Below are 144,179 nucleotides of genomic sequence, written 5' to 3' on the forward strand. Positions count from 1 at the left end.
TACACGATTGCAGAAGTTTGACTCACGACCCAGACCTTGGCAAGGCGGCGGCAATGTTCATGCAGGGGGAAGAAGGCGTCCAGATGTGTGTGGATGCAGCGGTGGCCGTAGTCAGTGCAGGTTACCTCTGAAGGCTTTTCTATCAGCCTCCAATTACACCTAATTGGATTGCTAGTCACCCCTTAAATTAGCTCGGCTAATAGGGTTTCCTGCTGTCAGGCGACTGTGTGCAAAATAATGAATAAATACTGTATTTGAGGTGTGAGGCTCTGTTGTTTCACACTTGGAAAAGCTCAACAAAAATACCAATTAAGCGGAAGCCTGGGCATCAGAGTCAACAGGAGAGAAAGAGAACGAAGGAGAGAGAAAGGAAGAAAAGAGGGAAGCCGGGAAGCAACAAGACACAACAAGGCAAAGACACAACTAAAGGTAAAGGAATGTAATATTTGCCTTCCTGAGATTGAATATTTAACGAAGCGCACGGTTAAAAGGTAACACAATGTTCAGGCATTGACATTCCTATTAATTTTTAACCAGCCGAGCAGGGGATTCAGTGGTGTGTTCTCTGGAATCGGTTTTGCATATAGAATTAGGATTCAACATGAAAGCAAGGAATTTAAAAATTAATCACACGTCCAAATGGACATGTTGCACCATTCAACGATTGCTTGTGTTATGCTGCAACAGTTACAGCATTTATTAATACATGGAGTCAGTTGTTGTTTTGCGGGATAACAGATCCTAGTGTGTGTGTGTGTGTGTGTGTGTGTGTGTGTGTGTGTGTGTGTGTGTGTGTGCGTGTGTGTGTGTGTGTGTTTGACCCAGCGACCAGTGAAGCAGCAGATATTCCAGTGACCTCGAGTTTGACTCCGTCCCTCCCTAGCTGGATGTTTTGTTTTTACACACGTTTGTGTTCTGACGCGGCAAAGGGAAATGCCTCAAGCAGATGCAATGAGATACCTTAGTATGCTGTCGCAGGAAGCAGCAGCTGACAAGTAGGTAACCCAGAACTGAAGAGAAGTAGAAAGTAGAGTAGAGTAGAGTTTTTCCTATTCAAAATTAAATACACATTTAATTTCACTGGATATTTTTCAGGGACACTTCTGCAGCAATTGTGTGAAACTTCCTCTTCACTTCCTCTCAGAATTCAATGCAGCAGCAATTCAGAGAATGAGAAAATAGTCATGCGTTTAACAGCTATTGTCCGTGGACATGGAGGCTTAATGCACGAGGTGCAGAAGCCCCAGAGCCTGCGAGGTCGTAGCATGCAGCACAGCCTTTTCAATCAAATCAAATCTCCACACACCGTGGCAGGAAACTTTGGCCTTCACCACCGAGGGAGAATGTCTTATCCTGATAATTACATTGGGATATAGAGATTGCACTGCCAGGGGGATGAAACACTCCCCATCGCTAAAACTTCTCAGCGCTGCAGTGGGCTCAATAAGCCTGGAAAGGCAGCTACAGTCAGACCGTGTTTGATCCTCGTAAAATGGGGAGAAAATCAAGCACAACCATGAAGTGCTGAAATCCTATTCAAGTTTTTTATTTCTGGAGAACATGTGCCTTCTTATGCATTAGTATGTACACATGTTCATCCAGCATGAACATGTGTACATACCAATGCATAAGAAGACACTGCTTTTATTTCACTGGAGGACGTGTGTAAAACTACTGAGAATGAAGACTTTTGGTTTCTGCAAGTATGAAGAAATTTCTGATCAGCTATTTTTAACAACATTGGAAAAATAACTATTTCCATGATTTGATTTGGAGGCTATAATAGCGGAAATTATGTTTCTACTCAGGGATTCGCACTTTTCTGAACAGAGCAGTACAGAAGGTGTAATGCTGAATTGGACAGCTCCACTATAGGTGACTCGTTATATAAAATTTGTTCCCTGTGTTAATTGGGTGTTGGACAGTTCTCTATGGAGATGTTAAATGTGTAATCTGTTTCAACTGGGCAGCAGCATTAGCAAGCCAGTATGTCACATCTGCGGTGTCAAATGAAGCACTTCGTTAACACTCCTGCTAATCATTTGTTTGCACAGGCAGTCAAACAATTACAGAGTGATCAGACAGAGGTGCTTCTCTCAGAGTTAAGACCATACTGAAATCAGCTTAGCCTGATCTTGTTATTTTTATTTTTTCAAAGGGGGAGTCCACCCATTTTACACATCAAAGTTCATCTACACGTGTAAGGGAGGGCTATTTGTGAGGAAAAAAGTATGAATCCTTCTGTTGGGCTAGAGCTTAATGGTAACATCAGCATGTTAACATGCTCACACAGACAATGCTTATTTATTGACATTTGACTGGTTTACCATTTAACCATGTTAAATGGTTAAAAAATATATGGAAGACTATGGTTATATGGAAGACTTTTGTCTTCCATATGCTTATCAGCTTGCTTGGGTCTGGTGTTGCCTTTCAATGCAAATAAAGTGGCAGATCAGTGGGAGCTCTTTTTCTCTCATACTGTCCGCTTTCAAGTCCGCTAAACCTTCATGACTCCCAGTTTTTTATTTTTTTTTGTGAGAATCTGGAATCCTGTCATGGAATACATTTTAGCTAAACTCTAACCCCGCCTCTCATTAAATCTAACTCCAAATGAATTAAATCAAGTAATATTTACCTTTTTTTTGTGACCAATCACAATGGGCTCTTATTTTGTGCAACTGCATGTTTTTTTGGTTTGGTTTTCTTTTTTTGGTTTTGATTGTTTTTTCAAATTATTGTTGTTATTACATCTTTGTATGTGGGTGATTGTCTATATATGTGTACGTGTGTTTATGAACACATGTGGGTATATGTTTATTTTATTTCACAACTGTCTTTCTACTATGTTGTGAGCAACTTTGTTTTTTTTTAAATATATTTTCATTGTTTTTTGAAATTATACAAACATTATACCATTTGACATGGATGGATACTGAAAGCGAGCTCTCATGATCAGAGAGTAAATGCAGCATCTGTTTGCCACCCAGGCCAGTGTTCACCTGTGATGTGGCTGCCTAATGAGGCATGGAGTCTAGGTTGTAGGTTATGGGAACCGGGGGCTGTGGTCAGACCCCGAAACTGTGGACAAACAGGAGGACGCATACAACAGGTGAGATCTGATACTTGCCCCATTCACTCTGAAAAACCAGGGGAGAAGACACTAAAGAAGCACGGGAACCTGACAATCCTTGACCCTGATGTCACTTCCTTCTTACTTAAAAGTTCAAATTACCCTTGCTTCCTATGTAAACCCTAAATAGCTCAACTGCTGTGGAATGATCTAACCCAAACCATTACTTCCTACTGTGTATCTTTTGGTTTCCTGAGAGGGAGACTTGCTATTTCACCTTCCTGTCATGCCTCGCTTTCCCATATAAACACCCAAGAGGAGGGAAGGAAAATATTACAGCTTAAAAGCAGTTAATATCTCCATTCATTTAAGCAAAAAACTACATCTTCTGTCAGTTTATACTCTCGGCTGCGGCTCTGCCTGCTCCGGCTCCGTGCCTCAGTGTCAGATTAGGAGCGAGCTGTTCATGAATATACAGCTGGTTACCCTCATTTCGTAACATTAGTCCCTGTTTGGCTCCGAGCCAGTACAGTAGGGGTAAATAGAGTAAATACAGACAGGCCTTGCAGATGCTAATGTACTTAGCGTTAGCGGTAAACAAAATGAGATTACTGGGGAGGGAAGGCAAACTCCGAATTTGATTTACTCAGGCTTAGCGTAAACAGCTTGTCAAACTCCTGCTCTGCTGCTATGAAAAGGCTGCAGAATGTGTATTTGACTAACAAGCACAGTAAGTGTTTCTTGCTATTCATAAAATTACCGAGGCAATTGTCACTGTAATTGGGAGTGACTGTGAAAAGAGAATATGCGGGCGCATCTCTCCAAGATATTGTTTTCTTCTCCTTCAAGTTGTTGTGTTTTGAGTGATAGAGGATTATGAGTTAGGGATCAATCTGTTCAGTTATTATAATAATGGAATATGAATCTGCATAATGCTAAATGAAATGAGATAAACAAGTTTTAGCACACAGGAACGTACAGCTGGGAAGAAATCACTGAAATGCTAGTTAGTGTGTCCACGTGTCTCTGCAACATTAACATAATCCACAGCATAATCCAGAGGCGGCAGCACAGGCCTCTCTATAACGAAGCAGATAACGAGCGCAAGACACCACTCCTTATGGGAATAAAACTCAGCTAAATGAGATGGAACCAGGCTTAGTGCTCTTATTATGTGATAAATAGGATTTTCCAAGTTAGAATTTTCTGGCATGTTTTTTTTTTCACACTTTCTGACTTTTTTTTTTTTTTTTTTTTTTTTTTTTAGTTCTGATGACTACAGCAGTCATATTATTTCTCCCCTCTCGCCGCAGGGAGAAAGTTTTCAGTGTCTCCCCACAAAAAAAGGCAGGCTAATTGCATGTCAATAATTCAATGCTTAATTTTAATGACCAGGAGAGTTCATTTATTCTCCGTCTAGGCTGCCTGACGATGTGATTAATAGGGATGAAAGATAAAGCTTGCAGAGGGGAGAGGGGGAGAGGGGAGAAGGAAAAAAGGCAAGGGGATAGATAATGTTAGGATCTTCTATTCTCTTCCTTCCTCCACCCTTCCCAGATGGCAGAAAGGTCTCGCAGACTCCTGAGTCGACAGTTTGGAGGAGCGTGTGGGCTGCTGGGGCACATACCGAACAGGAGGAGGAGGAAGTGGAGGAGGGACGGCGGGGGAGACGGTGTCTCTGGCTGCACTTGACGTCTCTGAGAGCAGCGAGTCAGGATATTCTCTCAATAAAAGATGCATTTTAGCACTTCATCTGGATGTCTACAACCGCAAAGTCAGGCCTAACAAAGTGTGGTTTTGTTTAGAAATGATCAGGATATCGGTGACATGCAATAGTTCTGACGGCCCAAAATTCCAAAGCCCAATTAGTCAAAAAATGTCCGATTGAACAGAAAACTCACTTCACCTACAGCCCATTGTTCCAAAAACAAATGCACATTGCTCCAAAGTCCTGTTTCTCAGAAAATACACACTCCCTGCAGTTAGTTTCAGTTTCCCAGGAGTTTGAGAAACGATCCCAGTTGTTTTTACCAACCATTCATAGCGTCTCCCAGCAGCGTTTCAGCCACTGTTCCAAAGTGTTTTTACCAAACTTTTGTGGCATTTCTCAGCAGCATTTGAGCCACCAAACTTGGGTGTTTTTCTCCAATTCATACCTACTTTTTCAGCAATTTTTGTGCCACCAACAAGGGATGTTTAAAGCCAAAATATGATATTTTCCTAACCAAAACCGAGTGTTTTTTGTGCCTAGACCTAACCACATATTCACCAAAGAGTTGCTGCATAACAAATCTGTGGTTTACAGAAAAATAATGTGAACCATTTTTCTGGGTTGAGTTGTGTAACTGCAGGGAGTGTGTATTTTTGGAGAAACTCGACTTGGAGCAAGGGGCATTTGTTTTTGGGATATTCTTCTGTCAAAGGATGTCAGCTTTTTTCCATCTAACAGGGCTTCAGAATTTTGGGCCGTCGTAACAGTCCCCCAGGAAGTTCGCTGTCGATCTCGCATAATCCCGAGCAGGATGTAACCTTTCTTGTGCTAAAAGCTGATGGTATTCCAGGCACATTAATATGAGTTGAGCAGTAAGGGTTTAGAAGTGGAAGAACACCCCCCCTAAGGTTTCTTCCCCAACCGGATTGGAAGAAGATGAAGGCATCACAGACCACTCCTTACAATGGAAGCACTTCCTCCAGGCCTAATGGCCTCTGAGCCACAGCTTTTGTCCCCTGATTAGCCAGCCTATTCAGGGCTCAGCCCCCTAATTGCGTAGCCTGTTTAGCTACCCGGCATTACAGTAAGAATTAATGAGACACAATTACTGCACCCAGGAAATCTCCTGTCCCAGCGACCACTCCGAATCTGCAGAAGGACCTCGCCAAATAAAACCTCCTTGAGTCTAGAATTCAACCTACTGTCAAAAAAAAAGTGGAGCAAGGTTTTTCCCCCCTCGCAGGAGAAAAAATACATGTATTTATTCGAAGCTATCTCATAATTAGGCCCTAGAGTGAATGAGTGAGTGAGGGAGAGCAGGGGAGGAGATGGGAGAAAGAGAGGAGAGGGGTGGGGGTGGGAGAGAAAGCGGCATTCAATAGCAAAAAGGCCCAGAGATACAAAAGGCAGAAGAATGACAGGCACAAGAGTGAAACCTGCTCGCAGAAATGAGGAGGAGGGAGACGGAAAAGATGGATGAGGGAGAGGGGAGGGAGAGGTGGGGGAGGCAGACGCAGATTCAAACCTACAGTTTAGCTACAGATAACATTTCATCACTGTGGCTTTGTGGGAAGGCTGACATATGGAAGCCGCCCGGGGTGAGCAGCCCAGTCTATGCTAATGGTCCACGGTGACACTTTAAAGAACCTTTTGAGATGGGACAGTGGGCTCTGGAGTCCCGTCCACGTGGGAGCCGAGTGTTATTGCTCGGAGCCAACACAGGATCTGCTGGCACAAACGAGGGGGAGACCTTTCTAGAGTCCTCTCACATTTCATACACTTCTGACACACACACACACACACACAGACACACACACACACACAGGAGTAGTTTTGAAAGAGTAGCAATGTGTGCTTTCTCTATCTACACAGTTTTTAAGTTTTCTCAATACTGAAACTGATTACTGGGAGTTACAGTTTTCAGTCCATTCCTAGTCATCTACTTTTCATCAGGTTAACACCCTGGACAGGCTTCCAGTCGTTCACATGGAGAACACAAACAGATACATATTTCCAACATGTTTTCATCTCAGTTTGTTACATGGTACTGCTTTGTCATAAATGTCTACTTATGACGTTTTAAGTATCCTTCTGCAGCAGGTGTTAATGCTTCAAGCACTCCCTTGATGTCAACACATACGTATGGTGGAATGACCCTGTATGTGGTTATGCTTAGATAACATGAGCACATGGCAACCAACATGCACTGTCAACAAATGCACATGCTGGCACGGATGATAAGGTTTAGGTATAAGAGACACATGGATAAGTGTAGAAAAAAACATCACATACAGATAGGAAAGTCAGTTGTTTGTGGGAGCAAGACAGTACCCCTCCCGCCTGCCCTATAGGCGCACTCCTTATATTACGTCTTTTCCAGCAGCGTTTTAACCTCACGCCGACCTTCCACATTTCATGTGCCCGCGACTGATTCTGTCCAGCCATGTATGAAGTGACACCATTTGAGCACACATCATGCGGATGTGCCTGATGGCATCTGAGCATCCGCCGGTAACATCAACACGACCGCACACGTTCTCAGCTGATGCCGTCCAGCTGCGTTCCATGTGCACATGGAAGGTGCCTTTTGGCATCACTCACATACACCAAAAGCACAGACAAAGCAGAGGTATTTGATGAGTTCAGATGAGAATGGGCTGTATGTTTCCCATTAAATATAAAAGACAGATGTTAGTGGGTGTTTTCTGTCTACTGGGAAAGGGGCTTATGACTCTACCTGCTGTAGCTTTTCAGTCCATGAACAAGAGCAGACCAGTTAGGTAGATGAGATAAGGCTGAAAGGTTGAAATTTTCTGCTGCAATTAACATGGACGTCTCAGTCACTCATCAACATTCCGTCTGCAGCACTTTGCTGAAGAGGTACTAATCAAACACAAAGCGTATTGATTCCCCCGCAGAGAGTCGCGTGGTCCACAAATGCAGTTTGGAGTGAGTGAGTGCGAGGAGAGCTTTTCAAGTCCTCTTATGTGGTTTGTAAGTTCTGAATTTGCCCAAGATTAGCCTCCATAAAGAGGATTACTACTTTTCTATGGAATATTTTCGACACTGGCGTAGCCATTTCAGGAATGTTCAGTGGGGCTTTGAGAGCATTGTGTTTACTCACCTGTCAATCTGTTGTCCCTTTTCTTTAGCTGATTGAAACAACCCACACACACTCACCCACCCTGAGTACTCACTGAGATTCTGGTGGCGTTGACTGTGCAAACGCTAGTACATTAGCCTCAGTGTTATCTGCACTGGGAGCCTGTCTGTCTCAGGCCTGCTCAGAGCGGTTTACCTGAATGGCCTTTGTTTCCCAGTGACCCCCCTTAGAGCAGGTCGCAGCCTGAAGCCATTCCACCCCGTATCTGGCCCTCCTCAGGTTTCCCCGCTCTCACAAAAATAGAAAAAAGAAGAGAAGGAGGGAGAAGAGGAGCGACACAGAGATGTAAAAAGAGAGGTCAGAGGATCAGGTGAGCTTAGCGTGTAGCCTGTCAATCAGACATCATAAGGCATAGCTCACGGGAGGCTCTCCCTTCCACTGCACTGCCCCCTCTCCTCAACCTCTGGTGCTCCGCTCACCTTTATACGTCTTTCACGGCACATTAAAAAGTACTCAGATTCATCCAGAGTCCTATTTTCTCTCTTTTTCCTCCTACAATTTGCAGATATTTTGACAGAGGGAATCTATTACACTTTTAATGCAGCTGTTATTTTGCATCCAGCTATGTGACCTGAAACAACCCTGAACACACATCTCAAGTGTTATACCAGATTTTTCTATATAGTATTACTCCTTTGACAATATCAGTGTATGCCTTGTTGACTTTGGCAAAGGTTGTATGTAAAATATAGGACTCTACAGAATGACAGACAGATCTGACAGAGATTAACACAATTTAATAAATAGTAGGAAATGTTAACTAGCTGCTCACACAACCTAAGCTGTGAGGCAACACTATTATAAGTGGAAAGGCTCAATAAGAATGTGGTCACAACCCTCATGTTTATCCTCCCTGATTGCACAATTAGTTTAGCAGCCTGCTAAGCACACTTGCATTGTCTGGAGATGCCAATCTTAATGGTGTCATTGGCTGATAAAGACGTCCTCAGTCTACACAAGGCGAGATAACATCAGCAGCTAGAGAGTCGAGGCATTACTACGCTGTGCCTCACCTGCCTGATGCAATCAGTGAAAATAAAACAAAGTGCCCTCAAAGGAGCTCAGTCAAGCCTGCTAACCTCATTTCAGCAACATGGTGATTTCAATTGATCCAATTACCGTTTGCTGGAGCGGAGGCCCCGTCATGTTAAAGGTGGAAGAGGGTGTCAGGAGTGGGCTTTTATCTCGCCGTGTTGTTGAGCATTGCACAGTTAGATCGGGCGTGGATGGAAAGGTACAGCCGGTAAATCAGATAGAAACAACACAACATTAATTTTGTGGATGTGGTGAGAGGTAATCAGAATGCCACTGTTACAGAAGGAACACACACGGAGGACAAAAGGTTATCATACTGTGTCATTCATACAGCTAAGTTTACATTACAAATGGCTCAACATTACCCAATTTACCATTTGTGGTCTGACTCTTTCTTCAGTGGCAAAATGGCGTAAGTAAACACCGGACTTTTCCCAAGGAGTCCGCTGTTCGCTTCCTGTATGAATGTTGAACCAAACCATGATGGTGGGTTTTTTTTATATTGTTTTTTATTTCTTTTTTTTTAACCTAAACATGTACTTTGGTTTCACAAGGAAATAAGCAGAAAGTTTTTTTCAGGTGTTGCAATATTACCTTGAGAAAGACTGTATGCATTTAAATAAGCAGAAACGTCTTGTGAAAACAGAAGTTTATTTTGAAAAGACACAATGCATTTAAGAGGCGGAAACTGACACGGTGTCTCAGAACATCATCAACAGGCACAGGAGGGCACTTAGCTTGTCATATGTTTACGTGAACAGCACTGACCGGGCTGCAACATTCGACAAGTTGGGAGATTGTGTTGATGATGGCAAATGGTAAATGGACTTGCACTTGTGTAGTGCTTCACTAGAAAATTTTTACAATTCAAAGTGCTTTCATACTATGAGTCACATTCACCCATTCAAAAGTGGCCAAAAGTTTATATACATTCACATGGGCTCACACACTTAAGGGACAGCCATCAGGAGCAATTTGGGGTTCAGTATCTTGTCCAAGGATACCGGGACATGTTCACTGAGGAACCAGGTGTCAAACAGCCAGTCTTCAGGTTAGAGGACCGTGAGTGATTGTTTCAGTCAAAACATGCACTGCAGGCCGTTATCATGCACTGTTTTTTTTGTTTTCCTACTAAAGTAATGCACCAATTTCCTTCCATTCATACATATCCCACATAATGATGAGCCAGTAATTTGTGCCGATGCAGTCCAGAGCAGTCTTATTAAATGGCAGGTTGGGACAATGGATGAATCACAAAACACAGGACTTTCCTCGTGAGACGGGTGTTTAGAACCATGTTAACTTTCGGCAACCTTTGAGTCATTTTAGGGTAGGTCCTCACTTTGTGTTTCTTTCTCTTAACTTAACCACAGTAATTTTACTTGACTACACCTAACCTCCATAACATCATTCATGGGCCACTAATGCATGGGATATGATCCAAACCATTGTATGAGGATATGTAGAGCATTGATGAGTATGGTGAAGTGGAATGTATTTGTGGAGCATTATTTAGAGAAAATTAAAAGTCAAAAAACCAGTACCAAAAAACACAAAAAGAATATGAAATTTGATCATACTGTTTCGTGTTGAATTCTTTGTTTTGGTTGTTAGCAATAAGTTATTTATTTGCACTGATTTTTCATTAGTTTATATTTTTGCTTGTCATAAATACTGAATAGTTAAAATACTTAGTAAAATAAATACATTTTAAAAATCTGGGAAGGGAGCAAAGGGAAGCTTGTCTACAGCACCGAATATGCTCGGTTCAGCACTGCACATATGACATCACAGTGTAAGGCAATGCATGATCTTGTGTCTGTGACACTGTATGAGTATCATATGTTGGTAATTATGATGCTCATTATCAATTCATATTAATTATTTAGCTGGAAACATCATGGCTGTTGGTGTTTATATGAAGGCGTGGGTAAAGCCTGAAGTGATACGGAGGCATTTTAGTCTATAGAGAGATGTGGAGGGGCAGGAAGCGTGCAACAAAGTCATCAGTGTCCCACTGTCTCACACACACATTTACACAAACACCACCCGCCCGGGAGTGTCCTAATGCACTCAGCTTGTTACAGATGTTTGTTTAAGAGGTTCAGATAATACTCTGCATGCCTTGAGGTGCTCCCCAAATCAAGTCTGTCAGACAGGGGTCTATGTAAACCCAGTGTGAAGGCTGGGTTAATACTGAAAATAATGCCCATGTTTACATAAGTAAACATGTTTTAATCTGTCTGCTAATGAGCAGCATAGGATACCCGGGGTAACTCACTAGGGGCGTCGCTCAGCCTCTGATGTGCACAGTGAGAGCGATCGAGGGTTTGATCGGAGTCCGCCAAGAACGAGTCGCCAAATCCACAAGGTCGTTTGTGTTTTACACATCTGCTACCTCTCTGCGTCTGTCTCTCACCCTCTGGATATGGTTTCCCACTTCCCTACTATGTCGTTTTCTGCCTCTCGCTCTCTCCCTCCTTCTGTCTGGCGGTCATCCTTGCCCTCGCCATCTGTTTCGCAGTACGCCACACACAGAGACAGAGGGAGGTAAGGAGAGAGATGGTGCTAAAGAGAGGATAAGTGAGAATGGAAAACATGAAAGATATACAGTACACGATTCCTTAGACATTTCTAAAATCTCTGGGGTCGTGTTCTCAAGCTGCTTTTATAAAGGCGAGACATCCAAGTTTATGTGTTGTACAAAGATATAACATTTTTGAAAATCATAGACGATTAAGGACTTTTGGGGAAATGCATACATGTATTGAGCATATTACTGGATTAATGACACATAGATAATACAGTGACAAAGTTTTCTTCAAGAATTCAAGGTAACATGGGGTGAGTAATTGATATACAAATGGTCATTTTGTGGGTGCCGTAGCCTTAGATTTGGTTCTAGACCACTTTAGTTTGAGTTTTGCTTTTATTGTAACAATCCGTGTTCATGATTGCTTCATAGTGACGTTGCTAACATGTTACAGAGAATGAAATACATAGTATACAAATAGTGCGCATGGGCAAGTGAGTTTGAACTCTGCTGGTGCATATTATTGAGTTGCTGAGGCACACTGCTTGTCTGTACGTGAGACTGTATATGCAGAAGTGTTTTCAATAGTTACGTTTCGGCGAAAATGCATGTTTAGAAAGTATTAAGCATACGACTGGATATATGGAACTTGAATTATACTGCACAAGTTGTGTGAGAGTTTGTTAACCAATATTCAAATATGGTTTTGCTGTTGTTAAACACTGTCCTCTGACCTTTGTTAATCAAGAATGTTTGCTGTTTTTAGATTCTTTGTTCGTTGTTGAAACATGCAAGAAAAACATTTTCTTTACCCACAAAATAATCATCTGTACATCAATTACTCAGCTAGCGTTAATCTGAATTTGTGAAGTATTTAATTTAATTTATTTAACTACAAAGACCAGTTTTACTCGCCATACTATCCCCAGCGTTAGCTTTGCACACCAGAAATTGACACAATCACCCCTTTCATGTCAAGCGCAAAGGCTCTGACAGTTGTCTGGCAGTTGGTTGTGCACCTCTGGTTTTTTGTAACTAAGTAAGTCACTGTGTGTGCTGCGCTTTTTTAGTTCAACAGAGACGCCTTCGAAGACTGCATGAGAGGGTTTGTCTGAACAGACATTACTAACGATTTCTAATTACAACTCTTTATCTAGTATATAGGGGACAGTCAAATTCTTTGAAAGAAATTGCAACCACACATGGTAAAGAGTAGGCTTTTTTGTTGTTGGGTGTGGAAGAGCATGAGACATCATGGTAATTTTTTTTAAAAAATGGTGCCATGGAAAGAGAGGTGACTTGGAGTGAAACATAGCGATATGATAGAACTTTGACTTTGCAGTAAGAAACACTTATAATTGCAGTACTCAAACTGTGTTTACCACTATGGCCAGGCAGCCTCCTGTTTGCGTTAAGTGAGCAGTTTTGCATTAACACATTGCATTCTTGCTCATCCACAGAATATTTTGTTTGTATGCCACCTGGCATTTTGGAGTATACTGCAACAAAAAAAGCCATTGAGCATAAACACCTCTTTACACATTCGTTGCTTGCACGTCATCTACAGAAGCCTGCACTATGGTGTCTTGTGAAACAAGTACCTGGTGTCCGCATCTCATGTTTAGTTATCTTAGCTAACTGTATAGGGATCTACCTCCAGGGGAACCTGCTGGTAAACCAGACTTACAGCCTGTTCATTTGCACATGTTGGATGGTTTATGTGTTAGGCTAAGTGAAGCTGTTGATTTAGCATATGGGCGTGCTACAGAACTAATAGCAAAACTTAAAAAAGATGAACCACAATTATAAGTAGACGACCCAGGTTGAAAACTTCCCTAATTTCCCTGTAACCAGTCATTTGGGGCATTATATGTCTCTTACCAATGCACTGGTATGTTGTGTTTTTGTTTCTACATACATATGCACTAACTTGACTCAGACAAGATTTATGGAGGTTTTGGTGGACACAAAGGGATCCTACACAGTTCACTACAAACTGACCTCTTTTTCGTTTCAGCTACATTATGGATGACATGCATAACAATCCCTTTATTTCAATAATAGCCCCTTTTGACTCAAATAGTACATTTTCCCCTTAAGTTGAGCTACAGTCATAGGCCATTTAATTACACTATTGTCCTTGTCCCAGTGTGCAAACACCGGAGGAGAACTGATTTATTATTGGTATGTATTTAAGTATGTGCAATCCCCCCACGGTAGGTGTCAATATGCCCCAATTCAGCTAGTTGCTGTTGGACCTTATGTTGACCTTTTATATCACAGGCCAAACAAGTTAGCAAGTGGTAAACGTGTTGTATGTTGAACATTGAAAACACACCTAACTTTTCACTGTGTAATAATTTGGTACAAAACTGGGATTCAGATGCAGAGAAAAGCACCAAAATCCCAGAACTGTTTATCAAATCCAAATCTCTACTGAAATGATCAGGGGTCATACATGTGTAGGCACTCAGCAAAGACAGAAAATCCCATTCAGGGAAATCACACAAGTAACAAAGTCCATAAATCCAAGCAGAGTCAAAAACTTGGTAAGCAAACATGAGGAAAAGGCTGGAGAGCTTGAATACACTGTGGCCACAATGGCAAAAAAATTGGGTTTTATATACACAAGGGCTGATTATGAACTACACACAGGTGGGTGTTACAACACAGGTGAAACACATGAGGTCATTAGAAAAGGAGGGAAAACTCAGGAAGTAAAAGTAGCACTAAACACAATGAGAATACATTTCAAATTAAAACAGGAAGTGGCCAAAACATATGAACAGAAACTTGACATAATTTCACAGATGGAGATTGCCCAGTTGTCACTGAATTTTATAAAAATTGTTCATTTTCATGTTTTAGCAATTATTTGTTGTCCATGTTGGCTTAAAGTTGAGCTCATTATAGAAACATATCTGATAAAGACTGTGATATGACTGAAAGCTCTAGAATTAAATGTCACTTGTGTTGAGATTATTTTAACAGTTTTTAAGGTGGATGAACAAATGAACCATAGAGTGCTCAGATAAAGGGAAGTTTCAACATCTATGTACAATTCTTTGACATGTGGACAAACTCAATCTAGGAATTTCATGTCCAGGGCTGTAAGTATAGACTGTGCAGGCAGTGAGGTTGCACAGGGGCCCATGGGGTGGAGGGGCCTGTAGAGGGAGGGGGCCCTGCCAACAATGTGTTGGGTGGAGTATGGCCTCTTGCGGGTGATTCAGATTGCTGCTTCGGAAATACACGTTTTAAGAAGAACTGACTTACAATAAAAATGATGGCAATTGCTATTTATCACATGGTGCTGTAATTTCATAAGTACTCTACCCTTTACTTTTTACCTTTGTCTTGTTTTTTTTCTTCCATTCTTCTTTTTCTTTTGTTTTTCCTGGTTTTCTCCTACTTATTTATGCAGGTCAACTTCTGGGTCAAAGCCTGGTGCAGTGACTATGAGCATGTGCACAACACCTCAGTCAATCCAAGTCTGTTAAGGCACATACAGTACATGAAAGAGTAGCTCAGTTCCCATCCGCATTATCTTGGTATGTTAATCTGACTTTGAGAAATTTTAATTAGTACAATTTTAGTTGGACTAACATGTTTAAATGTATTTAAAGTCGGACTGACAAAATATGTTGACTTTTTTAACATCATGTAAACATACTGAGTGATAGAGACACCACTCAGTATTGCACCAATGCTTGCACCAGACTAGGACAAAATCTCTGAGCAAAACAAAATATCACACGTCTGAAAACTGCAGATAATGAGTTCAGGAATTGCTGCATGCCAGTTCTTCCATCACAGTGTTTAAAACATGGTGGTACCAGGTGATAGAAGTGGACAGACGTCCCAGGAGTCCTCGCTGACAATGCAAGATCTAAACAAGGGAATATAGCTGATAGCAGTTGACATGGAGAGACATGAGGTTAGGGGAGGAGCACAGGTAGAGGATGTATTCAAAGACTGCATGAATAGTAATGAGAGGAGTTAATTAGCAGCTCTCGCTTCCTCTTCCCTCCCTGTAGATATGAATACAGACACCTTGTGACCTCTCTGCAGTCCGGTGAGAACCAGCGCTGGAGCAACTTGGCCGACCCCTCCACAATGTCCCACCACTGTGTGCTACAATAATGACAGGCAGCAGAGCATGAAAATGAAATTACCACGTTCAGGATCCTTCGACAAGTGTTCCACCCCATGTGTTGGAACCAGATGGCGAGTCTACCTGCTTAAGTGCCGTCCATGTGTCGTTCCAGGCATGCAGGCCTCCTCTCCAGTTACACGTAGGGGTTAAAAAAATCAGCTCCCGCTATTATATGGGCTAGTGTGTGTGTATGTGTGTGTGTTTCCTGAGTCGGAGAGATCTCTGTGGGCTCGCTTACCTTTCTGGACGAAGAGAACAAGTCGCACGCTGTTTTACAAGAGGGGAGATAATCTGACGGGAGTGTCAAGTAGCAGGCGTCATCGCAGCCAAAAGCAGACCTCTGCTGGCTGGCCAGATTCTTGTGGCATCGGATGGCTGAAAACTCCAAACAATCACACGATAACACGCACACACACACTTAGTCAGCTCAGGGACGGCAGCCAACAACAGTCAGTTCTTTGGCTGCAGGAGAATGGTACAGATTCTCCTCGTGGAGGCAATGTTGTTTTTTAATTAGTTGTGTGTGAGTAAAAAAGTAGATCTGCTTTTCTTCCAGATTTTAGGTGTAACCCATCCTACAGATGTTTGGGACATTATGTAAGAGGTTCACATTGCTGCTAGGCAACTTATATTCACTCTCACTGTTTATGTGAAAATAATAATGGCCAGTTTAAATATATTGTCACAGGATTAAAGCTGTACCGCTCATGGAATTTCCATTAACAACGCAGTGTTTTTATCAGCACTAAAGGATTAATTCACCCAAATTACAAAAAAATGTATATTTTTCTATATTTCCTTGTTTGCTATTAGCTCTAAATAAGTAAGCAAATAGTTCTGATTCACTCTGGTTTGGAGGTATCCATCCTTCCATCCTGAGTTTCCTGGTGAGTGGAAGTTTGGGTAGCACTTTCTAAAAAGGCAAATTTTATAGCAGTGATAGTCAACTTGTTTTTCCCAGGGGCCACTTTTGCAAGACACAGCAACCCAGTACAAGTCAAGTATACGCAGGAGCATTTGTAGGAATTGAGGATATTCGGAGCATAGACCAGACTTCTGCGGGGGGATCCTCTCCTGGCACTTTCTTTGATAAACCAGCTTTATTTTGATGCTGTTTTATGCACCGTATTTATGTAAAATGTGCCAAAAGAAATCCCAGTACAAACCAATGTATCTTCATCGTCAAGTGGAAATGGTTGAGGGGGCAATCAGCACATGGCCACAAGTTGATTATCATTGTTTTATAGGCTTAGGATAAACAGTATGTCATAGATACTGTCACATGTTACTTGTCTGACCCATCCCCCCATGCAGACTTTCTTGCTCTTTATACAACACCAGTTGCTAAGAGTAACAAAAGATGCTGCTGCCTATTGTATCTTATACTGTTGCGAAAGGGATGCCTCTGTGCGTTGGTATCTGATGCCGAAGGCCACTAACAAGGCCATATTCGTATTCGTATTCGACAAGTTTTGAGTGAGACAGAGTTGAAAATCAACTGCAGTATTTCCTTTTGTCTCCTTTGGTACGAAGCATCTCACACATGAGTACAATGTGTGCAGGTTGATGATACCAAGTCCTGGGGGGTAAGGTTTTCTCAAGCAGTTACATCTTGCTGTCATTAAAGTTGCCCTGTGTTGCTTCAAGACAACACTTAATTATTTCAGTTAGTTCATAGCACTTACTCTGAATGCAAACACACACACACACACACACACACACACAATCACAAGTCCTCCCTGGTCTCACAGAGAGGGACAGTGGCTGTAAGGAAGGATTTACAGGGGCTGCCTGTCCTCCCAGCAGTAGGCTGATTGGAGGGCTGGCTGTGTTTGTTAAGGTAATGGGCCCTAGGTGAGCTAATTCACAGGGTACACGCTCCACGCTCTGTCACCTCAGGAGCACACTGGTAGAAAAGGAGGGTTGCCGGTGGGGGCTGGGGCTTGGAGGGGAAGGTTTCCAGCTCTCCGGCTCTTTCCAAAATCCCCTCAGCCTTGCTCCGTCTACTCCAGCTCCACCTGAAAGTGATTACCAGGCCAGCCATGAGCAAACAAGCCCCATATGGAGTGTCTATAGTGGGGCTGAGGCTGGAGCCTGGGGAGCCCTCCTCCACCTCTTTGGAGAGAAGAGGCCTGAGCAAACACAGCTAATGAAGTCTTAACAAGCAGCCCCGGGTTAGCGCGAGCCCGCTAAATGCCACCGAGGCTCTTGGAATTGTGTCCAGCAGATTGGCTAAATCTCCTCGAAGCTTTCCTTTACAAGATAAAGTTGCATTAGCATATCTCTGTCTCACCATCTCTGAGGTAAGTCCAGGATCTGGCAAGCAGTCACACTTGATGGGCTTCCTTTTCTTCAGTGGGAGCACTTGATTCTGACGGACAGAATGGGGCTTTAAATTGAGCACATTAACTTCGGATCTGGATGTGATTCTGGGTTTTATTCATTGGTCACAGAGGGTTTGTGTGAAGCTTTGGTCCAGGGAGATATATTCTCACAGCGTGCAGCTCTGCGTTGCAAACAGGAGATGAGTGGATTTCCTCAGAGTAAATCATTATCTCAGTACAGAACAGACTCGACGCCCTCTCTTGCCCTCGTCTGCCCTCGCTCCATCACTCTCCCACACTGTGACCAGCACCTTAGCCTCACTCCCTTTTTATCATGTGTCCTCTTTCACTCATCCCAAACACCGGGGTTTATTATTGAGAAAATCACACACCATCCATGGCGCGCACAAACATATACACTCACTCGACTCCATGGCAGTGGCCAACCGAACTCTTTTTTCCTAATCAAAAGCAAACAGCCATTAACACAGCTCCTTCCTTGTTATCTCACACTGGCGAGTCACTTAATCAATCTGTGTTCTCCTGATTCTCTTTCTCACTGTGGGTTATTTCATTCGTTCCGTGGGTGGAGGCTATTAAAAAAAAAAAAGACTGCCTCACATGATAAAGACCTGGCTCCACTCCAAACACAATATCACTAAAGTTAAACTCCAGCACCAGCACACCCTGGCTTCTGCACACACAGCGTTGCATTATGTTTGTATGGGAAGCTGGGAGGAAGATGCTTTTTTTATTTAACACTCTGCTCGCACTCTAAGACCTCACATTGGCCTCCAAGCACACAAGCTGTCTGTGTGTATGTGTGCGTGCAGGTGTGTGCAGAATAGAGTACATAATATCTATCCAAAAATACATGCATCTTGTTGGTGAAATGAATATAAACATGGTTGGCCTCTCATGCCTTGTTTTAGAAGAAGCTGCATGATTTTGCATCCTAGAAAAAACTTTGATAATAATAATAATAATAATAATAATAATAATAATAATAATAATAATAATAATACTAGTACTGATGTGTTTGCGTTCACTTTTGATTTTTCTTTTGTGTTTTCTGTTTTACCCGCAGACTCCCACATAAAAGTTTGTTTTGTGCTATAATGTTGCCGATGTTTGAGAAAATTAACAACATAATGATAATAATGACCCTTACAACAATAAATTATTAATCATATAGCCTTTATATAGCATTTGACTGGTTTAGGGCTGTAAAAAAAATGTTTTGATGTCACAGACAAATAACATCGTGTATGAAATACTTAAGTGTTTGTGTAACAAATTAGAGGTACATTAGATACATACTCAGTGGCAGATGAAGTATTCAGATCCTTTACTTAAAAGTAGCAATGCCACACTACAAAAATAATGTACTTGTACTTAAAGGATTACTGTGTATGATTTAGGGGGATATGTTGGCTAAAACTGAATATAATATACAGTATAAGTATGTTTTCCTCTGTGAATAATCACCTCTAAATTAAGGACTGTTTTTGCATTTTCTTAACCTCAGAATGAGCCACCGTCATGTTGCGTCGCCATGTTTCTACAGTAGCCCAGATGGATAAACACTGGCTCTACATAGGGCCATTTGAGTTTCCACATCATAAAAACAGATTTGTTACACGTCAAAGTGCATTATTCAGTGTTTTTTTACCAGTTTCATTAACCTGGTACATTTGTTTTTGGAGAGGAAGAGACCTTAGTGGACAATTTGGCTTCCAGTAAAAAAATAAATAAATAAATATATTATATACACTAAAGAAATTCTAACTGGGAAAAGTATCAGCTTGTTGTAACCTGCAGTCTTCACTTCTAGATGCCACTAAATCCTCCTAAATCGTGCACACTGCTCTGCTTTTAAATATCCAATAAATATTTATTTATTCATTTATTTGTTTTTGCTGGTAGAGGTGAACTAAAATTTTGGGTAGTTTGAGCAATGCATCATTTTGTATGTGAAATTTAATCTTTAAAGTAAGTATAGCTGTTAGATACATATAATGGAGTAAAAAGTACTTGAGTAAATGTACTTGCTTCCTTTCCATCACTGTAAGTGAATGCACAGTCATACAGCATGAGCATCTAAGGACGCCATAGGGTTAATAAAGACACACTATACAGCTCACAGTGGCTATAGGAGAGTAACAGACAATGAAAATAGGCCTACTACAATAAGATACTGTCAACTAACTCTCAAGATCCCCAGACACCCACTGTAAGCATGTTAACACTGATATGAGCTCTGTGCCACTGTCTCAGTGTGCTGTGCTGCTTGGTCTTTGCCTCGCGCAATTACGCCTCCCGCAGAGCTCTATGCAAGCGTTAAACGAAACATTAGCACCTCATTTAAAAAATAAAACAGCTTTTCACAAGGACAGACAGCTCCCTGGGTAGTCTTATCATGCGCAAATTAGCCAATTTACCAAACTGTTCCCTCTCTGTGTCTCACACACACACACACACACTCACACTCACAGAGAAACAATCATCTGGAGCTAGATGCATCTGCCTGGTGTTACCATTGTTGTGGCACTATCAAAGATTGAGTGTTAAAGGAAGTTACGAGGAGGTGAACAGAAAGTTCAGTCGCTGAGGAAGATTTTGAAAATAGTAGGTCTTTTACTCCAACTGAGCGCGCGCCTGCTGTGTGTCTTTATAATTACTTTATATTATTGTTATTATGAGTTTAAAATGATAGTTTGAAGTAGGCTTAGAGGAATTTATTACAGGGTTATTATAGTTTATTTTAGACCAGACATGGCTCTGGGTTGGACATATTTCATCAACGCGTTGCCTATAATGTGCACTTTTATGAAAACTGAGTATGTTTTAAAAGAAAGAGTACTCATTTTGTTTCAATATGTGGTTATTTGACATGTGGTCATGATGGGATGGAGGTAAAATGAGGCTCCGTCGTTACGCATCATCCACACGAGCATCCTGTATCCCGGTGCCACAGACACTGGCGAAACTAGTGTGATCATGAGCCATATAACAAAACATCGTTAGGTAAAAAACTTGATTGACTTCTATAAAGCACTGCCCCCTTCGATCAGTGATTGGAGGATACGCTCTGGAGGTGTGGTCTTCCCGGTTTTGGTATATATTGGCACCGCTTCGTCTCCAAGCCGTTGATTTGTATGGGAACCAGGTCTAAGGTGGGACGAGCCGACTGAATGTAGTCGCTGTGTTGTGAAGAAAGAAAGAAGGCCCACATTTTTCCGTTTGTAGCGATCGGACAGCAGCTTTTGTTGTTTTTTTTATACATCAGACTGTGTGCGGATACTGAAAGCGCTCTCCAGAAGAAGCTGGATTCTCCTCTCAGCCATCTTGACTGCTGCCCGCCGCCCTGAAGGCTGTTTTCTCTCCTCCTCCTCCTCAGCTGAAAGTAAACACGGCTTGCACATTGCTTGCAACTCCGTGCAAGATCCCGAGAGAAGCGAGATGGGCTCGCTGCGCAACATCTAACCGGAGCAGAGGCGAAAGCACACGGCTGAGAGGATTTATCGCTACCAGAGCTGAAGAGGGGGGACACGACGCGCCGGAGGGATGGACCTGTTTGGGATTTACCTGCTCCTCTCACTCGCTCTCCTGCCCCGATCCAGCTGCACCACAGCCAAGGAGATCACCTGCCAGGAGATCGCGGTGCCTCTGTGTAAAGGGATCGGCTACAACTACACCTACATGCCTAACCAGTTTAACCACGACACACAGGACGAGGCTGGACTGGAGGTGCACCAGTTTTGGCCTCTGGTTGAGATCCAGTGTTCACCGGACCTCAAGTTCTTTCTGTGCAGCATGTACACCCCGATCTGCTTGGAGGACTATAAAAAACCTCTCCCGCCGTGCCGGAGCGTGTGTGAGAGAGCCCGGGCCGGCTGTGCGCCTCTCATGAGGCAGTACGGCTTCCCCTGGCCGGACAGGATGAAGTGTGACCTGCTGCCGGTGCAAGGCAACCCGGACACTCTGTGCATGGACTACAACAGAACGGACTCCACCACCGTGTCCCCTGTCCTCTCCAAACCCACAAACCACCCCGGCAAGGGTTACAATCCGCCTAAAAATAAGCCGAGCCGACCCGGCGCGCCTGGGAAATACAAGCCGCCTGCCGCGCCATGTGAGCCGGGGTGCAAGTGTTTGGAGCCCATGGTGCCGGTGAACACGGATCGCCACCCGCTCTACAACCGGGTCAAAACGGGCCAGATCCAAAACTGCGCCATGCCGTGCCACAATCCGTATTTTACGCACGACGAGAGAGCGTTCACCGCGTTTTGGATAGGACTTTGGTCCGTGTTGTGCTTCGTGTCAACTTTTGCCACGGTCGCCACTTTTCTCATCGACATGGAGCGTTTCAAGTATCCAGAGAGACCCATCATCTTCCTCTCAGCTTGTTACATGTTCGTGTCAGTGGGGTACATTGTCAGACTGATCGCCGGACACGAGAAAGTGGCGTGCAACCGGGAGTTCGACCTGGAACACATCCACTATGAAACCACCGGCCCCGCGCTGTGCACCGTGGTTTTCTTGCTTATTTACTTTTTCGGCATGGCCAGCTCAATCTGGTGGGTCATCCTGTCTCTGACTTGGTTCCTCGCGGCTGGGATGAAGTGGGGCAACGAGGCGATCGCCAGTTACTCCCAGTACTTCCACCTGGCCGCTTGGCTCATCCCCAGCATGAAGTCTATCGCGGTGCTGGCGCTGAGCTCCGTGGACGGGGACTCTGTGGCTGGCATCTGCTACGTGGGAAACCAGAACTTGGACAACTTGCGTGGCTTCGTCCTCGCCCCTTTGGTGATTTATTTATTTATAGGCACTATGTTCCTCCTGGCTGGATTTGTGTCACTATTCCGGATCCGCAGCGTCATCAAACAAGGTGGCACCAAAACTGACAAACTGGAGAAACTCATGATAAGAATAGGCATCTTTACGGTGCTCTACACGGTGCCAGCCACTATCATTGTAGCGTGTTACTTTTATGAGCAGCACAACAGACAGAGCTGGGAGATCACGCACAACTGCTCCAACTGTTTATTAGAGAGGGACCGCAGGAGTCCGGACTATGCAGTTTTTATGTTAAAGTACTTTATGTGCCTTTTGGTGGGCATCACGTCCGGAGTTTGGATCTGGTCTGGGAAAACTTTGGACTCCTGGAGGACTTTTTGCACCAGGTGCTGCTGGGGGAGTAAAGGCACCAGCGGCTCCATGTACAGCGACGTGAGCACCGGACTAACGTGGAGGTCAGGCACGGCCAGCTCCGTGTCATGCCCCAAGCAGATGCCATTGTCCCAGGTTTGAATAAAGAAGGGGGGAAAGCAGCTTATGAGGACTGCTAATTGTTTGGGAGATAACCCATCACTCCCTGTCTTAAGCAATTTGCATAGTAATGAACTGCTGCTGAGGTGCACCCCCCTTAAACATCCACACACCTCTGTGGGGAAACAATGTACCTGGTATTCACAGGTTAATTCCTACCTGTTTGTATGTATTAGAGGTGCAGACTGCTTTTTACACAAACTGGGCATTACTTGTTGTAGGCAGAGAGACAGTTTTAGCTTCATACCAAGAGCATTTTGGGGCGTTTTTTATTGCCATTTTATCTACATAGTGCCAGACAACATTGTATAATTCAATCACATCAAAGATGGTTTAAATTAAGCCTTAATAGTGCCCAAGTATTTTACGGGTTTTTGTAATTTCAAATGTATTTATATAAAAGTTCTGTAAAAACGTGTACATTTGTGTATAAAAGAAAAGTTTATAAGCTATTGTAAATTTGTATAAAGTGTAGATGTCTCTTTTTGTGAGAAAAAAAAGCAAATATGACCTTTATTTTGACAATAAAACATTTGATAAATCTCATCTGTTGCAGTGTTTTCCCATGCAAAAAAAGAAAAGAAAAAAAAGAAAACAGGGAGGCTGTTCTGTTTTCAAGGCATATTTTGTGGTTCCTTGTGGTCACCGTGTTGAGGATGGCAGCAGCTTTTTGAGAGCCCCGGCTAAAAGGAAGCCCTTTTTAACCATCAGAGACCAGTAATTAGAGGTAGGGGTTGAGTTGGAGCATCTCCATAATTGTTGAAGTCCTCTTCACATGCCTGCCGAAGCCCGCTTTCTTAATTTAGTAAAAGAGGGAGTGGGTGAATGGGGGTATAAATGCAGGGAACAGACCCTTTTCATCTGCAGAAACTTTGATCTTTCTTTTTTAACGGCCTAGAATAAAGGTGGTGTGTATTAGGAGTGTCTGTCTGATGTGCCAAGGTTCCCCCTAAACGTCCCCATTTGGATGCTTTGATGGACGTCCTACAATTGAAAGAGCATTTTGGAACCCCTCGCTTTTCTGGGGGTTTGTCAGAGCTGAAACCTGCCAGAGCCCCTGCGTCTTGTGTTTGGTTTTTTCGCAGAGGCTCAATTGAAACATCTTCTCCCTCGGCTCAAGCTGTGTCAGCGAGTGCAGGGGCCTTGACATGAATGATATTGAAATAGCAATGAAAGCCCCACAGGTGGTCTGTTCACATGATCTCACATCTTAGGGCCCCCTAATCGAGGCATTTTTTGCTACAAATGTATCTGGTTTGGTCCCAATTAACCCAATGCGCTGGCATAAGATGATACACTTTAACCCCAGCGCAGAAATGCCTTTGATTTGCTGGTCAATGGTGACAGTGGGTTTTGTAGTGACTGTTTTGTTCCTGCTTTATTTCCTTTACACTCACACTGTAGATACAAACCCCAAAAGCTTCTTTTCAGCGGAGTGCAGACGTGCATCTGTTGGGAGTGTAAATCAGCCATATAAATCTTGCATCAGTGCTGTCAGCAGAGACACCAGGCAATGAAGCTGGAAGTCACAACAAAATGTACTTTTCTTAAGATCAGAAGAGCGGCTTCTGAAGCATTTTGCCCGCACAAAGCTCACCACCTGTTCCAAGTAGTTTTTGTGTTTGTGTAAAGTTACTAAATCTCAAGTTTTGGAATTTAAATCTTCATAACAATATAAAGAGTGCAACGCTCTGGCGTACAAAAGTACTGATTTTTTTTGCTGTTGTATTTCCATCAAATAGTCACGGTTACTTTCAGTCTTGCAGCTTGTTTTTCTGGTGTTTACCTCAAAAACCTCAGTCAGTGTGCAGCTCCAGCTATCACTGTCAGCCTCTCAGCAGGGACATTAATGTGCAGCCCCACCTAGTGGCAGAAGCACAACTGTACACCTCCACATAGCCCCCAAACCCAAGTTTAGAGCACAACAACATTGCATGAAACTTTACTCTTTACAATGTAAAAAGTTAATGACATGATTGATTCAGCATGAAGACAAATAAATGTTCACGTTAGTGTGAGTCTTCCCAGTTTACGCATTACATGCATCAATGTCAATTTTAAAGAGGAACTGTGTTCATTTTCCAAATTCATATTTTTTATCCAGATGGTCGAAGACAATCCAAAAATAGCAATAAACACAAACAATTCTCTCAAAAATCCCAAAACTAATATGCTAAAACTCAAATCTGTTCAGTCAGAGGGTACTAAGTCTGAAGATGCTCCATAGGCAATCTGGGAAATTGGGAAAGATGTTCTGACAGGAATGTTCCGAGAATGTGGGTACATAAATAACATAAATAAAAAGAAAACAAACATTCTGTCGGTTCACAAAATCAAGTTCCCATTCACTCTACTGATGATGTTACAAACTGAATTCTTGTGTTATAGCACTGAAGTCAGAGCTGAAAAATACTTAGATTCCACAAAAAGTTACTTTTAGCTTCTTTATCCAAAGCTTCTAGAACCTACTTTTAATGACAATTTTATGACACATAATTCAGAGTTTAGGACCACTCAAGAGACCACTCATTAGACATGTTAAAACTGACTTTTACTGCTTAACACATCGCCCTGGTCCATCATTCCCTTCATACTCAGCAACCTGGGACTACAAACCAACTGTCCAGGCACTTAAAGCAGCGTGTCCTGGCTTGGCTGTTATGCACACATCGTCATTAACTGGTAACAGCCTGTTTCCTCCACAGAGGTCACCAGCCAAACTTAGTGCAGTCTACAGGAGAAAGTATGGGACTGCCATACAGAGAACCTTCACACAGACAGGGCAGGGCACTCACAATTGTTAGGTATTAACTGCTAATAGTCCAGGTCAAGTCTCACTTTATGGTTATTTTTTTACTAGGGAGTGTTTTAAGGACAGTTTGTCAGGACTTGCTCTCGACTCTTCTGTGTGCAAGGGCATAACCGACATAAACAAATCTGATAACAAATAAATCAACTTGTGCATGAATCCAGGGGCTGCAGCTGATTGAATTGTCTTCTCTCCCCATCACTCTCTGTATACAGATGTTAAAGTCTGATTTGTGGGTTCAGGAGGAACGTTCTCACATTGTTGCCCATCAAAAATTGATGTCAGCGTTTGATGGGAGGCAGACACAGAGGAGAAGGATGATAGGCAGCTCATGCTTTTTAATACTATTGATCCTTATGATACATTCGGGAGAAGATTGTGTTTTTTTTCTTTACCTTTTAACGCATGAGAGGAGATTTTGCAGCTGTGCACAGCATCTTGTGATGAGGAGTAGCTGTTTTGTATTAAGAATTAGAGAAGACAACTATATTAGACCATATTTTTAGGTGACAGAGGTTAAATACCAAAAAAATCTAGTTATATGTCGCTTATACACTGTTTTTGGTAGGTGCTTTCAAATACATAAAATATTTAGTTTAAAGCACCTAGGTTAGGTTTCGTAAATGTGCCATTTACTGTCATTTGTCCTTATTTTGCAGCTTACAGTGGAAGATGAGCAATAGCACTAAAACCCTGGAGTTTCCATGAGTGTATTCTTCCATGCATAAAGCATAACAGTGACCTCGGCTCTCTGTGACCCGTTTAGATTAATGTTGAAGCTCGTGACCTCCAGCACAGGCACATTATTCCCAGCTGGCCATTTGAGACGGCAGATGTTGGAAAATAGAGGGCTTTGACGCTAAGGCTTCATGGTTATAGTTTCTAAGGGACTCAGACGTCATTGTAGCTCTTGCAGCATGGTTTGCACATTTAAAAAGTTTAGGAAGATAGTTGAGGTCAAACTAAGATGAAATGGAAAATTGATGTTTTGCAGTTTTTTAACCAATAAATGCTTCACTTTGGCATTACGACCCAGCCTGACAAAGTTATCAGCATAAATGGCCGGCTCCCCGCTGGCACAGCAACAATGCCTCTGTGGTTTAGTAGTCCTTACAGTGCACCCCTGCTGCCTCTTCCAATCCAAGGACCCCTCCACCACCGACCCCCACCTCCACACACACATACACACAGCGGCAGAACACAGTGTTCCCTCAGTCCTTCACTGACTGACTGACATGTACACAAAAGGAAAACTTCTTTCATCTGAAGCGTTGAGTGTTTTGCCAGATTCACTCTGGGTACGCTCACATAAGGGGGTGGAGGGCGGTGGAGCTTAATCCAACAAACATGCCCGCACTCGGGTGATGATATCACAGCTCTGATCATACATAAATAGCAGGAGGAGGAAAAAAAGGAAAAAAATCAGATGGTATGCAGTCAATAAAAGTGATTCTGCCATTTTTGGTACTGGAAACTACTAGCATACAAACTGTAACTCTGTAGCAGTATGCCACATCTTAAGCACCATAAGCAGTGTTGGGGAAGCTACTTTAAAAGCTTTGCAAGCTACTAGTTACTCACACTCAAGAAGTTAAACTACCGTAAAGCTGCCCTATAAAAATAAATGTAGTTTGGTTAACTAAAGCTACTTTTAAAAGTATTTCAAACTACTATTAAACAAAAAATATCAAATTCACATTATATGTGACACGTAGTCATAACAAAAAATACAAAACTGTCACATGCCAGCAAATAAATGTTACTCAAAGACCACGCTAAATTTATCATTCCTGCTGGTAATAAACTGTTTTTCTTATTGTCCATATATAGTATACATTAGTTTCCACCTATTTGTACCTACTCTTGGCACCCTAAAATTTCTTGTATATGTACCTTACTTTTAGGAAGTTTTCACACTATGAACCCTAGTGATGTCTAGTTTTATATTTTGTTTACATTTGCTGTATATTGTATTTTATATTTGCTATACATTTTTTCTTTTTCTGCTATGTTATTTTAGTCTTTGTATATATCACACGTTGTATCTGCACTTTTCTTTGTATTGCAACTGCTGCACAGAAATTTTCCTCAGGGTGAATAAAATGTTTATAATACTATTTTAACTGAATATGTTGCAAAAAGTGCCTGCTTGTTCACAGGTCACCCCTAAACCAAAAAACTACTATAATGTGAAGGAATATTAATTTTGATTTTATCAACATCAGTTAGATAGCTGCCTTCCAGAGACTGTACAGGTGGGGTTATTGCAAAAATAATAATTCAGTTAGGTGTAGTTCACCAATCAAACACTGTAAGCCACCATGTCAAGCAAAATGAAATTCACACATAATTTAACCAAACTTTTAAAAAGTATTTATGGAAAAGAATTTAGCTCAATCATATCAATATTCAATGTTACATTATTTACAATGATTTTTAAAAGTAAGCTGAAAGTCACATGTCGCATGCTACAGGATAAGACTGTTACATACATCATAATATTCCATATCGCATACATTCCTCTGATCAGTTTGATAAAACAAAGTGGCTCACTGTGCAAAACATATTAACTTATGTAAGACATTTAAATGCCACCCTGGTCATGTTCAGAAATTACACTTTATTGAATTGTAATACAAAATTCTGCCCACTTGAGGGGGCTATTAACTAGAAGTTGTCTCTTTCTCCAAGCTCTAATATCAAGGATTTTTTTTTGTACTAAAATTAATAAAAACATCATTATAATCTTGTCCATATGAGGTAAATTTAAGAAATGTGAAGATTTCCCTTACTGTTTTTGTTGTGTTCTTACTGGACACTTGTGTCAACTTGGATCAATCTTCACTTTGTGACTGAAGATTTACTATGTGGCCCTGAGTTGGACCTTCATGCGGTAAGGCTGAGGGGACAGTGTGACCCCGTAGACAGGGGCGTAGTCTGGCTGTCCCGCATCTTCAGGCCAGATGAACTTAAACCTCCTCAGCATAGTCACCATGAGGAGGAAGAGCTCCATGCGAGCCAAACCCTCTCCAAGACACATACGAGGACCTGAGAAATTAGACATTTTTAATCAGTGAGTCATGCACTGTATATTTCTTACAATAAAAGATAAACGTCTGTCTCATACCTGCAGAGAACGGCATAAACGCCTCTGGCTTTATAAACTTTCCCTGGTCATTCAGGAAGTTTTCAGGGTTGAATTCATGAGGGTATTTCCACTGTTCCTCCTCGTTCAGCACCGAGGTCATGTTCTGGATGATCAATGTGCCCTGAGGAGAAAAAAGGAGACGTATCTCTACTCCCAAGGTTCCATATTCACCTGCTCAATACCATCTTAATCAAATAATAATAATAAATCAAATTTCAAATGTTCAATACGCGTCCTTGGGTCAATCTGTTAAAATCAGTCACGTTCAGCTCACAGCCTACTCATGTTATAGTAACAGTTTTCTTGACTTCATATCTCCACAGTGTCTGAACTGATTTTTACCATTAAAACTTAATTTAAAACATCCATCTCTTTTTATTCTTTTCTGAAATCTAGCCCCAGACTTCAGTGGATTTGCTCTGGGGGCCCTCCTCAAATTAAAGTGTTGCCACTTGATATTAACACTAAACCAATTTCTGTGTATTGTATATATATATCAGTCTAAGCACTCATAACGTACAAATAAGCATTTAAAGACCAAAGTGGGCCATAATAGCAGCGACACTCTTTCAGTAGACTATAACAAATACTGTATTAGTTTCGTGACCCCTATATCAAGAGACATGGGTCTCTGGAAATAAAGGAATGACAAGAAAACAAGTCTACGGCTTTATATGCAAGGGACTACAGATGTAATTTAGCAGTCCATCTAACTACAGCATAATTACATTTGTAATTTTTACTAATGTTCATTAATGTGCTATGTCCCTTTAAATAAACACTAAATAAATAAATAAATCAGATTCTTTGCAAAAGGAAAAATACATTTCTGTCCATTACTAAATACCAATTGGCTTTCAGTGTTCTTAATTATTTTCCTCATTTTGCTTTCTCCTTTTTTATTAATTCCTTTATTATTACCATTTACCTGCTTTTAATCAGCTTTGTTGCAATGTTGCATATCAGCAATCAAACTGTAAAATGCAAAGACACCATCTTCATTCTTACCCTGGGTAAGAAATATCCCATGAGCTCTGTGTCATTAGTTGTATAGTGGTAGACACTGAGAGGAACAGTGTTGGCGACCCTTTGGACCTCATGGATCACAGCCTGGAGTCAAGGAAATGAGACAAAATGCTCTTATGCTTTTGTAAAACTGGAGAAAAGGTAATAATCAATAAAGGCTCTGCAGGAGCTCAACCACAAAATACAGCCCACTAACATGTCTCTACCACACTGCCAAACATGCAGAGCCATGTCTGCGCATTAAATATAAAAACAGAACTATACGGAGATATCCGCCCGATAATGTACCTGCATGTAAGGCATGTTGTGTCTGTCATTGTAAGTAGCATGATCCTTCTTTCCCAACACTTGGTCTATTTCCTGCTGACATCGCTCTGGTAGTTAAAGTGTTGTGTGTGGAGGAGAAAAAAGAATGAACACAGAGACCAACACATCACAAAAAACATGACAAAAATGAAGGAATGGATGCTAGAATGACAGAATGACAGACTGACAGTACAGCAGTCAGATGTACCTTGTATATGTGGGTAAGTCATGAGGTAGAGGAAGCCAGTGAGCAGGGTGTTGGATGTGGTGTCAGTCCCAGCAAAGAGAAGATCCAGGACAAACATTAGGAGTCGGCCCTCACAGAAAGAGGAGCCATCATTGCCTCTCTGGAGGGAAAATTAGATTTTTTGGTTTTGATCTTTCTCTATTTCTCATTTAAATAGATTCTATTTGGATGACACACACCTTATCCAGTTCATCCAGATAGCAGTCAAGGAAATCTCGTGGTTGCCCAGGGACCTTGGTCTCTTTGTGTTCAGTTATCAGACGAGTTACAAGTTTCTTACAAGTCTGAGGAAAAAGAGAGAGGACTTTGGTGAAAAAAAAGACAGGATAAACAGTGTCAGTAATACGAAAATAAATAAAGGGAATAATGAGAAGTCCTCCAAGCCCACCTCGATGTTCTTAAACGCCTTCATGAAGGGCAGTGGCAGGTTTCGAACCATGGGAACAGAGTCATACAGCTGTAGGTAAAGATATTTTTTGTCAGGACGCATTTAGTTGAACATTTAAGAGTTGAGATGTGTAAACTTTTGCTGTAGATCACTTCTGTGCACAACAAAAAGGTGATATGCTCTGCTTTTTATGATATACATTTTTCTTTTTTTAGTACATTTTTTAAAGTCAATCTAAATGCTGTGGAAACAGTATTAGGCAGACTTGTCATTCTTAGTCAAATAATAAAAGAAGGAATATGGGAAGGTCAGTCTGTAAAGTCTATCTAATGTCAGGTTAGCCAGCATTAGCTAACACTGAGCTGCCGCCTGTGACACAAAACTATTAGATAACTCTGAAGCATAAAAATGAAAATCTGGATCATGGACTAAAAGCTGAAATCTTCATCTTTTTGAAATCCCTTGATATACAAAAAGTCTAGAGATCCCGGTTTTAATGACCTAATGTAGCTAATATTTAATTGTACTAATGTAAGTAATGTGGAAATATAAAGGCTGTGATTAATGCTTTATGACTTTCAGTCATGCGGTGATGTTGGAAGTCATGTGACAACAGTGTAGTTTTATTATAGCCTAACATTAGCTTTTTACTTCTGGCCATTGCATTTAGGCTATGCTTCAAATATAAAAGTGTTCATTTGTGAAGATCTTGCTGAAAACCTGTATCATAAACGTTTGTTCATTTATATTATTGTCAGCAATATTCAAAATGCAATGGAAAAATCCCCTTGGCTTTTTGTTGCGCAAACCAGGGCAATGCGAACATCTGGGTTGGCCTACTAAAAACATCACGCTGTGACTCACCATAGCCCAAGGTCCATTGGCTATCTTGGAGTTTTCTTTAAAGCACTGAACAACCACTTTGATGAAGTTGTCATCATAGTCATAACGCGTGCCAAACAGGACCTGGCAGATGATGTTGAAGGCTACATTATGAAACATAACTTGAGGACTCATCGTTGAACCTGCGACAGATGTAACAATGACAACACAGCAGAGCCACAACAGAGCATTACACAACAGTGTGCCAACACTGTATGAGAGGTCACAGTGAGTGCACCCACAGACAGCATACCAATGCTCCTTTCCAGTGTGTCCATTGTGTACTGCATCTCTACCAGAATCCTTTGCTCCATGGACTGCTTTCCCAGTCCAAAATTCCTCAAGGTCATCAGAGCAAAGCGACGATGCTCCTTCCAACTGGAGCCGTAGTCTGCCAGAACCAGTCCTGTAATGAGTGAGGACATCCAGCATATCCAGCAGAGCATCTTAAATTTTTTTTCCCTCTTTTTATTTTGGGGAAATTCAGCCACAATGGCAATTACAAGACACTAAATGCTTAAATACAACCTGCATTGTGTAGCACAAGTAAAGAAGAGTCAAAAAGTCAGCTTAAATCACTAATATTTGATGTAGTGCCACATTTCTGCATTTAAATAGTATAGTTGTGACATCACAACTTCCCATTAGTCTTAATAGCTTGTTTAAAGGAACATTTTGTGAATAGGGACTGTGTCCATGTCTTGTTTTAATACTTTATAGTATATAGTAACTATATACCTGCTTTATAAGAAATAAAGACATGAAAATCTTATTTTTTACACTATGGCACCTTTAAGTGCTACTCAGCTACATACTTTGTCCAACTTACCATTCTGGGTGAGGTCACTGACAAAAATGTCTTGGGGTCGTCCTGCAAAATCAGCAGCTTTAGTCATCATAGCCTCCTTCATTGCCTGCATCCCATTGATTATTACGGCAAGTTTGGGTCCCATGGAGAAACTGTAGACGTTTCCATAGCGCTTCCTCAGCTGGAGCACAGTGATAAGCTCTTAAAATGCAACATATCTGCTTTTAATCACACCCACAAGGAAGAATTACTTTTAAAAATCAGCTACAAAGAATATTGACGTGTAAAGTTTCATAATATTCTAGAGCGTATGGCTGAAATTAACTTACTGTCAAACAGCAGTAAATCTGTTATGGAGACATATAACAGCATTAGAGCTGTTGAGCAAACTTTTCTTTTAGTAAGGAAAGACATGCAAACATCCTGAGATGATTAATAGCAAGCTATTATTGTCAGTTACTGTCATTGTTGCCTTGAGGCATTGGCTTGCCTCAGCAATTCATAATCTGCACAATTTAATTAGCTGACGCAGTATGTTAAAAGTCACTCTGCCAATTACACAAACACTTCTTCATCAGTGTGGTGCAGCTTCTAAATATGAATGAGTGTGGTTATGCTCCAGATGATAAATAGCATAACAATTAAAGGCAATCTTTGTCAGCGTTTTTCTTACCCTCTCAAAGTCCCTAATGGGGTTGTCCAGGCTCAGACTCAATAGGTTCCCCAGTATCGGTAATGGAGGAGGCCCTGGAGGAAAGTTCTTTGGTCTCTGGCATTTGAGACAGAAAATGAAAAAGATCCATAGCAGGATAAAATAAACAAACATAGTGGAATGGATGAAGCTGAGACAGGTCAGGCTATGTGAGTCCACTGACTGACTTTAAAAGTAAAATTTCAGCCCTGCCTTTTCTGCCTGTCTAAATGAAAGCCTGCTCTACACAGACAAGTGGAAAGCCATAACAGAGCAGGTTCTAACACGCTCTGGTTTGCTTATACAACTACTGTATGTGTGCATTGCATGACGGCCTCTATGCTCCACCAGGCCTCCTGGCTGCAGCTCTGTTGTCTGTCAGGCAGCCTAATCAGCAGCATGGGACACACCTGTGACAGCAGGCATGCATCATGACTGCATTCCAGTTTACATGCAGCAACATGCTCAATGCCTGAAAAACTTTTACTTATATTTTTCATATAATTTTTGCATTTTTTTTATTGTTTGCCAGTTTGGTCAACTGTTCTTCTTTTTAAATGTACTTTATAAAATAATGTGGAATGGATAGATTATTATAGCTAGGGCTGAGTTTGACTCCTGCAAAGAGTGCTGCAAAGTAAACGGGGCTTTAATAGAAAAAATAAATAATCCATGTTTTTGCATGACTTTGCCTGAAAAGGACCCAAATGTTATTAACAAAATATTGTAAAAATAAGTCTTAAATTAAATTATCAAACACTGTTGACATGAAATCATGTTTATATTATTTATTGCTGACCGAATGAGGATCTCCTGGAGTGCAAAAAAAAGAAAAAAAACACAAAAAAAAACACCACCGACACCCAAGACAAAGGTTTAACAACTAGAAGAGGGCAGGGCTCTATAGGTGCCCACAGATCATTTTTTCTGCCCGGGGCCCCTTGCAAATAAATCTACCCCTGTTTGCCAGTCTGACCTGTATGTCTGCATTTTGAAAAACAGCTTTTAGCATCCCAAAATGTCTGATATCATGCAAGCTGTAGGTCACTGTACTTCATCTGAATGTCTTGACTCTCATACTCCTTATTTACTGTTAGGCCAAACATGGCCTGAAATGAACAAAAGGAAACAAACTGTTGTTTAGTAGCACAAATAAAGTGACATTTCTTCTTGTCAGTAGGGGGCAAAAAAAGGCTGTCTCTACCAGATTTACTTTTCTCCACCTAATTTATTGAAACAAAGTTTAACAACCCAAATGCTTCACTGAGATACAAATATTCACATATTAAATCTGTCACCACAGTGCCAGACCGCATCTGACTTCAAGTGTTAAATATTTGCCAGCATTTCACATGTTGCACCACAGGGGGGCAGCAAGATCTCAAACTACAGAGGTGGTGAAGCCACTGCAGAACAGTGGACTGGATCAAACAAGAAAAGTTACAGTAAAGTGCTTTGAAAAGTTCTTCAGCGCCATCATCAAGAATATCAATCAATAAGAAATAAAAACATTAGAAATCAAACAAAATATCAAATAACTTTCATGTCATAAAGTAAGAAACGTCACATAAAATAGTGTATGAAACTGTACATGAAATCATTTTATATTGTATTTTTACAACAAAATAACACTTAAATATCTAATTTAGAAATTCACTTTCTTATAGCTCCATTTTACTTAAGCAATTATCAAAAAGTTTAACATCTACCCAGTCTTTACAACTCAGAGCACTGGTAAAGACAAGTGTAACTGAGGCCACTTTTGGGCCCTGACACTAAACACTAGATGTAGGGGAGGCGTGGCCCCATTAGACCTGCTCTGGTCTCATGAAAACCCCCTGTGGTCACCCCTTACGACGATCAGGGTGCAGCCTTCAGTAGACAGGTGAGATATGAGGCAGGGGAGCTTTTGTTGTCACCTTCAAAGAGACCACAAGAGGAGGGAGATCAAGAGCTATCCATTTACACAGAAACCAGCCCCTCAGCCATAGGGCAGCAGGTGCAACTGTGATGGTGTCCTGTGGGAGTCTCCTCACAATCACCTGTATAAGGTAGTCCAGAGATTGTAAGAAAATAGGCCAACATGTCTCACAAAGGTTGTAATCATTTTGGCAAAGGGACAAGTTAATTTAAAACTACAGCTACAGCTGCCACTATATACACTGCATATGACTGACATGCATCACTGTGGGAGCGGGTGTCTGATCCACATTAATCTGAGCTTTGATCAAGGTGAAACTAAAGCCTCAGCGAGCAGAGAGCCATTTATCCTGAAGGGCAACAGGCAACGCTCCTTTGCAGAGCTCTGCTGTGCTCTATTTCGAGTGACAGTATATGTTATAGCTTGTATTCCTCCTAAGCTCCGCGAGGCCCTGAAATAGAGTGACAAGCCGTCTCCATAAATACAGAGCCCCTATGGGGGGACATAATTGCTTTGTGAGCCTATGTCGGCTTTAGGGGCCTTCATAGTGTCCTTCACTTTTGACAGAGGAATCCTATTGCATTCTATGAGCTCAATAACACCACCTCAGCCAGATTATTGCCTGTCATTTTGGCCTGAGCCTCTTATTCCAAAAGGTCATCCAAACACCCAAGCACAAGGCCTAAAGGGTTACCCGTGTCCTTTGACCTTAATGACCCAAACACAAAAGAGATGGCGGTGTCACGTAGAGTAACTGTGGTAGGAGGTGGGGTTGTGTATGTGGGACAGGTCAAGACTTGTCTTTGTTTACAGACAGTGTATCCGGGGAGGTGGGGGTGAAAGTCAACAAGGAAAGAAACAGGTGGGCTGCACTCGTTTTAGATTTTCTCAAGGTTGAGGTTTGTTCAAGGACGCTTAAGGCTAGAGTGTCCCCTCATTCTTGACTTGTTTAGTTTAGAGAGTTCCCATTCAGGACTTGAATTCTTGTCCTTTTGCATCACTCTGCTTATGCTCCTCAAAGGCAATGTGATCTAACATCACAGCAGATATGATTATGCCTCTTGAGTCTAAGGTGTCTGGTGAATGTGTTGCCCCTTTGGATTCTCCTCAAGTAGCAGTGTAGTTTTAAAATGAGGTAGCAATCATGGCAGGATGTCAGCTCCAACAGTTGTTTCCACTGTGTGAGCCTTGGGTTATCTCCATGTCTGTGTCTCATATTGCTTTGACACCTCCGTGTGTTCCAGAATAACCTGGAAATAAAGCAATGCAACTGTCACACCCACTCTGATCTCTTCTCTTGCCCGTCATCATTAGTCTGCAGCTCTGCTCCGCTACCCAGCTCAACCAACGTATACTGACCCACCTTTCTGGTACAAATTGCAGTTGCTGTGGAAACGCCTCCAAAGGGCCCCTCTGGATCCTTGGAGGATGAACCAAGGTCCCGTCTGGGAGGAGGTGGTGGTTTGAGTCGACTGCGTTTGCTAACACGGATGGATCTGGGTGTCCCCATTGGCTCAGGAGGGCAAAGAGCCACCTCACTGCCGTTCCTTTCTGGAGCCTCCTCTTGGGAAACAGAGTAGCCGTTATTCCCGTTTGTGTTGCAGCCTGAAGGTCCTGGAGAGCGTGGAAGAGAAGAGCGCTCCAGGGAGGGTGGTTCCTGACCTAAAGCAAGCGCTCCCCCTCCGCAAGAGCCCTTGCTTCCTTGCCTCTTTCGGAAACTCCCTTTGTGGGCAGCTTCTCCCTCTGAATCCTGCCGAGCCAGGTTCGGGTCTATTCTTCTGGAGCCTCCTCTTGCTGTAATGAAACACTGCTCTTCTTCATATACCTTCTCCACCATCATCTTCCTCTTGCTTTTCTGCCTCACTGAATGCTTGATGGCACAGATGAAATCCAACACGTTTAGGAAAAGGGACAGAGCAACTACGCCAAGCATGAAGTTGAGCATCACAGTCTTCTCTGTTGGCCTGGAGATGTAGCAGTCCACCTGGGTAGTGCATGGGGGATGCTGGCACAGGAACCTTCTTGGGATGTAGAAACCAAACAGGTAGTAGTGAGCTGCTCCAAACCCTGCTTCGAGCAAGGTTCTGAACATCAGATGAAGTATGTAGGCTCCTGTGAAGCACTGGGCCCACCCTCGCTCAGCTACCAGAGACACCTTGTTCACAGTTGTCTTGTTTAACAGCTCCTGGTGGATCGGTAAGGCTTTGGTGTGACCTGAAGAGTTCAGGTCCACAATGAGGCCATTGGAGACCTTATGGATCACATAGATGATAAAGATGATGGAAGGGAGACACAAAGAGACGAGCTGCACCAGCCAGAAGCGGAAGAGAGAGATGGGAGAAAATAGATCATAGCACACATTGGCACATCCGGGCTGAATGGTGTTACACACAAATCGCTCCTGCTCATCCTGGTAGAGAGGATAACCAGCTAAGAGAAGGATCAAGAGACGGAGGAAGATCATCACAATAAGCCACACCTTCCCTGAAAAAAAAAAAACCATCAGGAATAAATATGTGATTTAAAAGTGAATTGTGGATTAAGGTTTTTGGTGGAGCAAATTTTGCTAAGAACTTAAGGTTATAGAAATTAGCAAAAAGTGCTTTCTTGAGATTTCATCTTGAGGTGTAAATATCTGTAGAAAATCCAAATATTTCACTGGCACAAACATGATACACAAACCGGTTAGTGTCAGTGACGTCAACTCACCCATGAAAGTGATGTTGTGATTGACAGAGATAAAGATGACTTCAGAGGCACTTGGTCCCGCCATGCTTGCCATGCTCAAGGCCCTCCAATCTTCTCGTCTTCCAGTTCCAGGGCACAAAGTAAACCCTCGAGCTCACACCTCACGCTCTAGCCAACCACTGTTCTCCACCCTTTCTGCCAAGTGGTACAGTGGCCTCAGTAGCACAAAAACCTCCAGGTTGACGGACAAAGTGTTCCTTCAGCACTCTGATTCTCTCACTTTCTCCTTAAGGGAATATGAGCCAAGTTCTGGTAGATAAAATCCAATTTGAGCCATCTGAGTTGCCTAAGTCTCTGAGAGACCCATGTAAATACTTGTACCTCTTCCTCTGTCCCCTGCAGACAACTGTCTGTCCTCAGACAACAGAAGACGGGAGTGAGCCCCATTGTAGGTCTATTCTTAACGCACTTCCAAAGGCACGTCGCCGTCCTGGAATTGCAGGGATATTTTGGTGCTGCTAGTCGTCCTTACAGGAGAGTAACAAGCCTTCAGGCTTACTCACTCGAAATTGCTGTATTAAGTTCTCAAGCACAAAAATGTTAGAACTGGCTGCTCCATAAAAATACATGGTTTTACTGCTGCATCTTCCAAGTGATGAATCAAGGTGGTACATAGATATGCAGACTGTGGATTAGGTCTCATGAAAGGTTAGTAGGTTGTAAACTATTTTCCCACAGCTGATACCAATTTATGGCTGCTATGGTCTCTTTTAACATGGACATGACTTATATCTAATTATTCTTGAAAACAACAAAAGTTCATATTGTGATCTTTTTAAAAAAAAAAAACAAAAACAAAATCGAGATAACTACATTTACAGTAAGTTTCCCCTTTGTACTTTAATGAATGCTCATCATAGTGCAGTTCTCCCTCATAAAATGATTTTACACAGGATATCAGCTCCCATCCCACATGCTGTATCCTCCCTCGCTCATGAACACGGTCTCTGTTGGGACACATGGCTAAAGACAGTTGGCTTGGCTCATAATCACTACAGATCAATGGTCATTAGCACCTCCATATTGGCTCACAGTTTGAATCCCACGCGGCTTGTTTTGAATGAATTGCAAAACCAAGATTGGGAGTATGTAATGGATTCTGGTGAAAGTGAACTTTTGGCTTGACAACACAAGACAGAAAATGACTTAACACCTGCAATTCATTTACATAGGCAGTGTAATGCTGACATTGCATATGAAGGGAGATTGATGCTTTGCGGCACCGGGAAAGTTTGAGGGGTGATGAGCAAGTGAGGGCAAAGTTATACTCAGTTTTTAATTTATGAATAAATGTTTATTTGAATTCTACATTGTCATATTGTCTGAAATTAGAAAAAAAGAACCATTCACAGTTTGGAAAACAAACACAACACTAACACATTCATCTCCAGCTCCTATTTTTCTTTCAGATCTAAGGCAGGCCTCATCCCTGGCTCATGTAATTGTAAATGTTTGCATAGTTGTGACACAACTTTGTATCACTCTTATCCCCGTTGTTGTTACTTTAAAACATTGTATGGGGGCAGGTGGGTGCCTAAGGGTGTCCCATTCCCTATTTGACATTAATTAATTCTTCAATTGTAAAAATCTGTCAAAATCTTTGAATCTTTTAACACAAACTATGCTTAATTAACTATTGCTTAATTGATTTGAAAAATTCGCCTTCAAACAATTGCTCCATTGTATTTCTCCACCTTCTCCTTTGACCCAGTGTCTAATATACTTAGGGAGAAAAAAAATCCACATTCTTTGCAATCTTCATTGCTCTTGATATTGTTATGGTGCTTCCACCACCAAGATTTTTAGGGTGCAACTCATCCATTTATTTTTAAGTTTCAATGTTCTTCAGCCTCACCAGCATCTCAAAGGGTACTAGTGGACATGCTTTTTTTCTAATCCCAGCCTATTTGCCTCTTCATCTTGTGCTAACCATTCAGTTGTGCTGCCCACTAGTATAATTTCACATTGGGAAAATTAAGGCCTCCTTGTTTGAGGAGTAAGAAAATAGCTTCAGTTTAATCCTAGGTTAATTTTTCTGCCATATCAATGCAAAAATCACATTGGCAATTCGTCTTCCATATTTTGTGTTGTAAAACAGTGATGTTTCTGCTGTGATCATATTGGTTGGATGCCTGAATCCTTGGGCTGACCAAATAAATAAAATATTCAGTGGCAAAGTTTTATTAACCCAAGAAATGATGTCAAACCAAAAAAATCAAACCAAAGAAAGTTCTGCAAAGCAAAGAAAAGCTTCAACATGCAACCCACAGTACCCAGACACCCTCAATCCCTGCTACTGCCAAATGACTGTCACTGCTGCCTCCTCAGCCTTTTTTAAACTGGAACATACCATCTGCTCAACTAAGCACAGGGTGAGCAAAACAGGTGTAACCATTCCAAGAATACTCCAACAAATACATGGCTAATTTAAGAAACTTGTCACTGCAATATTAACATGTTGAGCACACACAAGCTCACATATAAGCACACCAACATGATTACAGTGTCATTTCTTGAAGCTTCACCCATTCCCTCAACTACTTGGAAGAGTCCAGTGACCACTTGCAGGATTATCAGCCACACCTGTTTTCAATTTCACTGATAGAGCAGATGACCTGCAGCAACACACACACACACACACACACACACACAAAGAAAAAAAACATTTTATATTACCTCAGTATGTATGACTCCTATGTAAAACTATTTCCAAACACATCACCTGTTTTTTCTAAATTTAGTTTTTATTTCAATTTCAGCAACTTATATGGTTACATTCACAATTTTGCCTACAGTTTAATTCTGCTGTATCTACATGGGTTATAACAAAAATATTAAATGATTATAAATAATAAACAACAAATAAAAATAAAAGTATGCATAATGACACAGGATGGGTCTGGAAGAAATCACTTTACTGTATTAATATGGCCATTGCAGAACACCACATCTTAATAGATACATCTTCTTTTTATATAGCAATTGCTTTGATACAATAAATTTAAACGTATTTAAAAGTTTAAAAGTATTTTATATGCTTGATATATTTTTTTATTGCTTACATTATTTTTTCTCCTTCAAGATGATGCAGTGAGATATATTAGATGTATACAGTATTATGATGGGAGTAAAAAATAACCACAGTGACTGCTTTGCACACCTAATTTTTACACACAGCAAGAAGGTAAGAACTCCTTATTTTCTCTCTCTTCTACTTTGACTCATTTTTATCGAAGATATAACTTTCGTCAAAGTCAAAAGAAATGTAATAATATTTCCCTTAAAGCATCTGAGCCTGAGTTTATTTTCAGTTTCAGAGTAATATCTGCCTTTCAGCTCATGGATTACTGTGTCTAATGAAGTACAAATGCCCTTCTTGACTGTGTTTGAGGACCATATTGACAATATTAAAACTTCAACAATAACAATCACTTCCATGCATACTAAGTATTCTTTCATTTCAGACCTTGCCCTCCCCCACCAGCCCAGCAGCTGCTGCCTGGGAGATTTCCCGCCTCAGTCATTACCTGATCAGCCACCTGATCCCACAGCTGGTCCCCATTTCCCTGATTAGCAGTGGAGGGAATTTGCATGATATTAAGGTATATTTCTGTTGTGCCTAAAAAGTCTATTCCCTATCAATGCACAGGCTTTTATAAGCCAACAAACTACACCGCCAGGCATGGATGCAGTGATTTGATCAAACATTATAATGAGAAATTTATATATTTTACTATTTTCTCTCTATCAGGATCTTTATGCGTTTTGCCAAAATGTTTATGATCTAATACATCACTTAAGGACCACAGAAAACTCAGTAAGATTTAAAATAAAATCACAAGAAATAAAATGTCGGTGAATGATTTTTTTTGTGCTACAGCATCCATGGAACACTGTCATGCTGCAATCTTAAGGGATCAAGATTTGTCATCTTAAAACTGCGCTAAAAAAGATTTTTTAAACAGTGGGTCAAATGACAACGTGTAATATGATGGGAGTCGTTCATATGATGAACCCATTGAGAATTATCATTCAACACTGAGTGTTTTAGCGTCTTTAAGCAAACCCAGAGGAAAGGAATATTTATAATAAGATCTCATCTTTGTTCAGCCAGTTTCTTCTAGACATAACTCAATAGAACATCAATATGAGATTTGACTGTTTTCTCATACTTCATAAATTAAGTTCCTGAGAAACAGCCTTCCTCTTTTCACAGCCCAATACAAATTTTAAATCTTAAAATGCTCTTTTTTCTCTCTCACTACAGTAATATAAGATTCAAGAAAGACCAAAAAGAAAACTTGATGGGCCTTAACTTTCACGATTTCAAAAGTTTGTCTCAACAGTCAAAAATCAAGTTTAAACTCTGTGTTTTACCATTTCTCTGAGCTGAGAAACCTTTGAGAAGCCTATGAGCACAGCAAAATAATTTATTCTTTTACGCCATGCTTCTTATCAGAAGAAGAATCAGATTATAACTGAATCTTTTGTCCAAATAAAAAGCTGATTTATATCTAATGAGACAATGAAAAGACTTTTGTGAGCAGCAATATTTCCCCAGGGAAATGTTTCTGATTTCTGGCCACCAGCTTTACAGTTTTGCTCACCACTCTCATTAACCTTGTTTCCAGAGTGCTCTCATAGATCTGCTATTCACTGCCTGACCAGCACCAAACAAAAGACGCGAAGGAAGCATTAAGTATGTTTTGGTGGAGACTTTTGGACTTACATTCCCAAATTGGATAGAGACAGAACTCCAAATGAACACTTAAGTTCATAAATGACTTAAGTTCTTCTGTGTTTGTTGGATGAGTAAATAAGAAAAATTCAGAGAAATAAATCAGAGATTGTTAAAATCAGTGTGTAGAGTAATCCTAGTGTGCTGCAAATCGAGCATCTCTAAAGATATTAATTTGGCAAAACCATGACACTTGACTTTAAACATTCAGTAGGTAACAGAAGTCTTCACATATTCCTTTTTTCATCACACAGCTCTTTGGTGAAGGTACGCTAATGATGTAATCTTTGTTTGATATGGTTAAATAGAAGAATTACTTGCTTTCACACCTTTTTTTAAATGCAAGCAGTTCATGATCTCAAATTTATGGTTAATTATGACACATCACAAATTTATTTCTGGACATTTTGATGATCAAAGAACAAGACAAAATGGCAAAAGATCTTTAGAGAAAACCAACAGACAAGAATATAATAATACATGGCAAAAGTTTCTATGCCACCTCTCTCTCTCAAAGAGAAAAGCAAATCTTCCAATTAGTCGGTTTAATAAAGAATGCAATTTGAATTTGATTGTCCCTCCAAAAAGTTTCTTTCTGTTGATACAACCACCCCTTTCACTGTTTGTGTTTTCCTCTCTGTCATAGGTTCCAACACAAATTTCGGCTTATTGTCAGACTAAGCCTGTATTTCAAAGGTCTTTTGAGAGAGTATTTTATTACTGTGTTCTTTTTTTCTACATTTCTCCTTTTCCCATGTATTTTGCTATGTAGTAGATTTAATGAACTCTACCTTGATAACTTCTGACGTATTATATTCAGTGTATGCTGGTATGGTATTGATTTAGTTGTTTCTGGTCCATATTCATGCAGCATGCTGTGTCCCTGATGACCCGTGACTCTCAATCAAGCAGATCATAATCACCTGTGAGGTGAATGTGTTTGTGGCTAAAACCCCAAAAATTACTCAATGTTTGTTTACAATAACTTCTGGAAAGAACCCCCACCGTTAATTTTATATCATAAACTTTAGTTATGGCTAAATATGAGTACAAAAATAAACAAATCTGCCACTTCTCAATTCTCTCGCAATTCAAATTCTCATTTCCAGGGTTAAATACAAACACTTTGGGTTGGTGTTTTCGTGTGACTACCAGCCCAAAGTGTCTGTATTTGACAAATGAATCAACGATCTTTGAGTCATTGCACACTGTAACTTTAATTAATTTCTATGTTGAGATGTATTGGTTTATAGATGCCTACCAAGGCTCTTTAGATGTGATTGGCAGACCATGGTGCAAAGCGAATAAATTCTCCATGAACTGACAGCCAAACAAACACAGTTGTAAGCTGTATGTATTCATTAAAACAAGAGATGTAGTTTCAAAGGTCAGTTTGTTTGACTGTACAGTAAATGTACAATAAATGTTTGACGTGGTTCATAAGAGATGTTTTGCAATTGCTCTCAATAAAGCTCAAAGCACCTCTTCATCGCATTGAATTGAAAAGCAATTACCAGAGCAGCGATTGAAATGCAAATTGAGGCCAACACGAGGATTAAATGTGTCCCTCTGTGACAATATGGCAGAGTGTAATCTCTGCATTACCACTTGCTCTAAGCCATTTAAATGCTTCTTTCTGACAGAGGAAACCCTGCTGAGTCACATTGGTTGTACAATACAGTACATACTGGAATATTGTGATAGCAGCGGGGAAATAGCTTGGGCTGCCACCGTGAATGATGCTTTAAGGGGTTAATTCTTGTTTTAGATTAAACGAGAAACATACACTGGGCTTATTGCAAGGTTTTAAAGTTTAATTCTTGCACTGGTTTTTCTAAACATTGCTTCAGAAGAGAAGAATTGGGAGCAGATCTTTAAATGATAGAAAACAGAGAGAGAAAAAGAACAGATGTGAGTTTGGCAAACTGAGAACAGGAACAGAATGGCTGACTCACTGAAAAAAAATTATAATACACCGACATTATCAACAATAACAACAGAATACAGCACATGTTGAAAATATCAATCAGTGAAAAAAATGAAAAGGTCACAGCTACAGCAGTTGTTAGCACGGGGAATCATCATGATCGAAGCTGAATGCGTGAAATCCCAAAAATTGTTGAAGAGAGGAAGAAAAATCAAGAGAAAAGTAAAACTCTATGCAGAGGTAGAGTTCAGTGCACAAGGCTATGACACACACCTAGTAACCAGCCGACAGGACGCCACAGGCCCATGGTACCCCCTCAGGACTCACCACATGGCATCAACGCTTCCTTCTGGGTTTAGAAAACACCAGACTGGGCTGTATGCACACACATATAATAAATAGGATATACAATCTTTGATTACCTCTAACAGTTTGAACTCACAACAGCAACTCCAGTCACATTACTTCCCTACAGACACATTTTGCACTTTATTTTTCACTCATTCGAAGCACCACGCACAACAACAGCTCTCTTTCCAAGTCCCAACACCTTTACTTCATGTGCAAGTGGGCTGGCTCAGAGCAACACGTCCAGCAGGATCGTCCTTCATTTTTTCCACGACTTTGGTTCGGTTCTGTCCTTTCTCACACCTGCTGCTCAGAGCTGGAAATCTCACTGAACTGACTGATTGATTCTCAACAAAAACAGAACTTACGTCATAGAAATTGCTAATGAAATGCACAAAATAATCTAGAGGTTTGAAGGGGTAAAATGCTATTTTTGTGCCTCACTTCCAGGTTACGTCATGATATTTTTAATAATTAAGTTTTAATTTCGATTAAATGATGTAGTGGAGGAAAAGTGATTCCAGTTGATCATAAGGCAAATGACTTACACATCTGATGTAATAAAAACATGACTTAACGCCTTTATCAACCCATCCATGTGTGAAGAATGAATTAATTCAGTGGAATTAATTAAATCAATTCAAGTCAGTGATTTTTAAGCTTTACCCTCTACTACATCCCTGTACATTTTTCTATTTCTGGATTTAGAAATGTTGAGAAAAGAGCAAATCAGGGAGTGATTTGCTCATGAAAACAATTTCCAGTAAATGCAATAACTGTGGAGCCCCAAAACTGACAAAACATTACAAAAGATAATCAAAAAAGCCAAATATGTAACATCAATTAATAATATTGTTAGTCAGGGAAAAAATGATTTAGATCTTTCCTCTAACCTCCACTCAGTTGATTAAAACTCAAACTTTATTTTGTTAGTTTTTTACAGACTCATTTATTTTTCAGCTTAATTCTCAAGTGTTTGGCCTTGGCACACATTTAATCATTTAGCTACTCTGTATTTTTTGCCACACAAAAATTCCCATTTATCTTGCTCTGCTTCCTCTTTCATTATGCAGAACTTGACATTGGGGGGACCATGTCTGTCCGTGGCATGTGACTGGTCCACGGTAAGATCCAGTGACTGTACATAAACCATTTTGGCTTTATGTGTCACTGAGCAACTTTCATAAGAATGAATGGGGCCCTGCCTCCTACCCTGTATCTATGTCTCTTAATACATCCATGGTACCACTTGCCTGACAATCTTTTACCACAGTTTTTCAGTTATGGGGCTCCATAAGAAATATGTATCATCAAACACATGAATCTGGCAATGCTTCCACAGAATGGGGTAAAAAAAAATCATAGAAATTACAACAAATAATAAACTAAGCCTGAATTGTCTTGTATTATCTATATACCATATACAGTATGTAACACATAAAAAAACTTGGCATTTTCTGCAGTGTGAAAACATTGTAACAAGAAAACAGACCAAAACTCTTAAGTGGTGTCTCCCATTTAAATCTTAATACTTTGTCTTTACTTGATTTGTCATAGGAACAAGGAACATATTTACCATCCCCCTCATGTACAGTAAAAACTGATCCAATATAAATATTCTAACATCATTCTGTTTTGTTTGTTGTTGGTTTTTTTTACAGTACAACCTTAGTCTACAGATGCAGCACACCAGCGCTGTATTTACACTGTACAGAGACAATTTAGCAAAATGTATACAATCGATCTTTTTGTAAGCAGAGTTTGAATCGTCACTTAATGCTTTTTCATTCATTTCGGTCCTCTCCAGAACACAAAACAACCCTGAAGAGTCATGCTTTTAGTGGCACCTAAATGTCAATGTTCCATTTGTGCTGTTTCTTTGTAAGCTGGAAGAACCATACAAAATGTTAAAGAAAAAAAAATACTTCAGTTATTTGTTCTATTCCTCCAGTAGAAAGGGGAGAGGTGTTAGCTTATTACAGGCACCACAGGTCAGGACAATGGCAGTGAATTAAGTACAACAAAAGCTCTACAGTATGTCTCACGTCTGACTGAGAGGAGCGAACCGCTGACTTCCAGTCAGTCTTCTCCCGAGTGTGCATGCTTCATCGTATTTAATCACAACAACAAAGCAATGCATGAGTATTGCTTTATCTGAATGTTGGCTGGATGGCCTCGCTGTGAGAGAAACAAGTTGAATTTCCGGGTCCTGTCAAAGCGCCCCTTAGCTAAACACTGACTTGCCTTTTCAGTGTTTGGCTCTCTGAATGAAAACTTGAATCAAATGGCTACAATATAAATGAACACCATGATATGTAGTCCAGTCAAATTGAACTGTACACTCAAGGTAGCAGTGGAATGTCTTTGCTTGGAGATGCTGGCAGAGGATTCTGCTGGATGGGAATGCAACAGAACGGATAAACACCAACAAAACACTGAAATTGAAAATTTGAGCATTTTTTAAAAATTTAAATGTGCCTATAAGCTGTCAAAAATCATCTCATGCTTCAGCTAAGAAAGTGACTGAACCAGAAGGTTAAAAATTAAAGGAATGTACACGGCTTTCCTCAATCTACCGTTCAAGCTAGCGGAGCCTCAGAGGGAATTATGGAACGCTGTCATTGCTGCCGTCGCTGCCGTCGCTGCCGTCGCTGCCGTCTGTTGTTTCTCACATTGTTCCTATTTTCCCATCTTCACACAGTCTCTCATATCACCTACTGTATTTCTGTTTGGCCTCTTCTTCTGCAGTTTGGCCTCTTCTTTTGCATTTCAACAACTCTCACGCTCACATTTCAGTTTGGTTCAGCTCAGCTCTGTTTGGTTCAGTGCAGGCAGCCAGTGGGACTTCTTTTATGTACAACCAGAGAGGGTGTAATTACACTTGTAAAAGTGCCCGCTTGTGTGAGTGTGTGTGTGTGTGTGTGTGTGTGTGATCCACAGGACTGTTGCCCACCTGGTTTGCCTGCTTACCAGGCAGAAATACAGTACAGTATGTCTGACAGGTCTCTCTCCATGCTGCAGGCAGCCAGTGTTAGGAAATGATGGCTGGACACCACCGCACCACCGTCAGGTTGTCTGCGCTCACTGACCGCTTCTTCGCTTGTTTCCTCAAGTCCTTGTATTTGTCATCACACAACCGTGAGATGGCCTGAAAGTCAAGACAGAACAGAAATGAGATGGAGAAAGTGAGAGACCCTTGGTTTATTTTGAGTGACTTGTTGGGATTTTTGTCAGTGTGTGTAAAACATGAGAGACAACAATCTCAACAGCAAATGTGTCCAAAACACAAGCAGTACTTTCACCTGGAAGTGAGATAATCACACTTTAAAAATCCCAGCGTTTTGGCTAAAGGGTCACTTGCTCAGTTATTTTGGTTTTGTTTTGTGTTATGTGATTATTGGCTTAAAGCATTCAGATTTTTTTTTTTAAAAAAAGAGATCGAGCCAGATTTGTTCTTGGCAGTCTGTTTTTTCAAGACGACAAAGAGCCGTCGACAAGCATTAATGTGCGGCACGGTCAAAGCTCCCAAAATTTCTACTCCCAGAATGAAAACTGTCAGCTTCTCCATGTTTCAAAAACATTTAGTCTGGTGTTTTGGATGTTTAAGGACCTATTTTGAGAACTGCAATTCATTTATCTTTGATCCATTTTATTAATCTATTTTTATGGACACAGCTCTCTACCTTCTTTTTTCATTAATTGATTATTTCTTCTGCTTATTTATTTGCATTTTTTCTGAGATTTTTTTGTTTTTTGAATATTACATACAATTAAAAGCCTTGTATTTTATGTCTCCATCTGCTGGTGGTCAATCATGTTTCAAAAGCTTACTCTAGTGAGGGAGAGGCAGATGTTGAGGCAGTGAAGCTAATTACACAGCAACACAGTCCTACATCCTGTCCTTCACCCAGCACACGATCTGCAGCCTGTGTGTGCGTTGAAATGAGGCTCTTCAAAATACTCATTAGCTGGACGGCCTCAGTTAATTGTACTCCACATCCTCGGGCCACCGTAAATTGGGTTCAGATTTTTAGGATTTCTTTTTTTTGTCTGTATGACACAAACTGCCAAATCAAATGCCCTTTCTTGGTTTTTTTTGTACGTGTTTTACTCACCTCTAGTTTCTGGGCCTTCTCCCTGCTGAGGGGCTCCAGAGGGAAGCTGAGGTTGTTGGCCTCGGCCAGGGAGCGCAGGTCGAAGTAATACTTGGCGTAGACGCTGGACGGCACATTGATGTTGAACTGCAGCAGCTCCAGAAACTGGCGCTCCAGCTCGTTCCTTTTGTCAGAGAGAGACAGAGAGAGAGAGGACATGTGAGTTGAGAAGTGAGCTGAGATTGAAATAAATGTAGATCTTTGAAACTGAATTGTCTGTCTACAAATAAATTCTGTATAGAGAGACTCAAGAGGGGACAAAGAGGCTAGAGACGGGGTGCTAGAGCTCATGAGACCATCCTGGCAAATCCATCACCTCACACAGACAGTGGGTATTTTTTTTTTACATGTACAGCACTGACACACATTCACTGAATAAATCCCCAGTACACCCACCAAACATAAGCTTTTCCAAATACGAAAAGTGAATGATATCCAGGCAAAAGGGCTCTGAGCATAATGTTTAAAAAAGAATATTAATCCCACATCATGAAAATGCTATTGTCATGCTGCACAGCTCTGTGATCCCCTCTGCAGCGCTCTGACAGACACTTTCATCTGTTTATCTTCAGTCATGGCCCATTCATTTTGCATTGTAACCTGCAAAAGAAGCACTACCCATCTCTTCTTCCTAGCCTTTGTTCCCCACCCACAAACACTTACAGGCATGCAGCAACAGACGGGCTAAATTTAGACTCCACTGTAGCCAAACTCTGCCTAATAATGCTGCTTCTTTTTTATCTCACCATGGCACTCATTCAGCTATTCTCATCCATATCTTTTTGTGTTTCTCCGCTGCTCACAATTCTTCCCAGACTCCCCTGCAGTTAATTCACAAGTCAAGCTTGAGTGTGCTGGGGGTGGAAAGGGGAATTTAGCAGGTTATGTGCCTGAGCATGAATTTACAAAGACTAAAATTGATCTTCCGAGGAAATCTTTGGTCAAGCACTGAGTCACAGTCCGGTGACATGCCATATGGGAGCGCAGCAGAGCCACATGCTGGGCTCCTCTCACTGGAAAGAGTCCCAAACAGGTGGATCACAGTCATTGCTCTGTAAAAATCTGAGTCCAAGGACAAGAATATACAGCCAGAGTGTGAATGCAGCAGAGGTCAGTGGTCACGGGAGTGGCAACACGTCTACAGCATCATGTTCCCCCTTGGAATAATCTTGCCAAGATTCCTGAGGATTTAAGCGGATGTGAGACATGGCGGTGGGTCCTCATGCTAAAGATGCTCCTTCCCTGTCTGACACATGGCAATTTAGTTTGCAATTAAAGTAAACGTCCAGTTTAAGTCATGCCTCTCTTACTGTCAGCTTGTTTCAAGCTTGATTACATGACAGCATGTTGATTTCTACTATTGTTTTATTGGGAAAGGTGCAAGAATTACTGATATAAACTGGCAGCACTATAGTTCTACCTTCTGGTTTTTACTGACCTACATGCATATGTTTTGCTCTAACAAAGTGTAGATAACATCTTATTATGTGATAATACTTTATCATTAGGCTGAGCTGAATTTGAGCTGACAACCTACTGGATTGCTTGTTTTTTTTTTTTGGGCCGAATCCAAGAGCCACAACGGAAGATAAACTGGGCAGAGGTCACTCTAAGCATATCCAGGCCACTATACATGTGACTCTGAGCACCTCTTGAACTCAGGCTGACCCCTCAAACACAGACTATACTTAGCACAGAAGGCCCTGAACTTTAGTCACTATATGGGGCTGAAAACAGATACAGTAGAAAAGAGGAATGGTGAATAACAATGACTAAGAATGTATACCAAATGATGGCAACAGCATGTTTTAAGGAGAAAGTTATTTTTTTTATTGTTAAGGACATATTTAAATGATTGTAGTTTTTTAGTTTTTTTTTTTAGTTTTCTATGATAGTGAACTATTCATCTTCCAGTTTTTAGGCCATTTGTTGAATACAAGTAGTTACCTGGTTGGCAAATGCTCAATAACATTTTCCACCCAGATGATTACTGTCACTCACACATAAACTGAACCGGCAAGCTATTAAGTTAATATCTACTGCAGCCAATTTGTTTTGGCTCGCTCTCAATAGATTATGCAATGAAAATGAGAAGTTGGCTATAAAGGCTATGTGTTATTAATTGTGGGTAAGATAACATTTTTGTGCAGAGATGATAAAACACATCACTTTCCACCTTCATAACACGGCAGCCTAATTATCTTTGCACATTTCATGTTTAATAATCATTGTTATGCAAGAGGAAACAGTTTAAAAATAAGATACTTCAGAAACTAAATACTGTAAATGAGCCACCTGACATTTAGTGGAATTGTCTTCAGCCTACAGACCTTTTCTTTTATGCGTGCATTGTATCTTTTTGCCTTTCGGACAGCTTCCATATCAATAAAATGCACTTTTTTGGGCGTGTATGCAGCAACTCACATGTCCTCCACAGTAATATCCTTGAGAATTTGGCAGTAGTCGACATTCCAGACCGCCTGGTCGTCCCACACCTTAGATGCCAGGAGGATGGCGCCTAGCACGATACGCTTCCAGTTGGCAGGACAAATGTCGATCTCAGCGTAGGTCAGCAGCCTCTCCAAATAAACCTTGAACACAGAGATGTGTAAAATATAAATGTCTCATTACTGATGTTTTTTCACTTCTTTGAATATACAAAAGAATTCACATAACTGATATCCTTACAGATTCTGTCTTTTCTTCCATCTTATACATCCTTATTATATTGCATTTATAACAGCAGCTTGGATTACTGTGTTTAATTGGTCTCAGCTCTCTTTGTCTGCAATCCTTGCAGAGTTAGTTTGCTGCCATATTGTTCTGCAGTCTCCTGCCTACTCCTCCTCCAGGTAAAAACCACAATAACAACATGTCAGAAGCTGATGAAATCCAGCTTCCCCGGAGCTTACTCGTTAAAATATCCATGTGGATTGAAACGATCCCTCTCCCTGCCTCCCTCCCCGTTTCCATTTCGCTCTCTTTTTTTTCGGTAGCCAGAATTCCCACACAGTGTGCAGATCACAAAGCGCACAGAGCCCGCAGGCACCTCTTCCTTACAAGTTGGAATTCTTGTACAGAAGCTGATTCTTCTGATCCACTGATCATCATTTTGTTAGAAAGTAACTGTCGAGCATGAAAGCTGCAGTGATCTGCTGCATGGAGACGAATAAATGTCGAGCTTGCTAATGGCACCTACAGAATACCTTTCAGTTTTCTCACTAAAGCTTATGTGTCTTCCGCTACACACTCCTAAATAATATTGCAATGCGTCCCCCCCCATGCCTCTCTGTGTAATACATGTGCAAACATACACCTAATCACCTCCACCTTTCACTTCATCTCTTTTTATTTAATTTTGTGTATACTTTTAGTTTTCAGTATAAATTTGGTAATTTTATTGTGTAATCTTAATAAATATTTAACTCAAGCATACTACAGCCTACTTCATTTTTGTATATTTGGTATTTGTAACACTTTGGGTATTATAGCAGTATTTATGAACATATAATTTGCTATTGTTTGTAACAGATATGATCGATGCAGGCAATAAGTCTTATTCGTATAACAGCAATTTTCCTTGGCTGACTATGAACATTTTTCATTTTCCATAAATAAAATGTGCTGCAGGCTGAGCTGAATTCAGACCAGTTACAGTACCTTAAAGCTATGAAATCTGTCATTTCAAATGACAAGTCTGGAAAAAAACACACCAAAAAAAACTGCACAGATGCTGTATTTTTTTTATATGGCGGAGTGGAATTCACTGCACTCGACTTATTATAATTCTGTCTGAATCTGCACTGTGGCAATAGTGTCAGTGTTATGTGATTTAAAAACCCAAACAGAATCCTAGAAAATTGTTGGAAAGTAGACATCTGTTATATGACGACTATAACTTCTGGACATAAAATGATATCTTCATTTTTATATTTGTCATTTGGACAAATAGAGAGACAAAGAGAAGGGAGACATTGAGTAAAAAAAAAAAAAAAAAAAGACAATTTCATTTGGTTTGACTTGCCCACGAGCACAGCTCAGGTGGCTAATTGGACAAGTCATGCTGGGTTGGGCTTTGTGCCTGTAGGCAGTGCTAACCTATCTCTGTAGTGGCCCACAGCCTGCCAGCAGTCACCACATGTACTGTACACTCATCTGGCAGCAGGCAGCAAACACTGAAGAAGGCCTGCACAAAATGAGAGCCAGGCCACATGCTGAGTGATATGAATGCAACAGCACGGGGAGAAAACTATACAAACAAGCATGACAAATAATCCAGAGGCAGTGCGGCTGGCAAACAGCGGCCATGCGCAAATACATTTAATCATAATGATTTAATGTCTTGATTCCTGGGCCGATGTCATAGATGAGATTTGACACTAAACTAACCTCAGTTACAGGACTGGACTAAATGTTTATTAAGGATTAAACAACATATTTTTATATTTTAAACAAAAGTTAAACTGCACCGATTGTCACATCACATCTATTATTCAAATCAATGAGATGCTAAGGCACTTGATTTTCTGTTTATACTCCACTTGGTAAAACAGAGATATAATTTGACTAAATTCCTGATTGGTGGTTGTTTTAACTACCACACATCACAAGTCAGCATGCCCATCTTTAAACTCCATCCCGTTAACATGCAGTGTCATATTTAAACAATCAACTAATGAAACACATTCTGCTGAGATGACTGATAACATAGTGCTGGGCTATCCAGTTTGTGTAGCAAATATAGCTGTTGTCAAATATATCAATTTATTGATACATATTGATTCTGAATATTTGAATAAGTTTCAATACTTATTTTCTGGTACCAGCTGCACTTTCTTGCTCTCTCCTATTGTTAATATTCACTACATTCATTTTGTTGTTCTCTGCTACTAAATGATAAAAGAAAAGTTATGGTTAGTTATATTATGTCTTTTCTTTTTTAAAACTGAAATTAGTTGGCTGTAATGTTGATTTTCCCTGTGATATCATATATCAATAGTTTTAAAGATATACTGTTCCAAAGTTAGAAATTCCAGTATCGTGAAAACACTATAGGTAGATTAAAATACAGCAACAGTTAAACATATCAGTCTAATATGGGGTGTCTACAGTTATGCTCAAAGAAGGTGAATATTTCTAAACTAGTATCTTTTGTGTGACAAATCGATGACCTTGGTCCCCTGGAAATGTCTTTTGGTAAAGGCAGATTTTGAGCTGTGAAGCTGCATCTTTTCAAAGTGAAATGTGTTTTCTGTGTCAAGATCTTGGAGTCTTCACAAAAGGAGACATGCAGAGTTTCTGTCTCTTTGCCTTTTCCACCCCGTAGAGAAGCATTCCCTCTCCTATGATGTGGTGACTAGGAAGTGAAGGAAGACTCCACTGTCTAAAGTTAGCTGTGTCAGCTAAACTAACCCCATCACCACAAGCCAAAAGCCCTATTCAGTTACTGATGGCATGCCAGACTTTACTCAGGGGGACTGGAGGAGGGAGTGTGTGTGCCAGACCGTGCTATGTTTGTGCTCATGTGATGTATTAAAGTTTTTTGTTAGAGTACACCTAGAATAAAGACTTAGAAACTGGGCATCTGTATATTTACTATCCCACCACCGTTTGGACACAAGGGCCCACCCATAACATGCCCTCAACATATTTGTACATCTGTCAGGAAGCAAAGCAACTCAATACAAGGCCACCAGGCCAGCCGTATTAACCCCACATTTCCCAAGCCCTGGGGACACACGTGTCGGCCACAGCAACGAAGTGTAGAAAGAGATGTTTCTGGGCAGATGAGTGGGGAGGGAGAGAGAGTTCATTTCAACTGACAATGGCTGATAAAAGCTGGAAAAACATAAATATAACAAACATATACCGATAAACAAAACATAAAAATAATACAAACATATAAATTAGAAGTACGAGAAAAACAGCACAAGTTATTGACCTTATTTTGTGTTAACAGTGCATGTCTTCTTTTACTACTTGTATAATTAGATGTACTTTGATGTTAAAGATAAAAAAGTCAGGAGAGTAGAAATGAGACACAAGTAAAGCAGTCCTTGTTTTCATGTTTTTAACAAAGGTGAGCAGCTCAGGATGTCATAAGTTGTGGAGTGAGAACCTGCTGAACAGTAAAACACCAATTATATCCTTGCTCCAGGCGCAGTTTTCACACTATAGTCATTTTGAAAGGAAACTGCACAGATCAAACTGATCTTGTCACAGTTTTTGTATTATCCTCCAATCTTCTGTTCTCTCCTGTGAGAATTAGTAAAACTTTTCAACATTCTTGGGGACACAGCCCCTGGAAGGATTTATTGAGCATTTCATAGGATTCAGGAGGAAGAAATGAGGTCCAAAAATAAATGAGAAGTAAGGCAACAGATAGATGACAGCACATGACACCGGGGAGGGCAAAAAGAGAATCGGGAAGCAACACTCCCTCCTGGTGTCAGCATTGAAATAGACCGCAATCACACACTTACCAATGTGACAATGGCACACTCGGCGGTAAGCTGTGCAGCACTGAACAGCGTCCTGACAAAGCGGTAGATCTGCTTCTGCTCTGGGTCGTGTTTGTCATAATCAGGAGGAATTTCAGACTTCTAGAACAGAAGATGAACAAAATGAAAGACTCGGTGATCATAAAATCTGGTGGGATTGTTTACCAAAATAAAAGCACAAGCTGCTACTTAAGACTACAAATTTGTAATCATTTTGAGTAGAGTGCTTTATAGTTTTCAGATAAGGAGCATCAGACAAAGTGGTGATGTAATGTTTTGGACTGAAACTGTGCAATTGTTAAGCAATAAAAAAAGAACTGAAAATACATTTGAATGATCCAGATGGCTCCCAAGATTATGAGACAGATTTTCCCCCGTTATTTGATCCATTTGGGTATGTGCTGGTCATAAGCTTGTGTGGTTTGTCTTGCTGATGAGTACTGACAGTTTTACAGCGTTCACAGAAGTGTATCTTCAGTTAAGGCCTTACCGAGAGCGGGTGCAGTTTCTCATCGAAAATGTCTAACAACATTCTTCCGTCGACGTCTCTGGAATACAAACAGGTAAAAGGAACATCAGAGTATGATAGATACAAAAAAAAACAGATGGCATGAGAGTCATTTCATTTAAAATATGACTTCATCCACTAAAGTGTCAATAAACCATTTGTGGGGATTTATCTGCACTTCAAACAGCTACACTTCATGGGGTTCCTTTCTGTTTTGGTGAATTAGACAAAGAAAAGGTTGTCTCTACACTCCTCTACAAGAGCACATGTTAGTGTGAGAGATGTTCAGTTCACTGAGGCTTCACATGAAGCCAGACAACAAACAGAATGTCACCATATCTAAAGAGTTTGACATTTCAGCATAAGCACTGGGAGCCAAAGGGTTCATACTTGTGTGCTAACCTCTGATGCTGATAGTTGATGCAGGATTGTGAAATGGACAGAAATTAATTCTCAAAAATGAATGAAAACACGTATCATACCTGTTCTTTATGTGGTAGTATATTGCGAGAGCTACGCTGTAAAAGAAAGAAAAAGGCATTACAATTTATTTAAAATAAAAACCAGGATAATATGTCAATGAGCCAAATATTTCTTCTCATTGTGGACAGATATTGCAACATTAGATTATGACTTCCTTCACATTTGGCAAATACAGCTAAGAACAAGGGTTAGGGAAAGTAACAATGCACTTGAACACTGCAATATGTTTGTGATACTGTATCAATTCTAAAAATATTTTAAATTTTTAATGCAAAGATTCATAGTAGTGATTCATTTTGTGTTGTGTTTACATCTAAACCAGGAGATCCTTTAGTGTTGTAATCGATCTTTAGCCATTTGACTCTTCCACTCCAATTTAACAACTTATCACTTGCGCAAACACAAATAACACCGTTCTACGAAACAGGCAGAGTCATAAAGGGTGCATCGCTATCATTGACGGTTTTCCTAAATTTAGATTATGATTTTAAGAAAGTGCAATATATTGTCTTGCTTACAGTACTGTAATGTATAACAATTTATCCAATCATGTAGCGGTAAGAGTCATTTGGTCAGATTCTTACAAAAACACAGCGCTACTTATGTGATTACCATTTGATGGTGTATTTGAGGTTGGGCTGACTGACAGTGCTGTCATCGAGGAATATGGTGGAACAGGAGCTGTACTTCCGTCTCACCGGACCTGGATGATGCTGAAATTCACACATACATACGTACATACAGACAGACAGACACACATCAATCTCTATTTCGGTCATACTCGGACCGGCCAAGAGGCCTGCTGACAGCCATGAAAAGTAGGGCACCTGTAAGCCCACAAACTAATTCTGCCTGTCCTCTGTCAGCGTCTGACATGACTGCATGCAGGAATGGCATTTATGGTGGAGTGCATCTTCAGAGGAGCCCAAGACTTAGTTTAGTGATGACGTTTCTTTAATTAATTTCAATTCATCTTCATGCTTAAAATAAAAAGACTATTTTCAAGATGAGAACTTCACTAATTCATCACTAAAAAACTGCATATTTCACCAATTCCTGCACTTGGGGCTGAGGGAGGGATGAACAAAGATGAACTGCACCATGACGTGATGAAACAGTTGTGACTTCATTATTTTTCTACATCTAAGTAATGACATTTATCTTCATCCTCTACACATATGACTATGACTGTAAGTGTGTGGTTTAAAGAGGGAGGGACAATGATTGGAAGGGCTGGATTATTTTAGAGATCATTTTGAGGACTTTACCTTGTTTTCCGAAATGTGTGTGAACTTGCAAAAAATACAAGACATCAAAATCACCATTTGCACTATTATAATATTCACACTGCATTACACAATCAAATAATTGACAGTTGAATAATAAAATCAACTTTAAGCCTTTGTGTAGGATCCACTACTGCCATTTTTATTGTATCATTTACAATGTCCTTTATCTTACTTACATGGTTGATGTAAAGGCTCTTTCGTTTTTCTCGAACTGCAAAGGAAGATAAGAGAAGAGTGGTCAGTGTTGTCTAGCAGCATCACACACTTCAAGCTCTGTGTGAGTGCAGTACACAACCCTCACAGACAGGGAGCAGCATTTATCCAGGGTTTATAAGTTCCCCTATCAATAGAGAATGTGAGAAAAATTGGATGAGCAGCTTTTTCCTTTCTAATTATTCTGCAGAACATTAACAAAGCATGGCAGCTTTAGCAAACAGCATTTTTAATATGAAAAAAGAACATTTCAAAGCCTGTTTTTTCTCCTGCTACATTGGAAATCGTATTTTAATGCGTGGGAATGGGTATGAGCTAATTATTTAATCCATTCATCATTTTTGGCCTACATGAGACCAAATTAAATGAAGCATACTCACTTGTTTCATTCATGAGAAGATTGTCATTTGAGCTACTCTGTTGCATATAGCTCTGCTCATTTGCAATGCTAATTCTGCTTAATGGACATGATGATTTGTTAGTTTTACAGAGCCCACTTCACTGGGGGCACAGCATAACACACACACATACACGTACACAGCTGTGTGTCATGTCTGTTTGTGCATCCATGTGTGTCGATATGTGTATGTTCGCTCTGATGTAGGAGAATACACAAGGGGGGGAAGATCGCTGGCAAAGCAAAGTGGAGCAGATGCAGAGCGCAGCATCACACATACAGTGACGTAGCAAGCTGTCTGGCGCCTCTTATCCCGGCGCTGTCTGTCTCTCACCTCCCTGACACACACACGCTCTAAAGCACATGTTGTTTTTTTTCCTCTGGGCAGTCGTGACTGTAAGCGCTGCTTTCTAGTAAAAAAGCGGCCTCTTACATCATAATTAAGGCTGCAAATGTTAGTGAAAAAATATATATATCTATATCTTCTATATATCTTTTTTCAACACATCAGCAATAATACATTTAATATTCTCCTTAACCCTCGTAATGTCCTCCCGATTGCCATACACCTCCTCTGGGGTCATTCTGACCCTGCCCTGTTTTGACTGTTATTTAAAGCATATTGTATAAATTGTCAATCAATTCTGTATTACACCTTTAGTCTTACTTCAGTCCAACCCATTACCATACATTTTTCCCTTCGTTCTGGAATTTATGGCCAATAGACCTTGTACATAAGTATAAAAAACATATTTTGATGGCAAAAGATTTCATTTGGTGTCAGACCCCAAGGACAACACGAGGGTTGTTAAGAGCGTGCTGTGATGTTTGTGTCAAATCACAGTGTAAATCTCCTGGTTTAATCCCAACTTTTACTTCACAAACACAATTTTTTGGTGCCCTATTCACACTGGTGCATCCCATAGACCGACATGCACACTGGCACAAAACACACACACATATAATAATGTCAGCAGTTCAGCAGTGAAGGCACGTCATCCGCTAACAGACAACCAAACAGATCAAGTACAAGAATACAATAAAGCTTGTGACCACATGAAAAGAGCCAGGGCACACAGTAAGCATAGAGCTACCCGCCTACTGAGACCGGACACACACATGCTTACCTCTCTTGCTGGGCACAGCAACTGAAAAAACACAAAGTCCAAATTGTCTCTGTGTCCTGCATTGGTATTTATGTACAATGTGGTGATAAAACAGGCCAGCAGATATTCACACAAGAGCTTGATAACGCTAATAAAAGAGCATCAGCGCCTGAAATCAGATCAATCTATCAGCCTTCAGGCTATAAACTCTTCAGCTAAACCAGCTTTTCTCCAGTGAGTGCAAACGGCACAATATCAGGCCTCTTATCATCAAAGTAAAGAGATTATGGCTAAACTGAAGCTCAGAAACCAACTTCATCACATTTCAGTTGATTAAAATGCATTACTGCCACTCTGAAAGGTCCACGCTGCGACAGGATCAGTCTCTTAGCCTGATAGAGATGATCAAAACACCCCGGTGGGTCTCAAAAAATCTGACGCAAAGGCAGCTGGTGTGAAACTTCCACAGGAACCTGCCTGGAGCCTTTACAGTGGATGAAAGCATGTTGATCAACAGTACTTTTGAAAAAGCTCCACATCTAAAATCCCTGCATCAGTGAAACAGCTTGCTTGCCCACAAAGCTAGCGGCATATGTCATTGTTTGACTTGCATGACTTTGAAACATAAAGATACTTTGAAATTATTTTTCGCAGGCCGCGTTATCGCTTAATGTGCAATCTGCCGCATACAGAAACGCTGCTCTTGGGATGACTCCTCTCAGCAGGGTTTTTAAGAATCAGTGGCAATTGATAAAAACAGATACAATCAGCATGAATGGTCAAAGAGGCCCTGAGGGAGTTGGGGAAGAGAGACGGTTTAAAGTGGCATAAACATTATAAAAAATATACTAAAGATTTTTGATGGAACTATGTGAGTTGTGTCTGTCTGATGTCTTTCTATGGATGGTCACTTTACTGCAGGTTTCATTTTTAAACCTGCAAGCTGTGTGGAACTGTATCCAAGCAGTATGATTACACATATTTGTAATGGACTGATGCTTTTTGCATGCAATTATATCAAGGTAATGGATGGAGCATCATTTCGCAGTGCTTTAAAATTGCACAATTAATTTTTTAAACTTCATACTTCAAATGGAATTAATATACTATTCTTACAGCCATCAGAGGGTAACGAACTGAATAATCCAAAAGCAAAGGCGATAAGAAACTCTTTCTACAAACCTGTGGATGACACTACTGCTAGTGAGAAATCACCAATTAGTCTTACACTATTTATTTTGGTTTTGTATAACTTTATAGGGGCAAAAATACCATTATAAGAACACAGAGCAATATTACAACAACCATGGCTCACACTTCATCAGTGTCATCTGATATTATTAATAATCATCTATTATTATGGCCCCAGAGAGATTTCACATGGCTTTTGCAAACACCTTGCAAGTTTTCAACACAGTCACCAACAATCCCTATCGATTTTTAGGCCTTGCTTTAGGTTGGTTAGATGCTCACCGTCAGTCTGTGACTTGCTGAGGAAGATGGTGCTGGCCCGGGGATGATCTGAGGGATTGTACTCCATAGGCAGATCTGAAAAAAAAGAGGAAAGAAAACAGTCTGAAGGGCAGCATTTAAATTATACATTTACAGAGTTTAATTCCAGACTGATAGGCATACTATTTCAAAAACCCCAACAACCAACCACAAAAACATTTTCCCTGTGAGTTTGCATCCTGTTTGTTTAAGAAGATTTCAAGTTGTAAAAATGAAACTCAACAGAGTGTACAGTGATCATCAGTATGTTAGGAATAGTAAGCACGAGGATGTGAAGAATAACAAAAACACACTCTAATAACCTTTTATTGTGAGGTTAAATGTGTGGGATTGGCTTTAGGGTTAACCACCTCTCTAGCAATGAACTGAAGTGAATGGAAAAACAATCTGTCAGCCAGCAGTTTGCTGCAGCAGCGCTGTGTAAACGGCGGTTTGTAAATCGATGTGCTAAGCAAACACACCAGAAAGGTATAGATTTGTTTTAGATCATTGTCTGTGTACACATACCTCCCAGGATCAACTGCCAGATTAGACAGTAGAAACCACAATGAGTCACAAGAAAGAGATCTTTGAGCATTCGGTGGAACTCTATCTGAGTCTGACACTAACTGGTGCAGATATACAGTAGGTATCTGATACCAGGTATTCTCTGTCACAATGTCTGCAACTTCTTTACAGACATATGAAACAGGTACAAATGTGACTAATATCCGAATAACTGAGTTAATATGAAAATGTGCATTAAAACAGGACCCCTACAATGAAATTTAAGACTAAAATTCTGTATTGGCTTGCCTTCAGTACTATTTGAGCACATTTTTTAAAATTTACACCGACTGTCTTTATTATGGAGAGGTTATAAAACAGGATGTTTGTCAAATATAAATACAACAATGCATTTTTAGAGTAAAAGTGACTAAAGTCTGTAGAATAAATTCATGATTTTTTACAAGTATGTATCTTTACATTAGTATTATCAGATTGTTAAGATGTTAAAAATCTATTTGTCCCCATGACCTCATCTATCTGGTTTCCTTACTGAAGTGTCTGTTTTTTTCTCACTCATTTTTAATTTTAACACGTCACATGTTAAACCTCTGATGGTTACAGAGAATGTGACTGCTTCTGGCTAAATGGTGCTTAACTGGTGTTTCACAGTGTGAAACAGTGTGTTTTAGTGCTGCAAAAAAATGTTGTTTTTTTAATTTTCATTAAGAATTAATCTATTTTGAGCAGCTGATTAATCTTTTATTAATTTTAATAATCTTTTTTTTTATTATTCTTTTCATATATGATATTACCAGTCAGCTTTTCATTTTTGCTTTAACATCTTCCTTTGTTAGACGTGCATGTGTCAGACCAGAACCAGCAACACACACTGCTGCCAGGCAGATCGCTGCTATGTAATACCACTTAATGTATCAATTTTGTGCCGTAGTTCTTTGCCCTAATTAAGTCCCGCTGGCAAGTTTTTATTAAATTATAAACAAGACATTTACAAAGAAGAGTTGGAATTTGGTTGATTCTTGCACTTGCATTCTTGTGTTTTCAGCCTGCAGTCATTGGGTTCATAGCTGCAGTGAAACCGAGCCTACACGTGTTTGAACAGTGGATTGGAAGTATATCTCCACAGCTGCCTGACTTTTATGGTAGCCTGGTGAAGGGATTTAATATCTTTAACAACCTTAGATTAAACATTTGTTGACATATGATTATTATCATATTCCAGTCTAGGTTAATCATTGACTAAAACTGTAATAATAAGACTTAAAATTGCAACACAGACAAGACACACTAAAATTTAACACACTAAAAAAAGGAAGAAAAAAAACAGTGTGGGGTGGTGACCCCATCTTCAGCTTCCTGGTTTCTCGGATGATGTCATTTAAAAACAAGAAGGGTCAGAAGGGGCCAACACCCAGACAGACTAATAGAGAGAAAGAGAGAGACAGAGGAAGAGTGGCAAGCTGATAATGACAGAGAAAAGGGCGAAAAGGACAATGGAGCTGAGAATGAAGTGATGAGAGTGACAGATTTGAAACATGACTGACAGGGAGAGAGGAGACAATAGGGGCAGGGCGAAGAGAAAAATCATAAAGGAGAATAGAGATGAGAGAGGATGAGTCGAAGCAGATGAAAAAGGGAAATTGGAAATCATGATGGAGATAAAAAGCAAAGGTAAGGAGAAACTGGAGAGAATGACAGGTTAGTTTGCAACCAGCTTCGTTGTAAACCTTTAAGGACTGAGCATTGTTGATGTGAAACATTTAGTTGAGATTTACCACTAAAACACAATGTTTAATGATGTCTGCAGAGCAAACTTCAGATCACACAGCCACTCTCAGTACACTGCAGGTTACACATGCTGCTATTGTGTCCTAACTCTTTTGAACTACTGTCTTTTTGTGTTCGAGGGCCACTTAAAGAGCCTCAAAGGACACACACACACACACACACACACACACACACACACACACACACACACACACACACACACACACATTGCCACGATGTAGGAGGAAGTGACACACTGAAGTGCTGAATAAAAGATGGGTGTGTGGGAAGAAGCAAAGAGCAGTAAAGGAGAGCTGAAGGTGGATTAATGATGTTGCGCACGCCACTCACCCGATAGTGACGTGTGCAGTACACACATGGCACACTCACATATACATCTGCAACACACCACTTGCAATTAACTATTAAATGTCTACTTTAGAGATGCACAGAATTTGGAGCTTTTTTTTTTTCAAAACTACCGACGATGTCACATTTTTAACGCAGGAAGCGGACTGGCCACAGACCCAGGGAGTGTCCTTCTACATGGCTGGTGTCAGTGACCTTTGGTTTGGTTCCACCCATCCCCAGTTTTCTCCAACCTGTGGTAGACGAATGCACCCAACTTCCTGCATTTCAGGAAGCCGAGAGGAAATGAAGTAAGGGGTGACGGTTACACATTGTTAGGGAGGTAGGCTGAACAAAGAGTGGAGGGAATACAGTAGGTCAGTGTGTGGATGTAAGCCAGATGTGTGTGTTAAGTTCTACCATTTACTCTCCTTCCAAAACCCTGCCGAAAACACATTTACAGAAAGACAGATATCAAAAGCCCTCACTTCCATAGCTCTCCTCTGATAAATAAAAACAGAGGAGATGTTTTCCCCATGCAATCTAGTTTTCCCCATGCATGTTTTCCCCATGCAATCTAGAGACTCTGTCTTGTTTGATTTTCCAGAACATTTAGGCTGTTACAAAATGTATCAACACTGCAAATTACAAATGGCATGTAGCATGATAAAGGCTTTATACATACAGGGGGCAATATGAATACAGAGATCTGGATACAGTATTGGAGGCAGGACTCTGTTCGTTATGGGAGTTGCTGGTGGAGGGAGCCAAACTGGTTCAACTGCAGCATATAAAACTGCATGGATGATCCGTGGATGAACAGCACTGTTTCCGCACTTAGCGACCGAGCTACTTGTGGTTTAGCACTCTGTTAACTTGACTGGGAATAAAATGATTTAAACTTGCCGCTCTTCTAGACTCTCCAAATGTTACTGGACTGAATGGATCAAAGTCAGATAGTGAAAAGTCATTTTGTGGCGATTGTGATGCTTAAAAAATGTATCCACTGATTTACAGATATCTCTTTTGCCATGAAAGTCAATGGAGTATTTTAACCATGCCATCATGTGACAATGTTGCCACTGTAAAAATATGCTTCAAAACCTGACACACTTCCTAGGGGCCTATAGAGAGGCTGTCTTTATTCATATATTTGGTTATTTTCCCAAACGTATTTATTGAGTTGGGAATCTGTATGAATTTTACACTGATTTCATTAATGCCACACTTTTTAAAAATTACATTTTAAATGTATGTATGACAGATTATTAGCCTCTGTCTCAGGACAGTATTGCTCGGATTTTTGCACTTGATTTTTACAATTTGAAACAAAAACTGTTCATTATTTTTTTAAACGTTTTACTTAACTTTACAAAACCAGTAAATCACTGCTGTCTCTTCTCCAGGAGATTATCAATATTCAAAATTCATTCAAATACAAGATCAAGTTAGTGGGATGAATTTTTCCTCCTCCATATCATTATATTTAGCAGCTACACTGGCCTGCACACAGTGCTCGCATCACAAAGATCCATCTTTTCCAGTCTGTCTGCATAGTGTTTTCAGCGAGGAGAGGACTTTATACGTTCACAACAGTCTTTTTTTTAGAACTTGTGACTCTTATAGAATCATCAAGATAAGAAATTCTTCAGGCATCGTTTACATAACTTTTTCTTCGCACCTCTCATCTGTGTAGGACCTGGCGGATGTTATTCAAAAAACATCCTTGGTTCAGTAGATCACAGCTGCCACCTGTGCCTCATTTTGAACCAGGAAAGCACTGAAACCTCAGCCAGCTGCAACAACCTGCAGGACAAGAGGAAACTGATGCTGTTTCTACTGCTGTTAGTTACATTGTGGACAGGAATGTCTGTATTATTGTGGTTAGCAGTTAGCTGGCATGCTGCCTGCCTGCCCTCTGAGCATATCATGAGGGTGGCTTCGGGTTGCAACATCAGCCCAGACAGGAAGGCCCTTTGCAGGGTTTTGGCTGCCCAGCTGAGGTGCCTGCCTGAGGGGATCCAGATGGCACGGCGCGGCACGGCACCGCCCGCCTGTCAACATCATGCTATCAAAGAATACGCCCACATGGTTAAGATAAGAAGCACACAGCACATCATGTAATGGGGTGTTTGAGAAAAAAGCACAAGATGTAGCTGCTGTTTGAAAATAGATATGAAAAGGAACGCCGAGCTCCTGCAGCATGCAGTTATTGTGACGCTGGATACTATTTTTGTTGATTGTGTTGATGCTGAATCTGGGTTGACCACTGATGTGTGATGATTTGGGATCTTAAAACAATTTTACTCAATCAGTCTTGGGCTAAACCTTTCTTAGAGTTCAGTATTTCACTGAATGATTTTAGCCATTAATCAATACCAATACTGATATATCCACTTTTTTCCCCACCTAATTTTTGGTGATCATCAAGTCTCTTCTGTAGTGGAATTACCATCATAATATGCATACTCTTGTCGTGAATAAGTAAAATACTTCAATTTAGGGTTGATATTTTGTACGTTTACTTTGTCCATTACAATAAATATATAATCTATATATATATCGGTTGGTGATGTCGGCAGAAATCATCAATAAATCATGTTGGCCAATTCCAATATGTCACTTTAAAGCCACTATCTGCCCATACTGGTGACGTACCAATATTATCGTGAATCACTGTTTTTTTTTCTCACTGTAAAGCAAAGTCATCTGTCTCTAAAGCAGCATAAAGAATAGTTATGTTATATCAATGACAGTCACAAAAAAATGTAAATTCATATATTCTACACTTATCATCCACTTTAATTGTGTTGCGGTGTATTGACATGCAGACTTTGCCTGTATTTTCATATTTATTTCTTACTTTCCTGTGTTGGGAATGTTCCTGGGGAACAGCGCACAGGTGAAGTTGGGACTTTATAAAAAGATAGCAACCGGGTGCCAGAGGTAAGCAGCACACAGTCAAGAAAAGCTACAAAAATTGTGGCCACAGTGCAGAAAAAACGCAAATATATATATATATAGCAAGGTGAAACGCCAAACGGTTAGCTTTCAGTTTCACTGGTAATACTGTTTACAAGCAATACAATTCCTGCACAGCATACCTTAAAGCTATTGCTCCATTTGACTACTGTATCACTCTCTCTGGCTCCTTCTCCTGTCTCACCTTGAATCTCATCCATCTGCTCTCTGGTATGAAACAGCCTCTGGAGTGCAGTTTGGAGAAGCAAAGCACACAGTTTTGATGTAATACTTATCACAGCGGAACCTTTATGACTGCTGCACCAAATATAACTGTGAGTTGGCCCTCTTGTGTAAGTGTGTGTGTGTGTGTTTGTCTTGTAATGTGAGAAAGAAGAGAAGCAAGACATCAGATAGAGAGGACGCAGGCCATAACATGCTCAGTGGGCATTGTTAGTGGAGGTATATGCTGTGAATGTGCAACAGAGGGCAGATCTTGACCGTTAAGTGGCTCTCACCTTGGATATCAGAGCACTTTGCAGAGGACAGAGGAGACTCGACTCTGCTAACCCTGCACCTCTGTGAAAGTTTGTTATCTGTATTGTAGCTTTCACCACTGTATCAGTTAATGATACAGCCACTGTGTTTGTATTTGAAGTGAGTGTGCGCGATAAGAAGGAGCAGGCCAGAGTTAAAGCTGCACTGATAACATTTTTATGTAGAGAAACACCTTAATAGCAATATCCCATCTGCTCACATTCCCCTGAAGGGAGAGATAAACAAAAAAAACTGCATTTTTTAACACCCCATATTCATTAAGTGTGAAGTCATTATTTTCCTGGATTCATTTGCTGTCGCTTAATTTCTGGACTCTGAATTGGCAAAATGAACATTTCTAAAACTCAAAAGAGAGGCAGGTTTAACCAGTGGTTAGAGATAATAAATGAAAACCAAGTGAACAAAAGACTATTGCTTAAATGACTCACCCTCCTTTTAGCTCTCTCTACACAGACATGATCACACACAATAATAAAGCAAAAAAACCCCAGCAACATCATCACAGATCTTCCTAACAGCTTAAACTGCCCCTGAGCTGGTATCATTGATCGACAACATCTGCCAAACTCGGCGCAGTGCTGCAGACTCATCAGAGAAAAAGAGCTGAGCTTTTATCAAAGGAAAGCCAACAGGGACGAGAAGATGGAGGGGAATGAGTTGGGGAAATTTCATCTGAACTAACAGTAGGCATATTCCTATTCTGATGACTTCAGCAGAACTTAGTCACAGAAGTGCGCTGTGTCTGTAAGCGTCTGATTTTGAGCATCACACCAAAAGAAAAAAAAACATTCACACAAGCTTTCAGTTTCAGTCAATTTGACTTATTACAACCAAGAGCAATAACATTTTGTTTCCATAACTTCAATATCGCTAAAGATGAGGCATATGTGGACAAGATTACAAGCAGCAGTTGATAGTAAGTCAAAGCCAGAGTGGCCTGACAATAAGTGTAGGAAGTGTTGCTGTGCCACATGAGCGAAATGGTCTGTGAAAAAGAAATGCTGAGAGGCTTTTTATTTCAGTTTTTCCACATTTCTGTGGAAATGTGAAGAATACGAGTCCCAGTCAAAAGGTGCTGAAAATCACAGGTAAGCAGAAATTTCATGGCAATGCATCCAAAAGTTGTTGAGATATTTCACTAAAAAATGTCCAAAGGAAAAGTCAGAGGGATTATTATTTAGTAGTATGTTATAGGTAATGAAAACGGAAGTAACAGAAAGTAATCATTTTCAGACATGCATACCATGTCCCACTGCCCCTTTTATGCATGCACACAAATAGGTTGATGAAAGGTCATATAATACCAACAAACACACTGCCTACACAGACATGTCCTGTTCTGAGAAAGAAAGACATTCTGGTTTCACATGACTAAAGACCTTGTGCGGAGCTACAATAAAGTACAGCCTTACAGCTCTGTGTTGAGAGGACTATATCAAAGCATCGAATCAGCCCAAAATCCCTCTGATCCATCACAGTGATTTGTTACGGTGACATTCCCTGGCAGTGTACCTGGCTATATGGAGGTGTCGAATGTGGAGCACTGCTGTTGATTACTTTTACACTTGACAGATGGCTGTAATTAGATGAAGCTGAAATGAAACAGCACAGAGCAGGGAAGAAAGGTAAAGGGAAAGAAACATTTTGCCCGAAAACAGAGAAAAACATCATAAATGCTGCAGAGGCAGAGCGCATATGACAAAATGCAAAAAGCATGTTTTTTGCAGCAAGCACTCTCCCTTCCCCTCATTCTGTTATTTTCATAAAAGCAAGAGACTGTAAGGCACTTTCAGATAAACTGATTAAAAAATGAATGCAGTTAAAATTTCAAAATAAAATAAAAAACTGTGGAAACTGTATTTTAATTGGAAGTTTATGATTCATAGTATTTCAGAACATTAAGGACACCAGTGAATGGTTTGGCACACAGAAAACTGGTGGAAGAGCCTAAAAAAATGTGCCCATTTTATATTCATTCAATCAAGAATCAAACACTAAATAATCAGAGACATGCCGAATTAAATAAAATTGGGAGGTTCCACAGTATATGCTATGAAACAATGTTGATATACCAAAGGGACAAAGGAGGCAGAAGTGAAATATGATTCAAAAATAGACAGATGGTGATAATGCAAGGGCAAAGAGAGAGTCGCTTCACTCACAAATTGTTATTGACATCTCATTTAATGAGGCCAGTGGCTCAGTTTTTCTGGGCGCTTAAGTCTAACAGTCTAGTTTAATGTAATGGCATTGCAACATCAGCTCCTATACTTCCACCTGCTTGTTGAGGCTATGTATAAGCACTGATGGCTTCAAGTTGTCTAACTTAAATGTGGATTCTGCTATTTTCCTCTCTGAGTCTAAAGTGACTCAGCCTCCACTTATGTAATGCCTTTATATTTGCTGCTCTGAATTCCAGTGTGCTTTCACAACAGTTTGTTTGGAATACAGTAAAACACAATGTGAGTTCGCATGAGCAAAGACACAATGGGTGAAGAGAGAAATGAAATCAGAGCAGCAGACAGAGCTTTTTCATCAGAGGTGCCAAGGGAGAAGACACCTCAGTAGTGGAAACACTGTTTAATTAACAAATAATTTCTGTGAAGTGCAGAGCAGAAACATTACCCCACTTTTACAAAGATGCATAATCATGAAGGTGCAAATTACATGCAGCTTTGATAAAATCAGACAATTTTTTAACTATGGAACAATCTGCTGATTATTTTGTTGATTAATTGTTTTGTCTCTTTTATGCAGTGAATGTTAGAATTTCCAGAGTCACATCACACACAGTCTTATTTTGTCTGACCAACAGTCCAAAATAAAGATAAACATAATATATAACAAGCATCAAGTCCTTGTTTTTGAGAAGTTGACTAAACCAATTATTCAGCTATCAAAGTACTTTCCAATTTTCGTTTTTTTGTCTATTGACTAATCCAATAATTGACAAATTGTTGCAGCTCAGGCTGTAATTGCTCCATAATTGCCACATTATTGTGTCAAATATAAAATATAGATTTTACAATCGCAGCTCCATCAAAAAATTGGGTTTATATTTGTGAAGACAGCTTTTCATTTAACTGTCCTCCAAAGTAGAAGCTTATGTTATATTTTTTATGTGTTACACGCTTCAGTGTGTCTGAGTATGAGTGTGTGAGTGAGAGAGACAGAGGTAGGGAAAAGACAGAGCAAGAGTGAGACACAGAAGCAAGGGAGAAGGGGACATGTCAAGGGTTGAAGAGTCCATGGGCAGGGACAGGACTCATTTACTCTGCACCCAGCTGAGAGCCGTAAACCTTACCATCCCTTTTTCTCTGCCCTCCCATCCCTACATCCTCCCTTCACTGTAACTAGGCAACGCTGGCTTGAAACGATTCAGATGGTAGAGGCAGGCCCATCAAAGGCAAAGACAGACAGGCAGCCGGGCTCAATATCTTTTTCTTCCTCTCTATTGCTCTATTTCTCCGTGTCAGCCTCTCCCACCTGCTCGTACCCTACGCTGTAGTAATTGCTGCTGAGTCCAAATGTGCTTGATGATGCAGTGACCTTGTATAATACAGAGCACTGGTACACAATCCATTGTATTGCCTTTTTACACTACATGCTCAGCTTTACACATTGTCCTGCCAGCAGATGCAAGAAGACATATTTTTCAATGGAAGGTAAAAGACAATGCTAGCAAACTAGAGTACTGAAAACTATTTGCAGAGGGGAGATGAATATGTGGATTTCATCAAAATTTGCACAGACCATCAAAATACCAAAAAGAGCTAAAAAAGCTCTGCTGCACTGGGGTCAGGGACTGTGTGTTGACAGTATTAGTTTGGTAAAACAGCATAGAAGGAATGTGTGCACATAGTGCTGGGAGTAAAAAGAAAGACCTCAATGAGGAGACGAGCATAAAGAAAACAAGCTTTTCTGCCCAGTATGTTGAGGAATGTCACTACATAAATACATTAAATATGTCTTTATGAACAGATGGACACATGCAAAGACATAAATCCACAGACACAGAGGGGTGATTGCGATTAAGCACTGCCATGACATCGATCAGTACATACGCACTGGGCGACAGTAATCATGGTACAAGAGGGCAGCCAGGTGGACAGGGACAAGGGTCGTACACGTGCTGACACATAGGAAAGAGATGGCCAGTTAGCAACAACGATATTCCAATAATCACTTGCAGAGGGAGAACAGTGCATTTTTATTTTGGTCCTTGAACAGTGTTCAGTACACGTTTACATGGTTGCTCAAAATCAATTACATTTTCCTAGAGATTATTAGCATAAATTTATGCTCCATTCTGGGGTCAGATGAAATGTGAAGGTAAAAAGATGCATGATTCATTATGACAAACATGCATGGAATGTTTCAAAATGCAATATCACCCCCCCACCATTGATCATATGTCCCTGCAGGACATAATACATACTGTACATCTGCATCAGTTAATTACATCTGGTAGAAAAGTGTGCAGGCAGCAGACTGGACACACATGCCGTAGGGGTTCCATGACTCAGAGTAATGCACATAAGCATCTGTAGTTGGGGTTTCATGCAAGTATTTCAATTAAAAAGTCTCATAACAACCGATCACATAGCACATCTTACTATAACTACTGTACGCTCTGACTTTCTTTCATCCTGAAAGTGTAGCTATTCTGAATCTATTAAGTGTGGGGTTTGCCCTAAGGGTTAGAAATGTGTTTGCCAGACTAATGAAAGCTGTTCAGCTATGATGCATTAGCCTGCCACCACCCTACGCTCCTCTCACAGCTCCTTGTTTAATCCAAACCACTGTCTCTCTCTTTGTGAGGTTCATCCGGTGTCAAGCTGTGGAAGGAGCCGAGGATGACAGGAAGGCCATCTGTGCCAAGCTCTGTCGTACTCCGTCTGTGTTGACATTTCCACACAACACATGCATGCACGCATGCCACCATACAGGCCTGAGCGCGCATGCATAAATCAACACAAACACAAGCAAACACAACGAAATAACAAAGGATTTTACCAGTTTTGCACTTACACACCTACTGTAGATATTTGGGTAGCTGACACAGACTGGCAACATTCATATCACGTGTGATAGGATAGTCTTCAAGGGATCAGAAATGAAGGCGCAGTTTAGAGAATTAATGTATTCTTACTCAAATAAAAAGCAAAAAAAAAAAAAAATTCAGATTCATCAAACATCTATATGGTCAAGGGGTGCTGTTCATATCAACCTCTCTGAAGTTTTGTGAGTTGAAATGTAAAGCAAAATTTTACTCATCTCTTGTGCTGCAATTTTACAGATGTCACTTCACTGAGCTATAATAAGAATGAAGCAAACCATTGCAATAAACCATTATGCCCAGTTAAGCTGTCAGCTGACTGTAGCTATAGCTTGTCAGGTGTTGTTACGCCATGCTGGCAGACCAGGTCAACTTCTAACAGCCAATCAGCAGCAGATAATAATCTCCACACCTGCTCACCACAACTCCGCAACTCCACTGGTCCCATCAGATGGCTCTGTGATCAATTATCTGCCCAACCCTGACTCCACGAGTGACTTCCTCCACTATACCAGATGTGGTCAATTTTTCTATCGAGAGCAGTGACTGTACAACAATTTCCCCTTACAGTAAAGTCACATTAAAGCCCACATGTGAATTCAAAGCACATATTGATAGTGATATGTAAATGAGTGCAAATTTAACAATGCTTAAATATAAAAACTGTTGAATGTATGGATTACAGATATCAGACAGTTGAAAAATGCTAATAGAAGGCAAATTAAGCCTGTTTCTACATTTGAGTTTTGCTTGTGTTATGTCTTCCTGCTACTAACAGTTTTTTTATTGTTTATTAATCTGTAAATTTGTTATCTCACTTATTTGATTAGTTGTTGGTTCATAAAATGTCAGAAAATTGTAAAAAAAAAAAAAAAGAAAAGAAAAGAAAAATGTCATTCAGTGTTTAAAAAAGCCAAACATAGTTTGAAATGGCTTCTATTGTCCAAAGACATTTCATTATTGTCATAATTGAGTAAGGAAAGCAGAAAATATTGATATTTAAAAAGCCGGTATCAGAGACTTTTGAATTTCTTGAGAAATTACACAAACCCTTAAATAAATGATTAAATTAAGTGGAGATTAATCTATGCATTGACAGCAGCAGCTCCAGTGTAACTGTAGATTATACCAATAAATACATTTTAAATTACTCTGTCAAAAGTTTCTCACTTTGTTTAATATTATCAGCAGTGTGTGCAGCAAGTCTAGCAGCAGCAGCCGTAGAGCTGATGTAATGTCATGAGAATGGATGTGTGACTCTGTGCAAGTTCTTTAGTACCACACTGTAGATCTCTGTAGTGCAGCAAAGAAGTTCCTTTTTCTTGAGTGAGGTTCAAATACCTCATTTCATTTGGTATTTCTTTAGACACATGCAATATAAATTAACACTACCTAGATTTTCTTTTATAAATGAATTATCATCTGTATAACAGTGTGTTTTATTAATTACAGAAGAGTAAAGGAAGACATGCCAGTGAAAAAAAACTCAGTATAGTTTAATTCTCACCACTTGTTGTCCTCAGACTTGTGAATTGTTCAGGGTTAAGTGCATTTCTTGAGGAGTTTTTAGCATTGGGTGGACACAGGTAAAACCTAAATTATTAATCTGTCTGGTTCAGCCTCAAACGAGTGCCTTCTTGTCAGAAACACTCTTTTCTTTTTCACTTGGTCAGAATAGAGTGTGGGATAATAAACGTAAATCTCTATTTCAAATCCTATTGTGAAGAGCTCAGTGAGGTCAAACACGGTCACACATACTAACCCCATAAACTTGATCTGTCTGTAGAATGGATGTCTCTGTCCTCTCTGCTTAAAGCAAGACAAGCTGTCCCTCCCATTTTGCAGCACAAATTTGCCAGTAATGCAAGTAGCCTGCTGACAGCTGTGCCCAAATGATCTCTTGAGCTCCTAAACACCACATCTAATTGCCATCAAGTTCCCAAGCGTGTGTGTAGTTGAAAGCACCACTTCAGCAAGCAAACACACAGATTGCATTATGCAAGCTGATTTTTGATTATATCGTTCAAGAGCACTGATGGAATCTTCACAAAGACACTCGAGCATGGGCATTCACACAATTTTGTTCTTCCTGCTTGCAAGAGGCACAGAGACTTGACAAGTTGGATTTGGGGAACACACTCCAAACGCTGAGGTTAAGACTTGGATCATAAAGGCTACTGGCATTCCCACGGTTCACTACACAGCTGTCTTGCACTTAACACTTTGAGAGCACAAAAGCAAAACAAACAGAAGTCTAGAAATTTTATTGCACGAATCTCTGTTTAGTTTCCTATCTCTCAAGCAGTATCAACCTGGTCTGACCATTACATGGGGAAGCAAAAATTTAGAGCAAGCATGATGGGAAACCAGTTTTCAAGCTCGCTTTAGTCTCAGGGGAGCAGTAGGGTTGACTTCAAACGCACCTATTAATAACCGTGTGGCCATGGCTAGACCTCAATTACTTTGACCAGTCTTCTGCCCAAATGCTCCTATAAATGTTGATATTCCATATCCATCATTTGCCTGACATCTTAGTTCTTTCTATTACATTAGCGTGACCCTCTTTTTGTACCATTTAGGTTTCTTTCATTCACCCTTAAAAGTGAAACCACATATATACCACATATAAAATCTCCTTTCCATCTCCAAAATGTCAATGTCTCATTAATTTGAGGAAAAAATGTCCTTCATGTTGATTAAAATGCATTGCAAAGGGTTTTCATTATTCTTATTCCTTTAATAAAAGCACAATGCAAATCCAAGTCCAGGAATAAAAAAGTGGAGCATCAAGGTTTTCACATAATGACAGAACTATTCTGCAAAAATAGACAGTCCCCTTTTGAACCTAACTTTGAATAATCAACTCCAAAAACATTGCACTCTACCCCCTCTGTGTAAGGCCACATCCACATGAATTTGTTTTTCCTTTTAACAGTGGCATTGAATAAAAAATAAAAATGATCTCCATACACACAGCTGTTTTAGTATTATTTCAGAAATAATCTCTGTCCATACTGACCTGCACATGCATATAGCATGACCATTCACATACACTGAGCAGACATGGACAAGTGTAAACAGGAAGCAAATTGTCAACTCTGAGGTTAGTTACTTAGTTACAGAAAATACTGCAAAGGAAAACCAGATATTTCTTTGCTTGGAACAGCAACAAGGTGGAACTGTTACTGAAACACGATTATACTGTGGCGAAAACCATGAGTGAGGAGTCGTTTTAAGCCAAATGAGGCAACATATCAGAGCAGTACCAGGGCCATCATCTATTGCCAAAGGAAGCCAGTACCCACACAAAATAATGGAATCACAATCGAGCTCCCGGACTGAAATGCAACGCCGAATTTTCAAACTAAAACGGGGTCAGTACCATTTTGAAAAGTCTGTTTTAGCGGTCATAATATGCTGGAGTAGTGTACATAAGGCATAAATGTGGCAAAGATTACGCATTTTGAAACAAAAACAGATTAGTGTGGATGTAGCCTAAGGATCTCAAAGGATTCCTCACCAAAGATAGTGTATCATAAGTGAGGCAGGTGTTACAGCTCAATATCATGAAAATGAAAATGGATAAATTTCCATCATATAGAGACACATTGTCTTGTTTTAATGTGTGGTCCTGATCATTGATTCAAAGACGGTCTTCTTTCTTTTTAAAAGAGAAGGCAGGCAACCATTATTATGTGAATCTCTCAGGAGGCAGTGGCACGATGAGTGAACACGCGAGCAGGTAATTTACGGGCAGTTGATGCATCTTCCCACGCGTAGACCGAGTCAAGCCAAACGAGACACCAGAATGAGATTGTCACAGGCAATTGCGTTTTCATTAACACTCTGTGAATCAGTTAATTTGTTTTTGAAAAGAAACCCATTCCCTGTGAAATGATTTGTTATTCCTTGTGGGAAATTGCTGGCTTTTTTTAGCAAATATAAAAAGTGGTCAAGTAGATGAAATGTTTTTAGAGGCAATGATTGTGAGTTTCTGAGCAGAAATGATTCAGAATCTCACCGCAACTTTTGCTTGCTATTTACTGCAGTTACAATGCTTAGTACAAGTGGTTTGGCAGTCAAGAGCGTGCTTCCAGTTTGTCTCCTATTTTTGTTACTGTGGCTGTCTTGTCCTTTTAGAAACATTACCAAAAACAAAATAACCAACACAACATCTTGTCAAGCAGACTATTCCAGTGTGTTCAACCCAATTCCAGCATGATAAACATGTACACATAAATCCTGCATTTCTCAAAGGCACTTTTCGCAGCAGTGCTATTTGGTATAGGTGGTTGCATAGGTCAGCAGCATGTCAACATGTTTTTGACCTTTCTGAGGGCCTGGTTGTGAAGGAAGGCTTGCCATTTGTGTTCCCCCAACTGGCCCAGGTTAAACAAAGTTTCAAACAACTACATTGATAAGATAACCCTACACTGACTGTAATTCAGCAAACTGCAATGGGAAGAGAAACAATCCCAGCAGAAACCAAGCAGAACACTTCATTTGGGGGAGATGCAACAAAATGCAAAGAAATTCTGCATTCTATTCACTAAAAGATGGAGAAAATAGTCTGATGAATCTATCACAAAAGCAATTATAAATTGAAACTCTAAGATACAGTCAGTGCTATGCATTTATACTAAGACTCTTACCAGTATAAATATAAGTATCAGTCATTTTATGCACTCATTTGGAATGTTATCACTTATCAGCCTGAGAGATAAAGGTTAGCAGGGTCCTGCTACACCTAGTAGATTGAGAACGCTGTTATCAGCCCATTAAATGGCAGTTCTGATCAGATTTCTTTTGTGAAGTTTAGGCACCAACTGTGGTGTAGTAGTAGTTAATGATGTGGGTGTACTACAAGGCTGATGGGTCGGTTACCAAGGGGTTATACACTCCTATTATTCCAATTAATTTTTGGCTGATATGCTGGTATACTGTAAATGGTCAGAAAAAAGAGGCCTCCCAATCAAATAGCTTGTTTGTTGTGAATATTAAAGCCATTTATTGAGGTGACCATGGCATTCTAAACCTACCAATCTTCTAAACCACATCTATGAGGCTGATAACTACTAAGAATTCCCATTTAATCAAGTGACAACATTTGAATTGGGTGCTGGTTGGAAAAACTATTGTTCTGGACTCAAAAACATATCAAATCATATCATATCATATCATATCATATCATGAAATGTCACAATTACATACCGTAGTACAGAACTCTTTAACACATTTGTAGCTGCTGTTGCTTTTACCGTGCCAATAATGTTCAGACACGTCGACCGAGGTACAGAGCAACTCCTGACCAATTTTTAAGACATCAATAATACTCATTCAAACTACTAAAGAGGATAAATCCTAGCTCCCCTAAATTGTATTACAGGGCTGCAACTCACAAATATTTTCATATATAATTTATCTGCACATACTGTTTTAATTAATTCATTAGTCTTTTGTCTGTAAAATGTAAGAAAATGATGAAAATCATCACTTAAATATGTACAATTTATTGTCAAGTGTTGAAATACCTTAATACATTAAATGTATTCAGCAGTAAATGCTCATATATAAAAAGCTGGAAGTGCCAAATGTTTTTCATTTAATTTTCTGTCCATCAATTCATTGTTTCTTTAGTTATATGCACTCTCTGAGTTATGTCTCCGGCTGCAATTAATGCTCCTGCAGATCAACTTTCCCTGAAGCTGGCTTGCGTATTTAAACTAATGTCTTCCATTTTCCAAACTGCCTTAACCAAACAATTGAGCATATACATGAAGTTGCTGTTTTCAATATGGGTGGGGAGAGCAATAGTGAAAATGATAGTGACAGCACTGGTGGTAACAGGTTGTTGAAAAGAACAGGTTGTGCAAAATGAGTGAGAATCACACCCTATCATACACACAACTCAAAACCGAAACAGATATTGCTGCCGCTTTTTTGATTGATGTGTCCTAGAATGATGACTGAATGTTTGTATAAAACTGTGGATACACAAAGAATCTGTCAGGTTTCAATTCTGAGAGGTTGTCACTGAAATGTGACACTTGCTGCCCTGGTTTCAGACCACTCACCAAACTGTAGTCAGTGGCATTCTGAAAAGGGCTGGCTCTCTTGGGTGACTTGTTTTATTTGGCTCTTGAATCAGTTAAATGCTTTGACATTCAAAACCAGCAAATATGGAACATGTCAAATTGTTGTTAAAGTATCCACCATCAGGTCTACTGATTAGTTAAATTTACTGCAATGCTTAATGCATTAATTATAATCTATCTGACTAAATAAGAGATTACATCGCCCTATTAAGTCTGGTTTTATCCCTTGATTGCAAATATAATCAACAGATTAATTGATGAAGAAAATAATCCTTAGTTGCCCTAGATTACATTACTGCTGAAACCTGATAAAATAAATGGAAAAAAAGATTCAAAATAACTTAAATGGATGGAATTATTTTATAGTCCACACAAATTGACAAAAACCCAATAGGTCTTCATTAATCAAGATTTTTTACTCAATTAATGTATTTTAATTTGGTCAAAATGTGTTGTTAGTTTATGGCTCTCCCATGCACTTCTTAAATATAGCTATTTATACTTATGTTATTCTTAGAAATTGATGTTAAACATCTACTGCACTGGCTATAAATCATATAAGAAAAGTGAAAATCATCAGCTGAATCTCAATATAAATATGTGGATCTTTAGGACACAGAAAACAGACACAAAAAGGAGCATTTTCACCTCAGCAGCAATCAAACAAAACCATATCATACACGGTACATCTAGGTCAACTCGTCTGGAATTCATAGTTAGGAGACTCCCCGGGCTCATCAACCAGGCATGAATAATCCATGTCCAGATTTCAATTAGCCTGCAAGCAAGACTCATCAATATGTGTGTGTATGTGTGTGTGTGTGTGTGTGTGTGTGTGTGTGTGTGTGTGTGTGTGTGTGTGTGTGTGTGCTCCAGAAATAACTAACTTTAACACTGATGAGACAGAGACGAATGCTGGGCCTGGGGCCATTGCTCATTTACAGATGTCTATGTTAAGTAAAACCCAAACAGGGTGAGAGATCCATCTGTTTCATCTTCCATTTCAGTTTCCTTTCTCTCTTATGTCTGAGACATTATAAGTGGCCTTGGTTTACCTTTACTTAGAGCTGCTGTGCAGCAATACAGCACTACAATGTTCTCTGATCAAATTAGTCTAAAAATAGCTCGGCTGTTGATTTGGAGGGTCTGGAAATTGCAAAGAAAGTCCTTCTCTCTTTTGAGCTCAATAAACCCAGTCAACATGCACTACACGAAAATGACATCTATAATCTTAATTTTTGATCATTCTAACATCCATACACCTCTCCTGTTCTTTTTTCAGGGGAAATTTTCCTCTTTTGCATACCGACAAAATCTCAGTTAAAGCAAGTCATTTTTTAGTTTAGTCATATCTTTTTTTATATAAGGGGCTAAGAAACGGGTCACCATTTCAGAGAAATCTGCATATGTATGCAGAACCTGTAGGCAATGGTACAAGATTTTGGTATTGAAAGCGTGCTGGTTTCTGTTTGCAGTCAGAGTAGTACTGACCAATCACGTTTGAGCTGGCTTTGATAGCCTGCACAGAAACAGTCCACATGGAAACAAAAGAAACAGAATGCACTGAAATGCGAAATGCAATCTTGAAGCCCATCAGTTATTGTTTTATGACAATTTAGCTTTACATTTGTTTTTTTCTAATGTATCTGCAATCATACACAGATATCTGTTTAGAGAGATATTGTAGATATAGATTAGCTGAAATATTGTCAGCAGCTGTCAAAAGTTGCTAGTCAAACTGTAAACAATGAGCAGCACGCAGAGGAGAAAGTTTTGGCTTTGTTATCCGCTGGCTATACATCAGTGGCTTCAGTATCATCAGATGATAGCCGAGGGGTATCGGTTCCAAGACTGATACATTTTCACTTGTTTCAAAAATGTGATTTACAAAACAATATATAGCAAATTATTTCACTGAAACTGTGATTATGATCCAGAAAATGAGACATCATTCTTCCCTTTTCTTTCTATTTACATTTAAACTACATTCGATTACAGTACCATTCCGTATTAAGTAATATTTCATGCTTTGTGAAGCCATGCCCATAAAGCTTTTATACCCACATGACTGCTGCCAGCCAACAACACCCAATCTCTGTAAAGCCATTTATAGACTTTAGAAAACACATCTTTATATAACTACCTATGCATTTTTCATATTATATGCATTTAGACTGGAAAGCCTCTTGACTGGAATGACCGTGGAGAGCAGGGCTATTTCAACAGTGATTTGCTGCCCTGGGGAATCAATTACTTAACCTTTGTGTTGATAGCAACCATAAAACTTAACTACCCTTTAGGTCTGTATTTGTGGTAGTCGACATGTCTTTATCACAGTCAAAGACAAGCAATGGGCTTGACCCTGAGAGACCTGTGTAATGGTAGCTGCACGGTACTTTGTGTCCTAACAGACAGATATATGTGCTGTGAAGTACAACCTACACACTATAGCGTGACAGGATGAACACAAATAGATATAAATAGAGATAAATATGCTGTCAAGTGAAGCATGAATCCCCAGCCTCTTAATCTCTGACTGATGATAGTGTGTAATCTACGATGACAACATACAGGGTCAATACAGAGAGCGAGCAATCATTTAAGCAAATCAGATTGCACTGCTGATTGTGAAAGAGCCCACCTGAAAGACCCTCTCATACTTGTAATAAGGCTGTTCAATGAGCACTGTGTGGTTTGTTCACACACGCAAGAGTGTGTGTCGTCATCACTGTCAGCAGTTCTCATGGCTGATTTTCTTGTGATCACATGCGCAGCCGGGGTCACACACACAAACAAACAACACAAGCAGATGAAGGCATGCACGGTAGTATTTGTTGCGGACAGGTACAACCAAATCAAATATTACAAGATGAACATCTGAGCCTCTGTTTCTTGACTCTTTCTTAGGACAGATATCAGATGACCCTGCATCACATGGTAACTTTGCACATTTCCATGTTAACTGGTCACAAATTCCTCAAGATTATACCAGCTCTTATGAATAACCAGGCTTAGGCATGATGACCCACTGTTTATTGAACTTTCCATGTTTACTTGCTTGAATCAAGCAGTATTCCTCCACAGGATAGGTTCAGGAGTCCTCTAAAGTGCCATTAGAGGTCAAGTGAGACTGTCGAAAGGGTCATTCCCTAAGACTATGTAAACAGCTTTGGACAAACACATAAAACCTGCTTGACACCAGAGTTCTTGCTTTCCCATTCCTTCCATCATCACATTTACTCTCAAGGCACAATGGCAAGCTTTCTGTTAAGATTTGTTCATCATTTTGACCTCTTGTCAAATGACTGTTTAAAACACAAGAGAAGCAAAGAGATGAGATGAGACCTGCCTCACTTGACATAGCTTCCAACCGAGCGTGGGTTTTAATTATTTTCATTTATCAGTCAATTCATTCAGATTATTTTATCAATTTATCATTTAACTTATTTCAAAGAATACAGAAAAGTATCTATCACAACTTTCCAGAGCTTACACTTGCCACCATATATGGCAAAGGAGACATAGCAAGTCATAATACTTGAGAGGCTGTGACCAACAAAACCATTTTTGCTCTAAAAATACATTAAACAATTCAATAATTTTAAAAACAGCTATTCACTGATTAATCAACTAGTCCCTGCAGCTTTAAAGCATTCTAGATATTCCTTTAGGTCAATATGAGCTATTTACTGCAGTGTCTCATTATGGTCTAAATATTGGCTTTACCATAGCCTACTAATCTTGGAATTTCAATTTCAATAGGATTTGCAAGATTTCTGGGTTCACCAGAAGACGCTTAGAGCAGAACTGCTGCTTCTTCATAAGTTGCAGGTAAGGTGGTTCACACGTCTAATTAGGATGTCCCCGGGGTGCCTCTCTGCAGCAGTATCCCAGGCATGTCCAGCTAAGAGGACACCCCTAGGTAGACCCAGAACATGCTTGGAAGGACTATTTATCCCATACTACCTAGGAATGCCTTGGTATCCCACAGGAGGAAGTAGAGAGGATGTCTGGGTTGCCTTGCCCACTACTATTGCAACCTGACTCCAGAAGGAAAGACAGAGAATGATAGATTATTGGTGTAAAATATTATTCATCTGGAGCTATAGTTATAATATAAAAGTATAAGTATAAGTATAAAAATATGGTGTAAATATCTGCATTGGCCTTAAAAAAAAACACACTGGTCAACTAAAGTTTGGCCCACTTCATGCATGCTCCATCAGTTAGTTGCTGAAGGCGGTACAGTTCAGAGATCAAGGCTTCCCTGAATTACTCACTCCAGAGAACCCACTACTCACAGGGAGGAGTTCGGAAAGGTTGACCGGCCTTTTTGCAGCACATAATTTAAAACTGAGGACAACAACTTTGGGAAGAAACCTGCAATGCCAGGAAAACAGCGAGGTCAAGTAGCTATTTGATGTGTTTGTTGAGTGTGTCAATAAAACACAATTAGACACACTCAAGAGTGTTAGACCTTAGAAATAAATAGATTGTATAGATTTGTTTCAGTTAATAATAGATTAAAGCATATTTCTTCTCCAGCAACTGTGTGAATTTCTTACAAGCCAAATCAGTTTTACTAAACTATTCTTCATTTTGCTGGGGAAACCCCTTAAACAAAACATGGGCCCTTCAGAAATTAGTTCCAAAATGTACAGTTGTGTGTCACAGTTCTGGTTTTAACGAGCAATGAAACATGCGGCTGCGTCATTTCCCATTCAGCTCCCTGTACGAAGTGAATGGACACACTGTCCATGATAATCACATCCCCTCCCACTCGAACACAAATTCACACTGACTGTCCCAATCTTAAACACATGGTGAAGATGACGCAAGCTCAGAGTCAGGGCTCAGACAGCACATTGGCAATGGAAACATTTGAAGTCAGTGTATAATAAGGATGGAAGTGGGGCTGTCAGCATTAGCACTTAAAATGCAATGTGATCAAGGTCCATACATCACGCGTTATTGTTTTTTAAATCGCATTAATCACCAGCCAACACTCCCTTCTTTAAAAGGCTGTACCAGGATAAAGCTAATATGATGTAACTTGCATCATTTGAAACTGGAAGACCTCTCAGGTAGGGTCCAAATAACACTCCAAAGTTGGGCTTTTGCAATGGAAAAACAGCATGGTAATTTCACAGGGGTCCCTTGACCTCTGACTCAAGATATCTGAATGGAAATGGGTTCTCTGGGTACCCATGAGTCTCCCCTTCACAGACATTCCCACTTAATGCTAGCCGACAGATTATCAGCCCGGCCGAATACCAGGGCCAATATTTGACATTTTGCAGTTTATCTGTATCTGCGTTTAATTTTAACGATGGCCAATAAAATCAATTAACTAAAAAGTGAAAAGACAGTCTCAGCATGGGAGTAACTTTTACTTTGTAAAACCTCTGGGAGCTACTTATATTTAATAATTTTTTAATTAAATTTTCACTTGACTTAATAAAAACAAAAAGTTGCTGGGAACTTGCTGTATATGATATCTAAATTCTCAGTTTGGATATACTGAGAGTTTGTTATATTCCAGATTCTAAATATCTACAGAAAAGAAAAAAAGTAGTGTTAATGCATATCAGATCCAAATTTCGGTTAACGGTCTCATTAACTACTGATAATTAGTATTGGCCCTGAAAAATCAATATTGGCCGTCCCTTTGTCATTTGATTCTGAATCAAGACAACCGGGTAAGAATTACTTTACCTTGTCAATATGGACTTCATAACTTAGCACATGCACATTCTTCTGTATGTGATTTATGAAAAATGTGTATAAATACTCAATATACTTCCCCTTCTTCCAGCAATTAATCACAAAAGACTATTGAAATTCTGTGAATGATCACAATTTTACAAATGAATTGTTTGACAGTCCTAGATGGAGGACAATAGTAAAACTAATTAGTGGGCCTGTACTAATTCCACAGCAAAACTACCTTGGATCCCAGTTTGGAAACCAAAAGGAAACCAGTTGTCCAATGAAAAGGAAGCCTTCTGTATTGTAATCTTTATTGGTGAAACGTGTGGGTGGGTCTTTGACACAGATGTTGCAAGCTCTCATTATTTGTTAATACTACAGCCTTAATATTTGGAAGAGTGGGTATTTACAGAGCAATAAATCACTGTCACTGCTATTTTAAAATACTAGATAACATTATAATTGACGTCTGTTGTTTCTTATGTTCATTTAATGTTAGTCAGACACGATCATGGGTAAGGGTTTAACTGCATCTGCATCTTACCGTCTAAATTTTCCCTGTCGCTGATGTGCTGGAGGTTGCAGCCCGTGTCCTCCCGGCTCAGCTCCGGCTCCGGCCGGTAGGGCTCGAGCCTGGAGTGGTTGTTCCTCCGGTGTTTCGGGCTCGAGGACACGCAGCAGGAGGTTGTATTCCCCATGGTAGCCTACAAGCAGGTTATGGTTGTAGCCCAAACCCCCAAACTGTAGCCAGCCTTCTCCTGGCCGTGCTGTTGGCGTTACTACAAGGGAGGAAAAAACGGGGCGGTAACGCGGATAGCCAGACCTGGTGCAAACTACAAACCCCGAGTATCCGTAAGCGTTACACGCCCTTCCCCCGAGTCTCCAGTATGCTTAGCCGCACAAGCGCAGTCATTTAAAAGGCTGATAACACGCCAAAGGTAGGCTAATGAATCAGAAGAGTACCCCAATGTCTCCTTACTAACGTCCAGGCGAAGGCAGACAGTGTATGTTAACAGGCTTCGGTTTCACATTCGACTCCCTCGTCTTGCAATTTCCGTCCGGCTGTCCAGTTATCTTCAAAAACACATTTTTAACACTATTACTTTATAACGACACTAATAAATAGGAGGACATGATTCTTCAGCTAGTCGGGGGAAGATATTTTTTGCTCTCAGCGCTACATGGTTGCCGATGTACTGTAGAGACCGCTGCTGCTACATCCGCTGCCGCGTGGCTTTCAGGTGCTCCTTGGAAAGTCGGATTTTCGAAACTGAAGTTAAGAAATTGCTTGGTACTTTTAAACGCATTCCATATAGTAAATTTTAAGCCACGAAAACACCGCAAAATGTGGAGGATGACCACAAATTTTGTTGGACTGCTGCGTTTTGAGGCATTGTATGTCAGTTAAACTATGTTATTTAACTTTGAAAAAGACAATTCGGAGAGAAAACTCTACAATAGCATTCATTTTTTGTGTTCTTGTTGTTGTTTTTTACATTTACTCATTATGTGTTTCTACTGTTCGGTTTTCTTTTGTATTCCTTTATAGAATCGTGGGTGAATGGTCGTAGATGTGCATAAGTAGAAATTACTATATTTCCCGTAGCACGTCAACACATCTTAAAAACCAACAGTGCTGTGGCTGTGATGGAAAAGGTTCCGGTTCAAGTGGGTGGTTACAACTGGGTAATAAATGGACAATTATGGCGGTCTAATGGGGATACAATAAAGTATGAACAAATATAAATGTAGAATATAAATTGTACAACACAAAAAGACACTCTCATGGGTACATTTGAGTGCTTTATGTCTGGCAGTGATTTATTTAATTCCACCAATATTTAGCCTATAAACTCTCAGTAAAATAATTGTAAACTCAAATTAAAGAAAATAACAAAATAACAATATAAATAACAGTAAACCATTGCTGTATATCCCCAGGTTATGTCATGTTATGAACCCAAACACAGACATCTGTCATTTCCCTAGTACCCATATTTGTGAGCACCAGTTAATTATTTGATCTTGACTCATGACTGACAAATCCATGAGGGCTTTGCCTTGCCTGTGACAGATTAAAATGGTTGCTCATACTAAACCTCCTTGCAGGATTAAGTGGAAGATTAGCAGAGGTTAACTTAAACAAAGTGAGGTCCCAAGGAATATCCTAATCCTTTCAGCTGTTTTTCATGACAAGCAAGACAATGTACACACTGATGCTTGAGAAACCATCCCTGATGATGCTGGAGACTGATGAGTGGATGAGAATTGATAAGCTTTTGGCATGATTGTATGGAATGACATGATCAAGCATGGTGCTGCAGTGCAGCCTGCTGGTACTACAACAGAATTGCAATTAATAAGGGAATACACCCGCGTTACAGCGTGATCCATGTGTTTTGTGACATGAAAGATGTTATTGTACCTATCACATGAGAGCTGTCTTCTTATCCTGGACTATCATCTATAAACTTTTCAGAAGATACAAAGGCAACTGTTTAAAATTCTGCAAACCAAGAGTGTTTTGTTGCTGAGTGAGTGTCTAACATTTGGAAGCATTTTACATATTACTGGCAATCTGTGTAATTATTAGTGACTTCACCATAGACAATGACGTGTTTTAGTTGCTTTTCTCTATAATACAAAGCATGCCATCTGCTGTTATTGATGGAATAATGTTTTGTGCTGGGTGTAGTCTATGGCTAAATACGGACAGTATTTCCTTTTCCCTACCAGTGCATTCCATAGTGTGGTTTTGTCTCAATCGGGGTGAAAGTTGACTGTGTTTTGTTATAGACTGGACAGGAATAAGGTTTCACAATAGCCCCAGGTGCAGTGAAAGTCTTAGTGGTATTGAATTCTTTCCTGAGTTGTTTTGCGTCCATGATGTCTCCCAAACAAACTGTACGAGGAGTGAAAGAACAGGAATCACAACAAGCAAACATCAAAAAGCAGTGCAGATGCACTGCAACAAACTCTGGAGTATCTGAGAAGTAAACTGTATCCACTGAGTCAGAGAATGCCATCACTGACAACTGGGCCAATCTTTCCTTCTTCTTAGCACATCCACATTTTTCTGGATATGATTTATGGAAAATGTGTTTAAATACTCATCCTACTTCCCCTTCTTCCAGCCTGCTCGGTGCAATAACAGTGTGGCTCTTCCCTAGCATGTCTGTCATCTACAAAAGGCAGCATAAGATGTGAGGGCAGACATTGCTTTGCTTTGTCAGTGACAGTCATAGCAGTGTAGTCATAACTGAAAGGACAGCACTGCATGTTCACAGCAGATCCCAAGGTTGAGACTGACATAGTGCTTCAAAGCTTTTTTTGGGGGGGGGGGGCAAAAAAACAAGAGAAACTGAGCAAGAACTTTATTGAAGAAAGAAATGTCTAAAAGACCTTTAAATACAGTGTGATCATAACAAGACAACAGCTACGATGTTACAGAGCAGATATAAAGCACCAACAGAACAGACTGTTAAAAACCTGGAATTCTGCATCAAATTTCTAATTAACTGCTTTTAATATTACATAAATAACATCTAAATTCAGCCGTGTATACTGAGATAAAGCAAACAGTGAAGTCAAAACCAGAAGTTAAAGGTACAGTGTGTAGGATTTCATGGCATCTAGTGGTAAGGTTGCAGCATTATAACTAAGTGGTCACGTCTCCCTTGAGCCAAGCGTGAACAAAAACTATGATGGTTGACAGGAAAACTTGAATGGCTTTGTCTAGAGCCAGTGTTTGATTTGTCCGTTCTGGGCTACTGTTGAAACATAGTGGACTCTTTGGTATCGGATCAGCTCCATAGGTAGATATAAATGGCTCATTCTAAGGTAACAAAAACACAACAATTTTTATTTTCATGTGATTATAAACTAATGAAGATATAGTTATGAATATTACATACCGTTCCTGCCAATATATGCCCCTAAATCCTACACACTAGACCTTTAATTAAATTCTACAAATGCATGTATTTGTTCACTAAATGTACACTGATAAATACACAAATACTTTTTTTCTGGGTACAAACTATCCACTGGTATTCAAAACTTTGAAAAATACAGGGTAAACCTGCCCAAATAATTATTAATGCCTCAGTTCAAAAGCAAATAAGTCCTCATACAGATGCACAACAGATCCTTGTAGGTGAACACATCAATTACTAAAAATAAGTTGGTGATAAGATGCTGTGGGTGTGAATTTTTGATTCGGAGTAAAATAAAACACAAAGTGAAGCCCTGATGGCCTGATTCCTTTTCAACATTTGGCTTCTGGCAGCATTTCCTGAATCATATCAAAACAAACCATCACAAAGAATACTAGTTGATAGTACTTTAATAGAGCCAATTTATAACACTCGTCATAAAGAAATGTAAAATGCAGTGCAGTTAAGAAGGTAACTGCAAAGGCCTTGGTACCAGTTATGGACTGCACATTTTGACGATCAGCTCCATCCACAGATGCACCTCTGCATTCAGCCAAGCATTCTCCTCCTCCAGTTCGGAAACGCGGGCCTCCAGTCATTCTACATATTTCTTCTTTTTTATTATGTTTCGTCTGACTGAATCCCTGATCAAAGGGACATAAGTTCCACTGATAATAACCTCCGACTTGAAACGAAGTTTTTGCTGGTGATGGCGCATTGGTAATTCACAGCCAGAAACACTGACATCATTGTGTAAACACATTTTACAGCAGGGACAAGGACTGTTTTGTGTGTGTTTATGCGTCTGTATAAGCAAGACCAGAGTCCTCAAGACACCCCACAGAAGCAGACCAACACAGTGCGCACAATCAAAGGAATCACTCGACTTTGTGTCGATAGATGTCTTTTAAGGCTCTAAGCTCCTCAATCAGAGTCTTGTTTTGATTTTCGAGCACAGCCACGCGATTTTCGAGGCATTTGACATATTCCTTCTTCTTTCGTCGACACTCCCGGGCGGCTTCCCTGGAAGCAACAACAACAGTAACCGTGAAAAAAAGAAGCCTTGACATCTTTGGCTTTTCTCCCAGATACAACAGAGAGCTCATTCTAGGCATGAATCCGTTTGCGCCAAGGGGAAAAAGGAAGCTCACATTGCAAAAGTTACAAAAGGTTTTTTCTTGTGGGCAAAGAATGTTTGGATGGTGATAATTATGACCACGTTTTCTGATACCTTCGGGACAGGACTAGAGTCAACCAAAGCAGGGGAGTGTCATAAACAAAAATGCGCAAAAAAAAGCAAGATTTACTGATGACCGATCATAGTAAAATCATCTTGTGGGAGGACAGGGGACATGCAAACAAGACAGATGAGTCAGTGCTAGTGGTGACACAAGGCTGTTTACAGCACAGTAAGCTCAAAGTTCTACTGGCAACAAGCAAAAAAGTACATTAAAAGCAGGAACTCATCACTTTTGCTCACCAGAACTCCAGACTTTTCCACATACAACTGACCCACTTACAAACACAAGCCTCAACAGTTGGTCAGACATCTCACTCTACACTCCAAACATGCAATACAGAGCAGATAATGGAGAGTCAGCCAACCTAGGAATTAGCAGCTAAATGGCCTGGATGGAGGAGAATCATGTGGTGAAATGATGATAGGCTTGTGGATGTTATTAGTATATGCAGTAATTGTCATACATTGTCATATGGTATTTATGCACAGTAGACACAGCACAAAGCGCATTAGATTGGATTCAGGGAATGTGTCCAACAGAGCCAGATTGATGTGTTTAAAGGCAATAACAGTATTAGCATTTGAGAGTTCCAATAACTGGCCAACATTTATGATTTAAAGGTCCAATATAATGCTAATTTTCAGGTTCATACTTGTATTTAGGGTTTCTACTAGAACATGTTTAAATGCTTCAATAAAAGTAAAAACAACTTTATTTTCTCACACTGTCTGCCTGAATATACCTGTATTCACCCCATCTAAAACATTTCCAGGTCTTCCACATCTGCACCATCACTGCGGCTGGCAATGACTGTAATGCCACTGCAAAGGGCAGTTTCTGCCGTTATATAGTATAGATGTGACATCACAACTTTATGAAAGTCCTGATGGCTCATTTAAAAAGTCACAATGTCTGAGTATGAACTGTGTGTATTTTGCTGTTGGTTGAGCATTTTAATACTTTCATAGTATTTCTATAGCACCTTTAGCTGCTTTATAATAAATACAATATACAATCTTTAATGCAATCTTTATGCTAACCTAAGCTAACTAGTTGCTGACTGTAGCATAATATTGAGAATACAAACATGAGAGTGTTTGATTTTCTTAACGAACTCTAAGGAAGAAGCTAAATAAGTGGATTTCCAAAAAATGTTGAACTTGTGCTTTAAAAACCTACTCTAACATTCAATGCTGTAGTTTCAAGTTAATTAAGAGTTAGTATAAACAATGATATTAATCATCTAATAAACCTAATAGTGGCTGATGCTATTGGCTAATTATATTGGCTGATAATACTGACTGATAATACCAGTATGGAGCATTTATTGTCTGGGGTCCAATGTGCAAGCTGATGAGTGTGAATGTTTTTCTCTACCTGTTCTTCATCAAGCGGAGCTCCCTCTTGGCGATGGACTCTGAGTGTTTCTGGGAGCTACGACCACTGGCCTCTGCCTCCCCCTGTGGGAGGCTCGAGCTGGAGTTGTGCAGCTGGCAGGCAGTCAAATCACCTGAGGTGCCTGGGGAGACACAAAAAAAACATATGAGTCAACAGGACTGGGTTGCACCAACCATTTGTAAATCCATTGAAGAGGACGTATGGAAAAATCCTACCGAAGTGCTAATTACTTTAACTACTTACTACAAGCGATTTATTAAACTTGGTTGCAACAATTAAACTGGAAAAAGTTTTTTGCTTCTGCCTAACTTATCTGGTTGTCTTTGCGTCAGTTGTAGCAACAATCATACCTCTTGAAAAGTAAAAATATGAATTAGTAGTATTCATGCATATGTGATTATGCTAGCCTACAAACTCTTTGGTCATTTAAGACAAATTATTATTAACACTTCCATTATGACTAGTATAATTTTAAGTGATGCAGATCTGGTGAAACGTGTCAGTTTGCATGTATTTTTGATCTAGTGACAGATAAAACCATGGGCATATTATGAGAAAATGGCCTCCTGGGCACACACAACCCAAGGGCCCCACCAATTCTCCTACATAGGCGCAAGACACACGGACTCATTGTGGTTAAACATCTCTTTGTGGTCATTATCTTTTTTGGTTTTTGTGTCTCTTTCTGATCATTTTGTGTCTCCTTATGGTTGTTTTGAAACTCTTACAGGTTATTTGTGTATTTTTGTGTTGTTTTGTCTCTCTCTGTGGTCAATTTGAGTCTCTTCCTTAATTTGCAAGTGAAGACCAGGGGCCCCTCTGACACTTTGGGTCCCTGGGCCTTTGCCTTGTAGACTCGTTCAGTAATTCATCCATAGATAAAACTATGACACACAACCCAAACTGTCCTGTAACTCTTAACTTTTTTTGTACTACTTCCATTATAATTTCTTCTTGTATGAAATGTAGCTGAAATAAATTTTTAAAGATTTCAAAGGTTTTCAAAGATTTGTCACATGCATGGAATACAGGTTTTCATACAAGGTGGCCCCAAATAGATACTTAGAATAATATGAGAATAAGTGACTGAATTCCACATTTCATTCTTTCTTCCTCTATCTCATTAAGTGACACTGAAAAAGAAACACACTGAGAGATGGCGCCATTCATATCTAGTTTCTTGTGTTCGTTGTTTGCTCAGTGCCAGCAGAACTCACTCATTGCCCCTCATATCATGTTAATGCGTTGATAATTAATTCTGTGATATGTTGGAATCACAAATGGAAATGCGTATAATCACAGCATGGCTGGTGACTGACGTCAATGTACATCTTATTTGCTCGTTCCAGGAAAAGCAGTGACGTCAGCTACTGCTGCTATGTGCTCTGAGTGGGCAGAGCATTGAAGCATAGAGAGAGAGAGAGAGAGAAAGAGCAGCAGCTGAGAGAGAAACAGCCAGAGAGCATGACTGCGAAGACAAGCAAACCCTGTGAAATGCTTCTTATCGGAGCAGCTTGGTGCTGCTGACAAGAAAATAAGGGTAATATTTCATCAGTTCTCTGCCATTTTTTTTTAAGGTTTGGGGGGGGGGGGGGTACTTATGATGTTATTTAAGGAAATTACTTAAGGTTTTAATAATGATTTAGAAAAGTAAATCACGCAGAAAAACATTAAAAAATCACAATAATCTGAGTTTTTTTCATTTCCAATGCTATTGAATTAACTGTTGACATTAACAATTACTGACAAAATTGTTAGAGATGATTTTAACTTAACTGTAATTTTAAAAAGCCCTGTTTTTTTATATTTGTGAATAAAAGAGATGATAGCAAACATACCTGTTTCTGTCTCATCCCCAGTTACAGCCATACTGAATCTACTCCCAGTGTTTTCCAAGAGAAACTGTCCCCTTCAGAGTCTTCCCTCTGACTGAAATGTTACCACAGTCAACAGTGAGGCTATGTGTGCAATTTTACAATTAGAGGCATTGACATCACCATGACATCACTGGCCTCCTGATGTCAACACCGCGCTATGAGTCAGGGGCTCTGCTGTTTGGCTATGGGGAGGAATTTTCTTCAGCACAACACTGAAGAATGCAGCTTGTTGTAGGTGGATAGTCAGGAGAGGCATGAATTATTTGGACTAAAAACGCTTTTGTTTGTTTTTATGTTTAGAAATTGATTGTGTAAGCCAGAAATAACATTTGATAATAATGTGTGTATTTTCCTTGGTAGATTAATGATGAAATATTTTAATAAAGATCATTGCAACAATGGCATGCCTTAATCCACATAAGATCTACACTCATAAAGCCATGTTATTAGATGCATCAATATGTATCAATTATCAAAACAGAACATTATTTCTCTATTGATTTATCTCATTCCCAAAGCTAAAGGAAGTGGCTCCCTCTGCAGGCATTACAGAGGTAAATAGAGGACGCAGGTTCTGTTAAGGACATGATGACAGTCTCTGTTTTGTTTGGAAATTTCAACCATTTGAGCAGAAAGTGAAACAGTGGTAGAGAAAGTATACAGATCTTAAGTCAAAAAGTTGTCGGCCTTGTCTTGAGCCCACACCTCAGGTACTTATGCACACTGCTTGAGTATATGTACTGTACTTACTAACATCCCATGACTGCGCTGAGTTGAAATGAAATTATACTGAATAAGGAGGTATATTTGTCTGTGTTTAGTCCAAAGGTCAGCAGGTTTTGACCAACTGAATTGTATTTACAAACATTTTACGTTTTACATAACATTTTACTTCGTTTTTTAACATAATTTACTTTACCTTCTAATTTACACATCATCTTTCTTCTAATCCTTCTTTTTGAGATGCTGACTCTTTTTATTTATGTTGCTGATCTGTGAAAAAGTAATTAACAAACTCCTAGCGGTAACAGAACAAGCCTAGTTCATAAAATATCACCCTACCTTCTGTTTCATATACGACTAATACTTTAATTGCCAATGAAATATATACTATCTGATATTATGACCAAGGGTTTCCCTGTAAATTTGTTTAAGGATGTCAACTGCAAAGCAAACAAAATGTAATTCATAAATCAGTTCTGACATATTAACAAAAGCCTTGCCCATCAAATTATGTTCCCTCTTGTGTATGATTTATTGCCCTGTTTCTTTTCCCTGACAAATCATTTTCTACCATCACAGTATTATAATTTCCTCTGATGGTGACGCAGGAAACCCTGGGAAACTGTCACTGTTTTCTACACATGAATTTCCCTGCTGGGGATCAAAAATTTTTAGTTTATATTACTGTTTGCAACTCATCCTAATTATTTAGTAGCGGTGGTCTGGAAATCAGGTGTTACCTGGCAGTGCTGGTGTATCATCATCAACATCATGTGGGCCATTCAACATCTGGTTGTTGTGCTCAGGGATTTGTGGTGGAGGATATGGTGTTTGTGTGCTGGTCATGTGTGACGGCCACATGGAGGACAAGTTCTGCATTCTCTCAGGTGGGCTCATGATGGGAACTCCTTGAGAAAACCCACCTAGGTAGGAAAAATGTAAGGCCAACAAGTAAATAATAACAGATCTGGCTTTCTTGTAATCATGTTATCAATAACTTTTCTTCCCTCTTATGCACATAACACTAGAATTGTATTAAAGTGATTTATTATGACATGACATCATCATCAATTGTAAAATACAGCTCTGAGACCATTGCCTTGATTATGGGCAATGACAGGAGTATCCTCTTCCACAAAAGGTTTGTCTTTTGGACAGTTAGACAGAAAAGTAAAAGGAAAACCCCATGCAGAGGCAAGTATTCACACCCTGGATGCAGCCCCATGCTGCAATTGCATTTAATGTGACACTTGAATACAAAACAAATCTGGTTATAAAGTATTACCTGGCAGTGCAGACGTAAAGAGCTGCCTGTATTTCAGCAAATTTTCATAGTACTGAAGGGTGCTTGATTGAGGTTGCGGTATTGGTGCCCTGGTTGTAACCATAAAGGGTGGGTTCTGTGTTGTTTCAGGCCTGAAAATGATGGGATCTCCAAAAAAAGAAAAAGCTGGTAAGGTAAAACTGCAGAGTTAATTGTCATAGATCAGGTAAGCTAACTAGACACCCCAGGTTAAGGTTTATACAGCACGAAACTTCCCCAGTTGATTACTTATAGTAAAAGTCTTATTTTTTGTTTTGCAAGTTTAGAGAATTTTTATATTTAATTTTGCAAATTTGGCTTTATCTGATTAAATATGCACTGACTTGTGTGACAAAAAGTTAAAAATTCTTGTGTTATTTTGTTGATACATTAGAGTAATAGGTTTATAGGTTTTTACAGAGGACATTTAAGATATCTCTTTTTATCACACTATCGTGAATTAGAAAATACTATCAACAGCCATTTAAAAAAATCAACATGTTTTTAGGAATAAACTGTTCTATGAATCAGGCCATGAATGACATAACAATAATAATAAATCCTTCTATAAAAACAAATGAATATCATGAGTTTTCTGATATTGTATGTGCAAATGAGACATTATCTAATTAAATATATCCTTTTTGCATTAATTTCCAGAACAGAAAACTGAACTAAAATAAACACCAAAAAATTTATTTTTGACTTTTTCTTTCCAATACCAAAATAGCCCAAAATCTCAGAACTGACCAGTGCCTGAAAACTATATTTTCACCTGTGGTGTTTTGCCTTATGGTTATTAATTAAGCTTCTGCTCCTTTCATACAGTATGCTATCATTTTTTAAAGGAGAGTTGAATGTATACAATACAACATTCTCAAATACACGCACTGAAATAGTTCAATATTCAACAAATGGATGGGGTAATCAACATAATAATTTTGAGACACTGTTGCAACTAGTGTAATGAGTAGTGGAAACAACACCATAAATTGTGTTTGTAAGTGTTTTTTGACATGACATGCTTACATGATTGCTGTCTGGTCTGCTGGTAAAACTGTGTTTGAACGTAGGGCACAGGTGCACTTGGCTGATGTATCACTTCTCTGTTAACTTGGTTCATTTTGGCAGGCGCTGTCTAAGGCTGCTGATCATTGATTTCTCCTTGGGGATAAAAGAGAGTTTAAGTTTTCATGTGTACCTAAACAGTGGAGATGTAAGGCAACAGTAAAATAAATCAATGAAACAAGAAATGCTCCTCCTGGGCTGCTACTATCTGCTTTGCAACCTCTTCATCATCCAAACTAAATTAGCTGCTTGGTGAATCTTTTTGCTCTTTTTTTAGTCAAATACTGGCTTGACTGTAAATGAATAACTTAGGCATGATGAGTCAACCAGTTCCTGGAGTGTGTGAATGAACCACTTCTCTATTCCTCCTCAGTACTCTGCCTTGAATTATTGAGTAAAGAGTGGGAGAGGTTAGTTTGCAACCAGCCATTAGTGCTGCCTGACATGGATGCAATTTCTCAGAAAGACAAAATCGCACCATATTCAACTATACACTGCACAATCTAGGTGTTTAACCATTATTTTTTGTGGGAAATGTTAATATTCAAGTGTCATTTCCTGTTTGAGAAAAGTGGACTACAAACACTGGCCTTTGATGGCTCCCTCTGCTGGATAAATCGAGGAGCTAATAAAGTATTTATCTCTTATTTATCTGTGGGTTGATTGTTTGACCATATTTATTGCTATCAAAACTTTGTAAACTGATCTAAAAAATTAACTTAAAAAAATAATACATTACACAATGGGTTATTTCAGTAAGGCTATTAAAACTGACATTTTAGCTAGGGTTCTGTTAGCCGTAGTAGCTAACTCGCCAAGCCTTAAATGACGTGTTAATAAAGTTAATTTATTTCTACAGACATATTCACATTTGAGTATGTTTTACCTGTGTGCAACCCGATGAGCTTGAACGATGACCACAAAAACGTAGCTTTGGTTAATAGACTGATGAATTGCCTTTTTTTTTTTTTTTTTTTGCATTATTCAAAATCTGAGCTAACCCCAAGTAATCACCATGGAAACGTAAGGAATTTATCCACGATTCTCATTGGTGGATTTTTCTTGTATTCTTACAGCTAAAAGCTATTTAACAAAAATGCTATAATTATAAATAATAACTTAATATTCAGCCATTTTAAATTGTTTTAACACTCCTATCGTTTTAAAATGGTATACGCACGACTTTATTTTTTGATGATAGTCTCTCCCACAACTGTCATGGTTGTCATTTAAGGTGGGAGTTAATGTAAATTAAAAAAAAGCTGCACATACAAAACTTGACAACCGCTAACTATAGTTATATATATATGACGTGTATTTTTTACGACAAGGCAAAATATGTACCTTCTCTAATCAGAACAGGAAAAAAAGCATTATAACCTGCGGAATATCTGTGGATTTTTTTCCAATTCCTAAGGGCTTTCCGTAGTTTTAGGCGATACCATGTACATATCGGTGATCTTTTGGCTTGGATCCGTGTCCTTTTGTTGTTTTTTAGTATTAAGTATAGATAGAATACAATCTTTAAAATCGAAAATTCTCTTCAGACTTTACCATGGAAAAAAGCAAATAAAGCGTAACGACTAATTTACACTTGCTCATAACACACCCCCACATAGTGCTATGGTATCATCCCAGAGGTAGGGAAGACCTGTAAGTGAGACAAATCAAGCCTGTGACAGCGGAGAAACTTGAGTTTTATAACAAATAAATACTGAACAGAGGTACGTACTATTTAAAAGTCCATGCTCGGCCTCAGTAACCTCTTTTGCTTAACAACAGTACCATGTTTTGCCGAGCTGTCAGTTCAAATGTGTGGAAATTGCAAAGAAGATGACCATTTGCTAGCGATAGCCGAGCTATCGTTAGCTTGCCGCTAGCCGACTAACAGCTAGGTTTTAGCCAGTGCCTCAACAAACTATTGGGACTGGAGCAGGAAGAGATAGCATGCTAGCTAGAAGCTAGCTAGCCTTTTAGCTAGCCATCCTATTTTGGGATTGGCATTCCGCTAGCTAGTAACCTTACTTTGGCTGCCTTTATCATGACTTAAAGAAGGCTGTTTATTAAGTAACATTAACACTGTCCTTTGAAAGACGGATATCGGCATATGTGAAATGGATAGCAAGGAAAACTGTGCATGATGATGTTGCAATGTTTTCACTGACGTGAATTCAACTGGTATGAATGACGAGAAACAACACAGGGCCTAGCTTCTCCTACTTGTAGGTAATCTGTGATTGTTCTGGCTCATATATGGAAGTTTATATATTATTATATGCAGCAGTCTCGCCTGGTAAGATGCACTGCTACAATAATATTGATATCTGATGATTACCCAAGTATGTTCACTGCTGATGAACGTTACCATTACCTCCATGAACTTGAGCACAGTGATTATCTCATCTGTTGCTACCACTGTAATGTGAGCAGCTTTTTTGAAGCAGGCTCTTTAATAAACTCATTTCTGTTGATGTGCATGTTCACTTTGCTCTATACTCAGATATGTAATATAGTTACTCATCATTAAAGCTACTTTCAATTCCTTATGTTGAGAAATTAAAAAGTTATTTTAAAAATAATGACAACAAGTTTTAGATTTGAAATTGTAATTACTATATCAGTAATTAAATCCTACATTATATATTAGTGTCATGGACTTCATAAAAATGACTTCAAAATGTTTTGATCATTATGTTTATTCTGTCACCTTGCTATGGATACCTCTGTATTTTATTTGCATTGATCCTGCTACTTAAGACTGGTGCACTACAGATTTTACCTATTCATTTAGGGAACATTTGCTTTTAACAGTAAACATGGCAGGGTGGTAAGTTAATGGTTACGTGATAACATGATTAATAAGAAACCGAATCTATGAGTTAAGCAACTAATGTGATCTTTTTAAATTCCTGTACTCACTTCTGTTCCTGTTTTTCTTTTTTTCTGTCAGGCTGAAAGAGAAACTGTACAATGTCCTTAAAGCCGCGGGTGGTGGATTTCGACGAGACATGGAACAAGCTACTGACGACAATCAAGGCTGTTGTGATGCTCGACTATGTGGAGAGAGCCACGTGGAATGATCGGTTCTCGTATCCTATGCCATATTCCACTATCCTGAAATTTAAACTACAGCCCCAAGATTCTAGGGTTTATGAACAGGAAGTCACACAGCTGCTCTATATAGTAAAGCAAATGTCAGCTTGCATGGAGCTTTATGTATTTGACTTAAAACATACAACTAATGTCAGTGTAAAATGAGCTCAGATAGAATGTAAGCATTAAACTTTTAATTTATTTGTAGATCATTACTAACTGTATCTGTTATTATACACATACTACTTCTTTATTAAGTGTACACTTACCTCAGTGCATGTAATCATGTTTTTTCTCATTATTTATCCTAAATTCCAACACCAGTGACATTTATGCCTTGTGCGTTGCATACCCAGAGCCTTTGGGTGAGAGATTATACACAGAGACCAAGGTGTTTCTTGAAAATCATGTTCGGCAGTTATACAAGGTAAGCACTCACAAAGCTCTGTGACGGCTGGCAAAGAAAATCCTTCAGAGCCCGTTTTCTTTTATTCCTGCATTATGCTTCTTCCTATAACACATGTTATGCTTGTGTGCATTTTAGAAAGTCCTGGAGTCAGAGGAGAAGGTTTTAGTGATGTACCACAGATACTGGGACGAGTACAGCAAAGGAGCTGACTACATGGACTGCTTGTACAGGTAACATTGCTGCCTTTTTCACGTTCGTTGTTTCTATTTGACTGATATAGTATTTGATATCAGTGAGTCACTATACTGAGTCACCGTTTAGTTGTGGGGTTTTTTCTCCTCCACCTTTATTTTTACAAACAAAAGACCACAATTTAAAAAGAAAAAGAAAGCAGAACTTGGGTGCAAATGTCACTTATTTTTTTTTTACTCTGATTATATGATCAGCACTTTGTTTTGTTGTCTCTTTGAAATTTTTTTACAAGTATAAATGAAGGACGTGTCTGTAATCAGCCTGCTATTGTCAGTGTGGTGTGTTCAAATACACCTTTTAACAAAAGTTGTGAGCTAAAGCACGCGTCTGTCTTTGTCAGCCCTGGCTCTTTAAAATTGTCTCTATGTGTCAAGGCCCTGAGATGTGTACTAATTCTATCACGATCTAGAAGAACGTTTTTGTACCCTTAAGATAATACTTTGAAAAGCTGATCTGCTCTAAATCAATACTCCCTTGGAGAGCTTTCAGGTCTATTTTTATGTTGACTTCCCACCAGACTGTCTGTGCATACATATGCCTTTGTAATTTATTATGTCAGAGTGAGAGAGGGAGGGCAGTGTAACAGTGTTAGTGGTGACATCTTAGTGTTCAGTTCTTAAAATAGAAGAGAGTGGCTTATTATCCTCACCTGATGTTAGTGAATATATGTCTACGTTTGCATCCTGTCAAATACAAATTATCATGTCGTTCAGCATGGACTGAAGTGCCAACTAAATAAAAACAAACTATTAACACATTCAATCACAATTCTGCTGTCCAGGTTTCATGGTTAGTGGTACTCAACACTAGCCGTTGTGTTGGCAGACCTTTAACACTTGGTGCTGGTGTTTCGTGCTTTTCAAGGCTCGACCGTATGAGAGAAATCAGGCTGAAGGTTTTTGCTATACCGCTGATAGAAGCAGATGGCACATCTGTGAAAACTACACATCATTTAAGGTGGACTCAATCAGCCAACATAGATCAGTGTGATGAAAGCCATCAAAATGTGTGTGTCAGTCTGTCTGGTAGCTGTCCTGCTGCTCGCACGAGAAATGTTGAAACTCAGCAGAGATGCGTTGAGACACAATTCTAGTGTATGCGTTTCAACATCAAAGTGTCTGTCATATGAATTAGTGACCACAGTATGAAATGAATCTTCCTCATGTCGACACTTTGTTGCTTTGTATCAAAGTTTTCCAGTGAGACAGAAGCTCAGCCTTCTGTCATAGCTGCATTTACTATGTTCTGTGAGCTGCCTTGATTGTTAACCGTGTTTGCCAGCCAACAAGATTACTCTGTCTGCTGTTCGGTGCTGGGCAGGTATTGCACTGAGGGATTATCAGATCTTTTTTGCCTGAAACTGCTGCCTGCAGAGGGTTAATGAGAGCGCTGTGAGACACAACCATACAGTGAATGTGTGGGCTGTGAAACCAAAACAATGTGCTACAGTGCTCTGTAGAGCTGCAGACTTGAATGATATAATGCTCAGTGATTTTTGGGCTTCGATCAGCTCTTTTCACATAAGAAAAAGTCATTTGATTCAGGGTTATTATACTGAAAATATTGATTAATGCATAATTGAAAAGAGATTTTTCTCGTAATAATATCTGAAAAAACTTAATCTGTCTGTTCAAACAGATATAAATAACCTATGTTTGAGCATTTAAGGCAACAGTTGACAACTTTTAGAAAAGCTAAACAGTATACTAAAATATGTGTCTGAAAATCTCTGAGGAGAGAAATAAGCAACGCAGTAACAGAATCTTGATTCTTATTTGATCGCCGATGCCTAATTTTGCAATTTGACTGCAGTTCATGAGCTTTGATTAAAAATGATTGACAGCTGCGTGAAAAACTCCTTGAGAGGCAATAGAAGGAGGCAGATGGTCATGATTTTTTTTGACAGGCTGTTTGTCTCCTGTAATACTTTGTGAATGTATTGACAGTTTTAGCAAATATGACAAAAACTTATTTTCATAAAGGTTACTAACTGTAGCTTAAATGGCACTAATGTTGGGTCTAAACTGTGGATGATGAGAAAACACATTTTGTATTGTATGAAATAAGCAAAATCTTTGTTTTTTTCCTTCAAATAACATTTAATTGATTTTGAATTTTACCTATTAATCGATTATGGTACATGCTTACAATTTGCAGCCATAGTCTAAACACATGAATGTAACCTATGAGTTCCAAAGTTTGCTTTTGACTATTTTGATAACCACTCTGTGTCACTATTAAGAATTTGCCAACCATAAACTTTCCAACAGTCACATTCTGTAGAGAACAGAGATCCCTAAAGATTTAGCCATTAATCACCCCTAAAATAAACAGGAAACTTCATATACCAAGTGTCACGTTTGTGCTTTATATGTTAAGTATTTTCAATATAATGTTCATAAAAATGCCTGTGTGGCTGCCTCCAGCTCATTAGTTGTCCAGTAATCCTGGATGTTGTTTGCTTTCATTGGCCAACCTGCCATTCAATAGCCACAGAGTGAGTGAGTGACCAATAGGGCAACCAAAGAATGACCGTCTCACATAGCCTCTGTGAGTGAATGAACTCATCTTGCAACTGGTGGCCCTCGGCAACAGCCCTGTTTTATTATAAGTGTTTAGTAACACATACACTTGATATTCTTGATATTTTAACATTTGACCTCCTACCCCACTTTGATCAGGTATCTCAACACTCAGTTCATCAAGAAGAACAAACTAACAGAAGCAGACCTACAGTACGGCTACGGGGGAGTGGACATGAACGAGCCGCTCATGGAGATCGGAGAGGTATGACTGATTTTTATTGCTCTGGCATTAAACATTTCCTGCACATTGACACATCTGCGCCCTCTGGGGTTGTTAAACATAAAGAGAGCTCATGCACAGATTGATGGAGCGATTATTGGGAATCGGTGGGAATCAAGTACCCGGAAAAAGTTTCATCTTATACCGCCCAGATAAAATTACCCAAGCTAAGATTTGTCTGTATTATTGTTGTATAATATTTTTTCTCTGTTGTTGCAGTTGGCGTTAGATATGTGGAGAAGGCTAATGATCGAGCCCCTTCAGGCTGTCCTCATCCGGATGTTGCTTAATGAAATCAAAAAGTATGTTCTTCCCACAAGCTTAGCCTCAAGAAACAATTTTTGAAAATCTGAAATTCTTGAATAGCTGTGATATAGATTTCTGTCCTTCTGCAATGTTACCACTGAGAGGAATAGTGTATTTAGTGCTGGTAATCTAATTGTACACTCATTTGTGTTTAACTGTTACAATTACAGTGCCTGAGTTCTAGCCCTTTGACAGTGTTAATGTAGTCTAATTGGGCTGCAGTATTTAACCTACACTTAACACTGTTCACACTATGCTGATGATTTCAGTGCTCAGCTAAAAGAAACAAAAAAAAACAATGCAAACATCATGGCTTACGCTAGCTTCGTCATGTCTTACAGCGATCGTTGTGGCGAGAACCCCAACCAGAAGGTAATCCACGGGGTCATCAACTCCTTTGTTCATGTTGAACAGTACAAGAAGAAGTTTCCACTAAAGGTAAGCCAACACATACTGACCCCGAGCATTACAATTCCTTGCATTTTTTTTTTTTATATATCTGATTGTTAAATTACAGATTTTTTGTTGCAGTACTTGAAATTACAGTTCATCCCAATATCAAAAACACATATTTTTCTCTTATCTGTAGTGCTGTTTATTAATCTAGATACTTGTGGTGTGACTGCCAAAAACATGTTTGAAAAACTCAACAGATATGCCTCTGGAAATCTCGACCCAGCTCCTCAAGATAATCCACAGATCTCGAACAGTTTTATATAGGAACTATTTTCTGTTGACATAACTACACCCACCAGCCGTATCACAACACAGAAAGAAGCATTGCAGAGAAGGGGGACATCTCTACAACCATTATTTCCAACACTCTGCAACCCACACCATGTGTATGTCCGTGTATACTATATTCTGTGCTAATCTTCTGTCTGTGTTGCAGTTTTATCAGGAAATCTTCGAAGGGCCATTTCTGACAAAAACGGGAGAGTATTACAAACAGGAAGCCTCCAATCTGCTGCAAGAATCCAACTGCTCACAGTATATGGAGAAGGTAGGTTAGATTGAGCCATAATGCAAGTGTGTGAGTGTTGTGTGTGTTTAAGCTGCCATGTGAGCCTGTGTGCTGCTGCTTTTGTGGCACAGAGGATATGTATTCTCTATTAACCCACTTGCTTTTGTGTTATTTTATATGTGTGTTTATATTTGTAGTGTTCACAAACTCCCCCACATTCAGTTTAAATCATTTCTGTTTTTAGTGAGAAAGGCATGAGCTCCCCCCATGCTCATGTAAATGGGGTTCTGGTTGCGCTCTTCAGTTTGGAAGCTAAAAGGCAACTTAGGGACAGCTGATAATTTTTTTTGTTTGTTTTTTTTACATTTTAAAAAAAAAAAAATATGTCTACCCTGAGTCTACTGTGATTCGTTGATGCAGCACTTTGCTTGCAGTTGGAGTTGAGTTCAGGACAAATACTGTGAATTTAGCTTGGTATGCTTGTGTGTACACCAGCATCCGTCATATGAGTGTACATTCACCCTGGGGTGTGTGTGTGTGTGTGTGTGTGTGTGTGTGTGTGTGTGTGTGTGTGTGTGTGTGTGTGTGTGTGTGTGTGTGTGTGTGTGTGTGTGTGTGTGTGTGTGTGTGTGTGTGTGTGTGTGTGTGTGTGTGTGTGTGTGAGAGAGAGAGAGAGAGAGAGAGAGAGAGAGAGAGAGAGAGAGAGAGAGAGAGAGAGAGAGAGAGAGAGAGAGAGAGAGAGAGAGAGAGAGAGAGAGAGAGAGAGAGAGAGAGAGAGAGAGAGAGAGAGAGAGAGAACTGTCAGGTCACCTCAGTTTGGTGACATAAGAGTTTTAATCTGAGTATTAGCTCTACTGTTAACTCGCTATGGCTGAGATCACAGACCCCTGGGCAACTTCAGCTGCCATGGTCTCTCTCTCTCTGTCTCTCTCTCTCTCTCTCTCTCTATATCTATATATCTCTCTCTCTCTCTCTCTCTCTGTCTCACTTTCTCTTTCTCTCTTTCTCTTTCCCTTTCTCTTTCTCTTTCTCTTTCTCTTTCTTTCTCATTTATTCATTCTGGGAATAATCAGATTTCTCTGATAGATTAATGCCTGCAGCCTGTAAACAGGATCATCATTAAAGCCTTACCAGGCATAAGGACAGTATGTGATATGACTGTGACAGAGCAGCAGCAGACACTGTAGTACAGTACAGTCCCCTCCTGTTTGGACAGGGTCAGTCACAGTTGCTTATCTGACCCAGTTTTTAGCTGTGGGGAGGCAGCTTTTTCTTTTTTTCTGCCTTGCTTGTCCTTACCTGCTGTGTGCTGCGTGTGTGCTTGAATTATGTCAAAACATAAACATACCAGCTAACCATAGTGACACCACAGAATGAAGTTCTGGCCAATATGTTTTATACAGTTTAAATAGGTTTTACAGGTTTCTTATACTGTACAATGTCTAGTGAAGGCAAAGCTGGGAAGTGAAACAAATTCTTGGTGCCAGCAGCATTAAGACAACTGCATTGCTTTGTCACAGTTTTGTCGTGAGTGGAAAGAATGTGATTTATATTTGATGCATTTCTTTAGCATTTAGCTTTCGGGTGAAGAGCTGCACAATGTTTCATCTTTGTATTGTCATTGCAGTGTCAGCTGGGGTGACAAATATGTCATGAAAGACTGTGATATTGCACTCAGGGGTTTTTGAGGAACTTGAAAAAGAGTATAAGTAGAAAAATGCACTTGAAAATAACTTTCACTCTTTTTATTGATGCCTTTTGTGTTCAGTCCAGTGTTCAATTTGTTCCATAAAAGAATGTTGGAAATAATTAGCTTTCATTTTTTTAATTAAACAAGCACTTTGTTAGCAGTATACTGCTAGCAGCAGGAAAGCAGAGCTGAGTATGCTTTAATGTCTTTTTATAACAATTAATATTGTTATCACGTTCTTCAACAAAGTTATCACTTATCGCATATTTTCCTCATTCTGTGTAGGCCTGTTTGAGATATTTTAGTGGTTGAATGAGACTGGTCAGTTTGGCCAGGCTTTTTGTAATTAACTTTAAGATTTCTTGCTAATAATAATTTCACATTTTGCTAGAATTGAATGTTTTAGGTAAATAAATGAAAATCAATTAACCACATGTTCTATTTCTCTATAAAAAAAAAACATAAAGATGAAGTAAGCACTGAGTTAGATATGAAATAAAAATTTGTAAGTCAATGGGGGTATAGCAATATGTTGTGGTTCAATATGTTGAGATGCAAAAAAATGACGGTAGGCTTTGTGAAATTGGAAAAAAACTTCTTGCATTATCAATAAATTTGACTCCTAAAAGAACTGTGAAATATTACCAAAAGAAGCGATAGTGGCAGTTTTGTTTCCCATTGGACACTGTCAATTTAATCCACATATGCAGAAAAGACATTTGAGCAATGTATTATAAAAATCATATAGTTCTCTTTTTTTAAAAAACTGCAGATGCTTTGTAATTACAGATATGTTGGATATCTGTTGTGTTTGAAAAACTAATCCCATGCTCTCCTCTTTTCCGTCTTTGTCTCTCCCTAGGTTTTGGGTCGGTTGAAAGATGAAGAGATGAGATGTCGGAAGTACCTGCACCCCAGCTCCTATGCCAAAGTCATCCATGAATGCCAGCAGAGGATGGTGGCAGACCATCTGCAGTTCCTGCATGGGGAGTGCCAGAGCATTATTCGGCAGGAAAAGAGAGATGGTCAGTGTCCGTCTTGTGTCCTGATGCACAGATCTGTTTAGCATTGAGTGAATGATTAATATATTTACACTTAAGCACCATACACATTGGGTTGTAGCACTAGGATCAAACTGTGTGTGTTGTTTTTGTCTAGACATGGCCAACATGTACACTCTGTTGCGGGCCGTGTCCAACGGGCTGCCCCACATGATCCAGGAGCTGCAGGTCCATATTCATAACGAGGGCATCCGAGGCACCAGTAACCTCTCTCAGGAAAACGTTAGTGCCACATTGCTGCATGTGCATATATGCCAAAACTTGTATACAGTATAATGGATTTTCAGGCTGTTTTCTGGGAAATAACTCGGGAAAGGCTTCGAACATGCAAAACCACTTTCATTTTTTGAGGTAGTTGTACTGTTGAAGCTTGTTTTGACTCCTTAATTTATTTTTCATATGATAAAACATTACAAGTTAAAATGTGGCCTTCAGTGTTATATGAGATGTTTTTGGATAATATGGAAAATGGAAAATATATTTTGTCACTTTTCTTACATAGAGGCTGCAACACTCTGCCTGTATGGCCCCATTTCTTTGAAATATAGAGAATTACCATTTCAACTTTTGCAAATGCTGTGTATAACTTATCTTTTAATGCAACTTTGTCTCTCTTGTGGCCTCTATAGATGCCAACCCTGTTTGTGGAGTCAGTGCTAGAGGTTCACAGTAAATTTGTTCAGCTCATAAACACAGTTCTAAACGGAGATCAGCACTTCATGAGCGCACTCGATAAGGTAATAAACTCCAGACTGTAACAGCTGCTGCCTCATTAACATACTCAAAACAGTCACTTAATGGCAAAGTGAGGTTTTGGCAAGTTTTATATACATTCTGTGACTGCAAATCTACAGTTTTACATGTATCCAAGTACAAACTACGTACATGTGTTAATGTTTTTGCCACTATTGGACGGACTGTGTTTATTTGATGTGTCTTTCCCAGGCTTTGACGTCTGTGGTGAACTTCAGGGAGCCCAAGTCCATCTGTAAAGCCCCTGAACTGGTGAGTGCACACACACGCACACACACATGTAAATACTCAGTATTACACACAGTGCATTGACCAGGTCATGTCCCTCCTGGTGTCTCTGTGCAGCTGGCGAAATACTGTGACAATCTGCTGAAAAAGTCTGCAAAGGGAATGACAGAGAATGAGGTGGAGGACAAACTGACGAGCTTCATCACAGTGTTCAAGTACATAGACGACAAGGACATCTTTCAAAAGGTGACCAGCATTTCTCTTTTGCTTGGACACAGCAAAAAAATAAAATATGTAGTGATATTCTGGTTTAGAAACCTTGAAGGAGAGAGTGATTTTGAACCCAAAATAGCTCTAGAAGTATTAGTGTGTTCATTTTTAGTTTCTTCAGTAGTCCCAAAATACTAAGTTTTTCAAGTCTTTTTGTTTTCCCACAGTTTTATGCCAGAATGCTAGCAAAGCGGTTAATACACGGTTTATCATTGTCAATGGACTCAGAAGAAGCCATGATCAACAAACTAAAGGTAAATGCAAAGCTGAACATTATTTACAAAGACCTGTCATATGTCTGATACTTTTTTGAATGTATTACCTCTCGGTTTCTTTTTGTTTCCACAGCAAGCTTGTGGCTACGAGTTCACAAGCAAACTCCACAGAATGTACACAGACATGAGCGTGAGCGCTGACCTCAACAACAAGTTCAACAATTTCATCAAGACGCAGGAGACGGTGGTGGACCTCGGCATCAGCTTCCAGATCTACGTATTACAGGTGAGGAGGACTCTGATGTGGCTGACATACCTCAGTCATGACAGCAGCCACAGGATTAAAATCTAAAGCCCTGCTTGCACGGGACTCGTATTACCAAGAGACCTCATGTGATTTACAAATTAACCCCTCCACTTCTGTGTTTCCTGTGTTATGGACATTATCCCCTGAACATCATGTGCACAATCATTTATAACTCCACTCTACACAACACCGAAACGTTGCTTAGCACCACTCATATTTTTTCTTTATGAATGGGGGTAAACAAACAGAACCATTCTGCAACATGTTACATGTCAGTGACCTTATCATGTTTCGACATTTTGCTCCTCTGGTGAATTTGATCTTGCTCCTTCTGTGAATTGGTAGCCATGCTGTGTAGCAAAGTGAGCCCCCTACACTCAAAATGCTGTCAAAACTTTCACCTAATTTTCAACGCAGCTTTCTATAATGCTTGACAGGGAAAGTAGCAGAAAAAAGGTGTGTAAAAAATTGTTGTTGTTGTTGTTTGTTGTTGTTGTTTTTTTTTAAATCTCAGGAAGGGGGCTGAATAATTCTACAAACCTAGGCTCAACTTTGGCAATAGAAAAACAGTTTGGCCATTTCCCGGAGGTCCCTTGATCTCTGATCTCAAGATATTTGTATGAAAATGGGTTCTATGGGTACCCATGAGTCTCCCCTTTACAGACATGCCCATACAGTTTTTTACTGTGATCTGATTCCTACTACTTCCTACTTGCTATGAAAATTTTACTTGACAAATTACAGACATGACAGACTTGCACAGGATCAAGATCAGACGACCTCCTTAATTACTACAAATTACCAGAGGTTATGACATCTTTTGTGATGATGCTATTTATATTCTAAAGCCCTAATTGCATGGGACTAGTACAACCTTCTGTGCTTTGTGCTTTCAATCGAATCTCTATATTTACCCTGGTTTTATCAGATTGGCTTCTACCAACAACAGCTTTTGTTCCCGTGTTTTGAGTAAACATGTTATGGTGGCTAAATGCCATGTGATTGCAGGCTGGAGCCTGGCCTCTCACACACGTCCCCTCCTCCACATTCGCCATCCCTCAAGAACTAGAGAAGAGTGTGCAGATGGTGAGTTTGCTTTTGCAGAGCACAGCTATATAGGATTTTACTGTTTAAAGAAGCACATTGCAAAATAAATTCTGTCTTCACCTCCTTTTTTACAGTTTGAGTTGTTCTATAATCAGCACTTCAGTGGGAGGAAGTTGACCTGGCTGCACTATCTCTGCACAGGTAACTTAAACACACATACACTATTTAAAGCAGAATTATACAAGATCTGAATGTAAAAATCTTTCTGAGCCTGTAATTTAAAGTGGAACTGCAAATGAATATGCCCAGATTGAAACATTTTGTATTATAATATATTTATATGTCATAATCAAGGATATTCACAGAAATAGCGTAAATTAGTTATCAAGTTGTTTCAATCGTATGCAACACCGCTCACCTGCGTCCTCCCTTCTCAATCAGGTGAGGTGAAGATGAACTACCTGTCCAAGCCCTACGTTGCCATGGTGACCACCTACCAGATGGCTGTGCTGCTGGCCTTCAACAACAGTCAGACGGTGACCTACAAGGAGCTGCAGGACGGCACCCAGATGAACGAGAAGGAGCTACAGAAGACCATAAAGTCCCTGCTGGACGTCAAGATGCTTAACCACGACTTGCAAAAGGTTCATGTGCAACAAGAGGAATCTGAAGCTCTGTTGGCGTAGTTTTTTGTCATTCATAATTGGTATTGATGGGGAAGTTTATGTTGTTATATACCAAATGCCTTGTCAAGTATTTGTCAAGCCAATGACATATACCTCATATTCTTCCCTATCAACTCACAGTGCACATACTTTCACCATAACTTTATTTCAGACGTCTGGAAAGCAATGGTGATTATTTGAATACAGGATGTTTTCCCCTCTGCCCACAGGAGGAGATTGAAACCGAGTCCACGTTTTCATTAAATATGAGTTTCACCAGTAAAAGGACAAAATTCAAGATCACAACGTCAATGCAGAAAGACACACCACAGGTTAGACAAATGGTTCTCCACCTTTCTTGAGGTTTTCTCCAGCTTTGCTGTTGCCCCGTTGTTTGATAGCTTTTTTTAATGAAATCTATCTTGTCACATATCTGATAATTAGGAGATGGAGCAGACAAGGAGCGCCGTAGACGAGGACCGCAAAATGTATTTACAAGCTGCTATAGTGAGAATCATGAAGGCCCGCAAGGTGCTGCGACACAACGCCCTCATCCAGGAGGTGGGTTTTTAAGACCTCTGTTTTAGGGATATAAGCATTTTGTTATCCTAAACAGTTTTTTTTGCCATTTTTAGGTAGTTAAATAAGCCAAACTTTTCAAGCACAGTGCTATTTGTTTTCTTTATCAATTGTCTTTTTCATCCCAGGAGGGACTTTTGTTTTCAGAACCTGTACATTTTCCTGTCTCACACAAAAAAATCATACAGATTCACAAAATATGTACAACATATACACATGTACATTTGTATACATAGTACATTCATACATCCCTAGATGTGTCCCTAAATATTAAACAGGGTTCCCACAAAAGTCATGTAATTTCAGAGTGGTGTTTTTCGAGTTTTTTTGGGCCCAGAAAAGTCTTAGAACTGGGAAAAAACACTGAAAGTTTTGGAAAGTCTTTTTATTTTGTTGTGTGTGATGACATTGTTACAGTGATTTTCTGTGAATAACCCTCCATGTAATGCATAACGCCAAATATATTTTCTGTAGCTGTCAACTAAACGTAACTGGAATATGTTTCAATTTGGTTAGGTAACAAGAAAATACTTACAAACTGTTTTAAAAAGAGGGGAGGATTATTAGATTTTTTTTGGCAGGGGAAATGTCCAGGAAAGTATATTTATAATATTTTTTAAAATATGTCAAAAAAATTATATGCATAAATACATATACATTTTTAGCACTTTTTAGGTCTTTTTTTTAATTTCATTTGAACTTTTTTTGGGGGTGGGGGGTGTTCAGGTAATTTTCTTGTGACTTTTTTTCTGATTTCTTTGCAGTTTTTTGGGCTATGTCTTGTTAAGTTCTCCCCATTTTTTTTTAAAGAAATCAAAGAAATTTGATCAGGTTTCAAAGGGTTTTAATCACTGTTTTTCCAAATTTCCCTGTGTGCAGGTCATCAATCAGTCCAAAGCCAGATTCAACCCAAGTATCAGCATGATCAAGAAGTGCATCGAGGTGCTCATCGACAAGCAGTACATCGAACGGAGCCAGACCTCAGCAGACGAGTACAGCTACGTGGCGTAGGCAAAAAGGCCAAGCCAGGAGCACTTCCACACAAACACTCGCCTGTGTGACTGACCGGCAGATGCAGGTTTAAAACATCAAATAAATAACAAAACAGACTCATTCATCCATTTAGGTTTCGGACTGTGGCTGTCTGCTGTGATTCTGTGCGATGACTAAAAGCAGGACTGGTGCCTCCATCTTTGAAAATAAGAAAGCTCATCGTGTCACGGCAGACAGCAAGCTAGCACCACCACCCACAAGACCTCCTCCCAACCCCACCCACCTTCTGATTTTAAGCTGTTTACAACATCACCAGTGCCACGCACCTGTGCGTCAAACGACAAAAAGAAAATGCCTATAGCTGATGGAGAGGAAAGAGCTGATAAACATACTAGTCGACCGAATATAAAGGAAAAAAAAGAAACCGGGGGGAAAGAGGTAGTTGTGACATCAATGACACATTGGTGGCTACACATTAAAAAAACATGCTTTCTTTTCTCACGTTTGCAGTTGTTGTGTGTTTATTTTTCTTTCTTTGTTAAATGTACTGAAGTTAGGAAAAAAAACTATTGTAATAAATCTGGTATACTTACTATTGTATCTACTTTGAAATGTAAAGAAAAAAATGAGGTGACAAACATGATCCTGCTGCTTGTCAAATAAATAAATAAAAACACTGAAAGATTTTATGTAAACGTTTGTCAAGTGTATCCATATGTCACTCATTTCTGGTGTTTGTCAATTAATGTGTCCTCTGATATGGAAATGTTATTATTCCTCTGAGTTTGTCCATTGCCAACGCTGTAATCAGTCTCATTTAAGCTGATCTGCTGCAAAAACAAAAGCCAGAATTTGGACAACTGATCAAGCAGTGTGTTAGTCACAGCTGGATGCAACAATATCAATATGGGCTAAAATTAAAAAATCATGAAACGGATAGCAATACTACGAAGCTTTTACTGCGATTTTACTTTTACTGAGTGGGTTACCGTCATTGTTTAGAAAAGCAATTGACTTTGCTGCAGCTCTGATATGTAGAGAGGAGAAAACACAAAGGGCTCTGATCTGTTTGTTGAAAACAGAGGAGGAACAAAGGAGCACATTGAAACTGTAAACAACAATGGCTACGTTCTGCATTTGCAATGAGACCACTGAACACTAGTTCTCAAGTCTTTTTATCATGGCATAAACACAGCACAGTGTTTAACTCAGGAATCTGCAGCAACAAAATTAGGATACTTACATGGTAAATGGGGAAATAGTGGAGGCAAATAGTGGAGAAAACATGGCAACATTTTTCTTTCCAAAACATGGGAGGGATGCAATATGCAACAAAACAGAAGAAATGACCCAAACATTTTAAGAAATTAAAAAAAAAAAAAAAAGTTCAAGTCAATTACCTGAAAATGTGTTAAAATAATAATAATAATAATAATAATAATAATAAAAGAAAGAAAAATGCAAACAGGGCAGAAAAGACTTGGTGAAAATTGCTTAAAAGATTCTATAATTCTGCAACATATTTTATTTGTGTAATTATGATAATTAATAACTAATAATAACTGCTTTAATTTTGCCTGTACACTACATAATAAATCCATGGTACACTACGCTCTCCCTGACAAGGCCCCACAGCGCCTATAATACATGATCCTAACAGCGTAATGCAGTGTCGTGTATCATTGATTAAATTTCCTGGTTGGTAATTGACGTAAGGTTATCACGTTGCGTCACTGACGTCACTCGCGTGCTAACATTTACCGCTTACCGCCGTCAAAACTAGCTAGTAGCTAACCGAATTTAAGTTGGGAAATTTAAATGTCAAAATGGACCGTTTCATTTTCAAACGCCCACGGACAGAAAATGTGCTGGCCATTTTGGATAACTTTTCGTCCACACCTGAGGAGGAACAGGACAGGGAGGAGCCCGCTTCCTCCACCTACCAGAGCAAGTGAGTTTAAATATTTTTAAATTTCGTTATAAATCTCTCTCTCTCTCTGAAGTGTGACGCATGATTTAAAAAAGTTTAGGGGCCAGTGTGTGCTTAATTTCCCGCAGAATAGACCCTCAGAGCCCCACCTTTATATAGCCAAAAAAGAAAAAATGTCTCCGCCATTGGCTTCTTTTCCATGTTTTTGAAAGGAATCTCACTAATTTGCTCCAGGGTCAAAGGTTTCATTACTTTTGAAAAGCGTCGAAAGCAGGGGGTTAGAATAAAAACGAAATACAACCATCTGAAGCTAAGTGTCCCTCCACCAGACCAATTAAAAAAAAAGTAACCTCCCCAGTGCTTAAAAATGATCTGAAGTCCATTTTACACCACCTCCTCCCTTCTTATTAGTAATGAACAGTCCCTTAAGTAATAGTGAGTTATTTAGTACCTCTAGAAACAAATTTGAAGCTTCTTTAGATGCGTGGCTAACTATAGCATCACCCGTATTTTTATGTGACATGCCCGAGCTGTAATTTGAAAAAAAGGACTGCGCCATGCGCGCATGCGCATCCACCACGCAGCATTTCACGACAGCACTCGCGCGGTGAGCCAGCGAGCCAGCTGTTGTGCTGACAGCTGTCCATGGTGCTGACGCAGCTCAAAAAAAGGGAGAAAATCTCTACTATCAGAGAGGAGGGAAGATGAAACAGAATGGCCATAACGTTTAGTACTGTTCAGTTCTCCAGGAGGAGGCGAGGAAGCTTCGAGAATATCTTCATACGTCGCAAAGACGCCATGTTTTATTTTTTATTTCACAAATAGACTAATAAGTCGAAAAGTTACATACAAGCAAACAGGAAAAGACTTATGTCCTATTGTAGTCTACGCTACTATGGTTTTATAATCCTTCAAGATAGTTGTTTATGTCAGACAGGACCTCGTGGCGCAACGGTAGCGCGTCTGACTCCAGATCAGAAGGTTGCGTGTTCAAATCACGTCGGGGTCATATCTTTTCAATAGCAATCTGAAGGTTACGATAATTACATTGATTAGAGATTCAAGTAAACATATATGAAATGTCCACCTCAACATATATGCTCCGGGTCCCTGGCTGAAATAAAGAGCTGAACTATGTTACATATCTGTAAACAAAAAAAAATTACAATAATGAAGAAATATCTTCTGATGTACCCCTCCCGTACAATTTTGTACATGTTTTATTCATTTATTGATGTTTGTGTGTGTCATATATCTTATGTTGTTAATTGTATGATGAATTTGCTGGTCTTGAGCATGCTTGTGCTTTGTTGGAGTTGATCTGTGTGTGTACACTCACTTAAGTGATTGCACCTGTGACAATTATCTGGTGCTCCTCTGATGCCCTGATGAAGACTGTGAGTGAAACGCATAGGCGTCAGGCCCATTTATTTAAACTGTTTTTTACTTCTGCAAAACAGTGTGCCTTGGAAAGAATTTTCAGGGTTTTGACTTATTTACTAAAGAAATAACAAGGCATACCTCTCCCTCTTTCTTTATGTCATTTTTGTCCTTAAATCTAAAGAGCACCTGTTTTTGAGACCTACACATGTGAAGCAGCACTCAGCCAAACTTTTTTAGAAATGAATTCTCCTACTGTCAGTATAACTGAACGTTGTATGCTAGCATATTGCAACAAGCTCCTCCCTTTGTCATGCTTATTATTTAATTTAATTTAATTTTAAATAAATATAAAAACTAGGATTTTGCTGGGCAGGGTGGTGTAGCCCTATACCTAAAAGTTTGTCTGAAGAGCTCCACAGTTTATATTAGGAAAACCCCACACAAGTGTGATAGACATTTTAATTATATTCGAATCATACTCACATGAGGACTGGACATTTCACCTACCGTGAAACCAGTGAAACAGTTTAATAAAATAATCACGGGTTACAGGAGAAGAAATTAAGTTGTGGGATCCACTGACTTTATTAACATCTCTAGAATACACATGTCAATCACAGAACTAATTTTCTGATAATAAGGGACTAAATTATGTGATTGTCACACAGTTAATGACATAATTGGAATGACAATTGACTGATAGGATTTGAACACAAAGCCTTCTGATCTGGAGGCAGAGACACTACTATCGCACCAAAATGTCACACACAAAGAGGCTGTAGATCTTCTCGGGAAACCACAGCTGTGAGAGAATACAGCACAACACACAGGTTTCTGTGACTTTATGTGGGAATGTGACCAGTGCAGGCGTCAATTAAAACTATCTATACTGGGATAAGGATTTAAAGGAGGTAAATACCATATGATCAACAGGAAGTTCTCATTTTAATTAATTATATAATAAATAATTTGCTGTTGGAATATGTGGAGGGTCAAAAATGGCAAAACAGACAGTGTATGCAAAACAGCAGCTGGCTGCATTTGCAAATCAATGAAATCACCATTCCCAGTGTTCACAGTGTATGCTGGGCCCGATCCTTGCAAACACAGCAATTACAGGCTCTAAACTTAATCCAAACAAAGAGGATTCCTGGTGAGAAGACAAACCAAGATGTAATACTTTAAGAAGCCTGCAGATGGGGCCTTTCAGCTTACACAAATACTGAAGTGCAGCAGCCAAGCTCAAGTAGGACGCATCAAACTATTTGGAGCATTATTATGCACATAATCAAATAATGCAAAAACGAACTAGTCAGTAATTAGCTTTATTAGCTTTGGGCGTCCACCCGTTACAAAATGACACATGAACAGATCCTGATGTTTGATTTGAGGCTTTTCAGCTTAACTCCATTTTTCATGTTGTGCTGCCTTCGTTAAAAATTGTTGAGTTATCTTGCCTGGAGCTACTGATGATTTATTATAAAGTCAAGGTGCTACAACAGCTAACACTGGCTGCCATTAGGGAAATTTTAATTAGCCACATTATTGGGGGAAAGCACATGCCGTAGCTTGCATCAGACTGTGATGATGGTCGAAATTTGATTTAAGTAATGTAAGACATTGTTCAGAGTTATATCAAAACATCTGTAGTGCTTTGGGTTGTGTCTCTTTAGTGTCTATTGGAATAAGCTGGGGCAGTAATCCAAATCAGATAAGAACTATCTGCATGTGCAGACTCACACAGAGCCGTCTGGTGATGAACTGTGCAAGAATTAAACAAAGAAGTTGAAATAAGGATGAGTAGAAAAAAAAGGTACAAAACACTGATGTCAGCCTTGTCTTGATGTGACAGATATGGTTGTGTTATTACAGTTCTGCAAGGTGTATAAACAATTTTCAAACATGCGAAAAGTGCTAATATCAGCCTTAATTATGTTAAACGGCTGTGAAAAATCCTGTTGGCATGGTGCGTATGAGTATTGCATGTTTAGGTATATGTTTCTGTTGAATGAAATGTCATAAGGGTGTCACACTCTTACTACTCTCTCCTTTGCAAGTGGTAAAGTGGTGGCTCCACCATAAAACAAGGCATATTTTGCATTTTTTTTTTGCTTGACCCTGGTGTAATTTGAACACACAATTTTAAACTGGCATCAAAAATGCTTCTGGAAACTTGCACTGCGGAATCAAGCCTCTGTGCTTAAAACAAGGTAACTTGAATTTATGTGGCCATCAAACATGAAAAGGACGGCTCTTGCCTTTTGTAGGCCCTAACAGGATTTGATCTGGGGGCGCTCATCACTGTAGATTTCGGTCGGCACGCCCCTAACTTAGAGAAGCAGACATGAGTCACACAGAAGCTAAGCAATGTAATGCTGTGGAGGGGTCAGCAACAAAACCAATTTGAGCCACCTAAAGAAATCAATATCAGTGTAAGTGTACACTTAATCGGGAGTATTTTCACTGCTTTATCTTTCCATAAGACAGCCAATTCAAACATGGAAGCTGATGACAACCTCAGTTCCACATCTATACTCTCATCAAAGCAACCAGACTCCATAGACAAAAACAGTAATTTTGGCATGCTGAATACAGGAGCTGCTCATCTACTGCTGTCTCGATCAGTTATTGAATTAATTATTATATTATTATATTTGTGTTACTTTGGTGAATCCTAACTTACCACTTTAAATGCCAAAGTCACACAATGACAAAAAGAAAATAACTAATTTAGGCAGTGGTAGACCAGCAGCTCCTGTGTTCAGGGATGTTAAATCACTGTTTTTCTCAAAAGAGTCTGGCTTTGAATAGAGCGATATAACCATTTGGATTCCTTGTCATAATTCCCTGTCTGGCAGCAAGGTAAAGCAGTGAAAATATTCTAAATATACCATGCACTTAAACTGATGAAGATTTTTTTTAGGTGGGACTTTTTTTTAGGTGGCTAAAATAAGTTTTATTGTTGACCTTTCCACAACAGCACATTGCTTAGCTTCTGTGTCGGACTCCTGCATGTGTCTCCAGACTGGGGACATGCAAACCACCACCTACTATGGATAATACATCGACTATGTTTAAGTACTCCACTTAAAAGAATCTAAACTATCCCTTTAAGCATACATCATGTTAAAATAAGCTAATAGCAACATTGTTTTTACTAGTACTATTACTAAGTACTATTACCCCTTAATCCCACGAATGGTCCTTCTCAGGGCCTTTTGCCTGATCTTTTTCAAGTTTTCATGTTTGATATATATTCTAGTGATTTAGTCTCAATGGAAGGGGTCAAATCTTATAATTACCAGTCTTCAAAGCCCTATTTCATCACAGCTAAAATATGTCCTCTCTCATTTTCATTGTACCTGATGTTCTGTCTTGGGTCTGGATAGACCTGCCTCTGACGTGCATGTTCTTGCACCACATGCATACATAATAATGAACCAACCGAGCAGACATCTGTAATACAAATTTAATGTGAGTGTTCAGGTGAACTTGTAAAGAATATTTTCCCATCAGCTAACAGTCCACACGCTCACTAATAATGTGTTTTATCAATAAAAGGTTTAAGATACCTTCAATAGAAGTGTACAGATTAGGTTGTATTAGAAGGCACTGGGGGAAATAAAAGCAGGACGTAGTAAATTACACATGTCCATGAGTGAATGAGTCAATGTGTACGTGAGTGCAATTCTCCGGTGGTGAGGTAAGTCTGTGATGACAGAGTGGTGTCGCCTCCTCCTCTCTCGAGACCATGCTGAAACACGTCTGCTGTAGATGTAACACCTCACAGTCAGCTGATAGCTACAACACACACATACATCAACGATTTGTTTACCCTCTCTACTGCTGCTCTTCGCTTCACACAGTAAGTCTGTAACTGTGGAGTGGAAGAATTTGGATTTTCCAACATTTTTGAAATTTGAAAAGAATTGCAATATTGTCCTGTGTAGATAATGGATGGCCAAACCTTTTGCCACATTTTTTCACATTTTAAGATTCCAACCTCGGCCCTTTGCTGCATGCTGCCCCCCCCCTTCACACTTACTCTGTCCTATCAATTAAAGGCATAAAAAGCCCCCCAAAAATATCTTAAAAAAACAAAAACAAACAACAAATAGTAATGATTTATTTTCAGAGTCTGAGCTACATTGTTTTCTCTCCACAGTCTGAGATTTAACAGCAAACAGCACATGAAGAAATTGTTTTGCCATGATAATCATTCTAAATTACTTACAAAAGTATGAGTTATACAGATGGGGAAAGTTAAAATATGTTTGGAAAGTAAGTTCTTTTTTTTCTTTTCTTCTTTGAAAGGTTTTGACAGGATCCTCTCTTCAAGTGTTTGTTTTTGCAAGAGTAATTTCGGCCCCATGTTCTAAATATCTCACAAAGGATTGATGTTTTCATTTAGGTGAGTTGTAATTTCTACTAAAATACTGACATTGGTGAATGTTGTACTGAAAAGCTTGTGTAATCATCAACCCCTTAACATTTATAATAGTGCATATTTTGCCTGTAATTTAAGTAGTAGTAGTAGTACTTTGTTGCAGTCACAACAATTTACAGATGATGAAAAGGGTATGGAGGTCTGTATTCCCCTTTGGTATTATGCTTAGAGTGCAACTCACCTGATGATAATGTGAATTCTTTTTGTCCTATCTAGCACATGGGATAGTAGTACACTTGAGAGCCTTTTTTTTCACCTGTTTAACAGATGAAAAATAAAATTATGAAATTTATGAAGGTTATCCTGGTAATAAAAACAAAAACGAGAATAAACACAATTTAACCAGACTTAGAAAATTGATCACCACAATTCTTTTTCTCATTTGCCTCTCAGGGCTTCCGTAGATATGCACTGACTCATTGAGTCAATACACAGGTTAATGCTTCTTTCATGGTATGGTGCAATTCTGTATGTATGTATCTACATATATCTGTATCTGTCCCCCATCATGTAGTACTCTAAATTATAAAAGCCACATTTTAAGGTCAAAACAACAGTTAGGCAGATTTCTATAAGTATAGTTGCATCCTGGATGACACACAAGCCCCACTCTGCACAGCGGGAACACTGGCCCTCTCAGGTCATGGGCCCCAGAAAAGCTGCACTGACTGCACTGTCTTAATTTCCACCACTGTCTCCTCCTCCTCCCTGCATTCCTGGTGTGCACTGGACATACTACAATCCAGGATAGGAACTCATCTTACACCAGCAGGTTGGGGTAAATGATTGAAATGTTTCCTAAGGAAAACTGATGTTCTCATTGGTACCCTCCTTAACAAGCTCTTAGCTGGATTCCATATATTGAGCAGTAAATGTTAACTGGTTCTGTCTATCTGTCTATTTCATCACAGTGAAAGCAAATTTCAGTGAATGATGTCAGATAAATAAAAACCCTGTGGGGCTTCATGTTCAATAAATACAGCCGTATAGCTCATAAACACGGCTATAGGAATGATTTGGATGTTACAAAAGGAATGCAAAGATGAAAAAACAGCCCCCTCTCTTTTAGTTTGCTCTTAGAGAGAGTGTTTTGCTTTTTTGCCACTAGGGGGAGTATTATTTGTGCATAAGAGCTGCAGACCGAGTGAAGTCTCACATATAAGCAGTTAAAAGAGTTCAGAGCAGGTACAGCTCTGAGACTGACATATTATCTTGTTGCAGTGCAAGTTAAACATATTGGTATATTCCTAAGGCTTGACCCTGACATGATTTGAACAAGCAACCTTCTGATCTGGAGTCAGACATGCTACTGTTGCACTACAAGGTCATGACTCCAATAGAGAAAGTGGTATAGATTGCATTGAATATATGTATCTAGCACCCTGTTTGAATTAATGATGTCTAAAGAAAATGATACTAAAGCTCAGTAAGAATCTTTCAGGGTATACTTGTATGTTTAAGAGCAAGAAACAAACAAAACTGTAGGCATTAAGGAAAAAGAAAAAATTAGCAGTGATGTTATAGTTTGGAAAAATGGCTTGTTCTCGTGTTCGTGCTCACTCACTTGGACGACATTAGATGATAAAGAGTCAGAGCTGCAGGGAGAGAGTGGAGCTCCACAGAAAGGTTGCAGCTTTTATTAGTGAATTGGGTCATATTGTAGATCCAGCCTTAGGCCCATCTCTCGATTTGCACTGCAGTTCAATAATTTAGTCTTATACATAACATTAATATATGCTTTGCTATCAGTGTAAGTGCAGTTCTCAGTCCAGTAAAGAGAAGATAACATTTATATGACTCTCAGCTCATTCTGTCGGATGGTTCAACTCATCTAGTCTGTCTTATTTATTCAAATTAAAATTCAACATCTGCGTATATGTTGCATATGCTGGATAATCCACAGATTCACCAAATCCAACATTACAAGGACAAATCACAAGAGTGTGCCAACATGATTAATAATTGTTGCGATAGACCTGCACTTGAGCCAGCATGTGTCCTTAGGGTTTCCCAGACTTGCATAACCATAACTCCCAACCTCAGATCTCCATTTGTAATCATCATCAAGTTCCATGTCTAATATGCTGTTTTACTGCAGAGGAATCCCAGATAAGGTGCTTGTATAACAGGCAGATATGCATCAGGACAGAATCTGTCTTTACTAGGCTGTGTGCAGTGACAGTACAGTGCTGCTCTATTATTGTGTCAACCTATGGTGAGTAAAACAACTGTGAATTTGATTTGATGTACTAATTTGGAAAAGTCAGGGTACTGCCCAGGGGCCACAGACGCTCAGTGGCCACATTGTTTGTGTTGCAAATGTTTAAATTTGTGCTTTAACACAATGCCAACCGTCAAATTGGCTCAAAAAACCCTGGAATGAAAAGTTTGGTTTTGTTTCTAACTTTCTAAGTAATTAATGCCATAACTAAATTATGAATGGCTGAATAAATTGGTTTAAAGGCCCCTGTCATCCCTTAAAGGTGCTAAATGAAAATGAAATGCAGCTAGAGCCAAGTGAGTAATTATGCTTCTGGAGTGTCAGCATACAATGTTGGGGTTCCAGGAAAAGAAATAGCAAAAGAAAGAGAAAGGGAGACATTCAAATTGAGAAAAATCCAAATGGTGAATGAGAGAGACATGGATCAAGGACACAGGGCTGACAGAGGCTGCTTATGCATAGGACCCAGACTTTGGTGCTACACCCCTGGTGAGGGGATACTATTGCAGGATAATCTGGCCCTGACCCTGCACCCGAGAAGTCCCAGAACTCTATAACACTCTGGAATCTACATTAAACCCAGTAATAGCATACTGAACATTTAAATGTGGTTTAATTATTGAAGTCATAGTCACATGATAATGTGAAATGAAATAAAAACTGTTCATTTGGACTTTGTTTTATATCATTTCCATGACACTTTCCTAATGCAGACCACGACTCTACACCGACAAAACAAGTATTACGCAACTTTCTGTGATAAGAAAGCAAAGAAATGTGAAGTGACTTTGGGTGGCTTTGCCCTCAGCAACAACCTGCATTGCATTGGTCGGTGTAGGAAGCATTCTCGGTGCTTGCTCTGACATGTGGGCGCGCTCGCACTGTCAGTCCAGTTGTGCGCTCTCTCTCTTTCTGACTCTCCCTCTCCCTCTCTCTCTCTGTCTCTCGCAGTTGAGGCTTTTTGTTGGGAAGTTTCTGTAAGTGAGTCAACACGGCACACAGGGAGGACGCCACCCAGCCCCGCCGCTGGATCCAATGCTGGGCTTCTCTCTTGTCCTCCGAGGAAGCAGGACACAAAGACAACTTCACTTCGACTTCTTCACAACAACCGGGGATTTAGTTTTGACTTCGCACACACCGGGGATGGTTATTGTCGTTTTGACGCGGCTTTTTCCTCTTTGGAATTAACGCAGCGGGGTTGAAATGAAAGTGACGGTGTGTTTCGGGAGGACCCGGGTGGTCGTTCCGTGTGGAGATGGGAATATAAAAGTCCAAAGCCTCATCGAGCAGGCGGCCATGAGGTACAAGAAGGCGATCGCAAAGGTAAGAGCCCCACACAGCCCTGCTCTTTTGTAACGTGTCGGCCAGCGCAGCAGCACGCTGCATCCACACTGGAAGCCTCAACATGGCGCTTTTTCACGGGCTGAGGAAGAGCGAGAGAGTGGGCAGAGGAACCAGTGGCTGCCCTGACAGTCAGAGCCAGCGGGGACCCCCAGGGGCCCCTGGTGGGGGAGTGGGAAAGTTTTTCTTGTTATCTGAAGGTGATGCTCAAGAGTGATTACTTTAACCATGGTAGTTCACTGTATTCTCAACAAGGAATCTAAAAAGTTGTAAAGCAGATGGGCTCTCCTACTGCTCTGGTGTGTGTGTGTGTCTGTTGGCTTATCCATGAAAAGAAACACTGGAAATGTTCCAATTCAATACTGGTTGTATTGGCAGATATGTGCACAAGAGTGCGCTGAGTTCATTTGGTGAATTTGTGGAGCAATGAGGATAAAATGAGCATAGGTGTAGACTTGGGGGCTTAAAATTACAGCATGTGCATTTGTCTCCCTCAATAAAAGCTTGAAAGTAGCAATACATTTAAGGTAGCAAGTTGATGCAGAAAAATGCAACAAAAAATGGTGCATAAAAAGTCACCATTATGCAGCAAATTAAGCATTTCATGCTCAAAATCGTCCCTCTTTCTCAAATCTTTTTTATTGATTTTACACCAGCATTAGGACATTAAGCGAGGGTATATGTGAAATGACAACATGGTCTCTGATTGACATCTAAGCATCTAAGACATGCAATAAGAACCTGAAATAAACCAGTTTGTTAACTCAATCCCTAGTCTCCTGTAGCTCAAAATCTTCTTGCAGAGGATCCCCAACCTCCCCGTTTTATTTGTGTCCCCTCCAGTGTTGAAACAAAATGTACGGCCCTGAAAAAAAAGAACAAAATATCAAAAGTGTGTAAATAGAAGACTCTCCCTCCACTATAAATATCAATATTTCACAGTTTTTGGCAATGATAAATGGTGGGATTTTGGTGAATTTTAAAGAAAACATGCACTTCAAACCCACTTGCGGGTTTCCGGGGTACTGAGGATATTAACTCTAACTGGCTACTGCATACACATTATAAGTCTTAGTAGGGCAATTAGTTATTCCTGAGTTACAAAAATGATTCACAATAGTGTAGATTTACTGTTAAACAGACACATTTTTAATCTCTGTGTGTGCATTGATGTCTCTATCACAACACAGTTAATCAGCTTATTTAAAAAGTTGAAATAGGCGATTGCAATGACCATTCTGTATTCATGGAGAAACCCTGCCTTGCACTCATTGCTCTTTGCAATTACATCCTGACAAAAAAAAAGTTTTTAAGTTCATCCAAGTTTCATCTATTAAATGACGGAACGCATGACTGTGTGAAACCCCCGTGCCAAATTTGAATGAGGCCTGACTGAGGACACTGATTGCTTTCCTCTTTGTGGGTTTCTTGTGGCTGCGCTTTTAAAACCCATTAAATGACTAATGAATGAATTAAAGTTTGGTACTGTTTCCATGGTTAGTGACAGCGCTCTCTCGTCTTTGCCAGTGGGAGGCAATTACTATTGGAGTCACGTTAATGCTGCAGCTTCTTCTCAAGGCCTTGGAACACCAAGGTGAACCCACTCTGAGTTTGCCAAGTTATTTCTTTTCTGTCTTTTAGCTGCGGAAAACTTACAATCCTCTGTTTTAGAGTGAAGGACACAGGTTTCAGAAAGAGCGACATAAGAGTATAGTCATGGCAGATGTGGGTTTAATAGAACTTCATAAATGCTTTTCCCTCAGTACATTCTCAGAAACAATTCACACCTGTACACTCAGCTCCATAGTGACAGATTAAATACCACAAACTTTTCCTGGAAAAGATGAATCTCCACTACTGTTGCACCTCAGTAGTAGATTTTACCACCTAATGCAAACAGTGACAGAGTGGGTCGACATTAAACACTCATTCCCGAGTACTTCCTCCTTACACACATGCACACAACTAATCACACACACATTCCCACACACATTTGCTCCTCTGTTTACCAGTGCTTGATGGTTTTCCATGGTTCAGCAGAATAGAGGCGACTGCTCCATTGATCCGTGCAGTGGCACTGTAAATGTAGAAGTGTAGGCTTCCCCCTTTAGAGAACACTTGGCTCTGGGTCAACACTAACTGTATCACAGGCTGGGCAGGACCTTTGGACTACGGGAAGATGTAATCACACTTGAGTTGTATAATATTCCTGCAGCTGACAGCCACACAATACTACTTTAACCCTTGATTTAAAAGTTGTTTTTTTGTTTATGGCTGCATTTACAATGTAACAAAAATCATCCCTACAAGATGTTAATGTTAGAACCCAGGCCATGGAGATACTGTGCAATGCAATATGTATTTATGCAGAAAACACAATTTATCACCTTTGCCATAAAATAGTTCATAAATCATACATAATTCCTGCGAGATAGCAGTCAGCTCGGGTGATCCAGCTTTAGCACGAAGAACAGAGAAACAAAAGAAAGTGAAAAAGGCATCTGCCACAATTCAGAAGCCTCAGATTGCAAAGGTGCATTCTGTAGTTTAAGCATGTGTCAAAAGGTGATACACAGAAGTGTAGGTACTGCTGGATCATATTTGTGTGAGATCTGGGCAGCATGCTGGTATGCTCAGAAGAACCAAAGGCCTTGCTGAATGCAGCAAATGTGACGCAGGTTGCTTTTCATACTTGTAGTTTGGTTCTTGTGGTCAGGATCCAGGGGAAAAAATATGATACTTTTTTGCTTTCTGTTCTGGCCTGTTTTTTTCCCCCTCAGTTGCAGTTTGTGACTCGAGTGATGGATAATTGACTGTTAATCCATTCAGAACTGATCAGATCAAATCAATGGACGAGAGGAGCAGCAGCTGTGAGTGAATGCAAACTTTTAGAACCAGCACAATGAATAGTTAAGTTAAATTTTAAATGCGCCTGATGTTATACTGCTCCATCTCTCCCCCAGAATATGCCCTGTGCTCCGAGAGTGTGGTGCTATGCATAACTGAACATATTTCAACAGCGCTTCTAATGAATGGTCCAGTCCAAAAATAGAAATTTTTTTATGTAGTTGCAGATGTTTAAACTGTTTGGGAAACCCTGGAGGCTGAGTTTGCATGGTCCAACAAGTCAGTCACTGATTGTATACTAATGTTAATCAGAGAATGCAAGCTGCAATGAAACAGGAATATTAGTGGAATATTCATTTTCATTAGCCATGTATATTAAACAGCTTAGAGGAAATATTAGTAATAAGGGCGGAAACTGGAACATTCTGTACATGTAAACGTAGTCAGTGTTACATGGTTACAGCTTTGTGGGGATATCAAATTCTGGTGGCAAATGGCAGTTTCTGTCTATTGTTTTAAGTCTGCACTGGAGTTTAATTGGCAGCTTGAACACCAGTCCAAACAAACCCAACCAAATAGGCGAGTGCACCAGAGTTTGCTAGAACCGAACCAAACTGGTTAGGAGTGAAAATATGTTTAAAGGAAATTAGGATTAATCAATTTTGTTGCAATTATAATGATGACATTAACCTCTTTATTTAGATGATTTATCCAGCGACAATCGGATAGGATATGAAAAGTGCTCCCCACACTTTTGCTTGAGCTGAAAACTGTTCAACAACTAGGCCTACTTCATGTCCGCCTCCTTTCTACCTTCCTCTATACTTAACGTTGATCTCGCCTTCACCTCCCTTTCTGCCTGACTCTAATGACTTCATCTGCCTCTTTATTATGCATTAACCATCTTGGGTTGCAAAGATATCTGCCACATATATTGCTGTGTTAATTCTGTGATGCTGTTAATCTGGCCCTCTTAGTTGTCTGTTATATCAGTGATCTGTGAAATTAGACTTATTCTCCTCTCTGAATTAGCTGTGTTGAATTAGCTGAGCCCAGTTAGACAATGGGACAAGCTGTGCCTGTGTACCCGATCTCCTCTGGGGACCCTCAAGGCCTTTTGTCATAGTCTGAGTGGGACCAGGAAGTGTGCATCAATCAGCCACTCAAGCACCATTAACTTCAGAGTCAGTCTGGTCTACAGTATGCACAGTCATGACGGATTAATGCTAAATGGATTCTCAAGCTTCTCATCCTGCCTCTCTGTTCCCAAGGCTGTTGTTTTTAGCACTTGGCCAGTCAAGTAACAACTGACTGTTTACCACATTTTTAGCCATGTAAGCAAAGCAAGATGTTATTTAGTGGGCTTTCCTGTTGGCATGCAAAACACCACGTGGAGGTTCATGCCTTTACTCATCTTCTTACAGTATGGTTTCACTCACATCTGGTACACCGTCAGTCAAAGACATAAAACGAAAGAATACTCAAACATCCAGTGACTGGTTCCATAATTTGCGGTTCTAATGCTTTGAAGAGCTGCATCTCTAGATCTTATTTGTCTCTTACTTTCCCACAGTTCCACTCAGCTTAAATGTAGGCTTTAAAGCACATAATTGACCTTTTTCCTTCCCAAATTCCACAAATTCAGGCTTGCAGACATGTCACAGCAAAGTCAAGTTGTTGGAATACACAGATGCAAAATATCCTTAGGGGATGACACAATTAAACAAAAAGTCCCCATTTTCATATTGCCGCTTCTTTTATTATCAGCAGCACATGATGAGCATGTGTCCTGTGGTTCTAGGATGTCTCAAGACACGTTCATGAAGTCAATAGGTATCTATCTTTATAGCACATACAAATGCATGTGACACCAATAAGAAAATGGTAAAAGGCTAGTGGTTGCATCAACAGTGACTTTGGCCACTGTATTGAAAATAACCGTAAAATAGGGGTAACACTTGGAATCCTTTGATACAAACAGGAAGTGAAGGTGGGCAGCTAGCAAATGGCTGTTTTTCCACTGTATTTGTATGGACTAAACAAACATCCATTGACCAAGTCTCAAAAAACTTGACAAAAGTCAAACAAAAAGTTCAATCCAAGTCACATTCATCTAGTCTTATGCTCAAGTACTTCACAAACACTTGCATTTTTGCAAAAAACATATTGGAATCTGGCTTTGATAGCATAGTTTACTTTCAGTTCAGTTTTAAATATTAAGCTCTTAGTGAAAAATATCTGTGTTTGGGAAGTACCGGGAACACGACTGAATAAATCATACTTTGATTGTGCTGCGCAAGTTAAGCGAGAGTTTGTAAACTGACGTTTTGATATAGTATTGCTGTTGTTCAACATGGACCCCAATCAAATTTATTACTTTAATCTATATGTTAGCCATTATCCATGGAGACATGTAAGAAAAACAAAATTTCTTAACAAATGCAAGGTAACACGGGATGTCTAACTGATGTACAAATTATTTTGTGCACAAAGTAGTCCTTTAAAGTCAATTTAAATTGCCATATGAGTTTATCCATGGTCTTATTCCTGAGTGGACTGCTTTTTACTGCTGCGAGTTACAGATTTGTTTTCTTTTTATGATTTTTTTTTAAAATGTCAATCTGTGTCAAAATTGCAAAACTTGTGAATCAAAGTTGTAAAGTGATATGATCTAGAAATAGGTAATTGAATATTTGATTATAAATTAATTTTATTGCATTTATAAGAACCAGATGGCAGCATCATACACAGCGACAGAAAAGATATATTTGCTAAGGGGTATATGGACCGATAACTTTCCAGTACATTTTGTGTACAGCTTCTTTGAACCACAGAACATGAACACACTGACTTCACACCCAGCAGGCAGCTTATTGCTGACCCCTGTCCCGAGGCTTTAAGTCTCTCTGACTGCTTGTCAGTTCAAAGTAAATGAGTTGTTGAGTAACTTTTAGTTCGACCTGATCTGAAACAAATACAGTAGAGGAAAGCCCCCCCCTTAGCAATTCCTGAGAACTCAGAATACTTCTCTGCTGCAGGGCAAAGGCAAACAAGTTAGCATATGTTTGAGACACAATGTTTAAAGCACCAAACTGATGTTGATTTGAAAGGAAAAGTGAAAGACAGGACACTCTCCAAAACACAAGTTAAAGATACGTGTTCCTGTTTGAGTTAAGGCATTGCTGTGGTGTACAGATTTTTTTTATAAAATGCAGTTAACAATTGAATTTGCTTCCAAATGCACTGCTTTCAAAAAACACTTGTCTGTTCTGGGACTCATCAGTATCTACTAAAAGCACAACTAGAGATCTAATCCTCATTTATTCTCAGGTGAGGACCTAACAGCCAGCGGAGATATGCTAAAACGCACCGCAAAGAGAAAGTGGCGCTGGAAGCGTTGTCAGTGCTCATTAGCACACTACACTCAGCGCCTCAGTGCTTATGTAATGGAGAGGAGCTGCTGTATAAGAGCAGGAATATTACAGTGGTGGAAGGTAATTGGGGGATTATCATGTGAGTGGACATTACAAGGCTGAGCTTTACAGGCCCTGTAGGATGATGGGATGCAATGTGATTGATGGTTGGTTCATCTGTGGTCAAGCAGCAGTGATTTTTTAGAGTTCATCTCCACCACAGCAGGGAACAAAGTAGGGAAAGACGAGGAGAAATGTGGACTCAGTAACCTCTCTTGCTCTTGTATTCTCCTCTGGCTTTGCTTCACTTTCTTATTCTCTGCTGCTCCTTCCTCTTGTATCTTCATCTCCCTTTTCTTTCTTTTTCTCTTGTTCTTCTTCCAGCAGACTGAGCAGTGTCCTTGTTTCGTGCTAACTCCTTTCAGGGGAATTGTCGCCAACCAGTCTTTGACTAAAACACTACACACCCACTGCTCCGAAATCACGAGCTCGCAAGTTTGCTCAAGCAACCAGAAGAGATGTTCAGTAGCCCTGGCCTGCATTGAACACCGTCACTGTGTGTCTGCTGAGATTTAAGAGTGGGTTACTCAAATTTAAGGAGTTTCTTACTTTCAAAGGAGACATAAAATGCTTCTCTGTATTTTGCGTCCTATATATAGTGTTACAATGAAAAATGTTCATATTTAACATGGAAAAAGTTTCATATATGAGGTAAAAGTATGTAGAAGTAATTATTGTGAGCAAAAACTTCAAGTTACTGTTCTGAACACTGCCTGGTTTTGGATCATATTCCTACCTGAACATGTGCGGTTGCATTTAGATGCTTACATCTGTAAAATTTTAATGGCAGAAAGTGCCTCTATACTCTTTTACAGTCATTCATACACTACTAATGTACATAAAGCTAAGCTATGCTAATATCGGAGAAATGTGTAATCTTGGTTGCATATGGTGTTAATTTCTCTGTGAATTCAGTACACAATCCTACTGGAACATGTCCCGTTCTGAAGATTTTGGTTAAGACGCTTTTATTGGTGATATTTTACAGTAAAAAGTAATGCAATTCTTTGTCACAGTCATTCCTGACTGCAATAATGGTGAGACGCTGAGATTTGGAAGACCCAGACCAGTCAGAGTAGACTTGGCTTTTTCTGGAGGAGGGCTTAAAGAGACAGACAGGAGGCAGGAGAACAATAGACTGGAGAACAGTGTTTTTGACCATCAAAGCATGTAAACATGTTCTAGTAGAAAGCTTAAAAAAATATATATATGAAGCTAAAAAAGGAACAGAAAAGGTCCTCTTTTAAACTAACTTTTTTGGGAAAGCACTTCAGGTGCCATATACAATGTCAAAAATGTGCAGCAATAATAGATAAAGCAGTAGTGTTTGCAGAAAACAGATTACACAGTGCAAAATAGCCTGTAATTTCACATGGAGGCTGGTAACAGCATGTTAGTAGTATGGTGGTGACAGTAAATGGAGGAGCAGACTAGTCATTAAATTCTAGTCTAAAAGGAGAGGTCTTAAAGTTCTACTTCAATTTGAAAGTGCATCAGTTCAGCAGTGTAGAAACATAAACAGTACAGTCTGTTAGCTGGACAGTGAAGTGTTTATATTGGTGCTCAATTCAAGCATATATGGGAATGGAATGAAACAGTGACGACAAGGTCAAAGTTTTGACTAGTTTTTTCAAAGTGTCCCCCATTTGTATTGGATGAACAGTGCAGGGCTGGTGCACAGTGTAGCACAGTAACTGTAAAACCCCCCCCCGAAAAAACAGGCAACCAAGGGTTTTTTTTTTAATAGCCAGATATTGCAATGTTCTTGTCTTTCAATGTCAACCACCTAACTGCAAATTAATCCTTTGAAACTTGAACAAATTGGTTTGATTTCTTTGAAAAACACATGGGAAAAAAGGCATTGACCCACCTGCTGAGAAATATTGCACATATTGCAAAGAAATTAATAAAAGGTGACAAAGAAAAGACCTAAAAAATTATTTTAATAAATGGGGTTGGAGATTATTCAAAAAGGGTATGTTGATTAATGATTATAATTATTCTAATTATATAAGTTATGTAACCCAAGAAAGGTAAAAATAAAAAGTATAACACACACACACACACACACACACACACACTTTAAATTTAGCAGTTTTTTGAGTCCCATTTTTCTTTTTTTGTTACTTTTTTTTAGCCTATTTTCAGGTTATTTTCCTGTCTCATTTCTGATAACTGTGGGTTAAAGACGTCGATAGTCTTGGACTGTTAAGATTCTTAACCAAATAAAAAAAATACAGTTGTTTTTAATAAATGTTGCATGATCTGTCCAATGTAATTTGGGGGATTATGCATTATGAGTTACCTACACTGTTCACCCATCATAGATGAAAATGCTCTCAAATGAAAGCTGAAGTTTGCAGTTCACCCTCATAGTCATTGTTAAACCTGAAATCCAGTGTAGTACTGAGCCAAAGCAACATAAACTGCCTGAAAAATGTGCCAAATACATAGGGACTTCACAAAAGGTTCTACAGACGATAGTCTACATTTGTGTGGCTTTGCAAGTGGGTCAATGTTGAGAGCACTTCCACACAACCTGTCTGGCTGACTAAATAACTGTCTGGCGAGCTTCCCTACTCACGTGGACGGCACCAAGGACAATGACACCACACTGAGTCCCTTATCTTTCCCACACAGTGTCTCTCTTTGGGGTCAATTTAAGATGACTTTAGGGCTTTTCCATTGGCTATCATGCATCTCAGGTGTACACACAGGTGCTGCTATATGGTATGCACATGGTAGAGAGGACGCATGCAAGCATGCAAAGAATTCTGACTGCAAAGAGCATACATGCTAAGCCTGAGTGTTACACACGGGGCTGGGAGATTTCTGGCTGTAGCTGCTAAACAAATCAATGCAAGCAGGATAGATGCCATCATGGCAACTGCCAAAGTCTGCCAAGCCATTGCATGACTGCTCTGCCGGCTACATGTATTCTGTGTTGGGGCATTTAGGGTAATTTTCTCTTGTCACTGCTGATGTGGTTTTAGTAGTTGAGTTTTTCTTTTTTTGGTTTGCTGTGTTTATGCGCTGCCCTTGGAGCTGAATAACAGAAATTCCTTTCGTTGTCAAATCATTTACAGATTGAAGAGGACTTGACACAGTGTGGCAAGAAGCACATGGTGAATTTGTGTTTGTGTGTGCATCCATGAGCGTGTTTTCTATGTAGGTATGCATGTGTTCTTCAATGATTTTTTTTTTCTTTCTGAGATAACATGGCTCCATCCAAAGATAGCTCGGTTTGACCACGGTGACATACCAAACACGAGCTCTTGATAGCTGCCAGCTTTTGTTTTCCTATCCCAGACACAGCCTTGTGATGTTGGGGACTCTGCTGTGTTATCTTTACTTACTGGTTCAGGAAATCAGGCTAATCATTAGCCTGAACCGTTAGACGCAAGACAATAGCAGCAGTGCACTCGATCATGCACAACTTGTATGAGCGATTGTGCTGTACGGCTTCTTTTTTGAAGCTTCGGGAGTGTTTGACCTCATAGATAATGCCATGATTTTTACTGAATATGGTGAATATCTGTTGTTGTTTCATTAAAATGTTGAAGCAGATATCACAAAGAACTCCACAGTGTCTCAGACACAGCTCTAATTTTGCATTTCCTATCTCTCTCTCATCACTCCTGCTTACCTTTCTCACTCCATTCCTATTCACGTCTAACGCTCCTGTTTGTTATCTCAGATTAGTCACCACAAGATAATGGGTTTGCTGCTTTGAGAAAGGTTAGCATTAAGCTCCTTTCATGTCATTCTAGTGAGCTGGCTGGCAGCCGATAGGCCACGTTTGGGAGATAGAGGGATTGGTTTCACCACAGCCAACTGAGACACAGCAGAACATGGCAGAATAAGAGCCTTCTGCAGTTTATGGTTTTAGAGAGGCTGCTTATTAGGGGGTGATTGTTTAATTTAAGCTGTTTTATATTATTTTCCTCTGTCTTCTTTTCTGCTGCATTCATGGAGATCATTTCAGCTTTCCAGTCTTTTGACAGGCAAGTTGCTGCAGAACTGTTTCTTGTTGGTGGAGAGCTGAAAAAATATAAATCTACTTCACCCTGTGCTGACAAACCACCCACTCCATATTTGTATGTGCTGTTGCCCTCAAAAAAAGACTAGATGAACACATAGTTCTGCTGCTTTTGCCATCAGATGTGTTGGAAGATGCACTATAACCCATTAAACCTTTTTAAAATGGAAAATTTGAGCAAAGTGACAAGTTGTTGAATTAAATGTATTTCATGCAGAAAGGGCCAAGATTATGTTTGCTAATACTACGAGGATGGAAAAGCACTTTCAACCTCCCAAACACGCTCTCAAAGGCTGTTTTGACAGCTTCCACTCTGTACTTTGCATGTCTTAACACAGGGGCCCCCATTTTTTCTGCTCTTAAAATATACACACACACATTAGTTTTCCATTCAGTAATGGTACAGTGAAGGCTGCTGTAGCTAAACCTTTATTCAAGAGAAGCTCCCAAATCTGGCTCTGTGAAGTGGAGAAGCGTTTCCCCAGCTTTTATTATACAGTCATTTCTCAGAGACACAGCTTTGTAGATTGGCCAACAAAAAATATGAATATACTGAAGACCAGTTCTGGTAACTGATATGATCACCAGCAAAAAAAGAGAGATTTATGATTCTAGCGACTTGCTCTATTACTTTTAAAATAGGATTTAATGCTTGTAAGCCAGAAAAAAAAGAAAAAAAATATGACTGCATATTAGTCAATAAGTCAACCAGCAAGATTATTTGTGCCTGCAGAGCAGCTCGCCTGTTTGAAAAACTAAAACTCCAATCTAGTCTTGTTTCAGAGCTGTGGGACAATGGTTCATATGACATGCTTGACTTGCTGGCTGACCAAAGAGTCAGGGAAGTGGAGTGGTCTCCATTAACAACCCAACTGTGGAGAACTGCATACATTTGCTTCACTTATCCATAAAATCCCGTTGTTCTATATGATGATATAGTTGTATTCGCAAGAAAAACGTGGATTTGCTCAATGCAGTGATTTGGATAAGACCAAAAAGTGCACTTCCTTTTGTTTTGGGTAGCCTACAGTAGCCTTCTGAAGTGCCTTGAGTTGTTCCTCTTGTTTTTCTCATCCCACTTTTCGGTGAGATGACAATTCCTGCCTCCAGCTGGATCCAACTGTGAGCAAGTTGTAGCAAAGGCCAACTATGCGGTTTGCGGTGTTTCGACATGCAAGCCACGCCAGTCCCTCTTGGGTGTGATCCACTGTTTTGTCAACAGCTTATTTCTGTGGCCACGATTGCAGCTACAGAGCGCTCAGTTGCTGAAGCGCCAGCATGGGGTGTTTGTCGAAGAATTAAGGACAAGACCTCATAATGATTGTGTTTCAGATCAGATGCATTTCTTATGTAAGGTTATATTCACATCATGTATGGAGGAGGAGATGCTCTCCAAAGAGCTTTTCCTGTTACAGTACAAGGATATATGGTGCGTAACACCAAATATGTTTTTTTGTTGCAGGAAACTACTCTTTTATAAACCTTATAAATTCTCATTAATGCAGTTACATCTAAGGTTACCTGACGACATTAGGAGTTTCCCAAAAGTATTATCATTTAAAGTAAAGTTTAAGATATTAGTTGTGCATTCCAGTAGTCTGGTTTGACTATTTCATTTTATTTTATTTTATTTTGTTTCTTTTTATTTCATTGGTGTTAACTCAGGTGCGCTTTAACTTTTACTGGTTCATTGGTTTGTCTATTATTTTATCTTATTTTGTTGTTTTTTTCTGTGCCTCATCACCTTTTATTTATCTGATTTTATTTTGTTTTTACATTTTTCATTTATTTTAATTCATGTCATATGCTCTTTTAATGGTTTACTTTCAGTATTATTGTTCTATTTGATTTTAATATTTTTTTATCCGTCCCGACTCACATGTCTTTGTATCTATTAGTGGTTCATTCTTTATTGTAATTATTATGTTATGAGGTTCTATTCTTAGTTTAAATTTATTTGATTCACTGCTATGGTTGGTTGCTGGCTTTGTTTTGTGCCTGCACTTTGTGCAGCATAATGTGCTTCCACCTGGAATGAAATGATACCTGAAAAAACATGCGTCATGTATGAAAAGAACATTGATAAAAACAACCCTATATTTAAGAATAAGAAAAGTTGAAAGCTTACAGATCTAAAAAAAAGTTAAAAAAATCTGAAAGTTTCTTCAATCAAAAGCGTATGGTCATAATGTGTTGTATATAAATATATGACATTTATGGCAGACATTTTTACGCTTTTAATAACTTTAACTAGGGGTCTGTCCATTTATATGTTTCATTAAGTAGTTACATTGAGCCAGCACTCACAGTACTAGGCTCATAGAAGGAGCACACCTAAATGTGACCCAAAATAACATTATTTTATTAAATAATTACAGCTGATTGTGCTTACTATAAGCTGTCATTAATCAGTTTTAATACTGGTTTTTCAAACAAAATTCCATGACTTTTCCAAAACTTTCAGGGTACATTTACTTTTCCAGGCGTGGAAATGGCTATTTGAAATTGACTTTTCGTGTGAACCCTGGTGCATTAATGTTCACATTGTTCCACATATTGTGCAGTTTATTAATTACAGCTGTGAGTTTCCTGCTATGAGATGTTGTTTGTTGCAAAAAGGCATACAATAGTTCTTTTTCACAGCAATTTGAATTGTTATATTAGGAAAAGCACAGGTGTCACCAATAACACTAACGATGACTCTGCTCCATTCAGGTGTTACAGTGAGAGTGACAGTGAGCTTGCATGAACAGTTCCAGGATCCTGAAATCAAAGTAGTTAAATGGAACCCAACCATTACTAATTTCATTATTACCACCTGTGCTTTTCTTGTTGTGTCCTCATAAAAGGCCTCCCGTTTTTCTTTTTGGTCACAAGGACAGAACAGCTTTAAAATGAGCTCAGACAAATAGCTGTGAGGTATGCTACTAGGTTACCCCTTCACTAAATTGCTATGGCTAGCGTGTTAGCAAGCAAGAGCCTGCAGCAGATATAGAGCAACATTAGCATTCATATGGATTTTCTGGACAGCTGACAACTGTAAGTCTATTATTCACTCTCTTTTTTGTTTTGCTTTGCAAAAAATATGTGCCTCTTTTCTTGCTTGGTGTTGACCTTCTTCACCAGCTCATGTTAGCGAGCTAACTGCTAACATGTTTGCTGTGAACTAAGCTAACTTAGCTGCCTGTTGCTGCTAATGAGCCAAAAATGCTAACTAGATGCTAGTGCTAGCTTCAAGCTGTATTTGAGCAACTTCTGTCACACTAAACATAGACATTTATTGAATTGTTAGTATGAAAAAAACATATTAGCCTTGGTTTAGCTAAAAAAACCACCATGGACCTTTTTTTTCAAAGCAGACATTTTGACTTGTCGTAGTAGGAAAAGCACAGGTGAAATTGATCAAATTAACGATAGCTCAGTTTCATTAGGTTTCCCAGTAAGCTATTCCAGTGAGCCAGCATGTGAAATTCAGCTGCCATTAATGTTATTTAACACACCTGTGCTTTTTTTACATGTCAGAATGTCTGCTGTGAAAATTGTTACACATGCTCAAGACTGTTTCACACAGGCTACTGTAACGCACACTGTTGCAGCAGGTCCAATTTGCTATTGGACAAATAGTTATGTATAGTTATATGTGGTTTCTAACCTGAGATTACGTCACAGTATCTAATAGACTTTATGATGTGACAAGATGTTGTAAGCTAAGATTGCGTGAAAGCTTTCTTAAAACCCTTTGAAACCTGGATTGACACCAGTTTTCTTGTGCAGTATTTAGATGCCTTTCACAAGCATTTTAATCTTTGAAACCACTGAGCAACTAAGAGATGTCTCGCAAATTGCAAGAAATTAGTAAAAGGTGTCAAAAAATAAAAATGACCCAGAGAGAGACAGAGAGAAACTAGGGAAACTGTAAAGAGAACTACACATATATATTATAATTATATATTTAAACTTGTGTTACAGAAATATATGTTTGTATTATTTTAGCACTTTTTTCTAAGGTAATTCCTTGTTTGTTTTTGTGTTTTGCTTTTCTTTTTTAGCTAATTTTCAAGATTTACTTTTTTTTTTTTTTTTTTACCAGTTTCTTGCTAATTATTTGGGCTATTTTTTGTAAAGTTGCTCTTTATCTTCCTTTTGTAGTTCTGGTGGAGCAGTTACCTTCCAAGATGATGGACATGTCTTTGTACACACTGGGAGGGAAAATACAATTAGAATGAAGAATGAATTGCTAATTGATATATAGAAAGTTTTGTTTTGAAGGATTAGAATGACTTGATTGTGCAATGTAAGATTTGGAAAAAAATCATATACAACATCAAAGTGGTCCTGTGGCTTCGTCTGTCATTGGCTTTTGATCCCACTAATGCACTCTGGGTCTTTCAACCCTCGATCAGTATGAACACAGCAGACTTTCTTTTACAGGATAAAGTAAATAAACATGGTTGTGTAAATTCAATAAGAGCAATAAGCTTTTATCACACTCTCTTCAACTAACATTTTGATCTTGTATTAGTAAAGTTGTACATTATACAAATATTGTAATGCGAATCAATGCAAGCATTTAAGTGTACTACTATACTAACCACTAGTACACTAAAATACTAACCAGTCATGTGACCGTATTAATAGCTCATGACCTGATGCTTTTTTTAATAATGATAATATCTTGAGACTAAAAAACTTAAGTAAAGGAGTTAAAATATTTCATTCCAACATGTTTTCCAACCCCAGTTTTAACTTTAAACTGGGTTTGGCTCAAGGACTTTTCAACATTCATTATTCATTCAGTATTCAGTATTCATTATCAGAACGAGCTTAATTTTTTCATGCTGTTGATACAGCAGTTCCCTGGATGCAGTTTAACCTGATTAACTTACCGATACTCAAAAGAGCGTTGTGCCAAAATGAGGTGTCTTTTGAGCCCCACATCTATTGATCCACCATAAAAGTCCTCATGAACAGTTCCCTCCTGGCCTGGAATCTATTATGTTGTTGAATTAAATCATTGGTATTCAGCTGAGCTCAGGGCACTTGTTCATTTCCCATGCTAAATAACTGAATAATCTCTCCTCCCTGTGAAATATGATCTTTCTTTACTTTGTGTTGTTTTGCACACACTAATAACACATCTGCAAACAAAGCAGTTTTTCTGAAAAGCACCTGTCCATTAGTGTCTGAAATAGGATATCACATTGACACAGTTACTCACCTGTGATATTGAAAATGTAGGTGCTTCACTCTGAGATGACTGGCATTAATATGAATCTTTTTGTCTGTTTTTTCCCAAACATCTACCCACCAACATATCCTCTCAAACATCCAGACAGAGCTGTGAAATGAAAATGGCATGCCCAGGGCTAGAAAAATAAATCCTTGTTGTTAGATGGGCTTAGGCGTTGGCGGGACTGTGGGATATTGCTGTCGTTTGGACAGATTTATTTTGAATCAAGCAGTGAACTATGAACAGAGTGATAGGAAAAAGTTTGCCACTCTGCTAAAGTGGATTCCTCTCTTTTGTGAAGTTAATGAACGCAAGGAGAAAAGGTTTTGGCAGGTTTAGTGCTCTGCAGCTTAAAGTATTTAAAATCAAAGTTAGAACTTCCCTTGCTGGGAATTCACTCTTGTCTTTTCTCAGGGCACTGATTCAAGAGTTTCTGTTGTGGAAATATACTAAAGTAGTCAGGAGTTCAGTGTGGCTTAACTCTGATGAATGATCTTTCAGATTGGTATTATTATTACTATGAGTGGAGGCCTAAAATAGGACGTTTCCGGTGTGTTTCCATTCAGCAGTTCTATAAAGTATGAATGAGATTGATGTTAAATATTTTCACTTTGGACCTTCAGCTGAGAATCCCTGATAAAGATTTATGGCAGAAATCTGGTAATTGTCTTGACATGCACACATCTAGTTTTAGATTGCTGATGCCATTTGTCCTGCTATAACCATAATGCAGAGCATTGCTGTTTGACCTCGGCTTTACTTTCAGAGTGCATGGTCTCTTGATTACATGAACCAGTTCTTCATTCCTCTTCAACAAGGACAACTATGCGATTGCAGCCCAAGGCTACCAAGTTTTTCATGATAAAAATTATTCAGAGATGACTCAGTCTTTTTGTCATGTTGACTGAGATGCCTTAGATTTGAATTGACATGCACCCGTAGGAGCAATAGCATGATGAAAAGTTTGCTGTTTGTCTGATGGACACCTAAGGGGAGCCACATCAAACTCAAAGAATTGACATCCTGACACTGCTTTTGCTGCAAGGATGGCTCCAATGAAATGTTAATATCTGACTGCAATCTGCTTTGGTGGTCCTATAGATAATAATAGTGATTTCATGTTGTTTGATTAATGATGTTGTGGTGTGTTGGCTTTTATGCTCATCTATGTTTACAGGAAAAGAAAATGAGCAACGGTATAAAAAAAACCCCCAAAAACTGTGAAACTCAGGGAATAAGCTGCATAGCCTCTTTTCTCCTTGGCTAAATTTATCAAACAATCCAATTATCTTAACTGTTTTTTATTATAGAAAAGTATATCATTGCTGGCATTACCCTGCCTTAGTGTATTTAGTGTAAATAGACTTATATAAACAAAGATGCTGGTGTTCAGTTATTGTAAAAAGGATAGCAGGCTGGTGTCTAAAAAAATCCCTCACTACAAGATCATCCCAAGGCACTAAGCTGAGAGCTCATGGGTAGACTTGGTTACTGTACAAATCTTCATCTTCAACTTTGTATGACACTGTTTCTGCAAATGACTCGTACATTCAGCTCATCTGGTTTCGATGGCCAACATGGAGATTTCACTGATGAATATGTAAAGTTACTTATTTATCCTTGCAGAGTAATTTCCTGCCCAGACATTTTTTCTGGTCACAGAACATGTTGTGGTATGATTAGTTGTTGCTTGGACCACGAAATGGGGTCATTCGGTACAGACTAAGGAAGTGCGGCTGACAGACATGGGAACTATTTAAATGTGAAAGAGATTTCGGTTACAGTGTGTCTATCCTGACCGTTCTGTGTGGTTGGGATTCATTAAAGTATTTTTCTTTCTGATAGTTACTTTTTTAATTTATCTTTGAGTTTGTATTTCACACACTGGGCACAAAATATCCATTTCCCTCGAACCAAGATGTCCTTTCAATAATGTGCCGCACTCTGAGGAATCTCAAACAGTTAATTCAGTAATTAAAAACCTTGCTTCTTGTATGAGTGGGAGATTTATTCAGACCATTGACTCATAGACTCCTATGTCTTATAACAACAGTGAGGAGTGAAAGTCAGCAAGCTCAACATGTATTATCAATTCTTCGCCGCCAAAACACTTGAACAGGGATACTCAGCTTGCTTGAGGGCCACTTTTGCAAAATGGAAGGAGGCCAGTGGCTAGTTGCAGCAGCTCCATACATGTTGGTAGGATTTCAGGACATTTCTAGGATTTTAGGATGTTTCTAGGATTTTTGGATGTTTTTAGGATTTCAGGACTTTCTAGGGTTTGAGGACTTTATTTCTTTATTTATTCTTTCTATGCTTTCAGGACATTTCTAGGATTTTAGGACATCTCTAGGATTTTAGGACATTAAGGGCTTACATAGGACCTCTGTTGGGGGTTGCGGAGAACCCTCCACTGGCACTTATTTTAGTAAACAAGCTCTGTATTGATGTTGTCTTATGCACTCTGGCACCTTATGTGTACTAAAAATACAAAAATAATTCCAAGTGTAAATCACTTAAATTTATAATCTGAATTGGGGGGGGGGCACCTTTGATTTGGCCCACAGGTCGTACGTGAAGTGTCATTGCGCTTGAAGATGCTATTAGGAATCATGGTTGGATTTTCCTGTTCCTGTTGCTAGGGTAAGAGCTACAGTACATTGATAACAGATGGATTCCTACTCTTCGTCTGTGTTCTGAGGCTGTGAGGATGCTGACTTGCTACTGACAGGCCAACTATCTCACACCCTATGATTAGGGATCAGTAATGCCTGAGGGTAGGAGACAGCCTGCAAATAGCATCTGCTTCCTGCAAACAGATCCTCACATCTCCAAAACATGTGCCGAAAAGATGGTGATCTGATATGATAGTTGCTGATTTTGCAGCCTTTGGTTGATGGAATGGAAATGCATCAGGCCCGCAGGAAGTAGGCTAGGCTTGCGTAAGCCAATTTTTGTAGTTGCCAAATAGTGAAATTACATTTGTCATGTGATGCTATGTAGCCCAGAATGACTTATTCCTATAGACTTTCATTGTGAAAAAGATACTTTTTTTTTTAGCGTCACAACCCCTGCAAAGTGACTTGTATCAGAGTCAGCGTTACATCTGATTACATTTTGAAAGTCTAGACGAGCTGCCCAATTATTCTTTACAATTAAGTTAACTCAGCACTATTTTCTTCATTACTTCATCACTATTTTCTATTTTCTTTCATATTTTCTTTTCATCTACTGCATTAGACTGTAATCTGATGTACAAAGGAAGAAACATATTTTGGATACTGGCAGGAAACAGGAGTGCTGTTTCTAAATGCAAAAAAAAGTGCATTTATTTTTTTGTGCATTGTTGTTCTGTGTATTTGCCTTAATTTATAATAAGGGGTGTGCTCAAGGCCTACTGGGAATTGTAATAACTGTAGTAGCTAGCATTCAAAATTGGCCTAAGACACATTAATAGCAACAGAACACCCCTTTAAAATATATACCTCTGCACGGAGACTTGACTGGAGGCCCAACTGTTGAAGAAAGTGACTAGTACTACCATAGCATGGTAGATTTTCTTTGCAGAAGGCTGACTGGCTGTGGGTGTTAGGTATCTTAGATCACATTACACCACTGAGCCTGCTGATGGTGTACCTCTTACAAAACAAGACTTCTGAGCTGTTTGTGTATACTAATGAATTTGAATACTTTTACAAAGCAGGGCTGTGTAAACAGCCTGCATCTGTTTAGTATGTCTGTCAGACATGGCAACTTCCTAACAAATTAGCCTAATGTTTATTTTGCTTTGGCATTTGTTTTAATGGTGTCCTGGAGAGTGTGTGTAGAGGTGTGTATGCGTACCTATGTTTCTGTATATGTGCTGTGCAGGTTTGGGTGAATGATCTGGTTGAGCCGGTTTCTTACTGTCAGTGTCTGTCAACCAAACATATATCCCAGAAGCCCTTCTCTTTGCAAATGCCCCACGGCACTTCGATCACCTTTTTTCAGTCTTTTGCCCTCAGTATTCCCAAGAAAAACTCAAACCTGTCTCATCAGCTCTCAGTTGATCCAGGGCCAATTTTTTAGGTGTTACTTATACATTCATTGTCAGGCCAAAACCAAGCAAAATCTGCTTTCTTATGCTCTATTTTGCAGTCAGGGTACACATAAGCTCTCACCACATATTGATCCTTATTGCAGTCAGATTGGATAACAATCCCCTTTGGAGGGGGCTTAAGCAGTACTACATCTATCCTGTGCAATCGTGAAGTTTTGAGTTAGTTTCCAATTTAAAGTAATCAGTTTTCTTGGTTAAAATCTGTTGACCTTGACATGTTCAGAACATGTGGCTTCTGATCTGGAGTCATACACATAGTGTCTCCATTAAAAGATGTGGATTAAAATAACATGAAAAAAGTATCTTTTTTTTCCTTTGAAAACTAAACAGATTCTCCAAATGGGTGGTGTTTTGTTTCTGCATTGGCTTGGAATCGATTGAAAAATCCACTGCTTTCTTTGGTGTGGATCTGGCAGTACATTCTCGCTCAGTGATGAACACACCGGCCCACTTGTACTCTCTCTGCTTTAAAGTATCTGGCTTAACCTAGTGCTGTTTACAGTGGATCTGCGCTTCTTCATTTTCACAAACAGTCAGGATTCTGCAACGATGTCCTCCCTCCCCTCTCTACCCCTGCGCTCTGCTTGTCCTGTCACCACATGGACCTCGAAGCCCATGCGCTTTTCCCTCTCCAGTGGCTCTCCTCTCACACCAAGCTTTCAACTGCGGTGGTCCTAAAGAGAGATTGATGGGCTCTCTTCCATTACTCACTGACTTTAATGAGAACAGCCACAGTGAAAGTGGTCGAGTGGGAGGAGGAGCGATGGAGCAACAAATTCGTGGCAGGCAGTCAAACAGATACAATGCCACTTACATCACCTCGCATTTCAAGACTGAACCACAGCAACGTTGGCACACTGGTGGGTCTCTCAGTGGCGCGCCTGTTGTATTTGTTTGTTGCTGTTTGTGTGTTTTTTTTGGGTTATGGCACATCATAGAGAGAAGAAGAAATGAGTAACATAAGCAGAATATGAAATAGAGCGCAGTAATTATGAAGAATGGTAGCTTAAATGCAAAAAATTCATGGTCCTCATGGAAGTGTCCATGTTCTTCACACTTGTAGCTCTGAGCCGGTTTGAATCAAGCCCGCAGGTTATTTTCAACTTAGTGGCAGCCTGTCTTCATGCGCAGCCAAAGAGAATGAGATGTATTAAGGTTGCTTTACGTTTCAGTCTTGTTTCAAGCATCAGCAGGTTCTGAAATTACCTCCAATGAATGTGTGTGTGTACATGCATGTGTGTGAAAATTTCTACTCTCCCTGGCGTAATTGTGTCCCTAATTCACTCGTCGATAAACAGTGAGCTCATTAGATTTAACCTTGCAGCACAGCCTCCGGTGCTTTCTTTCAACATCTTTTTTATTCTCTCTCAACCACCTTCCCCGCTCTTCACCTCTCTTTGTTGTCTTCTCTCTTTCATCCCCAATCCTTTTCTTCTATTCTCCTTTTACACTCTCCTTGTTTCCTGTGTCTTGTTTTCTCTTCTCTTCCCTGCTTCTGTCTTGTTTTC

General features: G+C 39.6%; 7 protein-coding genes and 1 non-coding gene across 16 annotated transcripts in view; 4 read left to right on the forward strand and 4 right to left on the reverse strand.

Moving 5' to 3' along the window:
- Nucleotides 1-21,165: 21,165 nt before the first annotated feature.
- On the forward strand, nucleotides 21,166-23,831 carry fzd8a (frizzled class receptor 8a). Its single transcript, XM_042510312.1, has one exon. It carries the CDS (start codon nucleotides 21,563-21,565, stop codon nucleotides 23,306-23,308), a length of 1,746 nt encoding a protein of 581 aa, XP_042366246.1. The 5' UTR covers nucleotides 21,166-21,562; the 3' UTR covers nucleotides 23,309-23,831.
- Nucleotides 23,832-28,568: 4,737 nt separating this feature from the next.
- Nucleotides 28,569-34,012, reverse strand: LOC121960552 (cytochrome P450 2F2-like). 3 transcript variants are annotated; one of them, XM_042510320.1, is made up of 11 exons: nucleotides 33,614-33,815; nucleotides 32,962-33,121; nucleotides 32,386-32,538; nucleotides 32,115-32,275; nucleotides 31,251-31,319; nucleotides 31,042-31,146; nucleotides 30,824-30,962; nucleotides 30,598-30,683; nucleotides 30,292-30,393; nucleotides 29,263-29,404; nucleotides 28,569-29,183 (listed from the first exon to the last, which is right to left on the reverse strand). In XM_042510320.1, exons 1-11 carry the CDS (start codon nucleotides 33,764-33,766, stop codon nucleotides 28,999-29,001), a joined length of 1,455 nt encoding a protein of 484 aa, XP_042366254.1. In that variant the 5' UTR covers nucleotides 33,767-33,815; the 3' UTR covers nucleotides 28,569-28,998. The 3 variants fall into 3 exon arrangements, with proteins under 3 accessions (XP_042366254.1, XP_042366253.1, XP_042366252.1); XM_042510319.1 differs by having other exon boundaries at nucleotides 32,962-33,141; nucleotides 33,614-33,672; XM_042510318.1 differs by having other exon boundaries at nucleotides 28,570-29,183; nucleotides 32,386-32,523; nucleotides 33,614-34,012.
- Nucleotides 34,013-36,825: 2,813 nt separating this feature from the next.
- Nucleotides 36,826-38,325, reverse strand: LOC121960426 (gap junction delta-4 protein). The gene is made up of 2 exons (XM_042510099.1): nucleotides 38,262-38,325; nucleotides 36,826-38,036 (listed from the first exon to the last, which is right to left on the reverse strand). Exons 1-2 carry the CDS (start codon nucleotides 38,323-38,325, stop codon nucleotides 36,826-36,828), a joined length of 1,275 nt encoding a protein of 424 aa, XP_042366033.1.
- Nucleotides 38,326-44,831: 6,506 nt separating this feature from the next.
- ccny (cyclin Y) lies at nucleotides 44,832-85,696 on the reverse strand. Of its 4 annotated transcripts, XM_042510458.1 has the most exons (12): nucleotides 85,024-85,696; nucleotides 61,437-61,511; nucleotides 59,985-60,005; nucleotides 58,424-58,458; nucleotides 58,227-58,250; nucleotides 57,571-57,671; nucleotides 56,958-56,993; nucleotides 56,458-56,515; nucleotides 55,950-56,069; nucleotides 51,892-52,058; nucleotides 49,429-49,591; nucleotides 44,832-48,461 (listed from the first exon to the last, which is right to left on the reverse strand). In XM_042510458.1, exons 1-12 carry the CDS (start codon nucleotides 85,175-85,177, stop codon nucleotides 48,345-48,347), a joined length of 1,071 nt encoding a protein of 356 aa, XP_042366392.1. In that variant the 5' UTR covers nucleotides 85,178-85,696; the 3' UTR covers nucleotides 44,832-48,344. The 4 variants fall into 4 exon arrangements, with proteins under 4 accessions (XP_042366392.1, XP_042366393.1, XP_042366394.1 ...); XM_042510459.1 differs by lacking the exon at nucleotides 59,985-60,005; XM_042510460.1 differs by lacking the exon at nucleotides 58,227-58,250.
- Nucleotides 85,697-88,363: 2,667 nt separating this feature from the next.
- LOC121960669 (cAMP-responsive element modulator-like) lies at nucleotides 88,364-92,987 on the reverse strand. Its single transcript, XM_042510478.1, has 3 exons — nucleotides 92,892-92,987; nucleotides 91,033-91,174; nucleotides 88,364-89,437 (listed from the first exon to the last, which is right to left on the reverse strand). The coding sequence occupies exons 1-3, from the start codon at nucleotides 92,920-92,922 to the stop codon at nucleotides 89,293-89,295; spliced, it is 318 nt and encodes a 105-aa protein (XP_042366412.1). The 5' UTR covers nucleotides 92,923-92,987; the 3' UTR covers nucleotides 88,364-89,292.
- Nucleotides 92,988-97,667: 4,680 nt separating this feature from the next.
- Nucleotides 97,668-112,084, forward strand: cul2 (cullin 2). The gene is made up of 21 exons (XM_042510807.1): nucleotides 97,668-97,748; nucleotides 98,975-99,113; nucleotides 99,442-99,544; nucleotides 99,662-99,756; nucleotides 102,460-102,565; nucleotides 102,803-102,885; nucleotides 103,231-103,327; nucleotides 103,782-103,892; nucleotides 106,406-106,568; nucleotides 106,702-106,826; nucleotides 107,234-107,341; nucleotides 107,550-107,609; nucleotides 107,703-107,831; nucleotides 108,023-108,109; nucleotides 108,204-108,356; nucleotides 109,386-109,463; nucleotides 109,559-109,625; nucleotides 109,866-110,068; nucleotides 110,320-110,421; nucleotides 110,534-110,650; nucleotides 111,548-112,084. Exons 2-21 carry the CDS (start codon nucleotides 98,995-98,997, stop codon nucleotides 111,677-111,679), a joined length of 2,238 nt encoding a protein of 745 aa, XP_042366741.1. The 5' UTR covers nucleotides 97,668-97,748; nucleotides 98,975-98,994; the 3' UTR covers nucleotides 111,680-112,084.
- Nucleotides 112,085-114,528: 2,444 nt separating this feature from the next.
- On the forward strand, nucleotides 114,529-114,600 carry trnaw-cca. Its single transcript has one exon. It is a non-coding gene; the product is annotated as a tRNA-Trp (tRNA).
- Nucleotides 114,601-122,547: 7,947 nt separating this feature from the next.
- LOC121960465 (partitioning defective 3 homolog) overlaps nucleotides 122,548-144,179 on the forward strand; it is a 382,155-nt gene continuing 360,523 nt past the window's right edge. For all 4 annotated transcript variants that reach the window (XM_042510168.1, XM_042510170.1, XM_042510169.1 and 1 more), the window contains exon 1: nucleotides 122,548-122,965. In XM_042510168.1, the coding sequence (XP_042366102.1) occupies nucleotides 122,846-122,965 (120 nt within the window). In that variant the 5' untranslated portion in view covers nucleotides 122,548-122,845. The remainder of the gene's footprint in view (nucleotides 122,966-144,179) is intronic.

This window comes from Plectropomus leopardus, chromosome 21 (assembly GCF_008729295.1).
Source record: "Plectropomus leopardus isolate mb chromosome 21, YSFRI_Pleo_2.0, whole genome shotgun sequence".
Classification (NCBI taxonomy): Eukaryota; Metazoa; Chordata; class Actinopteri; order Perciformes; family Serranidae; genus Plectropomus; species Plectropomus leopardus.

Excerpts from the sequence above, each read along its gene's own strand:
- LOC121960669 (XM_042510478.1), bottom strand. The coding sequence starts at position 92,922 with ATGGCTGTAACTGGGGATGAGACAGAAACAG. Across the intron at positions 91,175-92,891 it reads TGGGGATGAGACAGAAACAG|GCACCTCAGGTGATTTGACT; the intron begins GTATGTTTGCTA and ends GTGTCTCCCCAG. Across the intron at positions 89,438-91,032 it reads CTCCGCTTGATGAAGAACAG|GGAAGCCGCCCGGGAGTGTC; the intron begins GTAGAGAAAAAC and ends TGTTGCTTCCAG.
- cul2 (XM_042510807.1), top strand. The coding sequence starts at position 98,995 with ATGTCCTTAAAGCCGCGGGTGGTGGATTTCGACGAGACATGGAACAAG. Across the intron at positions 106,569-106,701 it reads TCGGCAGGAAAAGAGAGATG|ACATGGCCAACATGTACACT; the intron begins GTCAGTGTCCGT and ends GTTTTTGTCTAG. Across the intron at positions 110,422-110,533 it reads TGCAGAAAGACACACCACAG|GAGATGGAGCAGACAAGGAG; the intron begins GTTAGACAAATG and ends TCTGATAATTAG.
- fzd8a (XM_042510312.1), top strand. The coding sequence starts at position 21,563 with ATGGACCTGTTTGGGATTTACCTGCTCCTCTCACTCGCTCTCCTGCCC.
- LOC121960552 (XM_042510320.1), bottom strand. The coding sequence starts at position 33,766 with ATGTTTGTTTATTTTATCCTGCTATGGATCTTTTTCATTTTCTGTCTC. Across the intron at positions 31,147-31,250 it reads AGGCGTTTAAGAACATCGAG|ACTTGTAAGAAACTTGTAAC; the intron begins GTGGGCTTGGAG and ends CTTTTTCCTCAG. Across the intron at positions 29,184-29,262 it reads GTTTATGCCGTTCTCTGCAG|GTCCTCGTATGTGTCTTGGA; the intron begins GTATGAGACAGA and ends CTAATTTCTCAG.
- ccny (XM_042510458.1), bottom strand. The coding sequence starts at position 85,177 with ATGGGGAATACAACCTCCTGCTGCGTGTCCTCGAGCCCGAAACACCGG. Across the intron at positions 60,006-61,436 it reads CAGCAAGTCACAGACTGACG|TTGCTGTGCCCAGCAAGAGA; the intron begins GTGAGCATCTAA and ends GTGTTTTTTCAG. Across the intron at positions 57,672-58,226 it reads CACACATTTCGGAAAACAAG|CATCATCCAGGTCCGGTGAG; the intron begins GTAAAGTCCTCA and ends TGTGAATTTCAG.
- LOC121960426 (XM_042510099.1), bottom strand. The coding sequence starts at position 38,325 with ATGGCGGGACCAAGTGCCTCTGAAGTCATCTTTATCTCTGTCAATCAC. Across the intron at positions 38,037-38,261 it reads TCACAACATCACTTTCATGG|GGAAGGTGTGGCTTATTGTG; the intron begins GTGAGTTGACGT and ends TTTTTTTTTCAG.